This window comes from Poeciliopsis prolifica, unplaced genomic scaffold (assembly GCF_027474105.1).
Source record: "Poeciliopsis prolifica strain line A6 unplaced genomic scaffold, Auburn_PproV2 SCAFFOLD171, whole genome shotgun sequence".
Classification (NCBI taxonomy): domain Eukaryota; kingdom Metazoa; phylum Chordata; class Actinopteri; order Cyprinodontiformes; family Poeciliidae; genus Poeciliopsis; species Poeciliopsis prolifica.
In genome coordinates, this window is record NW_026562546.1 from 187,698 (window position 1) to 331,876 (window position 144,179).

Genomic DNA, 144,179 nt, shown 5'->3' on the forward strand with positions numbered 1-144,179 from the left:
TTCAGAGCCGAGGCCAAAACTTCACATTCAGCCTTTTGGAGCGAACAGTCACCAAGTCTGTGATTAGAGAAGAAATAAATTCAGTTCTAATGAAATCAATCTGGATCATAAACAGACTAAAATATGATAACAGTGATGTCATCATCTGATCATCATCTGATCAATATCTACTGAGTTTGACCCCACAGAGAATCTGTGCAGTTCCTGGTTAAAGTCCAGGTTCTGGTTCTGGTCCAGGTTCTGGTTCTGGTTCTGGTTCTGGTCCAGGTTCTGGTTCTGGTCCAGGTCTGGTTCTGGTTCTGGTCCAGGTCTGGTTCTGGTTCTGGTCCAGGTTCTGGTCCAGGTTCTGGTTCTGGTCCAGGTTCAGGTTTAGGTTTAGGTTCTGGTTCTGGTCCAGGTTCTGGTCCAGGTCAGGTTCAGGATCTGGTTCTGGTCCAGGTTCTAGTTCTGGTCCAGGTTCTGGTGGTTCTGGTCCAGGTTCTGGTTCTGGTCCAGGCTTCATGTCCTCAGACCTTCAGCTGCAGTCAGATGTTGAAGATCTTCTATCATCAGTGAAGGAAAGTTCAGTTTCTCTGCAGCAGCTGATGAAGAGGCTGACTGAGCTGAATGAAGGAAACGACTGGAGATGATGGAGAGGAGGAGGAACTGCTCACAGCTCTGACTTGGACTAGACCGTTTAGATCAAGCAGGAAGTGAGTTCTAAATGAAGTGAGCAGAACAGGAAGTCCAGCTGCTGTGGACCTCTGGCATCTCTGGGTTTGTTGAGCCACTATCTGCTGCATCATCATGAATAATATAATATATGTATAGAAACATGTTTCCCAGCAGCAGGTTATTAAATGCTGCCACAGAGGAAACTGGGAGCAGAACAAACACATGATGCTCCAGTTCTGTCTCCGTTCATCTGCTGGATTGATGCTTTAACAAAGTAGAAAGTGGACAGTCGTCAACCTGCTGCAGCTAAAAGCTTCATGTTGTTCTGGTCGTCCTGCAGAGCAGCAGCAGAACCGGTCCTGCTGCTCCTTCCGGTCTGAACCGTCTGGACTGGGTCAGAACCGGGTCCAGGTGACCCAGGATCTGCAGATGATCCTCATTAATATGTCTGCACACATTGAGATGAGACAGACTGATAAACTCTCAGTCCATCAGTCTGATCTACTATAGTGATGATATGGATCATGGTGGACAGAACCAGAACCAGAGTGTTTGGGTCCATTTTTCATGATGAAGCAGTGAAATTTCTCCAGTAACTAGAAAGATGTTGGGATCCATTTTCTGCTGCATGGATCATAGAGAATCCCTGATTCAATGTGTTGACAGTAAGTAATGATTATTAGGAACATTTTGGACTCAAAGTATCAGATATTGATATGAAACTGGAACTTTCACTAAAATCATTTTCTGGTCTCCAGCAAAATTAAAACGTCTCAGACAGCAGAGGCGGAGACAGAGGGGTGGCAGGGATTGCATTTGCCACCCCCAACAGAGGCCTTGCCACCCCTACTGTCACCCCACTGGAAATGGTCATTTTAAAATATACTTATGAGATTGGCAAAGACCCGGGCCGGACCCGGGACGGACCAGCGCCAGACCAGGACCGGACCCGGGCCAGACCAGGACCGGACCGGGCCAGACCCGACCAGCACCAGGGTCAGACCCGGGCCGGACCCGGGACGGACCAGCGCCAGACCAGGACCGGACCCGGGCCAGACCACCGGACCCGGGCCAGACCCGAGACAGACCAGCGCAAGACCAGGGTCAGACCCGGGCCTGGAAAGGGCCGGATCCAGGCCGGACCAGCGCCGGACCAGCGCCGGACCAGCCCACCAGGGCCGGACCAGGGCCAGCCCAGGGCCAGATCCGGGCCGGACCAGCGCAAGACCAGGGATAGACCCGGGCCAGGAAAGGGCGGACTCGGGCCGAACCTGGGCCGGATCCGGGCCGGACCAGGGCCGGACCACGGCAAAACCAGGGCCAGGAAAGGGCCGGATCCGGGCCGGACCCGGGCCAGACCAGCGCAAGACCAGGGCCAGACCAGGGCCGGACCCGGGCCGGATCAGGGCCGGACCAGGGCCAGGCCACGGCCAGATCAGGACCGGACCCGGCCAGACCAGGGCCGGACCAGGGCCAGATCCGGGCCGGACCAGCGCAGGACCAGGGATAGACCCGGGCCAGGAAAGGGCCGGATCGGGCCGAACCTGGGCGGGATCCGGGCCGGACCAGGGCCGGCCACGGCAAACCAGGGCCAGGAAAGGGCCGATCCGGGCCGGACCAGCGCAAGACCAGGGACAGACCCGGGCCAGGAAAGGGCCGGATCCGGGCCAGACCAGCGCAAGACCAGGGACAGAACCGGCCAGGAAAGGGCCGGATCCGGGCCAGACCAGGGCCTGGAAAGGGCCGGATCTGGGCCGGACCAGGGCCGGACCCGGGCCGGACCAGCGCCGGACCAGCGCCAGACCAGGACCGGACCCGGCCAGACCAGGGCCGGACCAGGGCCAGCCCAGGGCCAGATCCGGGTCGGACCAGCGCAAGACCAGGGATAGACCAGGGCCTGGAAAGGGCCGGACCCTTTGTCATGAACCAAAGAAACCCTGTGGAGAATCAACAATAATTATAGTTTATTAATGACACTAAATTTAACAGATTTCAGGAAAAACGACTCAAAGATGATTTGAACCAGAACAACACAGAGGATTTTTCTCCCTGGATTTTATGGGACGAAGCAAAAACTTTAATTATCTGGTTCTCTAACGAGAAAGAGAGAAATGTTTAAAAGATTAGAAAACTAAAATCTCTACAAATACAACGTATGGAAAATAATAATAATAACAAATCAGAGAAACAAGGAGAAACTGTTTCTATGAAACCAGATGGAGGAAAAGGATAAATTTATTCAACTCAACTATTATGGAAATAGATCAAAGCAAAGAAACTGATAGCAAACTAATAGATTTATCAATAAATTAAAATCCAACAGATAAACACCCGATCTCTAAAACACATGAGAATCTGTTGAATGATCCTCCACTCAGTTCTGCTCTCAGCCTCATGCAGTTTTTGCTGCTGCTCTGGATTCACCATCGATAGGAACAGATCAAAATCATCCACTAACAACTAATCACTGATCAATAAAGTCATTAAAGAGAAAGGAATCAGACGGCAGGTGAGGAGGCGACCCGGCAGAGCGGCTGCTGAAGGATTGATTTGATCAGAACTTTGTGGAGGGGAAACGCCGCCATCTTGGATCAGAGCAGAGATGTCAGTGATTCCTAAACCTGGTAAAGATGAAACTGGATGTGGTTCATAAACCAACATCAGTTTGAAACATTGATTACAGGATCACTGCAGCAACACTGGATAAATATTATAATCCCAGGAATTACAGACACAGATCAGATTTAATCTGGTTTTATCATCAACATTCAAACCCATGACAACGTGGGCTCCTGACCTCACAGGTCAAAGGTTAAACAGAATCAATAAAGTCATTTAGATGCTGAAAAGGCTTTTGATTCAATGTGTTGGAATATCTTTATTGAGCTCTGGACAGATTTGGCTTTAATAATCAGATTATAGGTTGTTTCAGTCTGTATGAATCACATTCTGCCAGGATTAAGATTAATGTGGATTATCAGATTCAGGAAAGGGTCTGTGGCCGAGGCTGAACCCTCATCGCCACGTTGCTGCTTTTATTGATCCATCAGAGAACAACAACATTATGGGAGGAACTATTAAGGAACAAGACCAGACGATGAGCTGCTAACGCTAACTGCTAACGCTAACTGCTAACGCTAACTGACCCGGAGTTAGCCGACCTGATAGCACAGGATGCTACGTCAACGATGGATTATAGTCAGAATGGTTGATTTCTGGTCCATAATCAATGATCAATCAGCAAACAATCATCCAATTCTAGTCAGAACCAAAGTTGAAAATGTGTCAACGAATCATTTGAGGTTGAAATTAATGAATCAAACGCCGATAACTGATCAATATCTGTTATCGGCAGATATTGATCGAGTCAATATCTGATCTATATTAAATCAATAATGCTTTCCCAACTCCCTCTTCAGTACTTTGGTTCTTGGTTTGGTGAAACTGAACTGGATCTTTATCAGCATTTGGACATTTTTAATGAATTTAATCAACTTATTTTTCAGTTTGTGATTAATGGAGGATTGAACCAGTTATTGATGAACTTTAACCCCTGTATATATTGTCAATAATTGTTCCAACTGCAGTTCAAATCACCTTTTGCTCTATTTTTCTGTCTCTGGTGTTAAATCAATCCTGATTTGATCTTTAGGTTTTCTGATAAACACTTTATTTTAAAAAATTGACTCATTTTTACCACGAGCTGCAGCATCATAAGTGCTGCAGCATAGTGCAGCATTTATGATGCTGCACTATGCTGCAGCATCATAAATGCTGCAGCTTGATAGCTAAATGTAACTGTATGTGTCGACTAGCATTAGATAAATATTCATGAATATTCATCATTAACTTAGCAGTGAGTGTACATCAATCAATCATTGACTGATTGATTGATTGATTGATTGATTGATTGATTGATTGATTGATTGATTGATTGATTGATTGATTGAGTGTACATGGGGAACCGAACGCTTTGTGTTTGTTCTCAGACCTGTAACCAGTTCCCTACTTAATATTTCTGCTTGTTACAAAAACGTCTCTCTTGCTCTGCAGAACCTGGTTTCTTTAGCAGAATGCTCTCAGAGTCAAGATAAGCAACCAGCAGCTGCATGCTGAGTTTTTTAAATTAACACCACAAAGGAGCAGCAGACACGAACAGACAGTCAGTTTGACACAAACTTATTTTAATCTCATCAGAGAACATGTGAAATTTCCTCCCCAGAATGTTTTAATGTTTTCCTGGGCGAATAACATGCAACACTGATGATGATGATGATGATGATCAGAACATTCACATTAGACTGGAAGGAAATAATTAAGGAAATTCATCCAGTGGAGAGACTGACTGTCATGAAGACTTTTCTGCTGATCAATAAAAATATTGGAAGAGAAGAAACCTGAACCTGGAACCAACTGGAGGATCAATGTAATCATCTAGTTTTATTGTGAAAGTTCTCACTTTGGCTTTTATTGTTTTATTATTTAATTGTCTTTGTTCAACAAGATACTTTGCAGCTTTTGTTAGTGGAGGTTTGAATGTTCAAAGTATTTAATTTCTGAAACTGTAAAAACAACAAAATATAAAGTTTATGAAAAATAATCCAGAGGATGAAGGAAGTAGATAAAGAGCAAAAACATCCAGAATCAACTTGAAGACAGAAGAAGAAACAGGAGGACAATAGAGCTGAATCAGCATCACACAATGAAAACATCTGGACTCACCGAGCCTTTCTGCAGTTCCACAGCTGGAACCAGTCTCTGTCGTCCTGATTCTGATGTGTTGTACTTCTTCAGGTCCAACTCATCCAGAACCTTCTCTGACATCTGCAGCATGAAGGCCAGAGCTGAACAGTCAGACTCTGAGAGCTTCTTCCTGAATCCATCAGCCGTTGGATCTCCTGATAAAATGAGACGTCGTTCATCTCCACCAGACAGTAGAAGATGTTGATGCTTCTGTCAGGAGAGATTCTATCAGCGTTCATCTCCTTCAGGTTGGTGATGATTCTCTGGATGGTTTCTGGACTGGTCTCTGTCTGACCCAGCAGATCTTCTAAGTCTCTCTGGTTGGACTCCACAGTGAGACCATGAAGGAAGCGGACAACAGGTCCAGGTGGCCATTTTCACTGCTGAGGGATTTCTCCATGACTTTCTTCATGAACTCATCTAGAGATGATTCTCTGCATTCGTCTCCCAGGAACGTCTTGATCTCCTCTGACTTCCTGCTGGTGAAGCAGTGGAGCATGTAGACTGCAGCCAGAAACTCCTGGATGCTCAGATGAACAAAGGAGTAGATGGAGACGTCGCGTGTCCCTCTCTCTCTTTTAAACATCTCAGTGAAAACTCCTGAGAACAACGCAGCATCTTGGATGTTGATGCCGCACTGTGTGAGATCTTTGTCATAGAAGATCAGGTTTCCCTCAGCAGCTGATCAAAAGCCAGTTTTCCTAGAGACTCAATCAGCTTCCTGTTCTCTGGACTCCAGATAGATTTGGTCTTTTTTCCTCCATCATATTTTTCCTCCTTGATTTTGAGTTGAACCTTCAGGAACTCTATGTACATCTCAGTCAGAGTCTTGGGTAGTTTCTCTCTCTCTCTGGTCTTCATCACATCCTCCAGAACTTTAGCAGTGATCCAGCAGAAGACGGGGATGTGACACATGATGTGGAGACTTTTGGATTTCTGGATGTGGGAGATGATCCTGCTGGCCTTCTCTTCATCATCTCTGAATCTCTTCCTGAAGTATTCCTCCTTCTGGGGGTCAGTGAACCCTCTGACCTCTGTCACCATGTCAACACACTGAGCAGGGATCTGATTGGCTGCTGCAGGTCGTGTGGTTATCCAAGGAGAGCAGAGGGAAGCAGTTCCTTCCTGATGAGGTTTGTCAGCAGAACATCCACTGAGCTGGACTCTGTAACATCAGTCAGGATCAGATTGTTCTTGAAATCCAGATTAAATCGACTTTCATCCAGACCATCAAAGATGAACAGAACCTGGAACGATTCAAAGTTTCTGATTCCTTTGGTTTTAGTGAATCGTTCATGAATCAGTTCTAATAAGCTGAACTTTTTCTCTCTCAGTAAATTCAGTTCTCTGAAGGTGAATGGAAATATGAACTCAATGTTCTGGTTGGTTTTGCCAGCCCAGTCCAGAGTGAACTTCTGTGTTAACAGTGTTTTCCCAATGCCAGCCACGCCCATGGTCATCACTGTTCTGATTGGCTGATCTCCTCCAGGTGGGACTTTAAAGATGTCTTCTCTTCTGATTGTTTCTTGTTTCCTGGATGCTGTTTCAATCTGTCTGACCTCATGTTCCTGGTTGACCTCTCTAGTTGACCACTCTGTGATGTAGAGCTCAGTGTGATCTGGTTCAGATCAGTTTTATTTCCATGTTCAGCGACGCCTTCAGAGAGACTTGGAACATCATCTTCAGAGACGCTTTAAGGTCAGGCTGATACAGATCAACAATATCTGAAAAAAGAAAGAAAATAAACAAATAAAAACAATTTGCTGGACTAATAAAGTGGCCAGTTTGGTTCTTCTTCATAAACTTTGATGAAGGAAACATAATTCAATAATTAGAGAAAGTTATTTCCAACGTCAGTCTCAGGGCCGGCCCAAGAAACTAAGCAGCCCCAGGGCCTCCAAGGGGCCCCATCAGTGGACCTGATTTATTTTATATCCATTTCTATGTCATCACAATGACATAATCACACAATTTCCTCATGAAGTGGTTTGTTACAATATATTTGATAATGTATGTAGAAATCATAGTTTTATAGACCAAAAGAATAAAAACTCCTGGTGCTTCCAGAACCGATCCAAACGTCCAAAGCTCTGATCAGAAGATAAGTTGGAAAACAATGTCTAAAAAATGATTTATCATTCAGGGAGAAAGAAAAGAGGGAGAATAGAAAGAATCCAAGATAAAGGTTTGTTTTAATGTGTCTTGGTAATGTAATGTTTATAAAAGAGATTTGTGAAGCTGCTGATAGATTATTAACTTTATTGCCACTTTGAACAATTCAGTTCAACAGCCAACATTTAAGCTGCGTCTTTGTGTGAAACTGAGTTTTATTTTGAAATGCCTTGATTCTCATGGTTGGCTCTGAATATTCTCAGGTATTTTGGCTTCAAAACGCAGTTTTATAAGGTTTGATGCTCTTTGAATTGTTCTGAATACTGCATACTCTATGTATGGACATGTTTTCATTCTCCTCTCTCTGTTTTTACTGTTTCTACATGCTCACTGCCACATTTACAATTCAGACTTAAAAATGAAACACAGAAGACAACTGTAGTAAAAAACATGATTCAGTGATAAAGTTGGAACAAAACCATCAGAGTCATTGAATCCAGGAGTTTTCAGTAACATCAACTCTTCTGCATCATGTCATCATTGTCCTTATAGAAACAGAAAAATGTTTCCTCCCTTCATTTTTCAGCCTTTATGAAAGAATCTGGAGAAAAAGCTTTAATCTGCCAAAGAAATGACTCATTATGTCGATAATGTTCACATTTAAAATGACTTTCCTCAGATTGTTAGTATTATTACATTTTGCATTCATACTGTAAATATATATAATGCAGTCTGTGTTATATTGTCAGAGTGAATAAAGGTTTCTGTTCTAGTTGTTGGTCCCCAGATTGTCCTCCACTCCTCTGTTGCTGCTGCAGCTCTGCTGTCCTCACATTCATCTGCCTGATTCTTCTCCAACAACGTTTGGATCACAAACTATTCACTTCCTGAAGAAGCTTTTCTGTAACATAACTCCTTATTATATTCTACATTTACCATCATCTCCAGGCTGAACCTCAACCTTGAACCAGGAGCTTTTCAGAGACTTCAGTGACCTCTGAGGTTGCTCAAAATCACTTTCTGCCTCGTGAAAACCATTTTAGTTTTTGAAGTAGATCACATTAAAGATGCTCAATGTGGCGAGAAATTCGTGGAATTGTCCTTTAGTCATTTTCTGAATTGTAAGATGCAATTTTCCAGCAGAACCTTAACGGCCTGGTGTAATAACCAATAAAAGTAGGATAAAAATCCTTTTCAGCAGAATCAGATTAACCATATTGGCAGGTGGGCAATTTGCTGACCTAGAACTTTTGTCACCTCTCTTTCTTTTATTGTTTTATTATACACTATATTTCTGTTATTCTAAACACAACATTAATATAAACCAATACCTTGAGCCATCCTTTCTGCTAGTTCATTCCCCTTAACCTCATAATGTGCTGAAACCCAAATATAATGATCTGTAAGAATCATCAAAGTGATTCTATGAAATGTTTTTATTTAGAGCTGCTCATTTTAAAATTAAAAACAATATTAATATTATAATAATAATAATACAGACCTTATGGCACTTAAATAACTTAGAAATAACATAATATGTAGGAGAAAACATAAAATACAGAAAACCCTTCAGCTATGAGTTTTACAATGTCTATGATTTTAACTAAAATGTGCAGATTCATCATATTGTGATTATTTTAACTTGCTGCAACATGACCCTTCAGAGTAAGAGTCTTCATTTATCATTTTAAAATGAACAAAATAAAGTCAAATTTGTACATTTATCTTGGCCATTTTTTGAACAGGCTGAAATTAAATGAATAGTTTATTAAGTCGAGTTACTGAGACATAAAACTTTTAATCCTTAAATGTTCAAATCTCAACTAAAGACGTGGATCTGGAAGGAAGAAGCTCTGATTGGACATGTTCAGTCTCACCTGGAGCACGGCTGCTCTGATTGGCTGTCAGGTCCAGATCCTGTTCTGGGTCGTTTCCCACACTGGGGGCAGCTGGTCCAGCCCGGATCCATCAGAACATTCTGACCCAAAGCACAGCAGGATGGAAGCTCCTCCTCACTAAAGCTGCTCCTGTGAAGACATTTCTTCATCACTGAAATATTCACTAGCAACAGGCTGGAGCTGGACATGTTCATGAAGGTCCACAAAGAACCAGGGACCAGAAACTGGGTCAGAACAGAACCTCAGAACATTGATGATTTCTGGTTTTAAGTACTTCATTGAATTATATTTGGTATGATGACTGATGCCAGTGTTCCCAGTCTGGAAGATGCTGGTTTCACTGCTTCAGTGGGTTTACAGACAATCTGAATTGTTGCTCCTCACATGTTTTTGTTTTCATGCAACATTTTAATCCATATTAATTCATTCAAACTCATTTACTGACCAACATCCTTCATGTCTAACTTTTAAATTAATCAGTAAGAAAATTAAGTTACTGTTTATTAAAACACTGAGATCAACCAGTTAATTTATATTTTATCTCTATAGATTCACATGAATCAGTTAGAAACTGGTTTCTTACTCTGGTTCTGATGATCCAGGTTCATTACTGAAGTCTGGAGGATCTGGTTTGGACCGGTCACTCCTCATAGACGGACTGATGGGTCCTGGAGGTTCTGCTCTCCATCTGTGGTTCTGCCCTCTGAAACACAAACATGTTGTTATTCAGATCATCAATCAGTGAGAAACTGAGATAAAAACCAGAGAAGAAGCTCTGAACACAAACTGCTGCAGAGAAGCAGAAGGTTTAAAGCTCCAGAATGAAACATTCAGACTATTTATTGGGTCAAACTCAACATTTTCTCTGGGTCACAGCAGAACCTGCAGAACAACAGGCTCATGTTCCAGTTTGATGGAGCTGATCATATTATATTTCTAGGAATTATTCCACAAAGTTCTTCTGTCGTATCCATTGATAAAACTCCAATACCCAGAATGCACTGCAAAGAGTCTCACTGCTGCCATCTAGTGGCAGAAGGTGGAGAGCAGAGGATCAGAACTAAAGCTGTTCATCTGGTCTGAAGAGCCGATGTGGGTCATGAAAGACCAGAACCCAAGAACCGACCAGGAAGAAGAACCTCAGAACCACAAGTCCAGCCCAGTCCTCTGGAGCCGCTTTGACCTTTGACCTTTCTGTTTGGAGCTGCTGAGGCTCAGTGGGCGTGGCCAGGTTATCAGCCTACCTGGATCAACTGGACCCAGTGTTCCCAGTATATAAAACTGGACCATTGCTCTTCACATTCTTGGTTGGTTTTGTTTTCATGCAACATTTTCATCATTGATTCATTCAGACCTTCATTCAAATTCTGATTTTCTGACCAACATCCTTCATGTTTATTCAGCTTTAAATTAATTTACAATAAAAAATACTTTTTATTCAAACACTGAGATCAACCAGTTCATATCATTTATATTTTATCTCTATAGATTCACATGAATCAGTTAGAAACTGTTTCTTACTTTCTGTCTGAGGATCCAGGTTCATCACTGAACTTTGGGTTGTTTCCTTTGGACCGGTCACTCCTCATAGATGGACTGATGGATCCTGGAGGTTCTGCTCTCTCCTTCTTTTGATGCCGATATTCCGTCTTCTGGACTTCTGGAGAGAGAAACCAGACCCAGTCATTCCAGTGATCCAGTCCCAGTAACTGTCCTGTGAAGCAGAAAGCTGGTTCCCATCATCAGAGGAACCAGATTCCAGCAGGTAACATCTGGTTTGAATTGTTCTCTCCTTCAGTCCTTCATGACCTTCTGATGTCTGCTGGCTCATCTCCTCACAAACATCTGCAGAACTTAGGAAGGAAATTAGAGATAGAACTGAGTTTAAACATTTTCAGGTCTAAACTGGAATCATGTTTGTGTCTTTACTTTGTTTCCTTTAAAGTGAATAAAACAGAAACTAAACCTGTTAGTGTCTGTTCTCTGGGTTCTGACCCGATCAGCTCTCTGTCTGTAGGACCTACAGCTGAGATGCTCACACACACACACACACACACACACACACACACACACACACACACACACACACACACACACACACACACACACACACACACACACACACACACACACACACACACACACACACACACGTTTGTCAGACTATCTTTGTGAGACTTCCATTGACTTCCATTGATTTCTACTGCCTAACCTTTACCTCATATTACATAGCTGAACATTTTTAACTTGCTCTCACGCCTACAAACATTGCTCTATTGGTGAAAATTTTGATCGTTGCATCGAGTGTCAGCTTCCCTACAATCTTTTGAAATTGCTCTGGGTTTTCTGTCAAGGTCCTCCAGAGCGTACTGGTGTCACTGGGATATCTTGGCTCCTAACTATTAATTTTCATTCTTTTATCAAAAATATCAGCTCAGTGCATAACATTTCTCTCTCATCGCTGCTATTACTGTGAGTGAGGTACAGATACAAATCACGTACTATTGAATATGAGAACTGGCCTTCTCATTTACTTCAAAAGGTTTTAGGATCAGTCTAACGGATCCTAAGTGGAAGCAGCTGTTTCTTTTTCAAAATAAAAGACCAGTTTTGTTTCACCGGATGTTTCATCAGCATGGACCAGTTTATTCTGAGGCTGTGAATGTGTTCAGTTTTTATCTGTGAACTGAACTTTAAGGCAGTTCTAGGTCAGAAAGGGAGTCATGACCTCTGTCTGACCTATTGGTGAAAATATCGACTGATTAACATTTTCATCATTTTTCTGTCTTTTACTTTCAACAAGTTTTTAATCTCCATCTCTAAGCTTTAGCATCTCTGTCACCAAATGTTGGGATAAAAGACAGAGACAGCCTTTGATAATAAATTAGTAATAAATGATGTGATTATTGGATAAATTTTATCTTCAGGTTTCACAGAAACTCAGTTTCCAGCAGAGCTTCACTGAACAGGAAACATGAAAACAATAAATACTCTGAGGCTGAGGTTCATCACATGGCAGCAACACGGGCTGTGATTGGTCAATTTGTTCCTTCATGAAGGTTCATTTCTGCTTCTGATCACTTACCAAAATCCACTTCCTGCTGGACTTCCTGCTGCTGCGCCATCTTTTATCTGGAAAACATGAAGGATTCATTACGTTTTCAGACTTTATGTCATGAATAATTTACTTTATCTTATGCAGTTGGAATGGAAACTAAAAGTACCCAAAAGTATTTATTTAAAACACACAAGCACAAAGGTCAAAGGTCAAAATCTTGCCACCAATTGAACTGGACTGGAAATATCCGTCAGTGGAATAATTCAATAATTCAGACTTACTATTAAGGGTTTGTAAAAATTATTACTGTGGTTGAACCAATAATTCATCAGATATTTGCTGAATTATTAAAAAAACAGAATGAGCCTCAGAAATAGAGCGACGGTCGGAGTGGAGGAAAGTTTTCTTGGTTTTTAAGAAGCTCAAACATCTGAGCTTTCACAAACAAACCTCAGATTTTTAGTTCACTTTTTACTTGGAAGGTCAAAATGTCAAAAATAGTGATGGGTCCAGCAACACCGATGTGTTGGCGCATACATGAAGCCCTTAGACGAAACATCGTGTCGGTGCGTGTTGCTTTCATCCAGTCACATGACCAAGAGGAACTGAAATGACACTGAGGCGCCTAACTGTGTTTATAAGGAAGCAAATCTGTCAACTTGATGCATTTCCAAACTAATTCTTGATCTTTTACGGTACAGCGACAACTATGAAACCTTTCAAAGCAAACAAAAGGTTTTGTAATTTTGACCATTTTGATCTTAATTAGAAAATAAGGAATTGGTTTTCACTTTGTCGTTGTTTCATCCGGTTCTTTCCACTTTCTACTTGATCTATCTGAATCCAAATTCAGCTGTTAGTTTACTTTCATATTATGCTCTGCAGGTTTAGAGTTGCACATTTTTGACAGAAATGTCTTATTTCAATAAATTCACCTTCTCAATGCTGAGGCATCACAGGGCATCAGAATGAATCCCAGACACACCTGGAGAAACTCAGGTATATAATCATTCTACTAATTACTCAGTGGCTTTTTATAATTATTTCATATAAATGTATTGTTTACTTCATTTTTTTCTACAGTAGAAGTCGTGTGTCAAAAGCGTAACAAACTAAACTTCAAAATATTTGAAAAACTTTTTTTTCTTTTTTATGAAAATTTGTGAAGAAACAAAAATAAAAACACTCAGTCTTTAAGCATCCTCATTCCAAACACATTCACTTAAATTTTCACTTTATGGTCCATGTTCACTTCATTTATTGACTGAATCGAAGAATATCAAATTTAGAATCTAAGATTTAGAATTTAACCGATGACATAATACAATTTATAAATACAATAAAATACCATGATTTAAGTCTTATTATATAGACCAGGTCATGAAATATGTCTGTCAACTGCTTTGCCTGTAGGGATGTTTAATGTCCAGGTGTCACTATTGAGTGACACATTATCAATACAGTTTTGTAAAGGGGTGGAAACGTTTCATGACGCGTCATTTACGCATCACTATTGAAACAAACAAACTAACAAACAAGACATTTGATCCAAAATGGCCGACTTCCTGCTGGGTGTGTAAACGGGTCCAATAGTATTTTTATTGGTTCTGATGGTTTGACGTTTTAACTCAGTTCAGGTCTAAATAACAGCAGTGGATGTTTTTAAAAACTCTAGGGGGCGCTGTGTTTATATTTCACCATAATCACTTCTTACTGATCAATAATTGATTGAAATGTGATCAGCTGTCTTCTGGCTCCACAGACTGATTCAATCTGGAGAAATCCTCCCTGATCAATAAATTATTGACTTCATATTGAAATATTTTCATCCACCAACCAGGAACCAGACATCTCAGCTGAACCAGAACCAGAACCAGAACCAGAACCAGCAGCTCAGAGAGAGAAACCAGTCAGGACTGGAAACCAGAAGAATGTGGAGTTAAAACTCACCTGATCAGATCTTTGCTTCTCCTTCTGTTCACACAAACCCAGTGGGAGCGAACTGGAGAACCGGACCGATTCTCCAGAACTTTAATGGGACCCACCTGAGGCTCCGCCCCCTGACAGCAGAGGTGTGTTCACCTGTTGAATAACAAGAAACCAGGAAATAAATGTTAAACAACAAGTTCACGTTTAGGTTTAAAGCTTCTTTAAGTTTGAAACATATTCAGGATTTTAATCAATTTTTATTAAATTAATGGAGATTTTCAGTTTCATCTATAAAGAAATTTAACAAATAAAAGTAATAATAGTTGCTGCTTTTATGATCTGAGCCAACAGAACCAAGAACCTTGAAATGTTGATGTTTCTCCATCTGACATGTTCATATTAAATACAGATTTTATTCATTTATTTAATCTTGTTTAATGTTGATATGAAGGAAACTTTCCATGATGATTCTCACCTGATCCTCCTTCACTGCTGAACATAAACTTCTTTAATCTTTGTCTCTTTTAGCCTGGAGGCTTTAAGTTGTTCAAATAGTTTGTCTCAAACGTTTCCAACGAAAATTAAAACCTGCTGAACAGGTTTTAACTTGCTGCAGCCGTTCACTGGAAGATGTTTATCAGTTTCTGTCTCTGCTGTGCAGGAATGTTTCCTCCTTCCTCAGTTTGCTCATTTAGTTTTTGTAAACTAAATGATTTGCTCTCTATTGGTGCCTGGTTCTGGTTCTGGTTCTGATCAGAAGATCTGGACAGATTGATGGTTTTCCAGCCTGTCAGCTCTGCAGCCTCCAGTTCTTCATCCACCAGTTCAACCAGTTTGAACATTTATAACCTGAGCAGCAAAGAGAGGAACCATTTTCATTACTGCAGATTAAAGGTAAAAATAATCGTGTGGCAACACGAGTATATGATCGACTCCTCTGCCCCTTCAAACCAGGGTGACCAACAGGTGTCAACGCCACGTTGGGAGTTGCACCCAAGAACTTGGTCAGTAAGGCACTTAAGGTTCGTAAACAACGAGAACAAAACTTTATTCCACCATAATATAGTTAATATCATTGATCCATGTTTTAAAAACAAAAATTAAAGAACCACAATGGGAAGATTTGCATCGTACTGAGGTTTACCAGCCCAAATGTGGGGTCCTGGTTCCTAAAACAAAATAAATCACCGAGCTCTTGTGAACAGACACTTGATCGTGAAGAAATCCCAACACTGGTCACTTGCACATCACACGGGTCCAGGCCCCTGGATGCCCCCCCACCACCCTTACTGCCTTCAGCCTGGAGACAAGAGGATGGGGTCAAACAAAGCAAATTTAATCAAAAATGATAAACCCAGAAACCAATAGTTGAAAACAAAGCAGGATATAAAAAAACAAACAAAGCAAAAACAAAGCAGCAGGGCCTCCAGTGAGCTGCAGCAGCTTTATGTCTGAAATGAAGTTAGATTAATAGGAGAGATTTAGAAAAATGGCAGGAGGAAGAGGAAGCCATTGTCACCTAGCAGAGCTGGATGACTCCACCCCGACCAGAGAGCCTTCCAGCCAAATGGCAGGAGGATCCGATTGCCAGTATGTTTAATATAGAAAATAATTGTCATTTCATGTTATTGAACTGCATGAGTACAATATAAAACTACTGAGCCGTTTTCTGTTGCCAAGCTGAACTGGGGAGGGTAAATTACAGCCACACCCCACCATCAAACAGGAGACTTCAGGCAGCTTCTAGATTTAAACTATTTGAATTATCCAGCTCAAGTTACAGGCCTTATACAGAAGGAGAAACATTACTTACTGATTTCAGAGTTTCGACCACTGCAAGTCAACCAGGTGACCTTCCCACTGAAGAGAGTCTCCTTTATGCTCACACTGATTATGAGGCAATAGGTGCCACATGTCCTCAATCCTGAGGGCAGGCTTCATTCTGCTACAATAATAATGAAAGACAACATCTAAAAATGAAACATTACTGTGTAAAAGTTTTAAAGTCGTCAGTTTGATTCAATCTTGGTGTAAAAACGTCTTTTGACTGTGATCAGCTTTACAGGAACATTATTATCTCCTCTGCATCTCCACTGTATTGATCCAGATATTAATCAATGATCTGGGCAGAAGAAAAAGACCCAGAAAGGAGGAAATAGTTTATCATCCAGTAACTTGTGGATGTTTGTTGTTAAAGTTTCAGTCAGTCGGATCCATCCAGTCGTCTTTCACTACATGACCGACTTCAGTTCCTGATCCTGTTTAAAATAGTTTTTTTACTTTTCTAAAAAAAACAAACATTTCAGAATAACTCAAGAACCCTGGCAGGAAGGTCAAAGGTCACCATAGACATTAATTAGCATTAGCATTAGCTAACATCATTCAACTGCTACACATTTAATTATCTTTTTAGCTCTGATGCTAAATTTTGGCCAGAAAGTTCATTTAAAGTCATAATAATAATAATAATAATAATAATAATAATAATAATAAATAAAGAATCTGAAACATAGTCCACAACATTTTTTAAAGTTTAACATTTTCCTAAATGGCAAAGATTTCACAACTTTTTCAGTTTCTAATCTTTTTTATTTTTCATTTTATCTTTGGTCTTTCCATGATGATTCTCACCTGATCCTCCTTCACTACTGAACATAAACTTCTTTAATCTTTGGCCTCTCTTAGATGGAGGCTTTAAGTTGTTCAACTAGTTTGTCTCAAACGTTTCCAACGAAAATTAAAAACCTGCAGAGTTACAAACAGGTTTTAACTTGCTGCAGCCGTTCACTGGAAGATGTTTACCAGTTTCTGTCTCTGCTGTGCAGGAATGTTTCCTCGTTGCCAACATGCCTGAAAAAAAAAAGGTTCAACCTCCAAACATTAAGATCCGTCCAGCAGGAACTTTTTCTGATGTGTCATAAATGGAAGGTGAAGGTTTCAGATCAATGTTAATCAAACTAGTAAATATCATTTAACACAAAATTCCTGATGCAGGAATTACCTGGGAACACTTCAGGGTGGGGTCATAAGGTCGTCCATCAGCGGCCCGCTGCGTTTTTGGGTTAAAATATTACAAAGTTTTGAGTGTCATAATTCAGAGGAGGGTTGTGAAGCCCTCCTCTGATTGTTTTACTGATAAAAAGTGAATAATCTGTTTCTCCTGATCTTATTGTTCCTGACTCACCTCAGGCTCCGCCCCTTCTCACTACAGTACAACAGTATCAGCCCAGCAGGCTGATGAAGCAGAGGAAACCCTGACTTCTAGTTCTAGTTGGTCTCTTGCTGCTCTTGGTCTGGTCCCTCACTGGGAGCCAGTGACTAATAACTTCAGCAAAACACATGAGCTTCTTTTCAGTCAATTATTTCTTAATATTGATGAATCATGCAGATTATTTCACTGATAACACAACATTTACCCAAATTATGAGTGAAACAATCTTCCAATTAAATAAGTAACTAATTCTACTGGCAAAATTGAATAAATTATAGGTAAATCTTTATTATTGCAAACCTTCATTCTGTCCACCAGGAGGCAGAAATGAGTAACAGATGTTTATTTAAGACTCATTTAATCATCAGATAAAAGCTTTACATTTAATAACATTCTAAAAACAGCAGAAATTCTCAGGAAAACATAAAAAACAACAAAAGTTAATAAAAATGAGTCATAGGAGACAAGAAATATGATTAAAAACAGCAGAATAACAATTAAATGATCATAATGTCCATCATATTAATGTTAACCTAAATATCTATTTTCATTTGATTTATCTCTGATTTGACTAAATGTGTTTAAATTGTCCTTCTTGTGTTTCCATCCAGTTCAAACTGACTTCAGGTTCTTCAGACTTCACACAGTCAGACATTAGAAGCAGAAACTATTGAGCAGGTTTCCTCCTGTTTCTCATCCTCATACAAATATTTACACAACAGTGAAACTTCTCGGCATAGAATGCTAATTAATGAGTGGAATTATTGATTTCCATTTAAACTAATCAAAACTATTGATCACATTGATGAGCACTAAATAAAAAACTGTCATATTTCAGAATTTTAAAGCTCCAAATCTGGTGGGAAAAGCCTTAAATTCCCAGATGTTGAGGAGCCGTCGGGTCCAATCAGAGTAAAACTTGGTGCTGATCTGCAGGATTCTTCAGAACCGACCCGGTTAGCGGGCCGGAAGCGGCTGCATCTGCAGGGAGTCGTAGGTGTCTCTGGTGACCGAGCTCAGACCCTGAAAGCATCCCATCAGTTAATCAATCAGCTGATCAGAGCAGATGTTGGACGGGTCGGAGCGGTCCGGTCCGGTCCGGTCGGTACTCACCTGGTAAACCTGCTCGTTCTTCCGCTGACGCTGCAAAAACAAGAGTTTTTAATGCAACCGGTTCCAGAACCTGACAGAACCTCATCGTGTTCAGACGCTCACCTCTCTCCTCACAGGAAGCTCTTTATACGTCGGTTCTGATCGTTTCTGCAGGCCCTGAAACCCAAACAGAACCAGTTAGATAAACATCCAGAGGTCACTGCGGTTCTGTTCTGGACGGTTCGTCTGGTACCGTGTAGGTGGAGTCATCCGGCGCTCGGCGGTTCTGAGAGACACAACGAGAAGAAACAAGATGAAGCATCTGAACAGAACCAGAACCTTCAGAACCGGACATCTGGACTCACCCGTCCTCGCTCCGGGTCGGTCATCAGCGGCTCGTAGGTGTCGCCCGTCGCTCTGCTGAGAGACTGAACACAAAAACACATGAAGACGAATTCAAGAGAAAATCTGAGCTGCGACACGACGAGACGACGGGACTCACAGCGTAGGTTCCATCGTCTGAGCCCTTCGCTTTGGTTCTGAAGAACTGGAACACAGAAGGTCCAGAATAAGTTCTGAAAACTCACAAACCGTCTGAAAGAACGAATTTATAAAAATATGTTTGTGATGACAGTTTGTTATGAAGCTGATCGACTGTGAAAATATCGACCTGCAGCAAAAACCACCAATCAGAGCCAGGAGGAGGGGCTTAGTGCTGTCAATCATCCTCATGTATTCGCTGCTGAATGTGTTAAAGGCAGAAAAATGACTTAATGTTTCAGGAAAACTGTTTATTGTTTTCCTTTTTCTACCAAACAAACAGGTTTTAATCTCAACCAGCTTTTTATTGAAGGATAGTTTTGATATTTTATTTCACTTGTTTTATTGATTTTAGATATTTAAAATGTTTTCCAGTTCTAGAGCTAAATGGTCATTAAAATGTAAAGTTTACTGATCTGTCTTCTTGATTATGATAATCTTGGTCTTAAATAATAATGTGTTCCTGGTTTGACCCGTCATGGAAACATGTTCTGCCTGGTTCTGCCTGGTTCTGTTGGGTTTGGACCCACCTTCTCCTTGATGAACATGCCGGTCATGATGAGGCCGTAGAGACCCAGAAACCCGTCCAGGTCTGGCTGCAGCTGCTAGAATATGTGTGTGTGTGTGTGTATGTGTGTGTGTGTGTGTGTGTGTGTGTGTGTGTGTGTGTGTGTGTGTGTGTGTGTGTGTGTGTGTGTGTGTGTGTGTGTAGAGGGGATGTTGATTTAATGCTTAGGAACATTTTCCATCAGCAACAAACTCAGCAAGATTTAAAGAACAATGGCTACAGAGGAGGAGGAGGAGTCTCTGTGGTTACTAACCAACAGCGGATGAGGAAGAGTGAGGATGGGGACACAATGCAGACTCAGCAGATTGTAACGTTTTCCACGTACCGTTCCTCCAGCGGTTCAGTTCAGCCTCCAGCCTCTGGATGGCGCTCTTCAGGCTCTTGTTCTTCTCCTTCTCGTATTTCTTCTTCCACTCCTCTGCGGTCAGCTCCAGGTTCACACACACCGTGTTCTTGATGGTCTTCGCCCTGAACCAGACAAGATGGCCACCATCAGTCCATCACAACATCTGCACATCAGGAGGGTTCAAATGTATTTGGGACAAAATAACTGAAAGCCAAAAAAATGACATTTTTAACAAATAAAATCACAAAAATTGTTGTGATTCTTTTAATATACTCAACAATAAACAAAGCATAAATATTTAAATTTAAAAAGTAAATTACTCAGAGGGTTTTTTGTAGAATTTTTTGTAAATTGAAAAAAACTGAAAAAGTATTTATCTACTCTTGCTAATAAAAATAAAATGTCCTGGAAGCTTGAATCCAGCAACTAAAAGCAGATTTTAGTTCATAGATGTGAAGTTTTGAGTAAAAGACAATGAGTGCATGTTCTAGATACCATGACAATAGAAGGGAACCAAAAGCTAGAAACAGATGATCACTGTGTGATGCATCTAACATGATTTTCATTTAAAAGTTGTAGTTTTGTCCTGATTTTTTCTTTTTGTGCTTTGAGTCCCGCACTAAATCAGTCCTCGGGCCGTAAATGGCCGCGTCCCTCACTTTGAACACCTGAGTTAGTTTGCAGAACTGACATCAACTTTCACCTGCACACGACCCAAAGATCTGAAACACTGCAGGCGAACATACATGACATCTGACACGCATGGTGGTGGCAGTATCATGATGTGGAGCTGATTACACTCTCAATTCATTGCAGAGAGAGGACACAATAAAAAAAGGGAGCATCACTTTTAAATTCCCAACTTTACTTCAAATCAACATCTACAGATGGGGTGTCCAAACTGCGGCCTGAGGGCCATTTGAGGCCCCTGAAATGATATTTGTCGGCCTCCAGACAACAAGTCAAGAAGAGCCTCCAGCACAAGCAACAAGAATGCAGCGAATGGTTTCTGGATGGTAAGACAACCACAAAACACTTGTCTTTTCCAGCAGCCATTGTATCAAACATACTGAAGCTCAGCTTGGGTTGCTAGGTAACTGTTTGCTAATTTGTGACGTTACATTCTGGAGGTTTTTAGTAAACCAAAGAAAACAACAACAAAATAACATTAACATTTAGTTTTTCGCAGCGTTTGGACTGTTCTTAGAAGCAGCCGAGATCCAAAACCTGAATGTGTTTCCTTTAGCTGTCGCTCCAGAGAAGAAGCCAGGAGTACCTCTGTCCAAACATGAGCGTGGACTTGGTCTCGGCCTCGTTGTAGACGGACGGCGAGCAGCAGATGATGATGGTGGTGCGGCAGTTTCCTCCCAGGGAGTCCTGCAGGATCCGGGTCATCTTGCTGTCTCTGTACGGCACGTGGGTTTTCTGGGGAACCGGGATCAGATCAACCATCTCCAACTCGCTCCATCAGAACCTCAGGGAGAACCAACTCACCGTTCCCTCAGCCAGAGCCGAGATGACGTTCCCCAACGCCGACAGAGATTTGTTGATGCACCGCCCCCTCTGCTCCGGTCTTGCTGACCTGTCAAACAATCGGACTTTATGAATCTCACAGCTCAGCAGAGGAATGCGACCTCATTAATCTCAGACTGACCTTCTCGCTGCCGGCCAGATCCACCAGGTAAAGCTTCCCTGACAGTTTCTTCTCCGTTTCCACGTTTTCCTGCTTGATGTTGATCAGAAAGATGCTGTGGCTGCGAGAGCTGTGCTCATTCATGTCTGCAGCAGAAACAGAAAAATCATTCATTAAAAAAATATATATCAGTCATAAATCATCTTCTGCTCATTTTATGTAAAGAAAGTCCCTTTTAAATAAGCCAACGCCACATAGGCAATGATGACAGAAGATAAAAAAGTCAATTAAAAGATTGTTTTAATCCATTTTCTGCAGCAGTTGCACATATAATCATTTTACCAGATTGTGTTTTTTGGTGAGAAAAACTCAATTTCCCAAAAGATCGTCTGATTTTACTCCATCCAACAACATAATAAAGATATTTAGTAGGAAAAATAAACCCTAACAGGAAATATTTTACCAGCAAAAATATGTTTTTGAACAAGATTTTTGATATCTTTATGGAAATATAATTTTTAACCAAATATTTTTTTGCAAATGCATTTTAAATGCTCTCGGGCTTACTGCACCCTACTGGCCAACAGTAGGTAGTTCAGGGTTATTTTTGTACTTTTGATGTGAAATTTCATTTTGCCACAGAAAATCCACAGTATAGCAGCTGAAACTGAGAGAAAATGTGTTATTTGTCTAAATGATATCAATAAAGGCATGCAGCAACAAAACACAGATCAAAAAGTTCATGATTGCAGAATTAGACTTCAGTATAAAACAAAAAATGGTAAATCTGCAGCAGGCACAAAACATGTCTTAGACTTGTTCTACATATTTTCTGTTTTTGTAAAAAGTTATAATTGAATAAATGTGATAAATAAATATGTTTACGTACTTGTCACTGCCACGTGCCGATTGGCCTTTCCCTCGTCGATGACGTCCATCACTTCCTCAGGACTGGACACGAAGCGCTCAGTGCAGCCCTGAAACGAGAGCAGGCCGTTACAGCTGGAACAACATCATTTACAGATAAAAACATCGAAATATGTTTGTGTCAAACCAGATCTAACCCTCATTGAAGAAGTTGAAACTCGTCTTACTGACCTTCACATAGGGCACTCTGTTCTTGTCTTCATGCAGCGAGGTTCGTCTTCGACACTGAAAGCAAGACAAAGATCTCAAAACTCAGCTGGTGCTAGAATTGAGAAAGATCCTCAGTAAAATGTGGATTCCTGAAGGTCAGAACGTGGAAGTGGGAGAACAGACTCACCGTCCAGCAGGTCTCTGATTTTACCCAGGTAGATTTCAAAATAAGAAACCTGCAGAGAGAACACAATTTAGAGTCTGGTCACTGCTTACTGAGAATTTAAACATTTTGTATTTATTATTACTCTAATCATAAATGTAAGGTCTACTAACCTGGTAGTCACGTACGACAAGGGAATCAGTGACTATAAATCTTTATGATCAATTAGCGTATCAGAAACTAGGTTCATCTCAGGAGGAAAAAGTGAAACAAAGAGTTGAACAAAACACATATTTATTACACATTTTGGCAATAACACGAACAGAACAAAATAGTCAATGTTTTCCTCTAGGAGTCCTAAGTCAAGTCAGTCAAGTTCAGGGGTTTCTTTTCCTTTGATTCGGTTTCAGTTCAGTTTTCAGATCTGAATGTCATGTTGTAGCTAACCCTAACCCAATCCCACCCATCTAGTGGAACAGAAGGTTCTTCTTTGGCATCGTAGTGGACACAATGTGAATCTGATCTTGTGGATCCTGGCTCGCTGTTTTTCATGTGTTTCCTCAACACAAAAAAAAAACAACCTGCATGTAGCAGAAATATCTTTCACTTAGTGTTATTATGCAACTCTAAGTCACCTCAGTGAAATTTTATCTCCTCTCCGTGTAGATAAAATTATTTGTACTTGTGATAAATAACTTTTGTCTTTTAACTCAACAAACATCACAAAATAATATTCACTGAATTGATATCAATATCTTATTTTTTAGCACTCTTAAATTCCATACAGCGAAATAAATTAAATACCTCATCAGTGTCACCATTTCAAAAGAAAAGGTGCAATATTAGCAGAATATTAGCGAGAAACATTTCTAATTCACTTACAAACATCATGTAGAAACATGCATTCTGACCCATAAACAAGTATCGCCGATTGTTTTTTTTTTCCTTTCAACTTTAAACTATAAAATTTCATGACAATCCAACCTTTAATACAAACAGCAAAACATTAGCTTGTGGCTAATCGATAGCTAACGAGCTAATTATAGCACAGAACTCACCGGAGATTCGCAGCAAGAAAAGAAATAAATTAAATCTCAAAATCTAATTCTACATTAGATAGATTTAATCTAAAAAATTCTTTAATTTTTAGATTAAATCTAAAAACATCGACATGACGGCACCAGGTCCAGTTCTGGTTCTGCCCTCTGACCTCTTGGCCTCCTCCGGCCTGTAGGTAGAGATAGGCCAGGTTCTGGAGCCACAGTGATGCTGATCGGTGATACGAACTGGATTCTGATCCGAATCCTGAGACGGATTCAAGCTGCAGCTTCAACATCAGAACCAGATGAAGTTTTCTTCTAAAGAACATTTCAGTTTGAGTCTCTGAATGTAGGAACTGATTTCATAAACACAAGAGAGTCAAAAGAACCGGGTCAGAGAGAACCGGGTCAGAGATAGAACCGGGTCAGAGATAGAACCGGTCAGAGATTGGTTGTTAATGTTATTTAAATACTTTTATGAATTGATAATCATTTCAGTTTGAGGTGAGTAAAATTTAATTTGCTGCTTTTGAATAACAGTTTATTGTTTCAAAGAGAAAAACAACAGAAGTAAAATTATTATTTCAAATGAAAGCTAACAAAGGAACTCGTTTCTATGGCTCTTAATGTGAAAGTACTCACCGGAAAAGAATGTAGTTTGTAAACGCTCTAACTTTATCAAGTAGGTGTATTTATCATCTGTGTCCGCTAGAGGGCAGAAACCGCCCTGCTCTGATATTAATAGTTCAGTTCGCGGCTCTGCAGCTAAAACATCAACATCATTCTGACTGTTTGCAGAATAATTTAACTTTTCATAAATATTTTCCTACCTTCAGACCGGAAGCTCAGCATCTTATCGCCTAAACCAGAGTTTGTTTCAGCTCTGTTGGAGCTGAAGCTCCAGTTTTAAGAACCACAGCTCCTCTGAAGCCGCTGCTAGTCAGTTAGCATCTTAGCTCCGCTCAGAGTTTCTGCGGGATGTTTTCAACTCTGTGGAGATGCTTCTAGTTCACACTGACAGATAAAACTCTGATTTCATGTTAAAATATGAAGAAGATTTAAGAAATAACAAACACCAAGAGAGCAACAAGGGCTTCATTAGCGGGAATCTAGCTAACTGCTAACTTAGCCTTCTGGCCCCCTAGTGGACACTAGGGGCCCATACTGTCCAACGTCTGCAACTACAACAAGAGTAAAGCCAGAGAGCATTTATGTGAATAGCACTTCCTTTGGATTCTTTCAAAAATAAAACAATGACCTAAATTCTCCCGTAAGTACATTTTAGCTTGTTTGTTTATTATTCTATCAGAAAGCATAAGTGGGTAATTTACTTAGGAGATATAGATGAGTTATCAATATGTTAATAACACATCTATATATCAGTCAATTAGACCGACTATAATAAGATTAATATTAATATTTATAATGAAAATGACATAAATGTGATCAACTTAAAAAACGTCTGAAACCAGCTGCAGCTCTACAAACTCACCTCTATATTGAAAGCGGGAATTTCCGCCCTCTCGTGTCCATAGTGGGAACTACAGTACTGATAATGCTGCATTTACTTTTAATATCAATTAATGTGGAATTTAGAGAGAAACTAACAGTTTCCTGAGACATATCCGCAGTTTTCTGACTCATATATTATACTGACACATTTTACTTCACTGGTTGGAGTTATATATGAAATGAAAATAGATGTAAATCATAAAATCAAGCTGCTGTTTTAAACGTTTTTTCTAATAAGATTTTTTTTCTAATAAAATCCTGCAGTGACTTTTATTTCACAACAGTAATGTAAATCTGACTTGATCTGACTTCATAAACTAAAACTTAAAACAAAAATAAACATCAAAATGACTGTAGTTATGACAGTTCACCACCAGAGGGCAGTAAGAACTCAATCAACCATCATAAAACTGATAAACTTTAAACTTTTCACTAAATTGTTTCTAATGACAACAGCTTTATTAACTCAATCCTATGAATAATAATCTATATATTTTACTTGTATGTTATTAGAGACGGAGATAAATTGGTAAAATCATTTAGACACAAAGAGAACAACAACTACTCAGAAAGTAATCATTTCTATTACTCTTGATAAAAATGTAGCTGAAAAAACATTACATTTCATTCTGTAAAAAAATATATATATATTAACTGTGGCTAATTTTGAGAATCAAAGTGTCAAAAAGCTACAAATATTAACAAAAACATTTTATTAGTGATAAGCTTCAACAGCTGAGATCAGAGCATCAAGCTGGATAAAATCATCGAAAGGACAATTAATAAAATGGAAAAGCCAATAAATGTTTTGATAAATAAATAAAAAATATCCGCGCACTGTAGCAAACAGATTAACTTTTAATTTTGTTTTCTGGAAGAGACTCGCTTTCTACCGCCCTCTTGTGGTCACACATTGTAACTACACACTAAAATCATTTACGCTACTTTAATAATAAATCTATGAGCGATTATTAATTTCCTTAATCCTTTATATAAGTTTAATAATACATTAGTGAGTGATGATCAGTGAACTGAAGGACAGTCGCTGCTGTTCAGCATCAGAGTTTAAATCTGCAGCTGCTGATAATCAGTTTTTGTGTAAAACAAGATGCTGCTAGTCAGTTAGCATCGTTAGCTCCGCTCAGAGTCTCTGGGGATGTTTTCATCTCTGTGGAGCTGCTTCTAGTTCACACTGACAGATAAAACACTGATTTCATGTTACAATAGGAAGAAGATTTGAGAAATAACAACAGAAACACCAAGAGAGCAACAAGGGCTTCATTAGCCGATCGGGAGCGGGAAACCAGCTAACTGCTAACTTAGCCTTCTGCCCCCTAGTGGACACAGTATGTAACGACAAACAGTAAAGTTAGAGAACTAATATGTGATTAGCACTTCCTTTGGATTCTTTCAAAGTAAAACACAAGGAACTAAATTCCCCCGTAAGTACATTTTAGCTTATTAGTTTATGAATGTATCAGAAAGCATAAGTATGTCATTTTCTTCCGGTATGGTATAAATTACATTACTGGGCTCTGAAGCCAAATTATCGTAATTATTCTGTTTTCCAGAAAAAATAAATATTTCAAAAATATTCTCCTGACAAAACAGAAAACAAAGCATCTTGGCGACAAACCCGTGAATTATTTAATCAGGAAACATTAATATGTAATTTACTTGATATATAGATGAGTTATCAATATGTAAATAACACATCTATATCAAATCAACTATCAGTTCGTTAGACAGACCATAATATTAATATTTATAATGACAACTCGCCTCTATATTCAGAGCGGGGTATTTCCGCCCTCTGGTGGCCATAGTGGGAACTACAGTCCTGATAATGCTGCAGTAGTTACGTTTAATATCCACTTAATGTGGAGTTTTGAGAAAAACTAACAGTCTTCCTGAGTCCTATCCACAGTTTACTAACTCAAATATTATTCTGACATATTTAAATTCGGTGTTTGGAATTATATATTAAATGAAGACAGATTTAAAACGAAAATAAAGCTGCTGTATTAAACTCTTCAGGACGTTTTTTCTGATCAGATTGTGTAAAATACTGAAGTGACTTTAATTTAAAAACAGTAATGTAAGCTGACTTGATCTGACTTTATAAAATGTAAAATTAAACTAAAGATTAACATCCAGTTGAACAATTTACAAGAAGAATGTCTGTAGTTATGATAGTTCACCACCAGAGGGCAGTAAGAACTCAATCAACCATCATAAAACTGATAAACTTTAAACTTTTCACTAAATTGTTTCTAATGACAACAGCTTTATTAACTCAATCCTATGAATAATAATCTATATATTTTATACTTGTATGTTATTAGAGATGGAGATAAATTGTTAAAATCATTTAGACACAAAGTGAACAACAACTACTCAGAAAGTAATCATTTTTATTACTCTTGATAAAAATGTAGCTGAAAAAACATTACATTTAATTCTGTAAAAAAAATATATATATATTAACTGTGCTAATTTTGAGAATCAAAGTGTCAAAAAGCTACAAATATCAACAAAAACATATTTATTAGTGATAAGCTTCAACCAGCTGAGATCAGAGCATCAAGCTGGATAAAATCATCGAAAGGACAATTAATAAAATGGAAAAGCCAATAAATGTTTTGATAAATAAATAAAAAATATCCGCGCACTGTAGCAGATTAACTTTTAATTTTATTTTCTGGAAGAGACTCGCTTTCTACCGCCCTCTTGTGGTCACACATTGTAACCACACTAAAATCATTTACGCTACTTTAATAATAAATCTATGAGCGATTATTAATTTCCTTAATCCTTTATACAAGTTTAGTAATACATTAGTGAGTAATGATCAGTGAACTGAAGTACAGTCGCTGCTGTTCAGCATCAGTTTAAATCTGCAGCTGCTGATAATCAGTTTTTGTGTAAAACAAGATGCTGCTAGTCAGTTAGCATCGTTAGCTCCGCTCAGAGTCTCTGCGGGATGTTTTCATCTCTGTGGAGCTGCTTCTAGTTCGCACTGACAGATAAAACACTGATTTCATGTTACAATAGGAAGAAGATTTGAGAAATAACAACAGAAACACCAAGAGAGCAACAAGGGCTTCATTAGCCGATCGGCAGCGGGAAACCAGCTAACTGCTAACTTAGGCTTCTGCCCCCTAGTGGACACAGTATGTAACGACAAACAGAGTAAAGTTAGAGAACTGATATGTGATTAGCACTTCCTTTGGATTCTTTCAAAGTAAAACACAAGGAACTAAATTCCCCCGTAAGTACATTTTAGCTTATTAGTTTATGAATGTATCAGAAAGCATAAGTATGTCATTTTCTTCCGATATGGTATAAATTACATTATTGGGCTCTGCAGCCAAATTATCGTAATTATTCTGTTTTCCAGAAAAAATAAATATTTCAAAAATATTCTCCTGACAAAAAGAGCATCTTGGCGAACTAACCCCTGAATTATTTAATCAGAAACATTAATATGTAATTTACTTGATATATAGATGAGTCATCAATATGTAAATAACACATCTATATGTCAAATCAACTATCAGTTCGTTAGACAGACCATAATATTAATATTTACCCAGCCAGCACGCATGAGTGGCCCCACTTGTGTTTGATGTGGGCTACATGGGTAATGAGTGGGCATGGGTTTTATCTGGGCGAACTGCATGGGACACATATGGTTAACCTAAAATGAGACCCATATGGGCTGGCCCATATGGGCTAAATGCATGGGCCCTATTCAGCAACTAGGTGGGCTATCTGGGAATGGGATAGTACTGGGCAACACTATATGGGGCCCATGTGGTTTCAGTATCATGGGCCCAACATGGGAAGCCCATGTGGGCAGACCACATTGAACCCACATGACATCAGCATGGCTGACCATATATGGGTTAGACCTGGGTGTGGATATGTGGGCCCCAGTCCTTTTTTAAGTGGGCTATCTGGGAATGGGATAGTACTGGGCAACAGTATGTGGGGCCCATCTGGTTCTAGTATCATGGGCCCAACATGGGAAGCCCATGTGGGCTGACCACATTGAACCCACATGACATCAGCATGGGCTGACCATATATGGGTTAGACCTGGGTGTGGATATGTAGGCCCCAGTCCTTTTTTAAGTGGGCTATCTGGGAATGGGATAGTACTGGGCAACAGTATATGGGGCCCATGTGGTTTCAGTATCATGGGCCCAACATGGGAAGCCCATGTGGGCTGACCACATTGAACCCACATGACATCAGCATGGGCTGACCATATATGGGTTAGACCTGGGTGTGGATATGTGGGCCCCAGTCCTTTTTTAAGTGGGCTATCTGGGAATGGGATAGTACTGGGCAACAGTATGTGGGGCCCATGTGGTTCTAGTATCATGGGCCTAACATGGGAAGCCCATGTGGGCTGACCACATTGAACCCACATGACATCAGCATGGGCTGACCATATATGGGTTAGACCTGGGTGTGGATATGTGGGCCCCAGTCCTTTTTTAAGTGGGCTATCTGGGAATGGGATAGTACTGGGCAACAGTATATGGGCCCATGTGGTTTCAGTATCATGGGCCCAACATGGGAAGCCCATGTGGGCTGACCACATTGAACCCACATGACATCAGCATGGGCTGACCATATATGGGTTAGACCTGGGTGTGGATATGTGGGCCCCAGTCCTTTTTTAAGTGGGCTATCTGGGAATGGGATAGTACTGGGCAACAGTATGTGGGGCCCATGTGGTTCTAGTATCATGGGCCCAACATGGGAAGCCCATGTGGGCTGACCACATTGAACCCACATGACATCAGCATGGGCTGACCATATATGGGTTAGACCTGGGTGTGGATATGTAGGCCCCAGTCCTTTTTTAAGTGGGCTATCTGGGAATGGGATAGTACTGGGCAACAGTATATGGGGCCCATGTGGTTTCAGTATCATGGGCCCAACATGGGAAGCCCATGTGGGCTGACCACATTGAACCCACATGACATCAGCATGGGCTGACCATATATGGGTTGACCTGGGTGTGGATATGTGGGCCCCAGTCCTTTTTTAAGTGGGCTATCTGGGAATGGGATAGTACTGGGCAACACTATATGGGGCCCATGTGGTTTCAGTATCATGGGCCCAACATGGGAAGCCCATGTGGGCAGACCACATTGAACCCACATGACATCAGCATGGGCTGACCATATATGGGTTAGACCTGGGTGTGGATATGTGGGCCCCAGTCCATTTTAAGTGGGCTATCTGGGAATGGGATAGTACTGGGCAACGGTATGTGGGGCCCATGTGGTTCTAGTATCATGGGCCCAACATGGGAAGCCCATGTGGGCTGACCACATTGAACCCACATGACATCAACATGGGCTGACCATATATGGGTTAGACCTGGGTGTGGATATGTGGGCCCCAGTCCTTTTTTAAGTGGGCTATCTGGGAATGGGATAGTACTGGGCAACAGTATATGGGGCCCATGTGGTTTCAGTATCATGGCCCAACATGGGAAGCCCATGTGGGCAGACGACATTGAACCCACATGACATCAGCATGGGCTGACCATATATGGGTTAGACCTGGGTGTGGATATGTAGGCCCCAGTCCTTTTTTAAGTGGGCTATCTGGGAATGGGATAGTACTGGGCAACAGTATATGGGGCCCATGTGGTTTCAGTATCATGTGCCCAACATGGGAAGCCCATGTGGGCAGACCACATTGAACCCACATGACATCAGCATGCGCTGACCATATATGGGTTAGACCTGGGTGTGGATATGTGGGCCCCAGTCCTTTTTTAAGTGGGCTATCTGGGAATGGGATAGTACTGGGCAACAGTATATGGGGCCCATGTGGTTTCAGTATCATGTGCCCAACATGGGAAGCCCATGTGGGCAGACCACATTGAACCCACATGACATCAGCATGCGCTGACCATATATGGGTTAGACCTGGGTGTGGATATGTAGGCCCCAGTCCTTTTTTAAGTGGGCTATCTGGGAATGGGATAGTACTGGGCAACAGTATATGGGGCCCATGTGGTTTCAGTATCATGTGCCCAACATGGGAAGCCCATGTGGGCAGACCACATTGAACCCACATGACATCAGCATGCGCTGACCATATATGGGTTAGACCTGGGTGTGGATATGTGGGCCCCAGTCCTTTTTAAGTGGGCTATCTGGGAATGGGATAGTACTGGGCAACAGTATATGGGGCCCATGTGGTTTCAGTATCATGTGCCCAACATGGGAAGCCCATGTGGGCAGACCACATTGAACCCACATGACATCAGCATGCGCTGACCATATATGGGTTAGACCTGGGTGTGGATATGTGGGCCCCAGTCCTTTTTAAGTGGGCTATCTGGGAATGGGATAGTACTGGGCAACAGTATGTGGGGCCCATGTGGTTTCAGTATCATGGGCCCAACATGGGAAGCCCATGTGGGCAGACCACATTGAACCCACATGACATCAGCATGGGCTGACCATATATGGGTTAGACCTGGGTGTGGATATGTAGGCCCCAGTCCTTTTTTAAGTGGGCTAACTGGGAATGGGATAGAACTGGGCAAACTATGTGGGGCCCATGTGGTTTCAGTATCATGGGCCCAACATGGGGAGACCATGTGGGCTGACCACACTGAACCCACATGACATCAGCATGGGCTGACCATATATGGGTTAGACCTGGGTGTGGATATGTAGGCCCCAGTCCTTTTTTAAGGGGTGCTGTCTGGGAATGGGATAGTACTGGGCAACAGTATATGGGGCCCATGTGGTTTCAGTATCATGGGCCCAACATGGGAAGCCCATGTGGGCAGACCACATTGAACCCACATGACATCAGCATGCGCTGACCATATATGGGTTAGACCTGGGTGTGGATATGTGGGCCCCAGTCCTTTTTTAAGTGGGCTATCTGGGAATGGGATAGTACTGGGCAATATATGGGGCCCATGTGGTTTCAGTATCATGGGCCCAACATGGGAAGCCCATGTGGGCAGACCACATTGAACCCACATGACATCAGCATGGGCTGACCATCTATGGGTTAGACCTGGGTGTGGATATGTAGGCCCCAGTCCTTTTTTAAGTGGGCTAACTGGGAATGGGATAGAATTGGGCAAACTATGTGGGGCCCATGTGGTTTCAGTATCATGGGCCCAACATGGGGAGACCATGTGGGCTGACCACACTGAACCCACATGACATCAGCATGGGCTCATGTCATGGGCCCAACATGGGGAGACCATGTGGGCTGACCACACTGAACCCACTGTGGGTTCAGTGTGGTCAGTACATATCCACGCCCAGGTTGGACCTGGGTGTGGATATGTAGACCCCAGTCCTTTTTAAGTGGGCTAAATGAGACAAAATTGTAGAACAATGTACAGGGGTTGGACAATGAAACTGAAACACCTCTCATTTTAGTGTGGGAGGTTTCATGCCTGAATTGGACTAGCCTGGTGGCCAATCTTCATGAATTGCACATTGCAACAGTAAGAGCAGAGTGTGAAGGTCCAATTAGCAGGGTAAGAGCACAGTTTTGCTCAAAATATTGCAATGCACATAACATTATTTGGGACATACTGGAGTTCAAAAGAGGGCAAATTGTTCACCAAGACAGCAAGTCTTTGTGATTATCAAGAGCCACAGTATCCAGGGTAATGTCAGCATACCACCAAGAATGACGAACCACATCTAACAGGATTAACTGTGGATGCAAGATGAAGCTGTCTTAAAGAGATGTTTGGGTGCTAACCTGGATTGTATCCCAAAAACATAAAACCACGGTGCCCAAATCACGGTAGAATTAAATGTGCACCTCAACTCTCCTGTTTCCACCAAAACTGTCCGTCGGGAGCTCCACATGGTCAATATACACAGCCGGGCTGCTATAGCCAAACTTTTGGTCACTCGTATCAATGCCAAACGTCGGTTTCAATGGTGCAAGGAGCGAAAATCTTGTGCTGTGGACAATGTGAAACATGTATTGTTCTCTGATGAGTCTACCTTTACTGTTTTCCCCACATCCGGGAGAGTTACGGTGTGGAGAAGCCCCAAAGATGCATTCCAGCCAGAGTGTTGTATGCCAGAGTGAAGCATGGGGGTGGATCATTGATGGTGTGGGCTGCCATATCATGGCATTCCCTTGGCCCCATACTTGTCCAAGACGAATTGACGCTGTATTGGCCTCAAAAGGAGGCCCTACACCACGCTAATAAGTTATTGTGGTCTAAAACCAGGTGTTTCAGTTTCATTGTCCAACCCCTGTAGTTAACCTGTCACTTTCAAAATTTTGACTGTATGTCAAAGCAAAAGCTGCAAGAGCAAGATTCTCAAAACTTGGAAAGAATTACCCGAGATGTCAGCTTTATAGTCTTTGCCAAGGCAATTGTTACTCAGCTGGCCTCTAATGGAGTTGATGTAAGGTAAATTGTAGAATTTAATTTTTTCCTTGTAGGAAACCTCGACGATAGTAAAGGTTGGTGACCTTGACCATTGTCGAGGTCTCCAGGACGAAGGTGACCTCGTCTTGGAGATCACCCAAGGATATATTTTGCTGATAGAACAGAACATCCATGTCTTCCTAATGTTTGAACCTAAAACATGTTCACTGTGTGATATCTATGCCTGGCTCATTTACAAACACTGGGCTTCCAGAGGACCAGGATATTAAAACATTTAAAAATTCTACAATGCTTTATTTTTTTATACCAGTTCAGTATTGCTCTAGCCACACTTTCAACCATTAACATTTTTCATTGTATTATTTTATGCTAGAACAGTCCAGTCCAGTCTCCAAGCCAGCACGCATGAATGGGCCCCACTTGGGCATGGTTTTTATCTGGGCAAACCTTATGGGACACATATGGTTAACCTAAAATGGTACCCCTATGGGCTGGCCCATTTGGGCTAAATGTATGGGCCCTATTCAGCAACAATGTGGGCTAACTGGAAATGGGACAGAAATGGGGAACACTGTGTGGGGCCCATGTGGTTTCAGTATCACGGGCCCCACATGAGAAGCCCAATGTGTGCTGACCACATTGAACCCACATGACATGAGCATGGGCTGACCATACATGGGTTGGACCTGAGCAGGAAAATGTAGCCCTAGTACTTTTTTTCATGGTCTAAATGGGACACAATTGTACAACATTTTAATAGACAATGTGGTTACTCTGTCACTTTCAAACTTTTCACTGTATGTCAAAGCAAAAGCCAGTTCAGAATTGTTACACTTTGAACCCCTAACTTTTTTTTCATTTTATTATTGCAGTCTGAATGTCTTAAAACATTTTTTTGAAATAATCTGTTTGAAATATACGTAAACTCATATTCTGGTGCTTACTCAAAATTAAGCACAGAGTGGTCATGGTTGAGCTTTAGTCCTTGTTTTATTTTTAATAATAATAACTTTTTATTTTATTTTTATTATTATTTTTTATCAATTGGATGTTTAGACATCCATAGAGTTTACTGCAGCCTGTTCGCAGCAAGATTTAAATTTTTATTTGGACAAGACCATTGTGAAAAATATCACAAAATGTTTAGAAAATAAACAAAACTCATTAGCAAGTGAGAGACAAGAGTAAAATTTTGAGCATCTGTTTTTTCATATATTTGCAAACATTTTCCAAGTCATCAGTATAAATAAAAATAAAAAATAAAAAAACGTAACATTTCTGTTAATGATTCATTTGGTTCCAATTACCTTTTTGTTCATTGTTTGCTCTGAGGCACCGTTGCCAATAAAGGTTGGTGAATTGAAGTACCGGTAGGCACTTTACACATCCACTGAAGAAAATAGTTCCAAAACATATTTGAATAAGGAGGACAACGAAATGTATTTATTTACATTGAGAACTTTTGCTACATCGGTTTTACATTTGTTAAACCGATGTAGCACTCTCAAAAATTAATCTTGTGTTTCTTGGAAAACGTAAAATGACCCGCGGATGGATATGCGGTTTCAAAATCAAGCCTGTTCTCTTCATCAGTCCGTTGGCGCGGAGTCTGCCTGTTGGCTGATCTACGAAAGAATCTGTAAGTACATTTCTTCTGTTTTACCTAGTACCAAATTTTAGGGAGAGATTTTAAATCGCTTGTTAAAAAAATTGTTGCTCGTAACAAATCGGACGACAGTATCCCAAAAGAGACTTAATTGTTATTGTTATTTTTGCTTTTCTTTAGGGTGATACTTTTTCTGATATTGCTAACACACACAGCTACACACAATAAGCAGATTTTAGTGCAGACCGATTTCAAACGCAGCGTTGTGGGCCAAACCATTTTCAAATACCGCCGCCATTCTATTTGTTGAGCTGCCATTGGTTCATTTGAGCGCCAACGAGGCAGAATGAAATCGGTTCACTGAAGAATCTATGTTGCTAGCAGAGGTTGTTACAAAGTGTCTGGACACAATAAAACCATTTGTATGATTTAAAAAGAGTAACTATTGTGCTTTCATTCTATGTACTTGGGCTTTTAATAATCTTTCTCACAGTCACATCAGCATGCATGGGTGGGTCTCATGTATGGATTCAGGCTGGTTTGGCTGGGACCCATGCAAGATTATTATTGTCGTTTTTTTCAATAAAACTGCATTGAATCGTTTAGCTTTGGCCTATATAGGTAATGATAAGAGGGCATGGGTTTTATCTGGGCCAACTGCGTGAGGCTCCTAAGGTTAACCGAAATGGGACTCATATTGTTGGCTCAATTGGGTTAAATGTATGGGCCCAATTCAGCATTAACGTGGGCTAACCGGGCATGGGACAGAAATGGGAACACTATATGGGGCCCATGTGGTTTCAGTATATTGGGCCTAAAAGGTTTTTGTAAATAGGATGAAGGCATTGTAGTTCATATTTTTAAATTCTTTTTTTAATTGTTGTGTGACACTTTAAAGCGTTTTGTTATGTCAGAGTTTATTTCAATCTGCCGCTATTGTGTTGGTCTAGAGTAGTCATCAGTGTCAGGGTTCCTGTGTGAGAGTGTGTGTATGTGAGTGTCGCATCTTATTTCAGCGAGGATCTTTGTGAGGAGCCCGTGGAGCTTGGCACAGGTGGAGGAGCAGCAGAATCTTCAGTCTACGCTAGATTGACTGAAGATTCTACTGGTGTATGCTAGATGGTTGCATACACCGGTAGTCACTCTGGCCTCTCCTGTTGTGAACAGTTTTCTGAGAACGTTTCTGTGTCTACTAGAAGTCACCTGGTCTCTGTGTTTGTTCGATCCTAGGGGTTTTGTCGCCTCATTCGAGAACTCACCAGTGAATACCTGCCTGCTCGCTCCGCCGATTCCACTGCCTCCACTCCACCCTTCGAGCTTCCAGCTCTCTTCCATTCCCACCTCGCATTTACCTTCGGAACCGCTGCACACCCTCTCTCAGGAACCTGGCATCTCACACCCACGCCTCGAAAGACCCGCACCGAAGTAAGCCTGTTCCTGTTTCCCCTCCGATCACTCATTCTAAGCCCGTCATAACTAAGTTCTCGTTTCAGGCCAACCTGGTCGAGTGGTCCTCACCCTTCCGCTGATGTCCGGGAAATAGATTTTATTTTGTCCTGTTGTAAATAAATCACTCACTCATCCCTATCCAACGTGTGGTTACTGCATGTGGGTCCGTAAATTGAAACCCATCATGTCAATCAGTGGCCAAGCCTGAAACAAATATTGAAAGATGAAGAAATTCTTTTTGATATTTTTGCAATATTTAGCTAGCAGTTATGTGAAATGTACTTATATTTAATTGTAGCTCTAATTTTTTTATATGTGCAATGTTTTAGGCTTTATTAGTTACATTTATAGTGATTTTCTAAACTTCTCTTAAGAGTAATACTACTGTCTTAGTCCTGTCACGTTAACAAAGAAATTAGGATAATTGCAAAACTGTTCAGTGTTTACAATATAAGGCTTCAGTAGTTAATCTATACAAAGGCTGTTTTGCCTTAATTTTTTTATTTTTTTGAAAAGTCTAAATGTTATATTGCACTAATAAAATATATATTTTTGCAGGCTTCAAGAGGATCAGCGTGTGAAGATCACTTTATAATGATTTGAAAAAGGTAGATTAATATGTTAGTAAAATTAAGCACATAAGAGTGATATAATGACAAACTGATGAACAAAAACAAAATGTTGTCCTGTTATTGTCATTGTACTTAAGGTTGCCATGGCTACAGAAATTGGAGGAGCATCCTTAGATGACACAATACAACCAGCTGTGCGATTCCTCATGTCCCATGAACTGGAAGTCCAGTTCAACCTTTTTGGCCAACATGGGAAACAAGCTCTTGGACCTGCGAGTCTTTGATGTTTTGTATGGTAAATATCAGTTTTTATTGTCAGAGTAACTTTTTTTTTCACTTTTCTTTCTTAAACATATGTTTATTTTGGTTGTTTTATGCTTTTGTTTGTTATTTTTAGTAATGTTTTTAGGTTAAAAATTGAGTCTTCAATTTTTGGTTTTATTTGAACAGTATTCTTTCACTGTTGTTAAGAACTTAAAAATTTGAAGGTAATATTGTTTGCATTTCAAACAATATTAAAATAACCACAAAACCACGATAGAACCTAGTAGTTGATTTATATAGATGGATATATTTTAAATTTACAGTAAGAATATAGTTTCTGTACATAATAATGATGACTCAAGAGTCCTTTTGATTATGGCATATCTCTGCAAGAATTTTTGCCCCATGAAGGGGGAGATGCAAATCTCATGAATGTTACATTGTGCTAAAATGAAACACTAATACAATTTCTACCTTTGCTTGTTATTTCAGGGGACTTAAAAGAAATTATCCATCTACAGAATCACACAAGCATACAGCAAAGACTCTCGAAGTGGTTTACTGGAGCCCGAGACTGAAGTGGAAATAGACTAGAGAGACTGCCAGTTCAAACTCAGGTTGGGGAGGTCTTTCAAGATGGACAGTTTCAGTAAAGTATGAGAGATTTCAAATTTAAGCATGCATATGGCATGTAGGTTATTTTTAAAAATGTTTAACAAAAATGTATTGTGAAAGATCTATATAGGTGTGTATATTCACATTGTGTGTATCAATGTGAATATACGTGTATAAAGTTATATAGATAGTATTTAGATGTATACATTTATAGACCTGTAGGAAAATATGTAGGTGTCTTTATTTGTGTGCATCTATATATATATATTATAGATCTGTTTATAAGTTTGTTATAGTAAACTAGCTTCTGTTATTTTCAAAGATGTCGTGAATAATTGCAGATTTCTTTTTGTGGCACCATTCCCTGAGTATTAATGAAGTTCTAATAATTGCTGTAGTGAGGTAAAAAATAACTCCTGACAATATTTTAAATTACTGAATAAAAGCCTTGAGCAAAATAAATTTTTCATCTCTTTTTTTTTATTTTTTATTTGAACACGTTTTAAGCTAGACTTTGGGTTGTTGATCAAGATTGCATATCTATGAATGTAATTCACATCAGATGAGAATTGTTCCTACAGGATTAAGGCATCTGGGTCCCGCTGAAAGCCCAGTTAGCACCCATTGAAATCAACCTGGGCAAACCCATGTGGGGCCACCATGGAAACCGTGGACAAACCCACTTGTTACCCATATTCTAACCCAGTTCAGACCCAATTGGGACCCAGGTAAATATTCCTGACAGCACCCTAGTGGGCCACAGATGAGCCTCATGTAAGTTAACCATGTGGGACCCACTGAAAACCCAGTCAGCACCCATTAAAATCTACTTGGGCAAACCCATGTGGGGCCACCATGGAAACCGTGGACAAACCCTTTTGGGACCCATATTGCCTGCCCACTTATATCCCATATGGGGCCCACCTAGGTGTGCTGGCTGGGCACAGCTCACCTGGAAAGAGATGAACAAGTCATTATTGATAATTATATATGGCAGATGAAATGCAGCAATACTGTGAAAAGTTTATTACTAAATAACTAAAAACTCTCCAGAGTTTCTCCTCCTGCATCTTATGAATCGTAGCTTCAGAACCTTGAGCTGCTTTTAGCCTCTATTTAGCTCAGAGTTTTGAGCCGAGGCTCCAGAAATCAGGTCATTGTCGTGTTACTTCATGTCTCTGTTAGGAAGGACTCAGTTTTTCTAAAACTTGTTGAATTCCAGCGTGTAAATGAGTCTTTGTCTGTGAAATGTTTGCTACCTTCAGGGTGAGTCCTTTGCAGCAGCCATCTTGGGATTCTGCTAAAGAAGAGGCCCGCCTCAAACACAGCTCTTTAATAGAACTGGCTGCACTTTGATTGGCCGGGCAAATTGAGAGGCGGGGCTTCACTGGTTAATTGATGAACTGCTGGATGTAAGGGCGGCCATTTTGAAAGCTGCTTTGGTGCAAATGACTCAATAAATAAACTTTGTTGGCAGAACAGCAAAAGTTTGACTGGATTCTTCTTTCCACACCTTTTAGTATAAAAGTCACATTCTTTAACAAATTATCATAAACTCTTGTCTCATAATTCAAACTGTTGACCTTTGTTATTCCAACTGTAATTTTCTGTTTTCTCTCCAGAGAATCTCTAAAAGTTGAGACTTTAGAGAGAATCTAAAATCTCTCTAATTTATATTAGAGAGATTTAATCTTTAATTTTTAGATTAAATCTAAAAAACATCGACATGACGGCACCAGGTCCAGTTCTGGTTCTGCCCTCTGACCTCTTGGCCTCAACCGGCCTGCACAGGTAGAGATAGGCCAGGTTCTGGAGCCACAGTGATGCTGATCGGTGATACGAACTGGATTCTGATCCGAATCCTGAGACGGATTCAAGCTGCAGCTTCAACATCAGAACCAGATGAAGTTTCTTCTTCACTAAAGAACATTTCAGTTTGAGTCTCTGAATGAAGGAACTGATTTCATGAACGCAAGAGAGTCAGAGGAAACCGGGTCAGAGAGAACCGGGTCAGAGAGGGAACCGGGTCAGAGAGAGAACCGGGTCAGAGAGAGAACCGGGTCAGAGATGGAACCGGGTCAGAGAGGGAACCGGGTCAGAGAGGGAACCGGGTCAGAGATGGAACCGGGTCAGAGAGAGAACCGGGAGAGATGGAACCGGGTCAGAGAGGGAACCGGGTCAGAGATGGGGCTGCTATTAATGTTATTAAAATACTTTTATGAATTGATAATCATTTCAGTTTGAGATGAGTAAAATTTAATTTGCTGCTTTTGAATAACAGTTTATTGTTTCAGAGAGAAAAACAACAGAAGTAAAATGTCTTATTTCAAATGAAAGCTAACAAAGGAACTCGTTTCTATGGCTCTTAATGTGAAAGTACTCACCGGAAAGTGAATGTAGTTTGTAAACGCTCTAACTTTATCAAGTAGGTGTAATTATCATCTGGGTCCGCTAGAGGGCAGAAACCGCCCTGCTCTGATATTAATAGTTCAGTTCGCGGCTCTGCAGCTAAAATATCAACATTATTCTGACTGTTTGCAGGATAATTAAACTTTTCATAAATATTTTCCTACCTTCAGACCGGAAGCTCAGCATCTTATCGCCTAAACCAGAGTTTGTTTCAGCTCTGTTTGAGCTGAAGCTCCAGTTTTAAGAACCACAGCTCCTCTGAAGCCGCTGCTAGTCTGTTAGCATCGTTAGCTCCGCTCAGAGTCTCTGCGGGATGTTTTCGTCTCTGTGGAGATGCTTCTAGTTCACACTGACAGATAAAACACTGATTTCCAGAAACCAGCTGCAGCTCTTCAAACTCACCTCTATATTCAGAGCGGGGTATTTACGCCCTCTGGTGGCCTTAGTGGGAACTACAGCCCTGATAATGCTGCATTATTTATGTTTAATATCCATTAATGTGGAGTTTAGAGAAAAACTAAAAGACATCCTGAGTCATTATCACAGATTTCTGTCTAGTTTGTTATTCAGACATATTTTGATTCACTGTTTGGAGTTAACTTTGATCTGACGTTATAAAATTTTACATTAAAACAAACATCCGGTTTAACAATTTATACGAAGAATGTCTGTAGTTATGATAGTTCACCACCAGAGGGCAGTAAGAACTCAATCAACCATCATAAAATTAATACTTTAAACTTTTCACTAATTTCTAATAACAGCTATATTAACTTAATCCTGTGAATAATAATTTATATATTTCATACATGTATGTTATTAGAGATGGAGATTAATTATTAGAATAATTTAGACACAAAGTGAACAACAACTACTTCTAAAGTAATATTTTATTTTACAATAGATGGAAATTTAGTTTGAAAAAATCCTACATTTTATTGTGTAACAATCCCGGAAATATTAACTGTTGCTAATTTTGAGAATGAAAGTGTGAAAAAGCTTCAAATATCAAGAAAAAAACAACCAGCTGACATAAGAACAACTGTTCTTTATTATTTTAAAAACTGTTTAAAATTATAAAATAAAGCTGCTGTATTAAACTCTTTACAAGACGTTTTATTTCTAATCAAACTGAATAAAATCCTGCAGTGACTCTTATTTAATGACAGTAATGTAAGCTGACTTGATCTGACTTTATAACAGTGAAAATTAAAACAAAGAGAAACATCTGGTTGAACAATTTCTATTGATGATGTAAATAATGAATAAATCCAGAACGACGGCAGGATGACCGATGGAGAATGTCCTGATATGTGAGGAAAATTAACTGTTTCATCTCATGAACATATAAACTTTTATCCAAGCATCATCAGAGGTGGAGTCGCTCGTCCCATCTGTATCAGCGCTGAATTTTCCTGCGTACCTGAACACATCTTCAGTAAAACCAGCCTCACTGAAGCCAATAGACCAGAGCTACGTTGCAGGAAAACTCTGAAGCTTCTTGCTGGTTTTGGCCTCTAAACTGAGACGCGCTCTCATAAGGAGTGAAATGTTGCACTAGGTGCAGGAGATGACCTTTAACCCCTGGTCCCAGGTTTTAGGCGGTGTTGAGGTGAAGAGCGAGGCTCCTGATCTGCTGTGAGTGACGTGACGCTCGGTGGAAGTTCTGCATCCTGTTGCAGCTTCATGTTGGAGACGTGAGGTTTTGCTTCTCCTGTCAGGGATTTGATGGGAAACGAGTCACAACATTCAGATGATTTCGTCACTTTGACGATGCAAACTCTGGTTCCTCAGTGTTTGGTCTGTCAGAACGCTGGCTCAGGTTTCTCCTCTAGTTTTTCTTTAAACTTGTTCCACTTTAAATCCACACAAATAAACCACAGAAAGTTATTTTCTCATCTTCTGATGCAAATTTGCATCCATCAACAAAAGCAGGAAAATAAAACTTCTCCTTGAACAACAGCTGTGCAAACTGATCCCATCACATCTGTGAGCAACATGGAGTCGATCTCTGGTTCACCTTTGACCTTTTCTTCCTTCTTGTTGCATCAGAAACTTAAAGTGAATAAAGACGTTTGAGTGAAACCAGGTTTCAGGTGGACTGAAGTCGTCTTCACTGTGAACTTCATCAACTTTCTGCTTCACAACAAAACCTTTCAAATCCAAACACACATCCAAGCAGCCGAGTCCAAATGATCCACGTTCAAATATTGTTTCTTTTCTCTGCAGGATCTGGTCAGGACGTCTGGATCTCAAGTGGATTTAATGCCACAGATCCAGAGGAAGTTTTACTGTTTGGCTCTGAATCTATAGAGCTGCTATCATGTCTGATTTTAGATCAACTTTTTTCACCTCAACAGAATAAAATGACATTTTGTCCCATTAACAAACTCTTTAAAGCTTTTTAATGAAATTTATGATTCATGTTTTTGCTCAATTCAACTTTTCTAACAAACTCAGAGTATTTTTCTCTCTTTTGTTCCTGCAGATCATCAAACAGATCAGATGAAAAATAAAACTGAAAATCTTCAACAATCGACGTCTGGAAAATATTTGAAATAGAAATAGAAAATGTTCTGAGGTCAGAGGTCATCATTATGATCCAGAGTCTCTTTAGACTCAAACTGCTGCAGCTTCAACCTGTGAGGATCAGCAGGACACAGAGACGTTCTCTACTTTACAGAGATCAGAACCTGCAGAGAGAAGAAGGAAGGAGAGCAGATCAGTGAGTGTTTCCAGTAGCAGTCAGTGACGCAGCACATCCAGTAGATGGTTTCCAGTCAGACTGATCTCAGAGCTGTGACCAAGATGAACCTGATCAGTTGTTTCCTGTTGAACTGAGAGAACAAGCAGGTCTGAGATCAGATCTGCTGCTGTTTGATGAATGAGGACCACTGTCTCTAGACATGTTGGACGCTGGAGTCCAGCTGGACGTCCTGGAGACATGGACACAGCAACAACACAGCAAGCTGCTGCTCCTCTGATTGGCTGATTGCTGTGTCCAATCAGGAAGCCTGAACCATTCTCCTCCCACTGAGAAGCTGCAGCTTTACTGGGAACACTGGATCTTTGCTCTGATGCTGACTGGGTTTAGTTCAATATGCTGACAGCAGCTGGACTCACTGCAAACATTTACTTACAATAAAGTCTCTACAAGATCCTTCAGCTGCTGAACATCTGATTCCTTCAGCTTGTTTCCTCTCAGGTCCAGTTCTGTCAGACGGGTCGGGTTGGACTTCAGAGCTGAGACCAAATAATCACAGCTGATCTTTGACAAACTGCAGTACCACAACCTGAATAAAGAATAAAAGATGTGAACCAACAGGATGCAGGTTAACCAGTCCAACAGAACCAGTTAAAGATTCTCATGAATATTAATGCCAACAAGCTGCTGCTCCAATAAAGACCTGCTGACTTCAGAACCAGAACCAGAACCTGGTACTGGGTCATGATGTGTTGGAGGATTTTAGTCAGTAAAATCATTCCAGGTTCTGATCAAAGTGTTGAAGCATCAATCATTGATTATTGATTTGTTCCTGTCAGATTCCAGGATTTCACTTTTCTAGACTGGATGACCTTTGACCTGCTTGACCTGAGGGGGATTTCTACACACTGGGGTCCGAATGCTGTCCTGTTCTGACCTCAGATCAGCAGGTCCAACTCAGTTACACAGAGAAACTAAATTAAACTCTGGATCCAGGAACAAACTCAGAAAATATTGATTAGATCAGAAGAAATGAACTTTGATTGATGATCAATTATATAGAATTATTCACAGAAATATCAATAATTATATCATTAAAATACCTCAATGTCTCCAGTCTGCAGCCTTCAGTCTGTAGAAAACCACAGAGATCCTTCAGTCCAGAACCTTCCAGGTTGGTTCTGCTCAGGTCCAGATATGTCAGATGGGTCGGGTTGGACTTCAGAGCTGAGAACAGAGACGTCCAGCTGGTCTCTGAGAAACTGCAGCCATTCAATCTGAATAAAGAATAAAAGATGTGAACCAACAGGATGCAGTTAAAACTGAAATATGAACAAATAAATAATAAAATGTATAAATTAATTTCCCTGAATGTAAAAGAAACATGATGAACTGATTCTAACATCTGATCCAGTCAAACTGGTTTAAAGAGTCCAAACCAGCAGAACCAGAACATTTGATCAACAAGAAACTCAAAGTTTTCTATCAGTCTGGATGAGTTGAGCTATTTCTGCTGGTTCCTGATCATCAGACCCGACTTGGTATCTGGATCAGAACCAGTCAGGTTCTTCATTAATGGCCTTTGGGTTCCTATTAAAGCTGCTGAAAGCCAATGGAGGCCATTATTTCCTCAGGAGACGGTTCCTCTCTGACCCGGCCCAACAGAACCACAGCCTCAGGACAAAGCTGAGGAACCTGCTGCTGCTGCAAACCTCACTTTCATTCATTGCATCTAGATTTGCTTTTCTACATCAGTGGTTTCTTAGACGTTCATTAATGAGGATTTGAACTCGTCAGTGTTTGTGGCTCTGGAGGATCAACATTTCATTCTGATGTAAAGAATCAGAAATAAAAGCATCTGAATCTTTACCAAACTGAAACATCTCCATCATTCATTCATCACAGCATTTCAATTATTTTACTCATTTTGTTCATCAAAAACATTTTAAAGAGAAAAACTGAAAAACAAAGTTCAATAATCTCAAAGTCTGAAATAAGAAAATAATTAATAAGGTCAAAAGTTTTAGAGATTTTATTCTCATGATTAAACAAGTTGTTTTAAAATAATATATATTAACATTAAATTGATTAACTATTGATTAAAGAATCAATAAATGATTTTATTGAATAAATAGAGAAAACAAACCTCAGATTCTTCACTTTACTGACTGAATTCTCCAGGATCTCAACCAGATGATTCATATCAGATTCTCCAGCTTCATCTATGTGGATCTGATTTATTTCCAGTTCAGTCAGATCTGGGTTGGACTTCAGAGCCGAGGCCAAAACTTCACATTCAGCCTTTAGGAGCGAACAGCCACCAAGTCTGTGATTAGAGAAGAAATAAATTCAGTTCTAATGAAATCAATCTGGATCATAAACAGAATAAAATATGATAACAGTGATGTCATCATCTGATCATCATCTGATCAAAATCTGATCAATATCTGATCAATATCTACTGAGTTTGACCCCACAGAGAATCTGTGCAGTTCCTGGTTAAAGTCCAGGTTCTGGTTCTGGTCCAGGTTCTGGTTCTGGTTCTGGTCCAGGTTCTGGTTCTGGTCCAGGTTCTGGTTCTGGTTCTGCTTCTGGTCAGGTTCTGGTCCAGGTTCTGGTTCTGGTCCAGGTCCAGGTTCTGGTTCTGGTTCTGGTCCAGGTTCTGGTTCTGGTCCAGGTTCTGGTTCTGGTTCTGGTTCTGGTTCTGGTTCTGGTCCAGGTTCAGGTTCTGGTTCTGGTTCTGGTCCAGGTTCAGGTTCAGGTTCTGGTTCTGGTTCTGGTTCTGGTCCAGGTTCTGGTTCTGGTTCTGGTTCTTGTTCTGGTTCTGGTCCTGGTTCTGGTTCTGGTTCTGGTTCTGGTCCAGGCTTCATGTCCTCAGACCTTCAGCTGCAGTCAGATGTTGAAGATCTTCTATCATCAGTGAAGGAAAGTTCAGTTTCTCTGCAGCAGCTGATGAAGAGGCTGACTGAGCTGAATGAAGGAAACGACTGGAGATGATGGAGAGGAGGAGGAACTGCTCACAGCTCTGACTTGGACTAGACCGTTTAGATCTTCCACCAGCAGGAAGTGAGTTATAAATGAAGTGAGCAGAACAGGAGCATGAGTGGACCTCTGGCATCTCTGGGTTTGTTGAGCCAATATCTGCTGCATCATCATGAAATAATAGTAATATATTGTATAGAAACATGTTTCCCAGCAGCAGGTTATTAAATGCTGCCACAGAGGAAACTGGGAGCAGAACAAACACATGATGCTCCAGTTCTGTCTCCGTTCATCTGCTGGATTTGATGCTTTAACAAAGTAGAAAGTGGACAGTCGTCAACCTGCTGCAGCTAAAAGCTTCACGTTGTTCTGGTCGTCCTGCAGAGCAGCAGCAGAACCGGTCCTGCTGCTCCTTCCGGTCTGAACCGTCTGGACTGGGTCAGAACCGGGTCCAGGTGACCCAGGATCTGCAGATGATCCTCATTAATATGTCTGCACACATTGAGATGAGACAGACTGATAAACTCTCAGTCCATCAGTCTGATCTACTATAGTGATGATATGGATCATGGTGGACAGAACCAGAACCAGAGTGTTTGGGTCCATTTGTCATGATGAAGCAGTGAAATTTCTCCAGTAACTAGAAGATGTTGGGATCCATTTTCTGCTGCATGGATCATAGAGAATCTCCTGATTCAATGTGTTGACAGTAAGTAATGATTATTAGGAACATTTTGGACTCAAAGTATCAGATATTGATATGAAACTGGCACTTTCACTAAAATCATTTTCTGGTCTCCAGCAAAATTAAAACGTCTCAGACAGCAGAGGCGGAGACAGAGGGGTGGCAGGGATTGCATTTGCCACCCGCAACAGAGGCCTTGCCACCCCTACTGCCACCCCACTGGAAATGGTCATTTTAAAATATACTTATGAGATCGGCAAAGACCCGGCCGGACCCGGGACGGACCAGCGCCAGACCAGGACCGGACCCGGGCCAGACCAGGACCGGACCCGGGCCAGACCCGAGCCAGACCAGCGCAAGACCAGGGACAGACCCGGGCCAGGAAAGGGCCGGATCCGGGCCAGACCAGGGCCTGGAAAGGGCCGGATCCAGGCCGGACCAGCGCCGGACCAGCGCCTGACCAGCGCCAGACCAGGGCCGGACCAGGGCCAGCCCAGGGCCAGATCCGGGCCGGACAAGGGCAAGACCAGGGATAGACCCTGGCCAGGAAAGGGCCGGACTCGGGCCGGACTCGGGCCGGATCCGGGCCGGACCAGGGCCGGGCCACGGCAAAACCAGGGCCAGGAAAGGGCCGGATCCGGGCCGGAGCCGGGCCAGACCAGCGCAAGACCAGGGACAGACCCGGGCCAGGAAAGGGCCGGATCCGGGCCAGACCAGGGCCTGGAAAGGGCTGGATCCGGGCCGGACTACGGCCGGACCCGGGCCGGACCAGGGCCGGACCAGCGCCGGACCAGCGCCAGACCAGGACCGGACCCGGGCCAGACCAGGACCGGACCCGGGCCAGACCAGGGCCGGACCAGGGCCAGCCCAGGGCCAGATCCGGGCCGGACCAGCGCAAGACCAGGGATAGACCCGGGCCAGGAAAGGGCCGGACTCGGGCCGAACCTGGGCCGGATCCGGGCCGGACCAGGGCCGTGCCACGGCAAAACCAGGGCCAGGAAAGGGCCGGATCCGGGCCGGACCCGGGCCAGACCAGCGCAAGACCAGGGCCAGACCAGGCCGGACCCGAGCCGGATCAGGGCCGGACCAGGCCAGGCCACGGCAAAACCAGGGACGGACCGGGCCAGACCAGGACCGGACCAGGGCCAGGCCAGGGCCAGATCCGGGCCGGACCAGCGCAAGACCAGGGATAGACCCGGGCCAGGAAAGGGCCGGACTCGGGCCGAACCTGGGCGGGATCCGGCCGGACCAGGGCCGGGCGACGGCAAAACCAGGGCCAGGAAAGGGCCAGACCCGAGTCAGACCAGCGCAAGACCAGGGACAGACCCGGGCCAGGAAAGGGCCGGATCCGGGCCAGACCAGCGCAAGACCAGGACAGAACCGGGCCAGGAAAGGGCCGGACCCGGGCCGGACCAGCGCCGGACCAGCGCCAGACCAGGACCGGACCCGGGCCAGACCAGGGCCGGACCAGGGCCAGCCCAGGGCCAGATCCGGGCCGGACCAGCGCAAGACCAGGGATAGACCCAGGCCAGGAAAGGGCCGGACTCGGGCCGAACCTGGGCCGGATCCGGGCCGGACAGGGCCGGGCACGGCAAAACCAGGGCCAGGAAAGGGCCGGATCCTGGCCGGACCCGAGCCAGACCAGCGCAAGACCAGGGATAGACCCGGGCCAGGAAAGGGCCGGACTCGGGCCGAACCTGGGCCGGATCCGGCCAGACCAGGGCCGGATCTGGGCCAGACCAGGGCCTGGAAAGGGCCGGACCCGGGCCGGACCAGCGCAAGACCATCATTTGTATATGGACCCCTGTGATAAAGCCTTGCTCACCCTTTGGCCACCCCTTGAAAAAAGTCGAGCTCCGCCACTGCAGACAGAAACAGTTTATATTAAAATCCTGTTTTATGAATCATGTTTGGTGGATGAATCATAAAATGTGACAGATGAGAGACTCTGATCATGCAGAGTGTTTTCTGACTCATTTGGCTCATGAACCAAAGAAACCCTGTGGAGAATCAACAATAATTATAGTTTATAATGACACTAAATTTAACAGATTTCAGGAAAAACGACTCAAAGATGATTTGAACCAGAACAACACAGAGGATTTTTCTCCCTGGATTTTATGGGACGAAGCAAAAACTTTAATTATCTGGTTCTCTAACGAGAAAGAGAGAAATGTTTAAAAGATTAGAAAACTAAAATCTCTACAAATACAACGTATGGAAATAATAATAATAACAAATCAGAGAAACAAGGAGAAACTGTTTCTATGAAACCAGATGGAGGAAAAGGATAAATTTATTCAACTCAACTATTATGGAAATAGATCAAAGCAAAGAAATGATAGCAAACTAATAGATTATCAATAAATTAAAATCCAACAGATAAAGACACCGATCTCTAAAACACATGAGAATCTGTTGAATGATCCTCCACTCAGTTCTGCTCTCAGCCTCATGCAGTTTTTGCTGCTGCTCTGGATTCACCATCGATAGGAACAGATCAAATCATCCACTAACAACTAATCACTGATCAATAAAGTCATTAAAGACTGAAAGGGAATCAGACGGCAGGTGAGGAGGCGACCCGGCAGAGCGGTGCTGAAGGATTGATTTGATCAGAACTTTGTGGAGGAGAAACGTCGCCATCTTGGATCAGAGCAGAGATGTCAGTGATTCCTAAACCTGGTAAAGATGAAACTGGATGTGGTTCATAAACCAACATCAGTTTGAAACATTGATTACAGGATCACTGCAGCAACACTGGATAAATATTATAATCCCAGGAATTACAGACACAGATCAGATTTAATCTGGTTTTATCATCAACATTCAAACCCATGACAACGTGGGCTCCTGACCTCACAGGTCAAAGGTTAAACAGAATCAATAAGTCATTTAGATGCTGAAAAGGCTTTTGATTCAATGTGTTGGAAATATCTTGATTGAGCTCTGGACAGATTTGGCTTTAATAATCAGATTATAGGTTGTTTCAGTCTGTATGAATCACATTCTGCCAGGATTAAGATTAATGTGGATTATCAGATTCAGGAAAGGGTCTGTGGCCGAGCTGAACCCTCATCGCCACGTTGCTGCTTTTATTGATCCATCAGAGAACAACAACATTATGGGAGGAACTATTAAGGAACAAGACCAGACGATGAGCTGCTAACGCTAACTGCTAACGCTAACTGCTAACGCTAACTGACCCGGAGTTAGCCGACCTGATAGCACAGGATCTACGTCAACGATGGATTATAGTCAGAATGGTTGATTTCTGGTCCATAATCAATGATCAATCAGCAAACAATCATCCAATTCTAGTCAGAACCAAAGTTGAAAATGTGTCACGAATCATTTGAGGTTGAAATTGATGAATCAAACGCCGATAACTGATCAATATCTGTTATCGGCAGATATTGATCGAGTCAATATCTGATCTATATTAAATCAATAAATGCTTTCCCAACTCCCTCTTCAGTACTTTGGTTCTTGGTTTGGTGAAACTGAACTGGATCTTTATCAGCATTTGGACATTTTTAATGAATTTAATCAACTTATTTTTCAGTGTTTGTGATTAATGGAGGATTGAACCAGTTATTGATGAACTTTAACCCCTGTATATATTGTCAATAATTGTTCCAACTGCAGTTCAAATCACCTTTTGCTCTATTTTTCTGTCTCTGGTGTTAAATCAATCCTGATTTGATCTTTAGGTTTTCTGATAAACACTTTATTTTAAAAAATTGACTCATTTTTACCACGAGCTGCAGCATCATAAGTGCTGCAGCATAGTGCAGCATTTATGATGCTGCACTATGCTGCAGCATTTATGATGCTGCAGCATAGTGCAGCATCATAAATGCTGCAGCTTGATAGCTAAATGTAACTGTATGTGTCGACTAGCATAAGATAAATATTCATGAATATTCCTCATTAACTTAGCAGTGAGTGTACATCAATCAATCAGATTGACTGATTGATTGATTGATTGATTGATTGATTGATTGATTGATTGATTGATTGATTGATTGATTGATTGATTGATTGATTGATTGATTGATTGATTGATTGATTGATTGATTGATTGATTGATTGAGTGTACATGGGGAACCGAACGCTTTGTGTTTGTTCTCAGACCTGTAACCAGTTCCCTACTTAATATTTCTGCTTGTTACAAAACGTCTCTCTTGCTCTGCAGAACCTGGTTTCTTTAGCAGAATGCTCTCAGAGTCAAGATAAGCAACCAGCAGCTTCTGCATGCTGAGTTTTTAAATTAACACCACAAAGGAGCAGCAGACACGAACAGACAGTCAGTTTGACACAACTTATTTTAATCTCATCAGAGAACATGTGAAATTTCCTCCCCAGAATGTTTTAATGTTTTCCTGGGCGAATAACATGCAACACTGATGATGATGATGATGATGATGATCAGAACATTCACATTAGACTGGAAGGAAATAATTAAGGAAATTCATCCAGTGGAGAGACTGACTGTCATGAAGACTTTCTGCTGATCAATAAAAATATTGGAAGAGAAGAAACCTGAACCTGGAACCAACTGGAGGATCAATGTAATCATCTAGTTTTATTGTGAAAGTTCTCACTTTGGGTTTCATTGTTTTATTATTTGATTGTCTTTGTTCAACAAGATACTTTGCAGCTTTTGTTAGTGGAGGTTTGAATGTTCAAAGTATTTATATTTCTGAAACTGTAAAAACAACAAAATATAAAGTTTATGAAAAATAATCCAGAGGATGAAGGAAGTAGATAAAGAGCAAAAACATCCAGAATCAACTTGAAGACAGAAGAAGAAACAGGAGGACAATAGAGCTGAATCAGCATCACACAATGAAAACATCTGGACTCACCGAGCCTTTCTGCAGTTCCTCACAGCTGGAACCAGTCTCAGTCGTTCTTTATCTGATGTGTTGTACTTCTCCAGGTCCAACTCATCCAGAACCTCTGACATCTGCAGCATGAAGGCCAGAGCTGAACAGTCAGTCACTGAGAGCTTCTTCCCTGAATCCAGCAGCCGTTGGATCTCCTGATAAAATGAGACGTCGTTCATCTCCACCAGACAGTAGAAGATGTTGATTCTTCTGTCAGGAGAGATATAATCAGTGTTCATCTCCTTCAGGTTGGTGATGATTCTCTGGATGGTTTCTGGACTGGTCTCTGTCTGACCCAGCAGATCTTCTAAGACTCTCTGGTTGGACTCCACAGTGAGACCATGAAGGAAGCGGACAAACAGGTCCAGGTGGCCATTTTTACTGCTGAGGATTTATACATGACTTTCTTCATGAACTCATCTAGAGATGTTTCTCTGTATTCGTCTCCCAGGAACGTCTTGATCTCCTCTGACTTCCTGCTGGTGAAGCAGTGGAGCATGTAGACTGCAGCCAGAAACTCCTGGATGCTCAGATGAACAAAGGAGTAGACGGAGACGTCGCGTGTCCCTCTCTCTCTTTTAAACATCTCAGTGAAACTCCTGAGAACAACGCAGCATCTTGGATGTTGATGCCGCACTGTGTGAGCTCTTTGTCATAGAAGATCAGGTTTCCCTTCAGCAGCTGATCAAAAGCCAGTTTTTCCTAGAGACTCAATCAGCTTCCTGTTCTCTGGACTCCAGATAGATTTGCTCTTTTTTCCTCCATCATATTTTTCCTCCTTGATTTTGAGTTGAACCAGCAGGAACTTTATGAACATCTCAGTCAGAGTCTTGGGTAGTTCTCTCTCTCTCTGGTCTTCATCACATTCTCCAGAACTTTAGCAGTGATCCAGCAGAAGACGGGGATGTGACACATGATGTGGAGACTTTTGGATTTCTGGATGTGGGAGATGATCCTGCTGGCCTTCTCTTCATCATCTCTGAATCTCTTCCTGAAGTATTCCTCCTTCTGGGGGTCAGTGAACCCTCTGACCTCTGTCACCATGTCAACACACTGAGCAGGGATCTGATTGGCTGCTGCAGGTCGTGTGGTTATCCAGAGGAGAGCTGAGGGAAGCAGTTTCCTCCTGATGAGGTTTGTCAGCAGAACATCCACTGAGCTGGACTCTGTAACATCAGTCAGGATCAGATTGTTGGTGAAATCCAGACTAAATCGACTTTCATCCAGACCATCAAAGATGAACAGAACCTGGAACGATTCAAAGTTTCTGATTCCTTTGGTTTTAGTGAATCGTTCATGAATCAGTTCTAATAAGCTGAACTTTTCTTCTCTCAGTAAATTCAGTTCTCTGAAGGTGAATGGAAATATGAACTCAATGTTCTGGTTGGTTTTGCCTTCAGCCCAGTCCAGAGTGAACTTCTGTGTTAACAGTGTTTTCCCAATGCCAGCCACGCCCATGGTCATCACTGTTCTGATTGGTTGATCTCCTCCAGGTGGGACTTTAAAGATGTCTTCTCTTCTGACTGTTTCTTGATTCCTGGATGCTGTTTCAATCTGTCTGACCTCATGTTCCTGGTTGACCTCTCTAGTTGACCCCTCTGTGATGTAGAGCTCAGTGTAGATCTGGTTCAGATCGGTTTTATTTCCATGTTCAGCGAAGCCTTCAGAGAGACTCTGGAACATCATCTTCAGAGATGCTTTAAGGTCAGGCTGATACAGACCAACAATATCTGGAAAAACAGACAAAGACAGGAGACACTTCAGTTAATCACAATGAAACAATTACATTTGATTTTCTCTGAGGAGGTTTGAATGGAAACTTTAATGAAGAAATAATTTAATTTTATAGATAACCAATAATATTCTCATGTAAACAAGAAAAACATTCCAACTTTAGTCTTTGAGGGATAAATTTTGAGATTTAATTTGTAATTCTGTGAAAAACTCAGGCTTGATCTCACTGAGGCGACAGATAAATGAAAAAGTAAATAAATAAAAAGCTCAAACCTGATAAAATCTGCTAGGTAACAAAAACTGTAAATATATTTCTTACTGCACAGAGATGATTAAAATTAGTTTTGCTCATTTAAATTTTTTCATGTTTTTCTCTAATTGAGGTTTCAGAAATGTTTAACGCAGAGTGACCTCTGACCTTTGAGTTTTATCAAACAGTTTTATTTGAAATTGTAATCCTGATCAAAATAAATCTAGTGGGAAAAAAGCACTAAGATCAAAGTTTTACAAATGTCTTATTGTACCTAAAGCAGAAGAGATTCTCAGCAGCTCAAACATCGTCTGATGATCCATGTAAATGTTTAGGCCTTGAATTTATTAATCATCTGTCCTGAAACAAAGCTGAGACCACTGACTAACTTTCTATGATTGTATATACACAGTACACATGTCTATTGGGAAGATTTACATCAAAATATATTCCATGTTCCGGATTTTAGTTTGTCGCTCTGAAGAACAGAAAACAATAAAGACGAGAGAAACGATGCAGCTGCTGTTTGCACAAAAGACCAAAATAAATAATATTAGCTTGCTGTTGTGTGAATTTGCACTTAAAATACATAAAGTTCAGGCGTGGCTAATGGTTTACATCTTTTACTGCATAGAATACCAAAATGTATTTATATTTCTAGTGAGCCTTTATTATTATGTTTAGATCCAGCAATGAATTTCTGCAAGAAAATATTAAATATTTGGCTTCATTTGAGTCAATCAGAACCAGAACCTGGAGGTTCTCCATTGCTGCAAACAGAGGAGAATTGGCCTCTGATGATTTATATATCTCTGCAGTATAGAAATATAATTGAGTACATTTATTTTAAAATGTACTGAAAATGTTTGATGATTTAAAAAATGTACAGAAGCATTTATTTTATCTCCACTGGGTTCACAAGTTGTGCTGAAGTTTTTTGTTGATCATCATTCAGTGTCAAAAAAATATAATCCATATTTACCCATCAATTTTTAAAATGTAACAAGTCATAACGACATATTCAGTTGCATTTGAGTTTCATTCAGTTTAATATTCAACAGACTGAACTGAGAATCCATTATGTCTTTAAACATCAAGCACATTAATATATTTAACTTTTCCTCTGTCGCAACAAATTTTGAAATCAGGAAATATTAGAAGAGATCATATTATTTATCATTTATAGTTTAATCAAAGACAATAGAGGCTGTAAAAGCAGCTTTAATGAACTTTGTGTCTCACCTGGACCAAAGGAGGCAGAGGACAAACCCAGCTGGTTGGACAGAGTTGGATCCATGTGATGAAGATGTTTGATCATCAACCTGCAGGCTCTCTGTCCTTTCTTTCTCACAGCATCTATGGTGTCGCGGGCCTTGTCTGCTCTGGTTCGGTTCATCTGCAGTATACCCTCATCCTCCAAATCACCAAACACCTCATCTGATAGAAGCTCATCAAGGAGCCGTTTCAGGATTTCCTCAGAAACTTCCTTCACAAACTCAGAGCGAACCTTGAAAAGTTTTTCCTCTGCAGGCAGAAACAGAAACAGGATTAATTTACATCTGAGAGACAAACCTGATGAAGATCAACTCTTCCTGTTGCTCCATCCAGAGATTCTCCTCAGAGTCTGTTGATCAGCTCCTCAGGTCTGAACCTGCTGTTGTGTTTCTGCCTCATATCTGAGTGATGACCACTGATTCTGTCTACATGAGAACAAATGAAGCTTCTGTTCATCATTTGTTTCCTCACTGCAGGAAGAACAATAAAACAAACACCTTCTAAATATAGAGCTGAACTATTTCAGGAAAACAGGAAACTCTGATGTTATTGATGAAAATATCGACTGATTAACATTTTCATCACTTTTCTGTCTTTACTTTCAACAAGTTTTTAATCTCCATCTTTAAGCTTCAGCATCTCTATCACCAAATGTTGGGATAATAGAAACAGCAAGTCTTTGATAATAAATTAGTAATAAATGATGTGATTATTGGATAAATTAATTAGTGAATATAGTAAATATTCCTGAAGATGTTCTTCACTTTGGTTCCTTTTAGTTCTGTTTCCATCTGAGTCCAGATTTTATCTTCAGGTTTCACAGAAACTCAGTTTCCAGCAGATCTTCACTGAACAGGAAGCATGAAAACAATAAATACTCTGAGGCTGAGGTTCATCACATGGCAGCAACACGGGCTGATTGGTCCGTTTGTTCCTTCATGATGGTTCATTTCTGCTTCTGATCACTTACCAAAATCCACTTCCTGCTGGACTTCCTGCTGCTGCGCCATCTTTTATCTGGAAAACATGAAGGATTTATTATGTTTTCAGACTTTGTCTCATAAATAATTTACTGTGGTATAAATGATAAACTACATGGAAAAATACCAGATTAGAGATGAAAATACTCATTTAAATCACACAATAACACACCACTGAAAAACACAATTTCTTTAATCCTTAAAACTAAAATTTGTCTTTATGAAAACTGACTTGATTCTTCCAGAACATCTGAAATCAACACTATTGAACCAAATGTTTGTATTTAAGGATGGAAAGCGACTGTGAGTCATTCTAGGATCAGATTTCCTTCAGACTGAAATGAAAACATCTTTAAATCCCGTTTGTTGCCATTGAACAGTAATGTGTTGCTGCCATCACCAGCTGATTAAATGTCCTCCAGAAATGCGTCTGGCCTCCTGCTCAGGCGTTTAGTTTTCAGGTGACCAGTTGTCCTCACCGTCTCTGCCGTCTTCCTCTGAGTGATGATGAGAAGCAGCAGAAATAAAGACACAGAGGGATGAGAGGGACGAATCTGGACTGACAGAGTTTCATCCTGTTGAAACAAACCAAGTTCTGACTGGTTCTGCTGAAGCTGCTGACTGGGACCAAACTGGAGAACTTAGTGGAATTAAACCTCTACAACCCTAAAGGCGACCAATCAAAACGACTCACTGTACATATTTGAAACTTGCTACACAAAGCCTTCAACACAGGAAATAACTATTGGAGGGAGGGTCAAAGGTCATTTTTGACATGTCACATGATGAATTTAGTCCAAGGAATTTAGATGTATTGGCTTCTTACAGCAGGTATTGTTGTTGCGCAACCTCTGCCCCCCTCCTTCACTCTGTCCTCTCTCAGTCACTACTTCCTCTTCAGAGAGGAGATGTGCTACCAGCTCTCTGTCTAACGGGTGAATTGAGTTTCCTAAATCTGTCCAGAACTGAAGTAAACTCTGTTTAGCTGCATCCAGAAAGGATTCGCCTGGTTACTGACGGCCTCCATCCAGATGTCTCGTCCTTCTTCCCCCTGTGAATCAGCCAGACTGAGCAGCCAACTGGTTCCACAGAGCACATCTGTTAACGGTCGCTCCTCCTCTTTGTTACAACTTGCACTTGTTACTGAATCAGGTTGGTTTTAGTGACTCTGACGAGTCCCAAGGATGTAGTTTTAGATTTGGGCTAAAGCAACCTATAAACATGACCTAGTTTTTCTTCCCCAGAATCAAACATCACAGCTATTTTACTACCATCAAAGAACTTTGAGGTGACTCATTAATTGAATGTCCACATCTTTTACATTTTCTTTAGGCTAAATATTTTATTAGTAAAGCACTTTTGCAAGAGTCAGTACAGCTTAATGAAGTAGCAGAAATAATCAAATAAGTAAAATCAATCACCTTGTTTGTCTTTCCCTAACGCTGATACTAAGAACTAAAAAGGGAATCTGTTGTGGACAGGCGTAGAGGGGATCACGTGATGTCGTTAGTGATTATAGATCAGCTGTTGCTCACCTGGGTGAAGTAGTGAGTGGGTGATGGAGGAAGGTTTACTTTTTGCTGACCGCTTCAATTTAGCACATTTTGTCTTTATTCACTGTTTTTTCTACGGATCCGTTTTTTTATTTTTTAAACTTTATTTTTATTTATTTTTAACAACACATGTCCACAGTTGCATTCGTCTGTCTCTTACTGACATTTATCTTCTGCATTATAACTTGACAAAAGATGAGACATCAAATGATCTAACATAGGCAATAAGGAATACATACCAGTACAAACATCACACAAGAACAACAAAATAAAAATAAAAAATAATACAAGACACACAATTAAATCCCCTCTGACATAAGATGGTCCTCACATTCTTAAACACCATGGTATTCTAACTGACCCATACATACAGGTGCCAACGGCAATCCTGTAAGGGCGTCATTGAATTAGTAACGGTAAGACCGGGCTCCACCTTATATCAAAAACTGTTTTTTTGAAGCCTTAAGGAATATGTGATTCCTTCCATCAGATAAATGTCCCAGATTTTTTGTATCCATGTGTTATATGTAGGAGGCCCTGGTTTCAGCCACCTGATAGTTATACATTTCAAGGCTGCTGTGAGCAAGATACTTAGAAGATATCTATCACCCTTCCTGTCCATTCCATCGGGTATTACTCCCAGAACTGCCACCAAGGGAGTTTTTGGAACATTTCTCCTGAAAATAACACTGAGAGTTCAAAAGTGTCCTTCCAGAATCACTTAGTTTAGGACAAGACCAGAAGCTACGGATCCGTTTTTATGCTGTGTGGACACTGACGCTTTGGATATTGGCAAAATAAATCAACTTAAATGCAACTTGGATTGCGTTTTTGATCAGCTGGCGCGTCAACAAAGATTCCCCTATTCAGCCGCTCAGCGACCTGGTTTGACAGTCGCTGATAGAACCTCTGAGAGAGATGGACGATCACACAAGTGACCTCTCAGGTTCTGGTTCCCCAGAACCAGAACCAACAGAGGAGAAGCAGCTTTCAGCATCTATGCACCACAAATCTGGAACAAACTTCCAGAAAACTGTAAAATAGCTGAAACCCTGACATCCTTTAAATCTCAACTAAAAACTCACCTGTTTAGAATTGAATTTGAAATGTAATCAATACTCACTGATTATTGGCTGAAAGTGCTGCAAGTGTATCCAATACTGACTGCATTGTCTGCATAAAGTAGGTTCATGTTTATTAACAGAGATTTTGAAGGGCCCAGTAGATCAAAGTCCATTGGCTGAGTTAAATATTATAAATGTTTTATTGCATTGTTATGGCATTGACTTAATGTAGTTTTTGATTATTGATTCTATGTTGCATCACTTTGTGTTTTTGTGTTTATTATGTCAGGAAATCTGAGATCATCCCACTTCCCCATGCTGGAGATTTCAGTTAATAGTAATGTTATGTTCTTTGGGCACTCTCTAATTATTTTTATTTTCTTAAATAATTTTGTATTGATTTAAGTTGAGTGGTTTTGTGTTTAATATATTTTTAGGGTAGTGATTCTTTTTGTAATTAGTTTGGCTTTAATTGGTGGGCGAGGACGGCCTATATATATAGGCTGGGTTGTAATGGTTGCCCAGCCGCTCTCTCTCTCTCTCGCTCCCACCTCCATCTCCACCTCCAACAGGGATGCGCCCGGAGGAGGCTCCTCCAACTTTGTCGGCCTTTGGACCCTTGTGATGCCTCCTGCCTGCCATGGGGATTTTTTTGGTTGTTTTTGGTCTGTTTTGGCCTGGTGAGTCCGGTTGTCCTGTTTTCGGTCATTTTGTGTTAATAGCTTATATTATTTTTCCCTATTTTCTTTAGTCTGGTACTAGCAGGGGCTTCGACGGCCCTGTATAGGGTTGGCCCCCTGCTGTACCTTTTTGTTTCTTTGGACCGGCTCACCAGGTCCACCTTTCTGTTGAACTTTTTTCTCTTACTTTTTTGTTACGTTTGGGACACGGGAAGAGGGGTTCTTTCCTTCCTTTACAGAAAAAAACAAGTAGAAAAGGACAAGGAAGTCTAAAAGAAAAGAAAAAAAATGAATAAAGGAATATTTTTCTTGGAATCCTTTTGTCTACGTGTCCTTTTAAATATGGCGTCCTGGCGGACGTAACAAGTAACAACAAATAAAGTTACCTTTAAAATCAGTCACACAAGCGACATCTGGACCCAACAGTAGAGCCAGACTGCAATAAAATAAATCTGGTTGTGTGTGTTGTTTTTGTCTCCTGCAAACTTTGCTTTAATTATAATTATCTTTTTTATCTAATCTTAAGAAATCATAGAGAGAGATGAGACAGGAAGAGCAGGTTTCCTGGAAACTGAGGAAGGAAGTTTCCAGCCTGCAGATTTATAAAAATATCTGAGATTATTCCTTATTAAAAGCATAAAAGTTTGAAAGGATGAAATCTAAACATTTTGAGTAATTAGATAAGATTTAAAGTAAAGTACTTATATTAATATTGGTTTACTTATAACAATACTTACTGACACTTGTGGAAAAACGTACAAGTAAGACAAGTAACTGTAACTTTGGTATTAAATAATTACAATAATAGATTATTCTTGGTTTCTTTTCAGAACATGTGTAATAACTCACATTATAATTATAATAAGAGTAATAAGCTGTGATTATCATAAAATTATAAATTAATGCTAAATTAAAGGAACTAAAAGGATTATAACATTGAACTTGAAATGGTGTAAAATGTGTAACTGCTATTAAAGATCACTGATGATGTGTTGGAGGTAGATGGAAGGTGAAAGGTCAAGGGTCAAAGAGGACTAACAGGAGAGCAGAGATGACCAACGCCTCATTTGAAGATAGATGATTGAACAACTTAAACGTCTCAGAGACATGGGAGCATCGTTGAGCAACCCTGAGACATTAAGACATCAGGACAAAATGTCTCCAAGAGAGTGATGGATATGAGGTCATCTGTCCATCAGCCAATGAAACAAGCACAGCAACAGTGTTAGCCAATGCTAATGCACCAAAATGGTGGATAAACCCAATAAAGGGTGAGAGCAAAAGAGGAACCTTTGGTTGGATCAGGGTTGCTCAACTTATTACTCTTGTTATTATAATGTGAGTTATTACAGAAGTTACAGTTACTTGTTTTACTTGTACGTTTTTCCACAAGTGTCAGTAAGTATTGTTATAAGTAAACCAATATTAATATAAGTACTTTACTTTAAATCTTATCTAATTACTCAAATGTTTACATTTCATCCTTTCAAACTTTTATGCTTTTAATAAGGAATAATCTCAGATATTTTTATAAATCTGCAGGCTGGAAACTTCCTCAGTTTCCAGGAAACCTGCTCTTCCTGTCTCATCTCTCTCTATGATTTCTTATGATTAGATAAAAAGATAATTATAATTAAAACAACACACACAACCAGATTTATTTTATTGCAGTCTGGGTCTACTGTTGGGTCTAGATGTCACTTGTGTGACTGATTTTAAAGGTAACTTTATTTATTGTTACTGTTAAATTAAACTCTCCAGCATGGGGAAGTGGGATGATCTCAGATTTTCTTGACAGTATTCTTGTAAACCTTGGAGAATTAAAAGTTATCAAAATGTTAAATGTTTGATCCAGGCCTCAAACTTTGATGTTTCACCAATAAAATTATGTCAGAGTCAAACAGTTTGACTTTAACTTGATTGTGCAGGAGGAATTAAGACTTCAGGTTGTTTTTCCCCATAAACAGAGACGTAGACCAGAAACTCATTCCTTCAGAGGAACCAACTTCACACGGATCTGAATGATTGGTAGAAGAAAAGAGCAAGAACTGAAGCTCTGCATATCTGAATCCTGAGACAAGATCAGACATGCAGGTAATCAACGTCTTCAGTTTCTCACGTTGGAGAATCACAGATGGATTAAAGTGAGATGCTGAAACCTGCTGAGGCTTGAAATATTCCTCCACTCCTCAGTGGAACAAGAAGAGCTTCATAAAAACAGAAACAAACCGTCTCTGGAGTCTGACAATAATGAGAGGATTAATATGTGAACATCTGCTGTACAGAGATGATAGATGATTGTAATAAGATCAATATCATTCAACAAACACCATCATGTAATCTGAGATTATTTGGTTGGTTGGGACAGATTGAGATTCCTGATAATTAGTTCATCTCTCAGGATGATTCATCTCAGAACACAAACATTCAAAGTCAATGATTCTCATGTTTAGGTTCTGATTATAATCACTTAAATAAGTTTCAACAAACTCTGCTTCTGTAAACTCTGAGTTAACTTAGCCTGAAACTGAGATCCTGGTTCTAAAACTTTTTACCTAAAGATCAACAAACTGCACTAATCAACAACCACAGGAAGTGGATTTGTGATGTCACCAGGTTCAGATGTCATTAGACTGTTGTTCCTCTGGAGGGCGCTGTTGATTCTTTACAGCTTGATCAGCTTTCAACTGAACCACCTGCAGCCTGGACTGAAATGATTGATCAATAATTTGGTGGAAAATCTGAAAACCGTTCATCAGATTTTATCTAATTAAGCAACAACTTAAATAATATCATTAATATTAAACTTTGTTTTGGTTTCACATGAATATCAGGAAACTGGGAAATGAAAATATGATGATGTTTAAAGGGTGTAAAAACTTTCAGATGGTTTTGGATTTAAAGTCAGACTTTAATCCAGTTTCTGCTTTAAAAGTTTAGATAAATTATCCAATCTTATTAAAGCAACTATAAAACTTTTATTGTGATTGTTTCACTGATAAACAGTGAATGATCTCCTGATCTTATGATTCCTGACTCACCTCAGGCTCCGCCCCTTCTCACTATTGTACAATAAAAAACTGTGGAAAGATGTTGATCGTGTTGGAGTCACTCTAGGTGGCGCTGTTTTGTCTCTTTTCACAATCAAGTTTGCTACATTTTTACAGAGAAGGGAAACAACTGAACCACAAGGGTCAAAGGTCAAAATCCTGCCACCAGACTCAGTTCATTGATATGAAATAGAAAAATCCAAACATTTAACAATGAATCAAAAACAGAGTAAAAATAAAACTCTAAAGATTCACAGATAGCCAAACTTCTGTAAATTTCTCTCATTCACCAAAATTTAAAACTATTTAAAACTTTGTTAAAAACAACAAAATTATTTAATATCACTGTCATTGAATGTATGAAGTGACTGAAATATAAAATACACAAACAGGTTTCCTTTTAAGTGTTAGCAGTGATATAGATTATTAGAAATCGCTGTGATTCAACCAATAGTTAGCAGATTGTGATTTAATATTAATCAATCATTTTAAAAATCAAAATGAGAGAAAATGAACGACGATCAGAGTGGAGGACAGTTTTCTTCTGCTTAAACCTCTGAGCTCTCCAGGACAAATCTGACATTTTTTATTTGTTTTTACATTAAAAAACAACAAACAAGACATTTGATCCAAAATGGCCGACTTCCTGCTGGGAGTGTAAACGGGTCCAATAGTAATTTTTCTCAGTTCTGATGGTTTGATGTTTTAACTCAGTTCAGGTCTAAATAACAGCAGTGGATGTTTTTAAATACTCTAGGGGGCGCTGTGTTGATATTTCACCATAATCACTTCTTACTGATCAATAATTGATTGAAATGTGATCAGCTGTCCTCTGCTCCTCTCTGATCATAAATTATTGACTTCATATCGAAATATTTTCATCCACCAACCAGGAACCAGATATCTCAGCTGAACCCAGAACCAGAACCAGAACCAGAACCAGCAGCTCAGAGAGAGAAACCAGTCAGGACTGGAAACCAGAAGATTGTGGAGTTAAAACTCACCTGATCAGATCTTTGCTTCTCTTCTGTTCACACAACCCAGTGGGAGCGAACTGGAGAACCGCACCCGATTCTCCAGAACTTTAATGGGACCCACCTGAGGCTCCGCCCCCTGACAGCAGAGTGTGTTCACCTGTTGAATAACAAGAAACCAGGAAATAAATGTTAAACAACAAGTTCACGTTTAGGTTTAAAGCTTCTTTAAGTTTGAAACATATTCAGGATTTTAATCAATATTTTATTAAATTAATGGAGATTTTCAGTTTCATCTATAAAGAAATTTAACAAATAAAAGTAATAATAGTTGCTGCTTGTTATGATCTGAGCCAACAGAACCAAGAACCTTGAAATGTTGATGTTTCTCCATCTGACATGTTCATATTAAATACAGATTTTATTCATTTTATTTAATCTTGTTTAATGTTGATATGAAGGAAACTTTCCATGATGATTCTCACCTGATCCTCCTTCACTGCTGAACATAAGTTCTTTAACCTATGTCTCTTTTAGCCTGGAGGCTTTAAGTTGTTCAAATAGTTTGTCTCAAACGTTTCCAACGAAAATTAAACCTCCTGAACAGGTTTTAACTTGCTGCAGCCGTTCACTGGAAGATGTTTATGAGTTTCTGTCTCTGCTGTGCAGGAATGTTTCCTCCTTCATCAGTTTGCTCATTTAGTTTTAAATAATTTTCTTTCTATTGGTGCCTGGTTCTGGTTCTGGTTCTGATCAGGACAGATTGATGGTTTTCCAGCCTGTCGGCTCTGCAGCCTCCAGTTCTTCATGAACAACTCTAAAATGAAACATTACTGTGTAAAAGTTTTAAAGCCGTCAGTTTGATTCAATCTTGGTGTAAAACGTCTTTTGACTGTGATCAGCTTTACAGGAACATTATTATCTCCTCTGCATCTCCACTGTATTGATCCAGATATTAATCAATGATCTGGGCAGAAGAAAAAGACCCAGAAAGGAGGAAATAGTTTTTATCATCCAGTAACTTGTGGATGTTTGTTGTTAAAGTTTCAGTCAGTCGGATCCATCCAGTCGTCTTTCACTACATGACCGACTTCAGTTCCTGATCCTGTTTAAAATAGTTTTTGTTTACTTTTAGAAATAAAAAACAAACATTTCAGAATAACTCAAGAACCCTGGCAGGAAGGTCAAAGGTCACCATAGACATTAATTAGCATTAGCATTAGCTAACATCATTCAACTGCTACACATTTATTATCTTTTTAGCTCTGATGCTAAATTTTGGCCAGAAAGTTCATTTAAAAGTCAAATAATAATAATAATAATAATAATAATAATAAATAAAGAATCTGAAACATAGTTCACAACATTTTTTTAAAGTTTAACATTTTCCTAAATGGCAAAGATTTCACAACTTTTTCAGTTTCTAATCTTTTTTATTTTTCATTTTATCTTTTGTCTTTCCATGATGATTCTCACCTGATCCTCCTTCACTACTGAACATAAACTTCTTTAATCTTGGCCTCTCTTAGATGGAGGCTTTAAGTTGTTCAACTAGTTTGTCTCAAACGTTTCCAACGAAAGTTAAAAACCTGCAGAGTTACAAACAGGTTTTAACTTGCTGCAGCCGTTCACTGGAAGATGTTTACCAGTTTCTGTCTCTGCTGTGCAGGAATGTTTCCTCGTTGCCAACATGCCTGAAAAAAAAAAGTTTCAACCTCCAACATTAAGATCCGTCCAGCAGGAACCTTTTCTGATGTGTCATAAATGGAAGGTGAAGGTTTCAGATCAATGTTAATCAAACTAGTAAATATCATTTAACACAAAATTCCTGATGCAGAAATTTCCTGGGAACAGTTCAGGGTGGGGTCATAAGGTCGTCCATCAGCGGCCCACTGCGTTTTTGGGTTAAAAATATTACAAAGTTTTGAGTGTCATAATTCAGAGGAGGGTTGTGAAGCCCTCCTCTGATTGTTTTACTGATAAAAGTGAATAATCTGTTTCTCCTGATCTTATTGTTCCTGACTCACCTCAGGCTCCGCCCCTTCTCACTACAGTACAACAGTATCAGCCCGGCGGCTGATGAAGCAGAGGAAACCCTGACTTCTAGTTCTAGTTGGTCTCTTGCTGCTCTTGGTCTGGTCCCTCACTGGGAGCCAGTGACTAATAAGTTCAGCAAAACACATGAGCTTCTTTTCAGTCAATTATTTCTTAATATTGATGAATCATGCAGATTATTTCACTGATAACATTTATAACATTTACCCAAATTATGAGTGAAACAATCTTCCAATTAAATAAGTAAACTAATTCTACTGGCAAAATTGAATAAATTATAGGTAAATCTTTATTATTGCAAACCTTCATTCTGTCCACCAGGAGGCAGAAATGAGTAACAGATGTTTATTTAAGACTCATTTAATCATCATTCTAATAACATTTAATAACATTTAATAACATTCTAAAAACAGCAGAAATTCTCAGGAAAACATAAAAAAACAACAAAAGTTAATAAAAATGAGTCATAGGAGACAAGAAATATGATTAAAACAGCAGAATAACAATTAAATGATCATAATGTCCATCATATTAATGTTAACCTAAATATCTATTTTCATTTGATTTTATCTCTGATTTGACTAAATGTGTTTTAAATTGTCCTTCTTGTGTTTCCATCCAGTTCAAACTGACTTCAGGTTCTTCAGACTTCACACAGTCAGACATTAGAAGCAGAAAACTATTGAGCAGGTTTCCTCCTGTTTCTCATCCTCATACAAATATTTACACAACAGTGAAACTTCTCGGCATAGAATGCTAATTAATGAGTGGAATTATTGATTTCCCTTTAAACTAATCAAAACTATTGATCACATTGATGAGCTCTAAATAAAAAACTGTCATATTTCAGAATTTTAAAGCTCCAAATCTGGTGGAAAAAGCCTTAAATTCCCAGATGTTGAGGAGCCGTCGGTCCATCAGAGTAAAACTTGGTGCTGATCTGCAGGATTCTTCAGAACCGACCCGGTTAGCGGGCCGGAAGCGGCTGCATCTGCAGGGAGTCGTAGGTGTCTCTGGTGACCGAGCTCAGACCTGAAAGCAGCCCATCAGTTAATCAATCAGCTGATCAGAGCAGATGTTTGGACGGTCGGAGCGTCCGGTCCGTCCGGTCCGGTCGGTACTCACCTGGTAAACCTGCTCGTTCTTCCGCTGACGCTGCAAAACAAGAGTTTTTAATGCAACCGGTTCCAGAACCTGACAGAACCTCATCGTGTTCAGACGCTCACCTCTCTCCTCACAGGAAGCTCTTTATACGTCGGTTCTGATCGTTTCTGCAGGCCCTGAAACCCAACAGAACCAGTTAGATAAACATCCAGAGGTCACTGCGGTTCTGTTCTGGACGGTTCGTCTGGTACCGTGTAGGTGGAGTCATCCGGCGCTCGGCGGTTCTGAGAGACACAATGAGAAGAAACAAGATGAAGCATCTGAACAGAACCAGAACCTTCAGAACCGGACATCTGGACTCACCCGTCCTCGCTCCGGGTCGGTCATCAGCGCTCGTAGGTGTCGCCCGTCGCTCTGCTGAGAGACTGAACACAAAAACACATGAAGACGAATTCAAGAGAAAATCTGAGCTGCGACACGACGAGACGACGGGACTCACAGCGTAGGTTCCATCGTCTGAGCCCTTCGCTTTGGTTCTGAAGAACTGGAACACAGAAGGTCCAGAATAAGTTCTGAAAACTCACAAACCGTCTGAAGAACGAATTTATAAAAATATGTTTGTGATGACAGTTTGTTATGAAGCTGATCGACTGTGAAAATATCGACCTGCAGCAAAAACCACCAATCAGAGCCAGGAGGAGGGGCTTAGTGCTGTCAATCATCCTCATGTATTCACTGCTGAATGTGTTAAAGGCAGAAAATGACTTAATGTTTCAGGAAAACTGTTTATTGTTTTCCTTTTTTCTACCAAATAACAGGTTTAATCTCAACCAGCTTTTTTTGAAGGATAGTTTTGATATTTTATTTCACTTGTTTTATTGATTTAGATATTTAAAATGTTTTCCAGTTCTAGAGCTAAATGGTCATTAAAATGTAAAGTTTACTGATCTGTCTTCTTGATTATGATAATCTTGGTCTTAAATAATAATGTGTTCCTGGTTTGACCCGTCATGGAAACATGTTCTGCCTGGTTCTGCCTGGTTCTGTTGGGTTTGGACCCACCTTCTCCTTGATGAACATGCCGGTCATGATGAGACCGTAGAGACCCAGAAACCCGTCCAGGATGTAGCAGAGCTGGGGGTCAGTGATGCTCAGCGCCTCTGTGGAGGTCAACACACACACACACACACACACACACACACACACACACACACACACACACATACACACACACACACACACACACACACACACACACACACACACACACACACACACACACACACAGAGAGAGAGAGAGACACACACACCGACAGTCAGGGTCTGGCTGCAGCTGCTAGAATGTGTGCGTGTGTGTGTGTGTGTGTGTGTGTGTGTGTGTGTGTGTGTGTGTGTGTGTATGTGTGTGTGTGTGTGTGTGTGTGTGTATGTGTGTGTATGAGCAAAGCTCAGCGGTTTTTCTTCAGCTGCTTCAGCTCTCGCTGCGGCTCATTAGCTCACAGGTGTGTGTTGGAGTGTGGTTCAGTGTGTGTGTGTGTGTGTGTGTGTGTGGTGTGTGTGTGTGTGTGTGTGTGTGTGTGGTGTGTGTGTGTCAGTCAGATGAGATGCAGCAGTAACCTTCATCTCAAAACCTCAGCAGAGTTTCAGAGGCTCTGAACTGAAACAAGCAGGTTCACCAAACTAAATCTGAGACCAGAGCGAAGAGAGCAGAACAGAACCGGAGCAGAACCAGAGCAGAACCGGAGCGGTTCCGTCTGAGCAAACCAGATCAGAGAGCAGGCTTCCCAATCTTAGACCGACCAGAACCTCTGATGGAAAATTCACATTTCTAACATCTTTGTACGTCAGTTTGTGTTTCTGCTGCTTCTGAAAACAACCCAGATGTTAAAAACCATCCTGTTTATTAGCCGAAGGTTCAGGTTCTGGTTCAGGTTCAGGTTCTGGTTCTGGTTCTGATTCTGGTTCAGGTTCTGGTTCTGGTTCTGGTTCTGGTTCTGGTCCAGGTTCTGGTTCTGGTTCTGGTTCTGGTTCTGGTTCAGGTTCTGGTTCAGGTTCTGGTTCAGGTTCTGGTTCTGGTTCTGGTTTCTGGTTCTGGTTCTGGTCAGGTTCAGGTTCTGGTTCTGGTTCTGGTTCTGGTTCAGGTTCTGGTTTCTGGAAAATGAGACGTTTCAGCAGGCACTGCCCTGTTGCCTAGCAACCGCAACGTTGCATAGCAACACGATGTGCCACTTGCTACTTTCTGGTTGGTTGTGCAGGAGGCTCCACTAATGCTTTTCAAAGATGTATGGTTGTATAATTGTGCATCTTGTTGACCAGCAGCAGCTCAGTGACAAAACTGACTAAAGTCTAACAATCAGGAACCATTTAGTGCAGAAACGTAAACGCCGTAAACCTCAGACGATTAGGCGACTTCCTGTTTGCTTTCTGAACCTTCCTCTTCTTCTCTGTGCCGGAGAAACATTTTAAAACGAGAGAAATGAATCTAAACGTGTTTTTATCTCTAAACGTTAAAAGTTCAAAACATCAGGAATCAGAAATAAAACCAAAAATGAATCAAAGTTGAAACTAGAAACAATATGCAGAAACATGTCAACAGAAAGAAGAATAATAATAAAACAAATTAAAGCTTTTTAAAGTTTTACACTGAAAATAATCATTTTAATGTTTTTGCAGGTTTTAATAAAACGAAAACTAATTTAAAAACCTTTTTGATCTTTTGCTGTGTTTCTGTTTTCTGGTGGTTTATCAATGAGATGCTGAAGCTTCTGATTAATAAAGATTATTTATTGATTAATTGATTACATTTTTAACTAAATTTAACAACAAAGTTTATTCAACTTCTCACTTCAGGACAAGAAAATTATTTTATAGTGTTAATATTAATAACTAAACTACCTAATAATTTAGTTATATTTCAACATTAAATAAAGTTTGTTAAACTAAACGGAGTAAAGTTAGTTTTTATTCCCATCCAGATGTTTGGAGCGTTTTTAGCTGCAGCTCTTTTAAAATTTATCATCTGATTTTTGAGAATTCATTAAAAAATGGAGCTGATTCTATTTTGTAAATATTTTTGTACTTATTTAGAGAAATCAACTAATCAGATGTTAGTTAGTTTTTCCCTCTTTGTTCTGGTTTCTGTTGAAACTCTTTCAATCGGATCATTTCTGCCAAATAACAGAAATTAAATCAATATTTTCTCTGCAGAAATAAAACGTTTAACGTCAGAAATGTTGTAGAAACACAACATTATTTAGAGATTTACACATTATTTGTAGTTTTTCTGAGTTTGGAAAAACGATGTTAAAATGGAACAATGTGAGAAAATCAAACTTTCTTGGATCAAAAGTTAAATAAATTTTTTTTCAGTGTCATCAGTTTGATTTAAAAACAAACAAAATAATATTTTATTTCTGTTGTAAAATTGATCAAGAAATGAAAGTTGTGATATTTAAAATGTTAAACTTTGTTTTTAAAGTGCAAAATTTGTTTGGATTCAATTAGCTTAATGTAAAATAATTAAAGATATTTAACAATAACGCTTCATGAACTGGGTTTACTGGTGATGCTGGGTTTACTGGAAACCTGATGTGATCTGCAGATGTAAACACTCAGTGGAAACAACGGATCATTTCACTCAGATTCTTCATGAATCATCGTTTTTCTGCAGATCAGCGTTTCCAGGCTGAGTTTCCATCACAGCAGGGGTTCCCTCCTCGCCGGATCCTCGGCTGTCGGCCTGATAAAACCAGAGAAACTTTGACTGCAGGGCTTCAGGCTGAAGCTGCTCTTAACACCTGCTGAGCAAAGCTTCAGAGTTCAGAAGCAGCGACGGCTTCCTGAACGAAACAACATGGGGCTGAAAACAGAGAAATGATTTTATCAGCTGCTGAGCCCCTCGACTCAAAGAGACGCTGCAGCGACAGAAAACCTTCAGTCTGAGCATCAAGACGCCGCGTCTGCATGCTGGGCGTAAAAACATGCAGAAAATCAGAAAGCAGGAAACGTCAGCATGAGTTATTGATCTGTTTTAGATGATTAGGATTCATTTGTGATCATTATTACATTTAAATCTAGTTTCATTTTCAGACTTTGCAGAAAACGTGTCAGATTAACGGAGCGGAAAATAAAGAGTTTGATGAGTTTAACTGATGAAGATCCAGCAGGAAGTGAGCCGATAAAGAGTTTTATATCAGTTTGTTGTTGTATCTCGTCTTCATTTCTGCTAATTATGTCATTAAGTTACATTTTTAAAAGGTAAAACCAAATGATGAAGGTAAAAATAAATGACGAAGCCTCTGGTTGGATTTTCAGACTGGATCAAACTACCAGTAAAAACTTTACGGAGCAGAAAGTCAAACTTTTCACTGCAGTTACATCCAGCAGGAAGAAAAGAATAAACCTGAAATCAAATAAAACGGCTCCAAGAATCTTCAGCTTATTGGGGACTTTTATAAAGATAATCTTCATTTTTTTCACATTTTTACATGAAATTAATTTTCCTAACCTAAATCTCATTGTAAGGCGTTAAACGATCCATCTGGACTGAATGGAGGAAGAAGAAAAGAAGTTTTCTGCTGTTTTAGTCGCAAACTGAAGCTGAGCCTGCAGGCGTTTCTCTCACGAGGAAAGTCAAACAGGAGTCCCCAGGGGTCTTCTTGGCCCACTTCCTCTTCAGCTCTGTGGTTGGTACAACAATTTCTCTACTTTGAATAATGTGAACTGAAAGTGACATCAGATAACAAAACGAAGCTTTTCAGGCTGAATTTGTCTCAGATTTGACTGGGATCATTTTTACTCCTCCGTCTGATGAACAGACAGGAAGTGGATTAATATTAACGAAGGGCGCCGTTCTCAGAGCTGCGTTGGTGCCGATGATGCAGAGGATGAGATCTATCACCGCCTGACATTTTCACGCTTCTAAAAATAGATACAAACATTAAAATAAAAACTGGAAGCCTTAAAAGAACAAACTGCTACAACAAGCTAACGACTGGTTTGACATGGAGGCTCCACAGGGACGTGAACTCGGATCACTTGGGTTCAGGTTTACAGGGAAAACTTTTCTAACGCGGCTAAACTCATAATAACTGTAAATTTTTGTTTCCAAAAAACGTTCAGTAAAAAATGCATGATGGGAATTTTTTTTTATTTAAATTTCTCTCTTCACTCTGATGGAGAAAAAACCTTTCACCTGGTTCAGCTTCGGGTCGGAAACAGAACTGATCTGCAGGTCCACCTTTGGTCCAGATGCCTGCAGGCGACGAGACGCAGGAAGGAAACGCTGACTGAGCGAAAGACACTTAACTACCATATGTTGCCTTGAAGACATGGTTTGTCTCAAGGTTTCAGAAGATTCTCGTGAAACCTCGGACTCCACGGAACCGGGTCCAGTCCAGTATCAACCTCCAGGTGTTTCTAACAAGCAGACATTAGATGCTGGGTTAGTTGGGCTCTCTGCTCCAGGGAAATCAGCTGCACTTTAAAGCAGCAGTTTCCTCTGGAGCAGTGATAGGTGGCGCCGCGTTAGTCCTTTTCATCTCCGCAGTCGGACTTTTATACGAAGCGACGTGCAGAGAAGAAGAACGGAGATGCCCTGAGTTAAGATGGCCGCCGTTTATCGTCTAAAGTTGATCAGAGCCGAAAGCGACGGCAGCGACGCTTTGTAGACGGAATATTAAAAACACAGAAAGTTTCTATATAAAAAAAGAACTTTTCTAGATTTAAAAACAGAAAATTGACTAGAAATGGCTCAAATTTCTAGAAACAAACATTACTTTACAAAATGTTTTTTTTCTATAAAATCGTTGTTGAAATTAATCTAAAACTTTCTAAGCGTTTTAGAAAACTTGCATCTTTTCAAATCCATAAATTTTTTTGTTTTTTTCTAGAATATTTAAACTCAGATTTCTGCATTCTTCCTCAAAATATTGAGATTAAGCTCAACATTTCAGAGGCTTTTGGGATTTTATTAGCAAATTTTCAAACTCATTAATTTTCCAGTTTTTTTTTCTGGAAGATTTTGGTCGTCAAACTCAGAGATTTGTTTTGTCTAGAAAAACTTGGCTTAAAACTCAGAGTTTCTGTTTTCCTGAAAAGTTTTTCTAGAACATTTCTGAGACGAATCTCAAACTGTCAAGAGTTTTTCAGTGCAGAACTTTTTTCTGCCTACAGCTCCTGACGGTCAGCAGACGGAGGAAGCTGGAAGTTTCTTGCCTGGTTCTGACCTGGTTCTGGCCCGGTTCTGTTTGGATGTGGACTTGGCCTAGAGGAGTTGGGATGTGATGATGCGTTCACTGACTGCGTTGGTCGCTTCATTCTCTCATTTGCAGCCTGTTTTTTCGTCCAGGTTGCAGATTTTTGCTCTCGTGTTCAGGAATAAAAGTGGGATGATGCTGATCGGGTTTCCGGCTGTGATTGTGGAAAACTTTGTGAACATAAAGTGTCTTCAGAAGATGGCGGCGCTGCGTGTTTCCTCCTCAGACTATCTGCTCGTCTCCGTGAAGCTGCTGCGGTCGCACCGTTGGCAGTTTACCCAACACACCTGAAGCCTGAATCCAGGACGCCTCGGCGCTCCGTCAGCGACATGTTGAGGCGTTTTCCCCTCGCTCTCCTGTCCAACATGGCCGCCCAGCTATCAGCTGGTTCCGCTGGCTGTTATCAGCTGCAGCCATGCGGTTTGGTCACTTTATCGGACCGCAGAGCTGATGTTCAGATGCTTCAGAGAGAAAAAACAGAGCTGCTTCCTGAGCGGGGGATTAACATCGCTTGCTCAACGCTCTGAGGCAGAGGCTGCAGACCGGTTCCATCAGAACCGGGTTCAGCTTTTGATCAGAAGATAAATTAATCTGATGTAAATTAAAGGGTAAAAATCTGCTGACTTAGCAGCAGACCAGTTTCTAACTCGTCTCTTATGATTAATAATATCAGTTATTAAATAATAATATGTTAATATATGTGATTAAATAATGAGATCCAGTTTAAGGTTTTGTTAAACTTTATTTCTGGTTAAAAGTTTATTTTCAAAACGGAGCGCATCAGTATCTCCAGTTTTCATTTTAAATAAAATCATCTTTGCATCTCCTGCTGAATAAATGTAGTTTATTTGATCTGCTTTTAAATGTCGTTAAATTAAAGTTTATCATGTTTAACCCAACAGAACCGTGACTGGACCGGATCTGGTTCTGTTTGTCTCTCATTTAGCTGAACTGTGTGAATTTATCTAGTTTAGAAACATTTAGTGTTTCTATTGTTTCTGTATTGATCCAGATATTGATCAATGATCTGGGCAGAAGAAAAAGACCCAGAAAGGAGGAAATAGTTTTTATCATCCAGTAACTTGTGGATGTTTGTTGTTAAAGTTCAGTCAGTCGGAATTAAGCAGGCCAAGCTCCAGTACAAACAGCGGATTGAGGAACACTTCATCAACAAACAACCCCCGAAGCATGTGGAGAGGCATCAGGACCATGACGGACTACAAACACAGCACTCAGCTGACCAGCCGCGACCCCACCCTGCCTGACACCTAAACAGCTTCTTTGCCCGCTTTGACACAGTGGGCAGCAGAGAAGCTGTACATCTACCCCGACTGGAAGAGCAGTACCAGCCTCTCGTCCTGCAGCAGCACCAGGTGACGTCCACCCTGAGGAGGATCAACACCCACAAAGCTACAGGACCGGACAAGGTGTCAGGCCAGACGCTGAAAACGTGCGCCGACCAGCTGGCCGGAGTGTTTCTGGACATTTTCAATCTGTCCCTGCAGTTCACCATGGTTCCTGAGTGTCTCAAGTCCACCATCATCCCTGTACCGAAGAAGAAGACGACCATCACCAGCCTGAACGATTACCGGCCCGTCGCTCTGACCCCAGTGATCATGAAGTGCTTTGAGAGGATTCTTCTGAGGTACATCAGACACTTCATCCTGCAGACCTGGACAGCCTCCAGTTCGCCTACAGAGCGAACCGGTCAACAGAGGATGCTGTCTCCATCACTCTGCACACAGCCCTGTCCCATCTGCAGCATCCCAACACCTACGTCAGGATGCTATTTGTAGACTTCAGCTCAGCATTAACACCGTCATCCCAGACAAGTGGTGCTGAAGCTACTCAAGGTGGGGCTGCCTGCTTCACTGTGCCACTGGATCAGAGACTTCCTCACCAACAGGCCTCAGGTGGTGAGAATAGGTGGCTCAACATCGTCCCCACTGGTCCTCAACACAGGCACGCCGCAGGGCTGTGTGCTCAGCCCAGCTCTCTTCACCCTGTTACACACGACTGCGTTGCCATCCACCCCACCAACACAGTCGTCAGTTTGCGGACGACACAACAGTAGTGGGTCTCATTTCAGACAACAACGAGACCCCTACAGAGAGGAGATTCAGCAGCTCACTCAGTGGTGTTCAGCCAACAACTTGGTGCTGAACACAGGGAAGACCAAGGAGGTCATTGTGGACTACAGAAGGTCCAGGAGGACGGGTCACACTCTCCTTCTCATAGATGGAGAAGAGGTGGAGCGTGTGGACAACATCAAGTTCCTGGGCCTCCACATCACGTGACCTCTCCTGGAATACCACACCTCCCACCTGGTGAAGAAAGCACAACAAAGGCTCTTCTTCCTCAGGAAACTGAGACGGGCTGGACTTTCCTCACGGCTGCTCCTGAACTTTTACAGGGCGACGATCGAGAGCGTCCTCTGCCTCAACGTGACTGTGTGGTATGGTGGCTGCACAGCACTGGAGAGGAAACAACTGACACGGGTGGTGAGAACAGCACAAGGCATTGTGGGATGCCCCCTCCCGGACCTGGACTTACATAGGCCGGGTCAAGAAGAGAGCTGGATCCATAGCCATGGATTCAAGCCACCCGGGCCACAGACTGTTGTGCCGCTGCCATCAGGCAGCGGTTCAGGAATATACGGACTACAACAAACAGACTGAGAAACAGTTTCTTCCCCACAGCCGTCAGAGCCATTACTCCCTGCCGCCCCCTCCCACACATATCATAACCTCACATACCCCCCACCCCCACATGGTTCTGCACTTGCACTGTCACATCATCTGCACTTTACCATAATTGGACCTGCTGCTTCTTTTGGTGTGGTGAGTGCCTTTAGTTAATTTTAGTTGTATATATTATTATTATTGTGTTTTGTTATTTAATATTGTATTTTTGACTTTTTGCACAGGAGTTGCAATAGAAATTTCGTTGAATCCTGTTCAATGACAATAAATGCTATTCTATTCTATTCTATTCTATTCTATTCTATTCTATTCTATTCTATTCTATCCATCCAGTCGTCTTCACTACATGACCGACTTCAGTTCCTGATCCTGTTTAAAATAGTTTTTGTTTACTTTTCTAAATAAAAAAACAAACATTTCAGAATAACTCAAGAACCCTGGCCTTCTTCTTCTTCTTTTCTATTATGGCGGATCTCAAGCAACTTTAAGGTGCATACCGCCACCTACTGTACACGAGTGTGTAGCAACAGTATTTTACATCAGTTACATATTTGAAGATAAATAAATAGTGCTTTCTTTAATATGCAAATATCCATTATATTTCCATCATTCCCCAGTATTCCTTTCAAACTCCATTCTTGATCTGTCCTTCCAACTATTCTTCTCAATTTCTCCCTTTCACATTTATGTTTTACAGTTCATTAATACATGTTCTATGTTTCTCCACATTCTTCACACATATCATTGTTTTTCTTCCCTATTAAATATAAAGTATCATTTCAATATTATCATTTCTACATACTATATAGTATGTCGTCCGAAATATTGAAAAAAACGACATACTATATTATGTTGTCGAAAAAATGAAGAAAAACGACATACCATTGCAGCAGCTTCCTCAAGTTGCTCATTTGACCTATTGCCACCTCCTCCACTTCATTAGCCAGTTGTGGCTCTTGCTTCATTAAGAAGCATGTTTATTTGAGCTTCAGCTCTGAATGCGTCCAACGGCTCGCCCAGAATGTGCGAGGCCGAGCACATGACCAGAGGTAAGGCTGTTCTGTTATGGTCTCCGGCTGTTTCCCCGTCTGAAAGTCCCGTCTCTCTGGTTCCGTAGAGGACGTGAACATTGGTCTTTTTGTTTTCCCGCGGCTGCGTCTCATCTAGAAGGACACAGAGGGAAGAAAATCTCAAACTGACAACGACTTACCAGTTAGTTTTCATGGAAAACCTGCAGAGATAATTGACTTTCCCTGCAAAAATGTTGGGCCTTCCTGTTCTTATCGGCTCCATTTTGGCCACTGGACTCAACAAAACCCCTCGGACGTTTCAGCTTGACAAATAAACACATTTTGTTCAGCATAAAGAAAGGATCAAATCTTACAAGTCATGCAGAGTGACATAAAAATGGAGCAGGACGTCTTCCTGGAAGCAGACTAAAAGGAACAACATAAAATCATATATCCATAATACTTCAATGTTTCAATGTGACTGCTGCTTTACCATTTTAATACTTTTTGAAAAATAAATCTAAAAGTTCAGAACACATGTTTCAGTTCAGAAATGGGGATAATCTCCCTTCAATTTCTGCTGGATTAAAAACATCTCCACCAAAAAATCTACAGCAATTTGTCTCTCTTTCCTCTCGTGTGTAAATATGTTTACAGAAACAGAATTCAAACCCCCCAAAAAATTCAAAACATGAAAGGATGACTTTTATTAACATGATTCCTCTTGGCTGTCATGTACTTTTAAAATATTGAGAACTGTCCTTCCAAATCAGTGGATCCTGGACACGGAAGATGGAGCCGGTGCTGGAAAGACGTACTCAGAAATGACTCACAAGTCGTGGGCGTCTTGGTGGAGCGTTTGAGGACCCAGGGATGGGAGACGACGCCTTCAATGGGCAACCTGTGCATGGGGTTGGGCTGCAGCAGCTTGGCCAGCAAGTCTTTAGCTCCGGCACTAATGGAAGCATGTGGAGGGGAACTGTACTCCACCTACACCAATAATAAATATTAACAACATGTTAGCTGGTCCGTCTGCCTAAAAGATTTTTATTTTGGATCTCTGTGCTCCAAAAAGCTCAAATATTGGATAAAACTCCTGTGAAAATTAGGAATTGAATTATTGCATTCATCAGCATTCTTACCTTAGAAATCCTACGGTAGGTTCATCGTGACTTTTTGTTTCAAATGGACGTTTTCCAACAAGACACTCATAGCAAAGGACCCCCAGACTCCACAGGTCCACCTTCTCATCCTGAGTTTGGTCGTCCAGCGATCCACACAGGGTGGACCTCCTGCATGGACAGAACAACACAATGTCAGAGCTGAAATGACTACAGAGCATGCTAACATGTCAGCATGCACATACCTTAAAGATGGAATGAACAGAAGAACCAAAGTCAGCGATCTTCAGCTCCCCGTTTCCTCCCCCAGCAACAGGTTCTCTGGTTTGATGTCTCTGTAGTGGAGCGCATCTGCCAGCTCCATGATGCACTAAAAACAAAAGCAAAACAGAAAGTAGCTCATCTGTGAGCTTTAACTAGACCAGAGGCAAGTTATGTTTAAAATGCTTCGTTATTTAATTTACGTTTTACTTAGAATTACTAATCGGACTTTCTGAACCGTTTCAAATGTTTGTCGCCGTTTATCGACATGTTGAACTGAGTTGGTCAACTTGTTGCTTTCATCTGTTTCTTTATTATTTATTAAACTACTGGAGCTTCTGGTGGATTCAGCTGCACTGATGCTGCTTATCAGCTACATTTATAATCCACAACTTTTACACCAGTTTTCAAATCATAAAACCGTTTTAAATGAATTCAGATGGTCAATACGAAACATCGGATCGCTGCATCCAGACGTTAAACTGTCTAAAATGGCCGTCGCTTCTACGTTACATATATAAATATTATATTCCTGTCTGTAAAGAGACTCTGTGTCTGTTACGAATTTCTCCTTTTGAGCTGAATGGTTGCAACATTTCTCCTGCATGTTTGCACGTCTGCATCGCATTTGATTGGATGCAGGAATGTTCTGCTGCGTTTCGGGTCCAGAGAGTCGTTTGGACCGGACCTTAGAACCGACCTGTTTCTGTAGATCTGGGTCGGAGTGGAACCGTCAGGAGCCAGGCTGATCTCCACGTCTCCTCTGCCCGGAGAAAAACAAGAAAAGGCGACTCAGATTCACATTCAAACCTCATGAACTGAAACTACTTTCCACAAATGTTCACACAAAGTGTCGCAGCTTTCAGCTCAGGAATATCTGAGGAATCTTAACTAAACTGAAATATTTCCTGGTTCAGGATTTCTCTTCTGCACGTCACAATTACACCCAGTGAAAACCTTTTCCAGTGAAAACCTTTTCCAGTGAAAACCTTTCCAGTGAACTGACACATCAACACCAGCAGCAGGTTTTCGTTTCTCTCACTCTGCCAGTTACTGATTTAGGACTTTTCTTCAACATCCTGGAAACAGAACTGCAGTGAAGAACAGAAACAAATGATTCATCAGAGCAGTAGATGGCTGTTCAAGAAGTCCAAATGGAAACCTGGACCTGGTCGTCCGCTTCCTGCTGGGTCTGTCGCTGCAGACCAATCAGAGACTCGTACACACAGACAGGAAGCAGCTCAGACCAATGAGGAGACAGTTCAGTACATAAAGAAGAACATCAGCGACAATCTGCCTGTAGAGAAGATCATCAACCTTTTCCACTGTCTGAATGAACTGAACCATCGTTCTCTAGTGGAGGAGATCCAACAGTCTCTGAGTTCAGGACGTCTGTCCTCTGGTAAACTGTCTCCTGCTCGGTGGTCGGCTCTGGTCTTCATCTTACCGTCATCAGAAAAAGATCTGGATGAGTTTGATCTGGAAAAGGATTCTCCTTCAGAGGAGACTCTTCTCAGACTGAGAGGTCAAAGCTGCTAACAAAGTCATACAAGTACAAACAGAGCCAGATACATCTGGTTCATCAGGCTCAGCTTGCTTTATTTGTTCAATCATTTGTTTTTGGGGCGATTTCAGTTCTTAGATTCTTTATACTTTAGTTTTGAAGTCGTTCTTTAAACTTGAACATGTGAGTATTTGAGGCTGGAAGCTCTCAGCCCTGAACTCCATCACCTTACAGAGCTACAACCATCTGGGAGGCGGGAATGAAGACGCTCTCCTTTGGGAGAGACGGTGAAAATGGCAGACTGGAAACTGAAAAATGATTTAAATATAGTTATTCAAAGAGAAACTCTGAGCTTTAAGTCCAACAGACCTAAAGCTGTTGGCCTGAACAGCAAAGTGCCAAAGTTTGAACCGATTCTGTTTTTACTGGATGCTGCAGCAAGAATGAAGTCAATCGACATCCTGAGGAGTTGAGAACACATGAAATCACTTCCTGTCTCCTCCGGTGGGTTTCAGGTGAGGTACCGCTCACCTGAACAGCGCCATCTGCTGCACTGGTGCTGCTTCTCTTCTGGCTGTTGCATCCAGTGGAGACCACAGCTCACCTGGAAAGAGATGAACAAGTCATTATTGATAATTATATATGGCAGATGAAATGCAGCAATACTGTGAAAAGTTCATTACTAAATAACTAAAAACTCTCCAGAGTTTCTCCTCCTGCCTCTTATGAATCGTAGCTTCAGAACCTTGAGCTGCTTTTAGCCTCTATTTAGCTCAGAGTTTTGAGCCGAGGCTCCAGAAATCAGGTCATTGTCGTGTTACTTCATGTCTCTGTTAGGAAGGACTCAGTTTTTCTAAAACTTGTTGAATTCCAGCGTGTAAATGAGTCTTTGTCTGTGAAATGTTTGCTACCTTCAGGGTGAGTCCTTTGCGGCAGCCATCTTGGGATTCTGCTAAAGAAGAGGCCCGCCTCAAACACAGCTCTTTAATAGAACCGGCTGCACTTTGATTGGCCGGGCAAATTGAGAGGCGGGGCTTCACTGGTTAATTGATGGACTGCTGGATGTAAGGGCGGCCATTTTGAAAGCTGCTTTGGTGCAAATGACTCAATAAATAAACTTTGTTGGCAGAACAGCAAAAGTTTGACTGGATTCTTCTTTCCACACCTTTTAGTATAAAAGTCACATTCTTTAATAAATTATCACAAACTCTTGTCTCATAATTCAAACTGTTGACCTTTGTTATTCCAACTGTAATTTTCTGTTTTATCTCCAGAGAATCTCTAAAAGTTGAGACTTTAGAGAGAATCTAAAATCTCTCTAATTTATATTAGAGAGATTTAATCTTTAATTTTTAGATTAAATCTAAAAAACATCGACATGACGGCACCAGGTCCAGTTCTGGTTCTGCCCTCTGACCTCTTGGCCTCAACCGGCCTGCACAGGTAGAGATAGGCCAGGTTCTGGAGCCACAGTGATGCTGATCGGTGATACGAACTGGATTCTGATCCGAATCCTGAGACGGATTCAAGCTGCAGCTTCAACATCAGAACCAGATGAAGTTTCTTCTTCACTAAAGAACATTTCAGTTTGAGTCTCTGAATGAAGGAACTGATTTCATGAACGCAAGAGAGTCAGAGGAAACCGGGTCAGAGAGAACCGGGTCAGAGAGGAACCGGGTCAGAGAGAGAACCGGGTCAGAGATGGAACCGGGTCAGAGATGGAACCGGGTCAGAGAGAGAACCGGGTCAGAGAGAGAACCGGGTCAGAGAGGGAACCGGGTCAGAGATGGAACCGGGTCAGAGATGGAACCGGGTCAGAGAGAACCGGGTCAGAGAGAACCGGGTCAGAGAGGGAACCGGGTCAGAGAGGGAACCGGGTCAGAGATGGGGCTGCTCTTAATGTTATTAAAATACTTTTATGAATTGATAATCATTTCAGTTTGAGATGAGTAAAATTTATTTGCTGCTTTTGAATAACAGTTTATTGTTTCAGAGAGAAAAACAACAGAAGTAAAATGTCTTATTTCAAATGAAAGCTAACAAGGAACTCGTTTCTATGGCTCTTAATGTGAAAGTACTCACCGGAAGTGAATGTAGTTTGTAAACGCTCTAACTTTATCAAGTAGGTGTAATTATCATCTGTGTCCGCTAGAGGGCAGAAACCGCCCTGCTCTGATATTAATAGTTCAGTTCGCGGCTCTGCAGCTAAAATATCAACATTATTCTGACTGTTTGCAGGATAATTAAACTTTTCATAAATATTTTCCTACCTTCAGACCGGAAGCTCAGCATCTTATCGCCTAAACCAGAGTTTGTTTCAGCTCTGTTTGAGCTGAAGCTCCAGTTTTAAGAACCACAGCTCCTCTGAAGCCGCTGCTAGTCTGTTAGCATCGTTAGCTCCGCTCAGAGTCTCTGCGGGATGTTTTCGTCTCTGTGGAGATGCTTCTAGTTCACACTGACAGATGAAACACTGATTTCCAGAAACCAGCTGCAGCTCTTCAAACTCACCTGTATATTCAGAGCGGGGTATTTACGCCCTCTGGTGGCCTTAGTGGGAACTACAGCCCTGATAATGCCGCATTATTTATGTTTAATATCCATTAATGTGGAGTTTAGAGAAAAACTAAAAGACATCCTGAGTCATTATCACAGATTTCTGTCGTATTTATTCAGACATATTTTGATTCACTGTTTGGAGTTAACTTTGATCTGACGTTATAAAATTTTACATTAAAACAAACATCCGGTTTAACAATTTATATGAATAATGTCTGTAGTTATGATAGTTCACCACCAGAGGGCAGTAAGAACTCAATCAACATCATAAAATAATACTTTTAAACTTTTCACTAGTTTCTAATGACAAGTTATATTAACTTAATCCTGTGAATATAATTTATATATTTCATACATGTATGTTATTAGAGATAGAGATTAATTATTAGAATAATTTAGACACAAAGTGAACAACAACTACTTATAAAGTAATATTTTATTTTACAATAGATGGAAATTTAGTTTGAAAAAATCCTACATTTTATTGTGTAACAATCCCAGAAATATTAACTGTGTAATTTTGAGAATGAAAGTGTGAAAAAGCTTCAAATATCAAGAAAAAACAACCAGCTGACATAAGAACAACTGTTCTTTATTATTTTAAAAACTGTTTAAAATTATAAAATAAAGCTGCTGTATTAAACTCTTTACAAGACGTTTTATTTCTAATCAAACTGAATAAAATCCTGCAGTGACTCTTATTTAACAACAGTAATGTAAGCTGACTTGATCTGACTTTATAACAGTGAAAATTAAAACAGAGAGAAACATCTGGTTGAACAATTTCTATTGATGATGTAAATAATGAATAAATCCAGAACGACGGCAGGATGACCGATGGAGAATGTCCTGATATGTGAGGAAAATTAACTGTTTCATCTCATGAACATATTAACTTTTGTCCAAGCATCATCAGAGGTGGAGTCGCTCGTCCCGTCTGTATCAGCGCTGAATTTTCCTGCGTACCTGAACACATCTTCAGTAAAACCAGCCTCACTGAAGCCAATAGACCAGAGCTACGTTGCAGGAAAACTCTGAAGCTTCTTGCTGGTTTTGGCCTCTAAACTGAGACGCGCTCTCATAAGAAGTGAAATGTTGCACTAGGTGCAGGAGATGACCTTTAACCCCTGGTCCCAGGTTTTAGGCGGTGTTGAGGTGAAGAGCGAGGCTCCTGATCTGCTGTGAGTGACGTGACGCTCGGTGGAAGTTCTGCATCCTGTTGCAGCTTCATGTTGGAGACGTGAGGTTTTGCTTCTCCTGTCAGGGATTTGATGGGAAACGAGTCACAACATTCAGATGATTTCGTCACTTTGACGATGCAAACTCTGGTTCCTCAGTGTTTGGTCTGTCAGAACGCTGGCTCAGGTTTCTCCTCTAGTTTTTCTTTAAACTTGTTCCACTTTAAATCCACACAAATAAACCACAGAAAGTTATTTTCTCATCTTCTGATGCAAATTTGCATCCATCAACAAAAGCAGGAAAATAAAACTGTTCTTGAACAACAGCTGTGCAAACTGATCCCATCACATCTGTGAGCAACATGGAGTCGATCTCTGGTTCACCTTTGACCTTTTCTTCCTTCTTGTTGCATCAGAAACTTAAAGTGAATAAAGACGTTTGAGTGAAACCAGGTTTCAGGTGGACTGAAGTCGTCTTCACTGTGAACTTCATCAACTTTCTGCTTCACAACAAAACCTTTCAAATCCAAACACACATCCAAGCAGCCGAGTCCAAATGATCCACGTTCAAATATTGTTTCTTTTCTCTGCAGGATCTGGTCAGGACGTCTGGATCTCAAGTGGATTTAATGCCACAGATCCAGAGGAAGTTTTACTGTTTGGCTCTGAATCTATAGAGCTGCTATCATGTCTGATTTTAGATCAACTTTTTCACCTCAACAGAATAAAATGACATTTTGTCCCATTAACAAACTCTTTAAAGCTTTTTAATGAAATTTATGCTTCATGTTTTTGCTCAATTCAACTTTTCTAACAAACTCAGAGTATTTTTCTCTCTTTTGTTCCTGCAGATCATCAAACAGATCAGATGAAAAATAAAACTGAAAATCTTCAACAATCGACGTCTGGAAAATATTTGAAAAGAAAATGTTCTGAGGTCAAAGGTCATCATCTTGATCCAGAGTCTCTTTAGACTCAAACTGCTGCAGCTTCAACCTGTGAGGATCAGCAGGACACAGAGACGTTCTCTACTTTACAGAGATCAGATCACCTGCAGAGAGAAGAAGGAAGGAGAGCAGATCAGTGAGTGTTTCCAGTAGCAGTCAGTGACGCAGCACATCCAGTAGATGGTTTCCAGTCAGACTGATCTCAGAGCTGTGACCAAGATGAACCTGATCAGTTGTTTCCTGTTGAACTGAGAGAACAAGCAGGTCTGAGATCAGATCTGCTGCTGTTTGATGAATGAGGACCACTGTCTCTAGACATGTTGGACGCTGGAGTCCAGCTGGACGTCCTGGAGACATGGACACAGCAACAACACAGCAAGCTGCTGCTCCTCTGATTGGCTGATTGCTGTGTCCAATCAGGAAGCCTGAACCATTCTCCTCCCACTGAGAAGCTGCAGCTTTACTGGGAACACTGGATCTTTGCTCTGATGCTGACTGGGTTTAGTTCAATATGCTGACAGCAGCTGGACTCACTGCAAACATTTACTTACTCTAAAGTCTCTACAAGATCCTTCAGCTGCTGAACATCTGATTCTTCCAGGTTGTTTCCTCCCAGGTCCAGTTCTGTCAGACGGGTCGGGTTGGACTTCAGAGCTGAGGCCAAATAATCACAACTGATCTTTGACAACCTGCAGCTCATCAACCTGAATAAAGAATAAAAGATGTGAACCAACAGGATGCAGGTTAACCAGTCTAACAAAACCAGTTAAAGATTCTCATGAATATTAATGCCAACAAGCTGCTGCTCCAATAAAGACCTGCTGACTTCAGAACCAGAACCAGAACCAGAACCTGGTACTGGGTCATGATGTGTTGGAGGATTTTAGTCAGTAAAATCATTCCAGGTTCTGATCAAAGTGTTGAAGCATCAATCATTGATTATTGATTTGTTCCTGTCAGATTCCAGGATTTCACTTTTCTAGACTGGATGACCTTTGACCTGCTTGACCTGAGGGGATTTCTACACACTGGGTCCGAATGCTGTCCTGTTCTGACCTCAGATCAGCAGGTCCAACTCAGTTACACAGAGAAACTAAATTAAACTCTGGATCCAGGAACAAACTCAGAAAATATTGATTAGATCAGAAGAAATGAACTTTGATTGATGATCAATTATATTGAATTATTCACAGAAATATCAATAATTATATCATTACATACACCAATGTCTCCAGTCTGCAGCCTTCAGTCTGTAGAAAACCACAGAGATCCTTCAGTCCAGAACCTTCCAGGTTGGTTTTGCTCAGGTCCAGTTCTGTCAGATGGGTCGGGTTGGACTTCAGAGCTGAGAACAGAGACGTCCAGCTGGTCTCTGAGAAAACTGCAGTCCTCAATCTGAATAAAGAATAAAAGATGTGAACCAACAGGATGCAGTTAAAACTGAAATATGAACAAATAATAATAAAATGTATAAATTAATTTCCCTGAATGTAAAAGAAACATGATGAACTGATTCTAACATCTGATCCAGTCAAACTGGTTTAAAGAGTCCAAACCAGCAGAACCAGAACATTTGATCAACAAAGAAACTCAAAGTTTGTCTCAAAGTTTCTGAGGATCTTAAACTCAGTGGATGTTTTTCTCTCCATGTTTCCTTCCAGGCTCTGGATTCTCCGACTGCTCTGTCCATCATTGATCTGCTGATATTTTATGGCTCCAGTTTTTCTTCATTAATCTATTAATGATGTTTTTCTTGCTGCTTGTATTTGAACTGCAGCTCATTGCTCAGTATGACAGATGGAAACGGGTTGATTTCAATCCTTTTATCATATCATCACATTCTGAAAGTTGATCATGTGCTGATTCAGTTTCTGAACCATCAACTAGAAAATATTGATCCTTTTCTCTGTGAGGTCATTGTGGGTCATTTGGTTCTGGTTCTGAATCGTTCATCAGAGACGCTGCAGAAATGGGAATATTGATCAGGATATCAGCTTCTTTAATCTGGTCTAGTTAAAGCACTGCAACACCTGGACTCTGTAAACCTGGACTGGATCATCATCAACTAATAGCAGAAGATTTAAAGCTAATGTGGGATTTATGGATCTTCAATAAAGGGACATTTCATGTTGACCTTTGACCTGCTTGACCTGAGGGGGATTTCACACTGGGGTCCGAATGCTGTCCTGTTCTGACCTCAGATCAGCAGGTCCAACTCAGTTACACAGAGAAACTAAATTAAACTCTGGATCCAGGAACAAACTCAGAAAATATTGATTAGATCAGAAGAAATGAACTTTGATTGATGATCAATTATATAGAATTATTCACAGAAATATCAATAATTATATCATTACATACACCAATGTCTCCAGTCTGCAGCCTTCAGTCTGTAGAAAACCACAGAGATCCTTCAGTCCAGAACCTTCCAGGTTGGTTCTGCTCAGGTCCAGTTCTGTCAGATGGGTCGGGTTGGACTTCAGAGCTGAGAACACAGACGTCCAGCTGGTCTCTGATAAACTGCATTCATCCAATCTGAATAAAGAATAAAAGATGTGAACCAACAGGATGCAGTTAAAACTGAAAATGAACAAATAAATAATAAAATGTATAAATTATTTCCCTGAATGTAAAAGAAACATGATGAACTGATTCTAACATCTGATCCAGTCAAACTGGTTTAAAGAGTCCAAACCAGCAGAACCAGAACATTTGATCAACAAAGAAACTCAAAGTTTTCTATCAGTCTGGATGAGTTGAGCTATTTCTGCTGGTTCCTGATCATCAGACCCAACTTGGTAACTGGATCAGAACCAGTCAGGTTCTTCATTAATGGCCTTTGGGTTCCTATTAAAGCTGCTGAAAGCCAATGGAGGCCATTATTTCCTCAGGAGACGGTTCCTCTCTGACCCGGCCCAACAGAACCACAGCCTCAGGACAAAGCTGAGGAACCTGCTGCTGCTGCAAACCTCACTTTCATTCATTGCATCTAGATTTGCTTTTCTACAATCAGTGGTTTCTTAGACGTTCATTAATGAGGATTTGAACTCGTCAGTGTTTGTGGCTCTGGAGGATCAACATTTCATTCTGATGTAAAGAATCAGAAAAAAAAGCATCTGAATCTTTACCAAACTGAAACATCTCCATCATTCATTCACAGCATTTCAATTATTTTACTCATTTTGTTCATCAAAAACATTTTAAAGAGAAAACTGAAAAACAAAGTTCAATAATCTTAAAGTCTGAAATAAGAAAATAATTAATAAGGTCAAAAGTTTTAGAGATTTTATTCTGATAATTAAAAACAGGTTGTTTTAAAATAATATATATTAACATTAAATTGATTAACTATTGATTAAAGAATCAATAAATGATTTTATTGCATAAATAGAGAAAACAAACCTCAGTTTCTTCACTTTACTGACTGAATTCTCCAGGATCTCAACCAGATGATTCATATCAGATTCTCCAGCTTCCAGTATGTAGATCTGATTTATTTCCAGTTCAGTCAGATCTGGGTTGGACTTCAGAGCCGAGGCCAAAACTTCACATTCAGCATTTTGGATCGAACAGCCACCAAGTCTGTGATTAGAGAAGAAATAAATTCAGTTCTAATGAAATCAATCTGGATCATAAACAGACTAAAATATGATAACAGTGATGTCATCATCTGATCATCATCTGATCAATATCTACTGAGTTTGACCCCACAGAGAATCTGTGCAGTTCCTGGTTCTGGTCCAGGTCCAGGTTCAGGTTCAGGTTCTGGTCCAGGTTCTGGTTCTGGTCCAGGTTCTGGTTCTGGTCCAGGTTCTGGTTCTGGTTCTGGTCCAGGTTCTGGTTCTGGTCCAGGTTCTGGTTCTGGTCCAGGTTCTGGTTCTGGTTCTGGTCCAGGTTCTGGTTCTGGTCCAGGTTCTGGTTCTGGTCCAGGTTCTGGTTCTGGTTCTGGTCCAGGTTCTGGTTCTGGTCCAGGTTCTGGTTCTGGTCCAGGTTCTGGTTCTGGTTCTGGTTCTGGTTCTGGTTCTGGTCCAGGTTCTGGTTCTGGTCCAGGTTCTGGTTCTGGTTCTGGTTCTGGTCCAGGTTCTGGTTCTGGTCCAGGTTCTGGTTCTGGTTCTGGTTCTGGTCCAGGTTCTGGTCCAGGTTCTGGTTCTGGTTCTGGTCCACGTTCTGGTCCAGGTTCTGGTTCTGGTCCAGGTTCTGGTTCTGGTTCTGGTCCAGGTTTTGGTTCTGGACCAGGTTCTGGTTCTGGTTCTGGTTCTGGTTTTGGTTCTGGTTCTGGTTCTGGTCCAGGTTTTGGTTCTGGACCAGGTCCAGGTTCTGGTTCTGGTCCAGGTTCTGGTTCTGGTTCTTGTTCTGGTTCTGGTCCAGGTTCTGGTTCTGGTTCTGGTTCTGGTTCTGGTTCTGGTCCAGGTTCTGGTTCTGGTCCAGGCTTCATGTCCTCAGACCTTCAGCTGCAGTCAGATGTTGAAGATCTTCTATCATCAGTGAAGGAAAGTTCAGTTTCTCTGCAGCAGCTGATGAAGAGGCTGACTGAGCTGAATGAAGGAAACGACTGGAGATGATGGAGAGGAGGAGGAAACTGCTCACAGCTCTGACTTGGACTAGACCGTTTAGACCAAGCAGGAAGTGAGTTATAAATGAAGTGAGCAGAACAGGAAGTCCAGCTGCTGTGGACCTCTGGCATCTCTGGGTTTGTTGAGCCAATATCTGCTGCATCATCATGAATAATAGTAATATATTGTATAGAAACATGTTTCCCAGCAGCAGGTTATTAAATGCTGCCACAGAGGAAACTGGGAGCAGAACAAACACATGATGCTCCAGTTCTGTCTCCGTCCATCTGCTGGATTTGATGCTTTAACAAAGTAGAAAGTGGACAGTCGTCAACCTGCTGCAGCTAAAAGCTTCACGTTGTTCTGGTCGTCCTGCAGAGCAGCAGCAGAACCGGTCCTGCTGCTCCTTCGGGTCAGAACCGTCTGGACTGGGTCAGAACCGGGTCCAGGTGACCCAGGATCTGCAGATGATCCTCATTAATATGTCTGCACACATTGAGATGAGACAGACTGATAAACTCTCAGTCCATCAGTCTGATCTACTATAGTGATGATATGGATCATGGTGGACAGAACCAGAACCAGAGTGTTTGGGTCCATTTTTCATGATGAAGCAGTGAAATTTCTCCAGTAACTAGAAGATGTTGGGATCCATTTTCTGCTGCATGGATCATAGAGAATCTCCTGATTCAATGTGTTGACAGTAAGTAATGATTATTAGGAACATTTTGGACTCAAAGTATCAGATATTGATATGAAACTGGAACTTTCACTAAAATCATTTTTGGTCTCCAGCAAAATTAAAACGTCTCAGCAGCAGAGGCGGAGACAGAGGGGTGGCAGGGATTGCATTTGCCCCCAACAGAGGCCGTGCCACCCCTACTGCCACCCCACTGGAAATGGTCATTTTAAAATATACTTATGAGATCGGCAAAGACCCGGGCCGGACCCGGAACGGACCAGCGCCAGACCAGGACCGGACCCGGGCCAGACCAGGACCGGACCCGGGCCAGACCCGAGCCAGACCAGCGCAAGACCAGGGACAGACCCGGGCCAGGAAAGGGCCGGATCCGGGCCAGACCAGGGCCTGGAAAGGGCCGGATCCAGGCCGGACCAGCGCCGGACCAGCGCCGGACCAGCGCCAGACCAGGGCCAGACCAGGGCCAGCCCAGGGCCAGATCCGGGCCGGACAAGCGCAAGACAGGGATAGACCCTGGCCAGGAAAGGGCCGGACTCGGGCCGGACTCGGGCCGAACCTGGGCCGGATCCGGGCCGAACCAGGGCCGGGCCACGGCAAAACCAGGGCCAGGAAAGGGCCGGATCCGGGCCGGACCCGGGCCAGACCAGCGCAAGACCAGGGACAGACCCGGGCCAGGAAAGGGCCGGATCCGGGCCAGACCAGGGCCTGGAAAGGGCTGGATCCGGGCCGGACTACGGCCGGACCCGGGCCGGACCAGGGCCGGACCAGCGCCGGACCAGCGCCAGACCAGGACCGGACCCGGGCCAGACCAGGTCCGGACCCGGGCCAGACCAGGGCCGGACTAGGGCCGGATCAGGGCCGGACCAGGGCCAGGCCACGGCAAAACCAGGGCCGGACCAGGGCCAGGCCAGGGCCAGATCCGGGCCGGACCAGCGCAAGACCAGGGATAGACCCGGGCCAGGAAAGGGCCGGACTCGGGCCGAACCTGGGCGGGATCCGGGCCGGACCAGGGCCGGGCCACGGCAAAACCAGGGCCAGGAAAGGGCCGGATCCGGGCCGGACCCGAGTCAGACCAGCGCAAGACCAGGGACAGACCCGGGCCAGGAAAGGGCCGGATCCGGGCCAGACCAGCGCAAGACCAGGGACAGAACCGGGCCAGGAAAGGGCCGGATCCGGGCCAGACCAGGGCCTGGAAAGGGCCGGATCTTGGCCGGACCAGGGCTGGACCCGGGCCGGACCAGCGCCGGACCAGCGCCAGACCAGGACCGGACCCGGGCCAGACCAGGGCCGGACCAGGGCCTGCCCAGGGCCAGATCCGGGCCGGACCAGTGCAAGACCAGGGATAGACCAGGCCAGGAAAGGGCCGGACTCGGGCCGAACCTGGGCCGGATCCGGGCCGGACCAGGGCCGGGCCACGGCAAACCAGGGCCAGGAAAGGGCCGGATCCTGGCCGGACCCGAGCCAGACCAGCGCAAGAGGGACAGACCCGGGCCAGGAAAGGGCCGGATCCGGGCCAGACCAGGGCCGGATCCGGGCCAGACCAGGGCCTGGAAAGGGCCGGACCCGGCCCGGACCAGCGCAAGACCACCTTTGTATATGGACCCTGTGATAAAGCCTTGCTCACCCTTTGGCCACCCCTTGAAAAAAGTCGAGCTCCGCCACTGCAGACAGAAACAGTTTATATTAAAATCCTGTTTTATGAATCATGTTTGGTGGATGAATCATAAAATGTGACAGATGAGAGACGTCTGATCATGCAGAGTGTTTCTGACTCCATTTGGGTCATGAACCAAAGAAACCCTGTGGAGAATCAACAATAATTATAGTTTATTAATGACACTAAATTTAACAGATTTCAGGAAAAACGACTCAAAGATGATTTGAACCAGAACAACACAGAGGATTTTTCTCCCTGGATTTTATGGGACGAAGAAAAACTTTAATTATCTGGTTCTCTAACGAGAAAGAGAGAAATGTTTAAAAGATTAGAAAACTAAAATCTCTACAAATACAACGTATGGAAAATAATAATAATAACAAATCAGAGAAACAAGGAGAAACTGTTTCTATGAAACCAGATGGAGGAAAAGGATAAATTTATTCAACTCAACTATTATGGAAATAGATCAAAGCAAAGAAACTGATAGCAAACTAATAGATTTATCAATAATTAAAATCCAACAGATAAAGACACCGATCTCTAAAACACATGAGAATCTGTTGAATGATCCTCCACTCAGTTCTGCTCTCAGCCTCATGCAGTTTTTGCTGCTGCTCTGGATTCACCATCGATAGGAACAGATCAAAATCATCCACTAACAACTAATCACTGATCAATAAAGTCATTAAAGACTGAAAGGGAATCAGACGGCAGGTGAGGAGGCGACCCGGCAGAGCGGCTGCTGAAGGATTGATTTGATCAGAACTTTGTGGAGGAGAAACGCCGCCATCTTGGATCAGAGCAGAGATGTCAGTGATTCCTAAACCTGGTAAAGATGAAACTGGATGTGGTTCATAAACCAACATCAGTTTGAAACATTGATTACAGGATCACTGCAGCAACACTGGATGAATATTATAATCCCAGGAATTACAGACACACAGATCAGATTTAATCTGGTTTTATCATCAACATTCAAACCCATGACAACATGGGCTCCTGACCTCACAGGTCAAAGGTTAAACAGAATCAATAAAGTCATTCAGATGCTGAAAAGGCTTTTGATTCAATGTGTTGGAAATATCTTTATTGAGCTCTGGACAGATTTGGCTTTAATAATCAGATTATAGGTTGTTTCAGTCTGTATGAATCACATTCTGCCAGGATTAAGATTAATGTGGATTATCAGATTCAGGAAAGGGTCTGTGGCCGAGGCTGAACCCTCATCGCCACGTTGCTGCTTTTATTGATCCATCAGAGAACAACAACATTATGGGAGGAAACTATTAAGGAACAAGACCAGACGATGAGCTGCTAACGCTAACTGCTAACGCTAACTGCTAACGCTAACTGACCCAGAGTTAGCCGACCTGATAGCAGGATGCTACGTCAACGATGGATTATAGTCAGAATGGTTGATTTCTGGTCCATAATCAATGATCAATCAGCAAACAATCATCCAATTCTAGTCAGAACCAAAGTTGAAAATGTGTCAACGAATCATTGAGGTTGAAATTGATGAATCAAACGCCGATAACTGATCAATATCTGTTATCGGCAGATATTGATCGAGTCAATATCTGATCTATATTAAATCAATAAATGCTTTCCCAACTCCCTCTTCAGTACTTTGGTTCTTGGTTTGGTGAAACTGAACTGGATCTTTATCAGCATTTGGACATTTTTTATGAATTTAATCAACTTATTTTTCAGTGTTTGTGATTAATGGAGGATTGAACCAGTTATTGATGAACTTTAACCCCTGTATATATTGTCAATAATTGTTCCAACTGCAGTTCAAATCACCTTTTGCTCTATTTTTCTGTCTCTGGTGTTAAATCAATCCTGATTTGATCTTTAGGTTTTCTGATAAACACTTTATTTTAAAAAATTGACTCATTTTTACCACAAGCTGCAGCATCATAAGTGCTGCAGCATAGTGCAGCATTTATGATGCTGCACTATGCTGCAGCATTTATGATGCTACAGCATAGTGCAGCATCATAAATGCTGCAGCTTGATAGCTAAATGTAACTGTATGTGTCGACTAGCATAAGATAAATATTCATGAATATTCCTCATTAACTTAGCAGTGAGTGTACATCAATCAATCAGATTGACTGATTGATTGATTGATTGATTGAGTGTACATGGGGAACCGAACTTTGTGTTTTCTCAGACCTGTAACCAGTTCCCTACTTAATATTTCTGCTTGTTACAAAACGTCTCTCTTGCTCTGCAGAACCTGGTTTCTTTAGCAGAATGCTCTCAGAGTCAAGATAAGCAACCAGCAGCTTCTGCATGCTGAGTTTTAAATTAACACCACAAAGGAGCAGCAGACACGAACAGACAGTCAGTTTGACACAAACTTATTTTAATCTCATCAGAGAACATGTGAAATTTCCTCCCCAGAATGTTTTAATGTTTTCCTGGGCGAATAACATGCAACACTGATGATGATGATGATGATGATCATCAGAACATTCACATTAGACTGGAAGGAAATAATTAAGGAAATTCATCCAGTGGAGAGACTGACTGTCATGAAGACTTTCTGCTGATCAATAAAAATATTGGAAGAGAAGAAACCTGAACCTGGAACCAACTGGAGGATCAATGTAATCATCTAGTTTTATTGTGAAAGTTCTCACTTTGGGTTTTATTGTTTTATTATTTAATTGTCTTTGTTCAACAAGATACTTTGCAGCTTTTGTTAGTGGAGGTTTGAATGTTCAAAGTATTTATATTTCTGAAACTGTAAAAACAACAAAAATAAAGTTTATGAAAAATAATCCAGAGGATGAAGGAAGTAGATAAAGAGCAAAAACATCCAGAATCAACTTGAAGACAGAAGAAGAAACAGGAGGACAATAGAGCTGAATCAGCATCACACAATGAAAACATCTGGACTCACCGAGCCTTTCTGCAGTTCCTCACAGCTGGAACCAGTCTCTGTCGTCCTGATTCTGATGTGTTGTACTTCTTCAGGTCCAACTCATCCAGAACCTTCTCTGACATCTGCAGCATGAAGGCCAGAGCTGAACAGTCAGTCACTGAGAGCTCCTTCCCTGAATCCAGCAGCCGTTGGATCTCCTGATAAAATGAGACGTCGTTCATCTCCACCAGACAGTAGAAGATGTTGATGCTTCTGTCAGGAGAGATTCTATCAGAGTTCATCTCCTTCAGGTTGGTGATGATTCTCTGGATGGTTTCTGGACTGGTCTCTGTCTGACCCAGCAGATCTTCTAAGACTCTGGTTGGACTCCACAGTGAGACCATGAAGGAAGCGGACAAACAGGTCCAGGTGGCCATTTTTTCTGCGGAGGGATTTCTCCATGACTTTCTTCATGAACTCATCTAGAGATGTTTCTCTGCATTCGTCTCCCAGGAACGTCTTGATCTCCTCTGACTTCCTGCTGGTGAAGCAGTGGAGCATGTAGACTGCAGCCAGAAACTCCTGGATGCTCAGATGAACAAAGGAGTAGACGGAGACGTCGCGTGTCCCTCTCTCTCTTTTAAACATCTCAGTGAAAACTCCTGAGAACAACGCAGCATCTTGGATGTTGATGCCGCACTGTGTGAGCTCTTTGTCATAGAAGATCAGGTTTCCCTCCAGCAGCTGATCAAAGCCAGTTTTCCTAGAGACTCAATCAGCTTCCTGTTCTCTGGACTCCAGATAGATTTTCTCTTTTTTCCTCCATCATACTTTTCCTCCTTGATTTTGAGTAGAACCAGCAGGAACTCTATGTACATCTCAGTCTGAGTCTTGGGTAGTTTCTCTCTCTCTCTGGTCTTCATCACATCCTCCAGAACTTTAGCAGTGATCCAGCAGAAGACGGGGATGTGACACATGATGTGGAGACTTTTGGATTTCTGGATGTGGGAGATGATCCTGCTGGCCTTCTCTTCATCATCTCTGAATCTCTTCCTGAAGTATTCCTCCTTCTGGGGGTCAGTGAACCCTCTGACCTCTGTCACCATGTCAACACAGTGAGCAGGGATCCGATTGGCTGCTGCAGGTCGTGTGGTTATCCAGAGGAGAGCAGAGGGAAGCAGTTCCTTCCTGATGAGGTTTGTCAGCAGAACATCCACTGAGCTGGACTCTAGCATCAGTCAGGTTCGGATTGTTGTTGAAATCCAGACTAAATCGACTTTCATCCAGACCATCAAAGATGAACAGAACCTGGAACGATTCAAAGCTGCTGATTCCTTTGGTTTTAGTGAAACGTTCATGAATCAGTTCTAATAAGCTGAACTTTTCTTCTCTCAGTAAATTCAGTTCTTTGAAGGTGAATGGAAATATGAAATCAATGTTCTGGTTGGTTTTGCCTTCAGCCCAGTCCAGAGTGAACTTCTGTGTTAACAGTGTTTTCCCAATGCCAGCCACGCCCATGGTCATCACTGTTCTGATTGGTTGATCTCCTCCAGGTGGGACTTTAAAGATGTCTTCTCTTCTGACTGTTTCTTGATTCCTGGATGCTGTTTCAATGTGTCTGACCTCATGCTCCTGGTTGACCTCTCTAGTTGACCCCTCTGTGATGTAGAGCTCAGTGTAGATCTGGTTCAGATCGGTTTTATTTCCAAGTTCAGCGACGCCTTCAGAGAGACTTTGGGTCTTCATCTTCAGAAACTCTTTAAGTTCAGGCTGATACAGACCAACAATATCTGAAAAAAAAACAAACAAAATAAAAACAATTTGCTGGACTAAAAAAGTTACTGTTGTTTTTCCATTCGTGTTTCCATTTTCCCTCATTTTCCTTCTGCTCTGAAACTCATCCTGCAGCCAAACCCCTGAAAGTTATTGCAACTTCTATCTGTTATTCGGGTTCAGCACCAACACTCAGTTCCCCAGTGCATCACAGGCCTCCATGCTTTACATGCCCTGCTGCCAGGAGAAGCTGTGTGCGTTTCTGCTTTTATTAAAAGAAAACATATTTTTGTTTCAAAGATATATTCTTTAATAAGCTTGACTGCAAGCCTCTCTTCAGGGAGAATCATTCCTGACAGAAAGACGAGTTTCTAGTTTTAAAAGGTGGATGCATTGAACAAGGACCAATCAGGTTGCTGCAGATCGTTTACAGGCTCAGCTCATCTCGGCTCAGCTTTATGGACATTAATATCATGAGGATGAGAATCCATGTGTCTTTGGAGAATTGATCAAGAAGTCAAGTTTAAATCCACTGCTTTAGCTGTGGCTCAATGTGTAGCTCAATGTTCACAGTGAGCTGCACTCAGAGTTCACATTTAGAGGTTTGTGTTGAGGTGAGAAAGTGCAGCTGTGTGTTTGAGTCTCAACCTGCTGACTCTGTGTTTTGCTCTAAAGTCTCAGTTCCCGGTTAGCCACTGCGTTATGGCCAGAACATTTATTGATACTGATTTCCTTCATTTTGGGAGATCAATAATCGGTCGATTTATCCACTGATGTCATCAACCTGAGCAAAGAGCTAAAAATCAACCAGTTTTCTTTTCTCTGTGATTTTTGACTGATAAATCAAACCTCCTGATCTGGTTCCTCCTCTTCCTCACTCATCACATTGACCTTTCACCTTATAATAATCGCTATTGATCACCACCAATCATCTGATTGGAAAAATCCAACATTTACACCACTGACCTTTGACCTGCAGATGAACCCGTTTCATCAGCAGGGTGACTCGTTTCCTGACTCTGCAGGTGTAGATCCCGCTGTCTGCCACTGAGGGGCGGTCCAGAGTCAGACTGAGGTCTTTAGTCTTCAGTGGGTCGTCACCCATCCTGGTTTGCTGGTCAGGTTCTGTTCTTCAGGATCATCAGAACCGCTCGGATACACATGGACCGTCTTCTTCTCTCCGTCTCTCCACTCCACTCTGGCGCCACCTGGCAGGTAAATGTTGGTTCTGCAGGGCAGCACGACAGATTTAACCCCTGAATCCACCTGCACCTGTGGAGCTGAGAGACACAGAGGACAAGATGAGAGAGAGACAGAGAGAGAGTGAGAGAGAGAGACCCTTCCTTCCTTCCTCCCTTGTAGTTTCTATCTTGGCCACTAGGTGCCGCAGCCATTTAGTGAGTGATGTTTAGTTCAGGAATCAGTGCAGATCAGTTGAAGTTGAGTTTGTTGGTAGTTTAAGTGTAATTATGACCATCAGTCTATTTGTGTTTCAGAGAATAATGTTTGTATTTATAACTTTAGACCAGTCGGGCCCCAAGTGGGTCCTGGAGGGCCGGTTGCATCCTGCAGGTTTTATTCTCTCCTGGTACCAACAACCTGTTCAGCAGGTCAATGTTCTCCTAATGAGCCTCATTGGATCCAGTTGGATTAAACCTGAGACTGAAACATGCAGGTTTGGGCCCTCAGGCCACTTTGGGCCCCACTGCTTTAGACATTTTCTGTTTGCTCATTTTGCCCAGAAGAAGCTGAGTTTTACTTTAAAGTGGTGAATTCTGTTGTGTTTAGTTTCTCTCTTTACTTTATTTAACTTTATCAGTAACTAATGAAACATCCAAACTCCGCCCACTTCCACAGTCCTTCACTGACAGGAAGAGACTTTAAACCTGCTGCTAGTTTATAAATCACTGAACGATTAAAGATCTGCAGCTGCTGCATCAACCTGCTGGTTCTGGTTCTGCTCTGCATCCAGAACCAGAACCATGGAGAAGCAGCTTTCAGCTTCTATGCACCAAAAATCTGGAACAAACTTCCAGAAAAGTGAAAAACAGCAGAAACACTGACAGACTGTAGAGAAGCAGCAGCTGCTGGTTCTGTTCATGTTTCTGATGCTGCATTTGATCTGAACATGAATGAACTCAAAGATCTGAACTGATGACAGGAACAAACTGTTGACCTCTGACCCCGAGGACAGGTCACATGATGTCTCTCACATTCTGGGTCAGAAACATTCAGACTCACCTGGCAGGAAATAACCTTTAAAATGATATAAAAATCCTGCAGAGACGATGAGAACCAGAACCAGCAGAGCTGTGGCCCAGGATGGAAAGGGTTCTGTGGAAAACAGAGAAAGATTGACCTCACTCTGACCTTTGACCTTTACCAGCAGCTCTGACCTGATGCTCTGACCTTTCTGTACATATTTCAGAACCAGCGTGTGTCTCAGGACGTCCTGGTCTCTGTAGACGGTGCAGACGTAGCGTCCAGCGTCTCTGTGTGTGGGATTCCTCAGGGTCAGGCCGACGTCTCCGGTCCTCAGGAAATCTTGGTCCATCTCTGTTCGGTCGCGGTAAAATCCGTCCTGGTTTCTGGTTGCTGCTTGAGTGAACCATCATAAATTCTGGTTCTGAGCGGGTCCACTCCACTACTGTGTCCTCAGGAAGGCGGGACGATGTTGTGCAGGGCAGGACGACAGAATCTGACCCCTCAGTGACCTCGACCTCCTGCTGATCAGCTGAGAGGAAATAAAGAAGAAAATGATCAGAAACAGTTTGGATCATTTTCTGCTTTCATGTCAGATTTAGTCTCATCACTGTCTCCATGGTTACAGACACTATGATCTATTATTCATTTTCTCATTTGAACAAATTCATTCATTCATAGAACTTTAACAAAGGTGTGCTGCTTGTTTATCTGACCTTTGACCTTCAGGTGAATCTGTTTCAGGTTCAGTTCTTCTCTTCCATCAGAGATGCTGCAGGTGTAGTTTCCTCCATCAATCTGCTCAGGTTTCCTCAGAGTCAGGCTGAAGTTTCCAGTGTCCAGAGCGTCAGGATTCATGGAGGTCCGGTTCCTGAAACGCTGGTTCTGGTTCTGAAGATCGTCGCCGTTTTCTCTCCGCAGGTGGACGGAGTTCGGACTGAGGTCACTGCGAGTCCAGATGAGTGACGGGTCTATAGGTGGAAAACCAGAGTAGATGCAGGGCAGCAGGACAGACTCCGCCCCCTCATTGACCTCCACCACTCCTCCCAGTGTGCTGGGAAACTGAGGACACAAGATGAGGGTTTAGTGTAGAAATAATGATCAGTTCTTCACTAGAGATGAAAGATTTCAGTCTGTCTGCTAAACGGCTCAGTGATCCTGAACTCTGATCTGTTATGTAACATTAACTCACATTGAGCAAAAAGTCAGAAAACTGATAAAAGTGCATTAAAATAAATACATTTAAAACTGAAAGATGGAAACAGATGAAACTGAAAAAGCATGAATGTTTTCAGAGTTGCTGTTTATTAGCAGAAATCCTGCTGTCAGTTTTCAGCTTGTTTTATCTATTTGATAAGAAAGATTTTTGTTTTAGTATCTTGTGATTGTTGGGCAGATTTTATTTCTGTGACTTTATAAAAAACTAAAATTCTTCTGACTTATTTTTCTGGGTTTCTGGTTCTGATTCTTTCTAGTTACAGAGTTTAAACCTTCCAGTAACTTTCTGCTGTGAAACTGAAGCATTTAGTTGATCAAACAACAATCTGGACATTTCTAAAGAATCGCTGTTTGATCCAAAAACTCATCATTTCATTCTGAATATCATCCAGATCAACCAGTAAACCAGAGAAGAACCGGACCCACCAGAACCTGGTTCTCCTTTAATGGTCAGACCAGCATCATGCATCAGCGGCAGAACATTATGACCACCAACCTGAGACTGAGGTGAATTCAGGAGAAATAAGTACAACCAGCAGGCGGCCATCTTGGATTCAAATGAACATGAATGTGAAAAACTGAAGGCAGGAAGGAAACGCAGAACCTTCAACATCTTCAAACATTCATCACTGGTTTCTGGGAGCTAAAGTCCAGATTACTGGTCTGAATGGGTCTCAGTGGTTCTGAAGCTCACAGAACTACAACCTGATAGAAAACATCAGAACCAGATCAGCTGCTGAACCCAAAACAGAGAAATTGAATCCAGACAGGAAACGGCAAAGTGGAGCCACTGGTTGGATGGAAGAGACCAGAATCCAACCAGCAACAATAAACCAGTGAGATCTACTGGGAGGACTGGTGAGAGACGAGTCGCTGGAACCAGAACCTGAGGTTCTGATCCAGAACCATCAACCAGATGAGGTCACCAGGGGTCATTTAGAGAGAAGAACGGACCAGAACCCAGAAGCTCTGAGTCTGATCAGCAGCTTGCAGAGACTGGAGAGGATGAGGAGCAGAGAGGAAGGTGATCTTACCGAGCAGGAGGATCATCATCATCATCATCATCATCATCTTCCTCTCAGAACAGAGAGTCGTCCATCGGATCCCAGCAGCGGATCACCTCTGACTCCAGATCACCGTTTCTACTGGAACCAGCAGAGACACGCAGGAAGAAACTCCACTGCTGATTGGCTGATTCAGACGCTGCTGAACCGGTTCTGATCCAGTTCCGAGGAAAGGCGGGACCTTCAGTTTCCTCATTCAGCCATGGAGCTGTGAGGAGGTTAAAGGTCAGGACCTTCAGTTTCCTCATAGTTTTGTTGGAGTTTCATCATTTCTGTCTCTGTGATCCTCCAGGTCCGTTTACCAGTTTCAGGACCGACCAGAACCCTGAGAAATAATGAGATTTGGTTTTATAAAAACAGGTTTTAATGCTGAAAATGATCAGGTGTTACAAGCCATAATGTGATCCAAACGGATCAGAACCAACTTTATCCTGGTGTTTTTATGGTGTTACTAACTCACCTGATCCTCCTTCACTACTGAACATAAACTTCTTTAACCTTTGTCTCTTTTAGCCTGGAGGCTTTGAGTTGTTCAAATAGTTTGTCTCAAACGTTTCCAACGACAGTTAAAAACCTGCAGAGTTACAAACAGGTTTTAACTTGCTGCAGCCGTTCACTGGAAGATGTTTACCAGTTTCTGTCTCTGCTGTGCAGGAATGTTTCCTCCTTCCTCAGTTTGCTCATTTAGTTTTTTGTAAATTAAATGATTTGCTCTCTATTGGTGCCTGGTTCTGGTTCTGGTTCTGATCAGAAGATCTGGACAGATTGATGGTTTTCCAGCCTGTCGGCTCTGCAGCCTCCAGTTCTTCATCAACCAGTTGAACATTTATTTATAACCTGAGAAGAAAACAGAGGAAACGTTTTCATGACTGTAGATTAGTAAAAAGATTAAAGGTAAATAATAATGAACAACATCTAAAAATGAAACATTACTGTGTAAAAGTTTTAAAGCCGTCAGTTTGATTCAATCTTGGTGTAAAAACGTCTTTTGACTGTGATCAGCTTTACAGGAACATTATTATCTCCTCTGCATCTCCACTGTATTGATCCAGATATTAATCAATAATCTGGGCAGAAGAAAAAGACCCAGAAAGGAGGAAATAGTTTTTATCATCCAGTAACTTGTGGATGTTTGTTGTTAAAGTTTCAGTCAGTCGGATCCATCCAGTCGTCTTTCACTACATGACCGACTTCAGTTCCTGATCCTGTTTAAAATAGTTTTGTTTACTTTTAGAAATAAAAACAAATGATTAATAAATTACAAACATTTCAGAATAATTCAAGAACCCTGGCAGGAAGGTCAAAGGTCACCATAGACATTAATTAGCATTAGCATTAGCTAACATCATTCAACTGCTACACATTTAATTATCTTTTTAGCTCTTATGCTAAATTTTGGCCAGAAAGTTCATTTAAAAGTCAAATAATAATAATAATAATAATAATAATGATAATAATAATAATAATAATAAATAAAGAATCTGAAACATAGTTCACAACATTTTTTAAAGTTTAACATTTTCCTAAATGGCAAAGATTTCACAACTTTTTCAGTTTCTAATCTTTTTTATTTTTCATTTTATCTTTTGTCTTTCCATGATGATTCTCACCTGATCCTCCTTCACTACTGAACATAAACTTCTTTAATCTTTGGCCTCTCTTAGATGGAGGCTTTAAGTTGTTCAACTAGTTTGTCTCAAACGTTTTCAACAAAAGTTAAAAACCTGCTGAGTTACAAACAGGTTTTAAGTTGCTGCAGCCGTTCACTGGAAGATGTTTATCAGTTTCTGTCTCTGCTGTGCAGGAATGTTTCCTCGTTGCCAACATGCCTGAAAAAAAAAAGGTTCAACCTCCAAACATTAAGATCCGTCCAGCAGGAACCTTTTCTGATGTGTCATAAATGGAAGGTGAAGGTTTCAGATCAATGTTAATCAAACTAGTAAATATCATTTAACACAAAATTCCTGATGCAGGAATTACCTGGGAACACTTCAGGGTGGGGTCATAAGGTCGTCCATCAGCGGCCCGCTGCGTTTTTGGGTTAAAATATTACAAAGTTTTGAGTGTCATAATTCAGAGGAGGGTTGTGAAGCCCTCCTCTGATTGTTTTACTGATAAAAAGTGAATAATCTGTTTCTCCTGATCTTATTGTTCCTGACTCACCTCAGGCTCCGCCCCTTCTCACTACGGTACAACAGTATCAGCCCGGCAGGCTGATGAAGCAGAGGAAACCCTGACTTCTAGTTCTAGTTGGTCTCTTGCTGCTCTTGGTCTGGTCCCTCACTGGGAGCCAGTGACTAATAACTTCAGCAAAACACATGAGCTTCTTTTCAGTCAATTATTTCTTAATATTGATGAATCATGCAGATTATTTCACTGATAACATTTATAACATTTACCCAAATTATGAGAAACAATCTTCCAATTAAATAAGTAACTAATTCTACTGGCAAAATTGAATAAATTATAGGTAAATCTTTATTATTGCAAACCTTCATTCTGTCCACCAGGAGGCAGAAATGAGTAACAGATGTTTATTTAAGACTCATTTAATCATCAGATAAAAGCTTTACATTTAATAACATTCTAAAAACAGCAGAAATTCTCGGAAAACATAAAAAAACAACAAAAGTTAATAAAATGAGTCATAGGAGACAAGAAATATGATTAAAAACAGCAGAATAACAATTAAATGATCATAATGTCCATCATATTAATGTTAACCTAAATATATTTTCATTTGATTTTATCTCTGATTTGACTAAATGTGTTTAAATTGTCCTTCTTGTGTTCCATCCAGTTCAAACTGACTTCAGGTTCTTCAGACTTCACACAGTCAGACATTAGAAGCAGAAACTATTGAGCAGGTTTCCTCCTGTTTCTCATCCTCATACAAATATTTACACAACAGTGAAACTTCTCGGCATCGAATGCTAATTAATGAGTGGAATTATTGATTTCCCTTTAAACTAATCAAAACTATTGATCACATTGATGAGCTCTAAATAAAAAAACTGTCATATTTCAGAATTTTAAAGCTCCAAATCTGGTGGGAAAAGCCTTAAATTCCCAGATGTTGAGGAGCCGTCGGGTCCAATCAGAGTAAAACTTGGTGCTGATCTGCAGGATTCTTCAGAACCGACCCGGTTAGCGGGCCGGAAGCGGCTGCATCTGCAGGGAGTCGTAGGTGTCTCTGGTGACCGAGCTCAGACCCTGAAAGCAGCCCATCAGTTAATCAATCAGCTGATCAGAGCAGATGTTGGACGGGTCGGTCCGGTCCGGTCCAGTCGGTACTCACCTGGTAAACCTGCTCGTTCTTCCGCTGACGCTGCAAAAACAAGAGTTTTAATGCAACCGGTTCCAGAACCTGACAGAACCTCATCGTTTCAGACGCTCACCTCTCTCCTCACAGGAAGCTCTTTATACGTCGGTTCTGATCGTTTCTGCAGGCCCTGAAACCCAAACAGAACCAGTTAGATAAACATCCAGAGGTCACTGCGGTTCTGTCTGGACGGTTCGTCTGGTACCGTGTAGGTGGAGTCATCCGGCGCTCGGCGGTTCTGAGAGACACAATGAGAAGAAACAAGATGAAGCATCTGAACAGAACCAGAACCTTCAGAACCGACATCTGGACTCACCCTCCTCGCTCCGGGTCGGTCATCAGCGGCTCGTAGGTGTCGCCCGTCGCTCTGCTGAGAGACTGAACACAAAAACACATGAAGACGAATTCAAGAGAAAATCTGAGCTGCGACACGACGAGACGACGGGACTCACAGCGTAGGTTCCATCGTCTGAGCCCTTCGCTTTGGTTCTGAAGAACTGGAACCAGAAGGTCCAGAATAAGTTCTGAAAACTCACAAACCGTCTGAAAGAACGAATTTATAAAATATGTTTGTGATGACAGTTTGTTATGAAGCTGATCGACTGTGAAAATATCGACCTGCAGCAAAAACCACCAATCAGAGCCAGGAGGAGGGGCTTAGTGCTGTCAATCATCCTCATGTATTCACTGCTGAATGTGTTAAAGGCAGAAAAATGACTTAATGTTTCAGGAAAACTGTTTATTGTTTTCCTTTTTCTACCAAACAAACAGGTTTTAATCTCAACCAGCTTTTTATTGAAGGATAGTTTTGATATTTTATTTCACTTGTTTTATTGATTTTAGATATTTAAAATGTTTTCCAGTTCTAGAGCTAAATGGTCATTAAAATGTAAAGTTTACTGATCTGTCTTCTTGATTATGATAATCTTGGTCTTAAATAATAATGTGTTCCTGGTTTGACCCGTCATGGAAACATGTTCTGCCTGGTTCTGCCTGGTTCTGTTGGGTTTGGACCCACCTTCTCCTTGATGAACATGCCGGTCATGATGAGGCCGTAGAGACCCAGAAACCCGTCCAGGTCTGGCTGCAGCTGCTAGAATATGTGTGTGTGTGTGTGTGTGTGTGTGTGTGTGTGTGTGTGTGTGTGTGTGTGTGTGTGTGTGTGTGTGTGTGTGTGTGTGTGTAGAGGGAATGTTGATTTAATGCTTAGGAACATTTTCCATCAGCAACAAACTCAGCAAGATTTAAAGAACAATGGCTACAGAGGAGGAGGAGGAGTCTCTGTGGTTACTAACCAACAGCGGATGAGGAAGAGTGAGGATGGGGACACAATGCAGACTCAGCAGATTGTAACGTTTTCCACGTACCGTTCCTCCAGCGGTTCAGTTCAGCCTCCAGCCTCTGGATGGCGCTCTTCAGGCTCTTGTTCTTCTCCTTCTCGTATTTCTTCTTCCACTCCTCTGCGGTCAGCTCCAGGTTCACACACACCGTGTTTCTTGATGGTCTTCGCCCTGAACCAGACAAGATGGCCACCATCAGTCCATCACAACATCTGCACATCAGGAGGTTCAAATGTATTTGGGAAAAATAACTGAAAGCCAAAAAAATGACATTTTTAACAAATAAAATCACAAAATTGTTGTGATTCTTTTAATATACTCAACAATAAACAAAGCATAAATATTTAAATTTAAAAAGTAAAATTACTCAGAGGGTTTTTGTAAATTGAAAAAAACTGAAAAAGTATTTATCTACTCTTGCTAATAAAAATAAAATGTCCTGGAAGCTTGAATCCAGCAACTAAAAGCAGATTTTAGTTCATAGATGTGAAGTTTTGAGTAAAAGACAATGAGTGCATGTTCTAGATACCATGACAATAGAAGGGAACCAAAAGCTAGAAACAGATGATCACTGTGTGATGCATCTAACATGATTTTCATTTAAAAGTTGTAGTTTTGTCCTGATTTCTTTTCTTTTTGTGCTTTGAGTCCCGCACTAAATCAGTCCTCGGGCCGTAAATGGCCGCGTCCCTCACTTTGAACACCTGAGTTAGTTTGCAGAACTGACATCAACTTTCACCTGCACACGACCCAAAGATCTGAAACACTGCAGGCGAACATACATGACATCTGACACGCATGGTGGTGGCAGTATCATGATGTGGAGCTGATTACACTCTCAATTCATTGCAGAGAGAGGACACAATAAAAAAAAGGAGCATCACTTTTAAATTCCCCAACTTTACTTCAAAGCAACATCTACAGATGGGGTGTCCAAACTGCGGCCTGAGGGCCATTTGAGGCCCCTGAAATGATATTTGTCGGCCTCCAGACAACAAGTCAAGAAGAGCCTCCAGCACAAGCAACAAGAATGCAGCGAATGGTTTCTGGATGGTAAGACAACCACAAAACTCTTGTCTTTTCCAGCAGCCATTGTATCAAACATACTGAAGCTCGGCTTGGGTTGCTAGGTAACTGTTTGCTAATTTGTGACGTTACATTCTGGAGGTTTTTAGTAAACCAAAGAAAACAACAACAAAATAACATTAACATTTAGTTTTTCGCAGCGTTTGACTGTTCCTAGAAGCAGCCGAGATCCAAAACCTGAATGTGTTTCCTTTAGCTGTCGCTCCAGAGAAGAAGCCAGGAGTACCTCTGTCCAAACATGAGCGTGGACTTGGTCTCGGCCTCGTTGTAGACGGACGGCGAGCAGCAGATGATGATGGTGGTGCGGCAGTTTCCTCCCAGGGAGTCCTGCAGGATCCGGGTCATCTTGCTGTCTCTGTACGGCACGTGGGTTTTCTGGGGAACCGGGATCAGATCAACCATCTCCAACTCGCTCCATCAGAACCTCAGGGAGAACCAACTCACCGTTCCCTCAGCCAGAGCCGAGATGACGTTCCCCAACGCCGACAGAGATTTGTTGATGCACCGCCCCCTCTGCTCCGGTCTTGCTGACCTGTCAAACAATCGGACTTTATGAATCTCACAGCTCAGCAGAGGAATGCGACCTCATTAATCTCAGACTGACCTTCTCGCTGCCGGCCAGATCCACCAGGTAAAGCTTCCCTGACAGTTTCTTCTCCGTTTCCACGTTTTCCTGCTTGATGTTGATCAGAAAGATGCTGTGGCTGCGAGAGCTGTGCTCATTCATGTCTGCAGCAGAAAACAGAAAAATCATTCATTAAAAAAATATATCATTCATAAATCATCTTCTGCTCATTTTATGTAAAGAAAGTCCCTTTTAAATAAGCCAACGCCACATAGGCAATGATGACAGAAGATAAAAAAGTCAATCAAATGTTTTAATCCATTTTCTGCAGCAGTTGCACATATAATCATTTTACCAGATTGTGTTTTTTGGTGAGAAAAACTCAATTTCCCAAAAGATCGTCTGATTTTACTCCATCCAACAACATAATAAAGATATTTAGTAGGAAAAATAAACCCTAACAGGAAATATTTTACCAGCAAAAATATGTTTTTGAACAAGATTTTTGATATCTTTATGGTAATATAATTTTTAACCGAATATTTTTTTGCAAATGCATTTTAAATGCTCTCGGGCTTACTGCACCCTACTGGCCAACAGTAGGTAGTTCAGGGTTATTTTTGTACTTTTTGATGTGAAATTTCATTTTGCCACAGAAAATCCACAGTATAGCAGCTGAAACTGAGAGAAAATGTGTTATTTGTCTAAATGATATCAATAAAGGCATGCAGCAACAAAACACAGATCAAAAAGTTCATGATTGCAGAATTAGACTTCAGTATAAAACAAAAAATGGTAAATCTGCAGCAGGCACAAAACATGTCTTAGACTTGTTCTACATATTTTCTGTTTTTGTAAAAAGTTATAATTGAATAAATGTGATAAATAAATATGTTTACGTACTTGTCACTGCCACGTGCCGATTGGCCTTTCCCTCGTCGATGACGTCCATCACTTCCTCAGGACTGGACACGAAGCGCTCAGTGCAGCCCTGAAACAGAGAGCAGGCCGTTACAGCTGGAACAACATCATTTACAGATAAAAACATCGAAAATATGTTTGTGTCAAACCAGATCTAACCCTCATTGAAGAAGTTGAAACTCGTCTTACTGACCTTCACATAGGGCACTCTGTTCTTGTCTTCATGCAGCGAGGTTCGTCTTCGACACTGAAAGCAAGACAAAGATCTCAAAACTCAGCTGGTGCTAGAATTGAGAAAGATCCTCAGTAAAATGTGGATTCCTGAAGGTCAGAACGTGGAAGTGGGAGAACAGACTCACCGTCCAGCAGGTCTCTGATTTTACCCAGGTAGATTTCAAAATAAGAAACCTGCAGAGAGAACACACAAATTTAGAGTCTGGTCACTGCTTACTGAGAATTTAAACATTTTGTATTTATTATTACTCTAATCATAAATGTAAGGTCTACTAACCTGGTAGTCACGTACGACAAGGGAATCAGTGACTATAAATCTTTATGATCAATTAGCGTATCAGAAACTAGGTTCATCTCAGGAGGAAAAAGTGAAACAAAGAGTTGAACAAAACACATATTTATTACACATTTTGGCAATAACACGAACAGAACAAAATAGTCAATGTTTTCCTCTAGGAGTCCTAAGTCAAGTCAGTCAAGTTCAGGGGTTTCTTTTCCTTTGATTCGGTTTCAGTTCAGTTTTCAGATCTGAATGTCATGTTGTAGCTAACCCTAACCCAATCCCACCCATCTAGTGGAACAGAAGGTTCTTTGGCATCGTAGTGGACACAATGTGAATCTGATCTTGTGGATCCTGGCTCGCTGTTCTTCATGTGTTGTTCCTCAACACAAAAAAAAAACAACCTGCATGTAGCAGAAATATCTTTCACTATAGTGTTTTATGCAACTCTAAGTCACCTCAGTGAAATTTTATCCTCTCCGTGTAGATAAAATTATTTGTACTTGTGATAAATAACTTTTGTCTTTTAACTCAACAAACATCACAAAAATACTATTCACTGAATTGATATCAATATCTTATTTTTTAGCACTCTTAAATTCCTTACAGCGAAATAAATTAAATACCTCATCAGTATCACCATTTCAAAGAAAAGGTGCAATATTAGCAGAATATTAGCGAGAAACATTTCTAATTCACTTACAAACATCATGTAGAAACATGCATTCTGACCCATAAACAAGTATCGCCGATTGTTTTTTTTTCCTTTCAACTTTAAACTATAAAATTTCATGACAATCCAACCTTTAATACAAAACAGCAAAACATTAGCTTGTGGCTAATCGATAGCTAACGAGCTAATTATAGCACAGAACTCACGAGATTCGCAGCAAGAAAAAGAAATAAATTAAATCTCAAAATCTAATTCTACATTAGAGAGATTTAATCTAAAAAATTCTTTAATTTTTAGATTAAATCTAACAAACATCGACATGACGGCACCAGGTCCAGTTGTGGTTCTGCCCTCTGACCTCTTGGCCTCAACCGGCCTGCACAGGTAGAGATAGGCCAGGTTCTGGAGCCACAGTGATGCTGATCGGTGATACGAACTGGATTCTGATCCGAATCCTGAGACGGATTCAAGCTGCAGCTTCAACATCAGAACCAGATGAAGTTTCTTCTTCACTAAAGAACATTTCAGTTTGAGTCTCTGAATGAAGGAACTGATTTCATGAACGCAAGAGAGTCAGAGGAAACCGGGTCAGAGAGAACCGGGTCAGAGAGGGAACCGGGTCAGAGAGGGAACCGGGTCAGAGATGGAACCGGGTCAGAGAGGGAACCGGGTCAGAGATGAAACCGGGTCAGAGATGAAACCGGGTCAGAGATGGAACCAGGTCAGAGAGGGAACCGGTCAGAGATAGAACCGGGTCAGAGATAGAACCGGGTCAGAGATTGGTTGTTAATGTTATTTAAATACTTTTATGAATTGATAATCATTTCAGTTTGAGATGAGTAAAATTTAATTTGCTGCTTTTGAATAACAGTTTATTGTTTCAGAGAGAAAAACAACAGAAGTAAAATGTCTTATTTCAAATAAAAGCTAACAGAGGAACTCGTTTCTATGGCTCTTAATGTGAAAGTACTCACCGGAAGTGAATGTAGTTTGTAAACGCTCTAACTTTATCAAGTAGGTGTAATTATCATCTGTGTCCACTAGAGGGCAGAAACCGCCCTGCTCTGATATTAATAGTTCAGTTCGCGGCTCGGCAGCTAAAATATCAACATTATTCTGACTGTTTGCAGGATATTTTAACTTTTCATAAATATTTTCCTACCTTCAGACCGGAAGCTCAGCATCTTATCGCCTAAACCAGAGTTTGTTTCAGCTCTGTTTGAGCTGAAGCTCCAGTTTTAAGAACCACAGCTCCTCTGAAGCCGCTGCTAGTCAGTTAGCATCGTTAGCTCCGCTCAGAGTCTCTGCGGGATGTTTTCAACTCTGTGGAGATGCTTCTAGTTCACACTGACAGATAAAACACTGATTTCCAAAACCAGCTGCAGCTCTTCAAACTCACCTCTATATTCAGAGCGGGGTATTTACGCCCTCTGGTGCCCATAGTGGGAACTACAGCCCTGATAATGCTGCATTATTTATGTTTAATATCCATTAATGTGGAGTTTAGAGAAAACTAAAAGACATCCTGAGTCATTATCACAGATTTCTGTCTAGTTTGTTATTCAGACATATTTTGATTCACTGTTTGGAGTTAACTTTGATCTGACGTTATAAAATTTTACATTAAAACAAACATCCGGTTTAACAATTTATATGAATAATGTCTGTAGTTATGACAGTTCACCACCAGAGGGCAGTAAGAACTCAATCAACCATCATAAAACTAATAAACTTTTAAACTTTTCACTAGTTTCTAATGACAAGTTATATTAACTTAATCCTGTGAATAATAATTTATATATTTCATACATGTATGTTATTAGAGATAGAGATTAATTATTAGAATAATTTAGACACAAAGTGAACAACTACTTATAAAGTAATATTTTATTTTACTATAGATGGAAATTTAGTTTGAAAAAATCCTACATTTTATTGTGTAACAATCCCAGAAATATGAACTGTTGCTAATTTTGAGAATGAAAGTATGAAAAAGCTTCAAATATCAAGAAAAAACAACCAGCTGACATAAGAACAACTGTTCTTTATTATTTTAAAAACTGTTTAAAATTATAAAATAAAGCTGCTGTATTAAACTCTTTACAAGACGTTTTATTTCTAATCAAACTGAATAAAATCCTGCAGTGACTCTTATTTAATGACAGTAATGTAAGCTGACTTGATCTGACTTTATAACAGTGAAAATTAAAACAAAGAGAAACATCTGGTTGAACAATTTCTATTGATGATGTAAATAATGAATAAATCCAGAACGACGGCAGGATGACCGATGGAGAATGTCCTGATATGTGAGGAAAATTAACTGTTTCATCTCATGAACATATAAACTTTTATCCAAGCATCATCAGAGGTGGAGTCGCTCTACCCGTCTGTATCAGCGCTGAATTTTCCTGCGTACCTGAACACATCTTCAGTAAAACCAGCCTCACTGAAGCCAACAGACCAGAGCTACGTTGCAGGAAAACTCTGAAGCTTCTTGCTGGTTTTGGCCTCTAAACTGAGACGCGCTCTCATAAGGAGTGAAATGTTGCACTAGGTGCAGGAGATGACCTTTAACCCCTGGTCCCAGGTTTTAGGCGGTGTTGAGGTGAAGAGCGAGGCTCCTGATCTGCTGTGAGTGACGTGACGCTCGGTGGAAGTTCTGCATCCTGTTGCAGCTTCATGTTGGAGACGTGAGGTTTTGCTTCTCCTGTCAGGGATTTGATGGGAAACGAGTCACAACATTCAGATGATTTCATCACTTTGACGATGCAAACTCTGGTTCCTCAGTGTTTGGTCTGTCAGAACGCTGGCTCAGGTTTCTCCTCTAGTTTTTCTTTAAACTTGTTCCACTTTAAATCCACACAAATAAACCACAGAAAGTTATTTTCTCATCTTCTGATGCAAATTTGCATCCATCAACAAAAGCAGGAAAATAAAACTGTTCTTGAACAACAGCTGTGCAAACTGATCCCATCACATCTGTGAGCAACATGGAGTCGATCTCTGGTTCACCTTTGACCTTTTCTTCCTTCTTGTTGCATCAGAAACTTAAAGTGAATAAAGACGTTTGAGTGAAACCAGGTTTCAGGTGGACTGAAGTCGTCTTCACTGTGAACTTCATCAACTTTCTGCTTCACAACAAAACCTTTCAAATCCAAACACACATCCAAGCAGCCGAGTCCAAATGATCCACGTTCAAATATTGTTTCTTTTCTCTGCAGGATGGTCAGGACGTCTGGATCTCAAGTGGATTTAATGCCACAGATCCAGAGGAAGTTTTACTGTTTGGCTCTGAATCTATAGAGCTGCTATCATGTCTGATTTTAGATCAACTTTTTTCACCTCAACAGAATAAAATGACATTTTGTCCCATTAACAAACTCTTTAAAGCTTTTTAATGAAATTTATGCTTCATGTTTTTGCTCAATTCAACTTTTCTAACAAACTCAGAGTATTTTCTCTCTTTGTTCCTGCAGATCATCAAACAGACCAGATGAAAAATAAAACTGAAAATCTTCAACAATCGACGTCTGGAAAATATTTGAAATAGAAAATGTTCTGAGGTCAAAGGTCATCATCTTGATCCAGAGTCTCTTTAGACTCAAACTTCTGCAGCTTCAACCTGTGAGGATCAGCAGGACACAGAGACGTTCTCTACTTTACAGAGATCATCAATATGTCTTCCACCTGCAGAGAGAAGAAGGAAGGAGAGCAGATCAGTGAGAGTTTCCAGTAGCAGTCAGTGACGCAGCACATCCAGTAGATGGTTTCCAGTCAGACTGATCTCAGAGCTGTGACCAAGATGAACCTGATCAGTTGTTTCCTGTTGAACTGAGAGAACAAGCAGGTCTGAGATCAGATCTGCTGCTGTTTGATGAATGAGGACCACTGTCTCTAGACATGTTGGACGCTGGAGTCCAGCTGGACGTCCTGGAGACATGGACACAGCAACAACACAGCAAGCTGCTGCTCCTCTGATTGGCTGATTGCTGTGTCCAATCAGGAAGCCTGAACCATTCTCCTCCCACTGAGAAGCTGCAGCTTTACTGGGAACACTGGATCTTTGCTTTGATGCTGACTGGGTTTAGTTCAATATGCTGACAGCAGCTGGACTCACTGCAAACATTTACTTACCATAAAGTCTCTACAAGATCCTTCAGCTGCTGAACATCTGATTCCTTCAGGTTGTTTCCTCTCAGGTTCAGTTCTGTCAGACGGGTCGGGTTGGACTTCAGAGCTGAGACCAAATAAATCACAGCTGATCTTTGACAAACTGCAATCAAACAACCTGAATAAAGAATAAAAGATGTGAACCAACAGGATGCAGGTTAACCAGTCCAACAGAACCAGTTAAAGATTCTCATGAATATTAATGCCAACAAGATGCTGCTCCAATAAAGACCTGCTGACTTCAGAACCAGAACCAGAACCAGAACCTGGTACTGGGTCATGATGTGTTGGAGGATTTTAGTCAGTAAAATCATTCCAGGTTCTGATCAAAGTGTTGAAGCATCAATCATTGATTATTGATTTGTTCCTGTCAGATTCCAGGAATTCACTTTTCTAGACTGGATGACCTTTGACCTGCTTGACCTGAGGGGATTTCTACACACTGGGGTCCGAATGCTGTCCTGTTCTGACCTCAGATCAGCAGGTCCAACTCAGTTACACAGAGAAACTAAATTAAACTCTGGATCCAGGAACAAACTCAGAAAATATTGATTAGATCAGAAGAAATGAACTTTGATTTATGATCAATTATATAGAATTATTCACAGAAATATCAATAATTACATTATTACATACATCAATATCTCCAGTCTGCAGCCTTCAGTCTGTAGGAAACCACAGATCCTTCAGTCCAGAACCTCCCAGGTTGGTTTCGCTCAGGTCCAGTTCTGTCAGATGGGTCGGGTTGGACTTCAGAGCTGAGAACAGAGACGTCCAGCTGGTCTCTGATAAACTGCATTGATACAATCTGAATAAAGAATAAAAGATGTGAACCAACAGGATGCAGTTAAAACTGAAATATGAACAAATAAATAATAAAATGTATAAATTAATTTCCTGAATGTAAAAGAAACATGATGAAGTGATTCTAACATCTGATCCAGTCAAACTGGTTTAAAGAGTCCAAACCAGCAGAACCAGAACATTTGATCAACAAGAAACTCAAAGTTTGTCTCAAAGTTTCTGAGGATCTTAAACTCAGTGGATGTTTTTCTCTCCATGTTTCCTTCCAGGCTCTGGATTCTCCGACTGCTCTGTCCATCATTGATCTGCTGATATTTTATGGCTCCAGTTTTTCTTCATTAATCTATTAATGATGTTTTTCTTGCTGCTTGTATTTGAACTGCAGCTCATTGCTCAGTATGACAGATGGAAACGGGTTGATTTCAATCCTTTTATCATATCATCACATTCTGAAAGTTGATCATTTGTGCTGATTCAGTTTCTGAACCATCAACTAGAAAATATTGATCCTTTTCTCTGTGAGGTCATTGTGGGTCATTTGGTTCTGGTTCTGAATCGTTCATCAGAGACGCTGCAGAAATGGGAATATTGATCAGGATATCAGCTTCTTTAATCTGGTCTAGTTAAAGCACTGCAACACCTGGACTCTGTAAACCTGGACTGGATCATCATCAACTAATAGCAGAAGATTTAAAGCTAATGTGGATTTATGGATCTTCAATAAAGGGACATTTCATGATGACCTTTGACCTGCTTGACCTGAGGGGGATTTCTACACACTGGGGTCCGAATGCTGTCCTGTTCTGACCTCAGATCAGCAGGTCCAACTCAGTTACACAGAGAAAACTAAATTAAACTCTGGATCCAGGAACAAACTCAGAAAATATTGATTAGATCAGAAGAAATGAACTTTGATTGATGATCAATTATATAGAATTATTCACAGAAATATCAATAATTTATCATTAAAATACCTCAATGTCTCCAGTCTGCAGCCTTCAGTCTGTAGAAAACCACAGAGATCCTTCAGTCCAGAACCTTCCAGGTTGGGTCTGATCAGCTCCAGTTCTGTCAGACGGGTCGGGTTGGACTTCAGAGCTGAGAACAGAGACGTCCAGCTGGTCTCTGATAACCTGCAGTCAATCAATCTGAATAAAGAATAAAAGATGTGAACCAACAGGATGCAGTTAAAACTGAAATATGAACAAATCAATAATAAAATGTATAAATTAATTTCCCTGAATGTAAAAGAAACATGATGAACTGATTCTAACATCTGATCCAGTCAAACTGGTTTAAAGAGTCCAAACCAGCAGAACCAGAACATTTGATCAACAAAGAAAGTCAAAGTTTTCTATCAGTCTGGATGAGTTGAGCTATTTCTGCTGGTTCCTGATCATCAGACCCGACTTGGTAACTGGATCAGAACCAGTCAGGTTCTTCATTAATGGCCTTTGGGTTCCTAATAAAGCTGCTGAAAGCCAATGGAGGCCATTATTTCCTCAGGAGACGGTTCCTCTCTGACCCGGCCCAACAGAACCACAGCCTCAGGACAAAGCTGAGGAACCTGCTGCTGCTGCAAACCTCACTTTCATTCATTGCATCTAGATTGCTTTTCTACAATCAGTGGTTTCTTAGACGTTCATTAATGAGGATTTGAACTCGTCAGTGTTTGTGGCTCTGGAGGATCAACATTTCATTCTGATGTAAAGAATCAGAAATAAAAGCATCTGAATCTTTACCAAACTGAAACATCTCCATCATTCATTCACAGCATTTCAATTATTTTACTCATTTTGTTCATCAAAAACATTTTAAAGAGAAAAACTGAAAAACAAAGTTCAATAATCTCAAAGTCTGAAATAAGAAAATAATTAATAAGGTCAAAAGTTTTAGAGATTTTATTCTGATGATTAAACAAGTTGTTTTAAAATAATATATTAACATTAAATTGATTAACTATTGATTAAAGAATCAATAAATGATTTTATTGAATAAATAGAGAAAACAAACCTCAGTTTCTTCACTTTACTGACTGAATTCTCCAGGATCTCAACCAGATGATTCATATCAGAATCTCCAGCTTTTCTATGTTGATCTGATTTATTTCCAGTTCAGTCAGATCTGGGTTGGACTTCAGAGCCGAGGCCAAAACTTCACATTCAGCCTTTTGGAGCGAACAGTCACCAAGTCTGTGATTAGAGAAGAAATAAATTCAGTTCTAATAAAATCAATCTGGATCATAAACAGACTAAAATATGATAACAGTGATGTCATCATCTGATCATCATCTGATCAATATCTACTGAGTTTGACCCCACAGAGAATCTGTGCAGTTCCTGGTTAAAGTCCAGGTTCTGGTTCTGGTTCTGGTTCTGGTCCAGGTTCAGGTTCAGGTTCAGGTTCTGGTCCAGGTTCAGGTTTAGGTTCAGGTTCTGGTCCAGGTTCAGGTTCTGGTCCAGGTTCTGGTTCTGGTTAAAGTCCAGGTTCTGGTTCTGGTTTGGTCCAGGTTCTGGTTCTGGTTCTGCTGCAGCTAAAAGCTTCACGTTGTTCTGGTCGTCCTGCAGAGCAGCAGCAGAACCGGTCCTGCTGCTCCTTCGGGTCAGAACCGTCCTCTCAGACTGTGGATCTGAGAGGAACTGGGACAAACTGGTTGGAAGAGGGACACATGTCTCTGCAGTGGTCTGTCCATTGTCTCAGAGGAACAAAGGTTTGGATGTCAGGAGAAATTGTTGCTAAACTCCTAAAGAGCTGAAGAGCAAAACCCCTGGAGGAGACGGAGCGTTTGGGTCCAGCAGCATTTCATGGTGAAGCAGTGAAAGTTCTCCAGTAACTAGAAGAGGCTGGATGTCTCCAGAGTTGAAGCTCATGTCTCTGCAGGTCTTCATGGAGGACAGCTAACAGCTTCAACAAAGGCTGCAGATGAAGAGTTGATGAGGAAAATGGTTCCAGCTCTGGAAGCAGATTCTCAGAGCTTTGGGAGGATCTGACAGAAACTAGAACTTTTTCTGGAACCAGACGACAAAAACCACATTTTGGTCTCATTTACAAACTCAGAGGAAACTAGAGGGAGGAGGAAGAGGATGATGAAGATCAACACTGTTCAATAGTTTATAATTAATGCAATGATTTATTTGAATGGTCGACATTTTTATTAAACCCAACAATAATTTAATAAAAACAGTCAAAGATCCTAAACTCTGAATGATGGAGCAGCGGCTCAATGAGTGAAGAGTTTAAAGTTTAAAAGTTTCTCTGGCTGATTGGATCTTAGAGAAAATAGATTTTCTAGAGTTCAGGGTTTTCTATTCATTTCATCCTGAAAACTGATAAAAAGTGAAATATTTTTAAAATGATCAAAATGTGTAAAACCAGAAGCTGCATCTGTCCTGGATGAGCTGAATGTTTAGATGTTTGATTGGCTGAAATAATCCAGAGGATGAAGGAAGTAGATAAAGAGCAAAAACATCCAGAATCAACTTGAAGACAGAAGAAGAAACAGGAGGACAATAGAGCTGAATCAGCATCACACAATGAAAACATCTGGACTCACTGAGCCTTTCTGCAGTTTCTCACAGCTGGAACCAGTCTCAGTCGTCCTGATTCTGATGTGTTGTACTTCTCCAGGTCCAACTCATCCAGAATCTCTGACATCTGCAGCATGAAGGCCAGAGCTGAACAGTCAGTCACTGAGAGCTCCTTCCCTGAATCCAGCAGCCGTTGGATCTCCTGAAAATGAGACGTCGTTCATCTCCACCAGACAGTAGAAGATGTTGATGCTTCTGGCAGGAGAGATTCTATCAGTGTTCATCTCCTTCAGGTTGGTGATGATTCTCTGGATGGTTTCTGGACTGTCTCTGTCTGACCCAGCAGATCTTCTAAGACTCTCTGGTTGGACTCCACAGTGAGACCATGAAGGAAGCGGACAAACAGGTCCAGGTGGCCATTTTGACTGCTGAGGGATTTCTCCATGACTTTTCTTCATGAACTCATCTAGAGATGTTTCTCTGTATTCGTCTCCCAGGAACGTCTTGATCTCCTCTGACTTCCTGCTGGTGAAGCAGTGGAGCATGTAGACTGCAGCCAGAAACTCCTGGATGCTCAGATGAACAAAGGAGTAGACGGAGACGTCGCGTGTCCCTTTCTCTCTTTTAAACATCTCAGTGAAAACTCCTGAGAACAAACGCAGCATCTTGGATGTTGATGCCGCACTGTGTGAGATCTTTGTCATAGAAGATCAGTTTCCCTTCAGCAGCTGATCAAAAGCCAGTTTTCCTAGAGACTCAATCAGCTTCCTGTTCTCTGGACTCCAGATAGATTTGCTCTTTTTTCCTCCATCATATTTTTCCTTCTTGATGTTGAGTTGAACCTTCAGGAACTCTATGTACATCTCAGTCAGAGTGTTGGTAGTTTCTCTCTCTCTCTGGTCTTCATCACATTTCCAGAACTTTAGCAGTGATCCAGCAGAAGACGGGGATGTGACACATGATGTGGAGACTTTTGGATTTCTGGATGTGGGAGATGATCCTGCTGGCCTTCTCTTCATCATCTCTGAATCTCTTCCTGAAGTATTCCTCCTTCTGGGTTTAGTGAACCCTCTGACCTCTGTTACCATGTCAACACACTGAGCAGGGATCTGATTGGCTGCTGCAGGTCGTGTGGTTATCCAGAGGAGAGCAGAGGGAAGCAGTTTCCTCCTGATGAGGTTTGTCAGCAGAACATCCACTGAGCTGGACTCTGTAGCATCAGTCAGGATCGGATTGTTGTAGAAATCCAGATTAAATCGACTTTCATCCAGACCATCAAAGATGAACAGAACCTGGAACGATTCAAAGCTGCTGATTCCTCTGTTGCTGCTGCAGCTCTGCTGTCCTCACATTCATCTGCCTGATTCTTCTCCAACAACGTTTGGATCACAAACTATTCACTTCCTGAAGAAGCTTTTCTGTAACATAACTCCTTATTATATTCTACATTTACCATCATCTCCAGGCTGAACCTCAACCTTGAACCAGGAGCTTTTCAAAGACTTCAGTGACCTCTGAAGTTGCTCAAAATCACTTTCTGCCTCGTGAAAACCATTTTAGTTTTTGAAGTAGATCACATTAAAGATGCTCAATGTGGCGAGAAATTCCGTGGAATTGTCCTTTAGTCATTTCCTGAATTGTAAGATGCAATTTTCCAGCAGAACCTTAACGGCCTGGTGTAATAACCAATAAAAGGAGAATAAAAATCCTTTTCAGCAGAATCAGATTAACCATATTGGCAGGTGGGCAATTTGCTGACCTAGAACTTTTGTCACCTCTCTTTCTTTTATTGTTTTATTATTCACTTTATTTCTGTTATTCTAAACATAACATTAATATCAATCAATACCCTGAGCCATCCTTTCTGCTATTTCATTCCCCTAAAACTCATAATGTGCTGAAACCCAAATAAAATTATCTGTAAGAATCATCAAATTGATTCTATGAAATGTTTTATTTAGAGCTGCTCATTTTAAATTAAAAACAATATTAATAATTATTATAATAATAATAATACAGACCTTATGGCACTTAAATAACTTAGAAACAACATAATATGTAGGAGAAAACATAAAATACAGAAACCCTTCAGCTATGAGCTTGACAATGTCTATGATTTAACTAAAATGTGCAGATTCATCATATTATGATTATTTTAACTTGCTGCAACATGACCCTTCAGCGTAAGAGTCTTCATTTATCATTTTAAAATGAACAAAATAAAGTCAAATTTGTACATTTATCTTGTGGCCATTTTTTGAACAGGCTGAAATTACATGTTTATTAAGTCGAGTTACTGAGACATAAACTTTTAATCCTTAAATGTCCAAATCTCAACTAAAGACGTGGATCTGGAAGGAAGAAGCTCTGATTGGACATGTTCAGTCTCACCTGGAGCACGGCTGCTCTGATTGGCCGTCAGGAGTCTGGATCCTGTTCTGGGTCGTTTCCCACACTGGGGGCAGCTGGTCCAGCCCGGATCCATCAGAACATTCTGACCCAAAGCACAGCAGGATGGAAGCTCCTCCTCACTAAAGCTGCTCCTGTGAAGACATTTCCTCATCACTGAAATATTCACTAGCAACAGGCTGGAGCTGAACATGTTCATGAAGGTCCACAAGGAACCAGGGACCAGAAACTGGGTCAGAACAGAACCTCAGAACATTGATGATTTCTGGTTTTAAGTACTTCATTGAATTATATTTGGTATGATGACTGATGCCAGTGTTCCCAGTCTGGAAGATGCTGGTTTCACTGCTTCAGTGGGTTTACAGACAATCTGAATTGTTGCTCCTCACATGTTTTTTTCATGCAACATTTAATCCATATTAATTCATTCAAACTGATTTACTGACCAACATCCTTCATGTCTAACTTTAAATTAATAAGTAAGAAAATTAAGTTACTGTTTATTCAAACACTGAGATCAACCAGTTAATTTATATTTTATCTCTATAGATTCACATGAATCAGTTAGAAACTGGTTTCTTACTTTCTGTGTGAGGGTCCAGGTTCAGTACTGAAGTATGGATTGTTTTCTTTGGACCGGTCACTCCTCATAGATGGACTGATGGATCCTGGAGGTTCTTTTAGATCCAGATCTTCCATCTTCTGGACCTTTTGAAAGAGAAACCAGAACCAGTCAGTCCCAGTGATCCAGTTCCAGTAACTGGAAGCAGAAAGCTGGTTCCCATCATGTGTTCAGAGTATCAGAGTGAATCAGGTGAATGAAGGAGTGAACATTTGACTCTACTGTAAATCTGTATGGAGGGAGTCAGTGTGCAGGAGGTTCTGAGGGAGCAGCAGCTCAGGTCGGGTCCACAGCTCTCCTCCAGACAGAACCGGGTCCAGCTGGGATCTCAGCAACATGTCAGCCTCTGTGTGCAGCTCAGCAGGATTTCCTCTCAGCTAAAGAGTCACAAAGCAGCTTTCAGGGACCACAGCATCCAGCGGAGGAACCAGCTGGACCCGCTGCAAGGAATCATGGGTAAATGCCAGCTGGATCCACTGCAAGGAATCATGGGTAAATGCCAGCTGGATCCACTGCAAGGAATCATGGGTAAACAGCTGCAGAATCACAGTATCACAGGAAGTCGGCCCTTTTGGATTGAAGTTCCGATTTTCACCCCATTTTTGCCGTTTACAGCCTTTCGTATTTGATCAAACTCCTCTTAGGGATTTTGATTCATCGGCTTCAAACTCGGTCAGTCTGCTCATAAGGCATGTCCCATCTAAAGTTATCAAAACTGTGAGTTTTGAGCATGCTGAAGGGGCGTCACCAGGGGTCAAAGTTCACCTACTCGCCATGAAAATATAAACTGTTGTATCTCCTACACAGAAACTCACTGAGTCACCAAAGTTACTGTGATTGATCATCATTGGGTCTCCTTCAAACCATATGGTCGAAACTAACTTTGACTATTCCCCTGACACATCAAGATTCAATAACTTCCAAATGCAAGATCACAGCTGCATCACACTTCATATGACGTCTTTCTGCAGACCAGTCCTGATCACATTTACATGGTCACTTGATGACATCACCTTTGCCCTGCCACTTTTAACAGGCAGTCACCAGCTTTTTGTTGCTGTATGTTTTACTTTATTCTATGATTTATATGGGTTTCATCCTGTGAAAACTGACTGTATATCTCCTGTCTACATCCACGATCTGTACCAGATCTTTAGTGAAGATCCATAAGTACCGCCTGAGTTGACTAACAAGCGGGCCTCAACCCGCGGCGGCCAAAAGGCCGAGCAGCGCTTGGCTGCGAGGGACGCATGACGCCGCTGTGCGGCTTTAATCTTCATTTTTACCTCACAAAATGTGTCAATCATCAATAACAGTGTTATTACCACAAAATCAACCTATTAGTGAAGTAAAATTGTAAAATGTTCACAATAAAGCATTTATTTAACCCGTGACTAATTCCTGTCTAGATGAGGAAGTTAATCAAGTAAACTGAAGCCGAGCGACCCGGTGGTGGAGAACCCGGGAAGCTGCAGTGGTTCATCGGTTAGAAAGGTCCAGAGAGCCGAGAGAGACACGGAGCGGCAACACTTACTGTTATTTACAAGTCAACAAGTTGTTTTCCTCCTGCGACTCAAAGTGGATGCTGTTCTGAAGGAACCCAAAGTTGCTTTCAGTTTCCACATGACTTCACGTGACTCACAGAGTGAAACAACAAAACTAGAATAAAGATTGAAAACCTTCAGTATTTAGATTTGCTTTTAGTGAAGTAGATCCGAAACTGAGCAGCTTTTTTCATGGATTCAGCAGAAAACCAGCAGAACAAACAGGTTTTGGTGGAGGATTGATTAATTACTCAACCAGATGATTTGCTGAAGTCATTAAACTTTATCAGGTCGAATAAAATCAACTGAAATTAATGTTGTTAAAAAGTCACTGCAGGGCTCATAAATGGAAAAGAAAATTAACTTACTTCACAAAAATCCTCCCAAAAAGATTAACAGTGGATAAATTTGAGAATCAAAGCCTGAAAAATAGAAACAATAAAAATGTGCTTGTTATCAAATCCAACCCGCTGAGATCAGAGAATAGAGCAGGATGAAAATATCTAATGGAGAAAAATTAAATATAAAAGGTTTTTCAAAGTAAAACACGATTAACTGAATTCACCTGTAAGTACATTTTAGCTTGTTAATTATTTTACCAGAAATCATGACTGTGTAAATTTCTTAGGATATGATATCAATAGTAAAATGTGTTTCCGGAGCCAAATCATCACAATTATTCTGTTTTCCAGAAAAATACAATTTTCATAAATATTCTCCTGAATCTAAACTGGAAATTTACCATGTTGGCAAACAAACCAGTTATTTATTTAATCAGGAAACTTAAGTGTGAGATTTACTTACGAAATATAGACATATCTATACTCAATAAGACATCTATATGTTAAATCAGCTGTCAGTTCTTTCGACAGACCATAATAATATTTATAATGAAAAGATATAAACGTAATCAACTTATTAGTCAGAAACCAGCTGCAGCTCCACAAACACCTCTAAATTCAGAGCGGGGTATTTCCGCCCTCTGGGTTTTAACTAATCACCGTTTTATCATCTCTGTTGTGCAGGACCGGGAACCAGTTACCCCAGTGCGCGGGCTCCTGTACGGGGACGCCACCTCCGTTTGGCGCAACGTAAGCCATCCCGTCCTCCCAAACAGACTCCAGGACCGGTTGTGGCGCGCCGGAGTCGGTGAGGCACCTGCTGTGGGAGTGCAGCGCTGCTGAGGACCTGTGGGCAACGGCCGGCTCCTCGCAATTCCCACACTTGCCGGCAGGGGGGGTCCTCAATGCACAGCTTATGCTGTGCAAGGTGAGCCAACAGAAATTTACAAAAACAGACTTTGCAGAGGTGTGGCTCACCCTAGCCACCATCAAAGACGCCATTTGGACCTCCAGAAACCTGCTGGTGAGCAGGCGCAGGCAGATCCCCCCCGTGGCTGTGATCCGGATGGCGGCAGCAAGAAGAGCTGCAGGTGGCGCGCCGAGGACACAGCCACCAAGAATCGCCTGCGCCTCCGTGGACAGAGGTCCCGGCAGCGGCAGCCTGGCTCTCAGTGTCAGGCAGGTGGGAAGGAGCACCAGGGTGGACCCCCGCTGGGCGCCATCACTGTTTGGAAGGACGGGATGACTCCGGACTTGACAGGGAGTCACCCCGGTCCTGCATAACTTTGAACTGTGATGTTTTTTATTCTTGTTTCTTATCTGCTTTTAGTTTAATTTAAATAACGAAACTGTATTTTAAAGAAAGATAAAAAAATTATCTGGATAACTGCATAAATGCCATGTTAACAGTCCCAAGTATCAATAAACTTTTTCGAAAGAAAAACAAACCGCCTTCTGGTGGCCACAATAGGAACTACGGTCTCCATAATGCATTGTTTACGTTTAAAATCCACTTAATGTGGAGTTTAGAGAAAAACTGACTCTATCAACCGTTTTCTGACTCAATTTTTTAATTCACTGTTGTAATGAAGAGAGTTTTAAATAATAAAATAAAGCTGCTATGTTAAACTCTTTGCAGGACGTTTTTTCTGATCAGAATCAGACTGAATAAAAACCTGCAGTGACTCTTCTTAACCACATTAACATATGCTGACTTGAACTGACTTGATAAAAGTGAACATTAAAACAAAAATGTACTTGACGAATGTCTGTTGTTGCGATATTTCACCACCAGAGGGCAGTATGAACTCACCCAACCACCTCAAAACTGATAAACTTTCAACTTTTCACGAAACAGTTTCTGACTCAATCCTGTAGATAGAAATCACTATATTTCGGACTTGTATGTGATTAGAGATGGAAATGTATAATTAAAATAATTTAGACCACAAGGTAAACAACAGATACTTAGAAATATAATATTTTCTTGTTGCTCAAAATCATTCAGACAGGCTTAATGATAAAATTGAATAATGATAAAATTTGGATCGATTATTAGTGAACTGAAGGTCAGACGCTGCTGTTCAGCATCAGAGTTTAGACCCACAGCTGCTGATAATCAGCTTGTGTGAGCTGTGAACTTTGAGATGTCTCCAACCAGCACTCACTGAGAGTGTCTGTGTTAGATTTTTATATAAATACAAATATAAATATTCAAGGTTAGGAGACTATACAAGTTGATAAATCTTTGTTTGCCCCTGGGATCTGTGTTTCTTTTATCTTTGAAGCAATGAGTTTGTCACTTTGGAGACGGATGGCCAGGGTGACAGTTAGCCTGGTAGGAAGAATGGGTCGTTTGCAAACAACCCAGAGGCTCGGGAACTGAACTTTATGACCCCAGAGGGAACTGAACCAGAGAATCCAGAGAACGGAGCAGATGCCTGCAGTCACAATTGCCTGACAGGAGGACAAGGGCACCACAGGTGCCAACCAGGGAGAAAGAGTTGACACCGAGCAGGAGAGTGGATCAAAGGCTAGATTTCCCAAGAAACTCTAGTTTTATGGTCCAGAGAGACAACAAACAACTGTGACATCAGGAGACGCAAAGACAGTACCTTGAGAATGTGTATTGTGTTTGCCACTCCTTCTATGCAAATGTTTGTAATTAAGCTACGCCTCAATGTAATAAAATATGCAGTTGCAGAGAAGCACGTTAGAACTGGTCCGGAGACAGAGATAACGGGAGGACTCTGGGCAGAGTTCTCCGTTCAATTGGAAGATTGCATAAGAAAATTTAACCGTTTCCCTGTGTCCTCATTAATGTCCAGCAAGAGTGTTAGGTAATAGATCCAACAGTCTGTAATCAGAACTGTAGCGATAATAATAATAATAATAATAATAATAATAATAATAATAATAATAATAATAATAATAATAATAATAATAGAAAAGAACTGGGCTCCTGTCTAAGAAAGGAATTCAAATAATTGACTTTGAATTTCTTTCAACTGAGGGATGTTTTCAACTCTGGAGCTGCTTCTGGTTCACACTGACAGAGAAAACATTTCAATGAACCCAGGAGAAGAATCTGCCTTCATTTATCTTACTGGAATCAGTTATCTTGGTTTTCTTCTAGTTTATTCTCTGTTTCTGTTTCAAAATGTTTCACCTGCAGCTGTTATCTTTGGATAAAAAGCTAAATGAGAGCTATCTCCTTTAAACTGTTGACCACAATTTAATCAATAGACCCCAATTGTAAGTTTTGAAAACAGTCATTCATTCTGAACTTGTCATGTCACAAAGAAATTATTTGGCCTCAACTTCAAAGTTGAGGCCAAATAATGAGCCACTTCTTCCAGCTGTTCTTCCACATCCCAAGATACTGTTGAAATAGAATTTTAATTCTCAACAATACTTTCTTATTCTTAGCACTAATACATGAAAAGGTCTTGCAGTAACTGTGGCTACATCAGCGCTTCCTCTTTCTCATCCCCCAGCTTCAACACAAAGTTAAACGCTTGCATTCAAATAATGATATATGACAGATTTTAGATAATTTTTTCCTGCATAATGTGCATTGCATGTATTCTACGTTTGGGCAAACGTATCTTGAACGACAATATTAAATAAAAGTAGAAGAAGCAATAAAAACTTTAATGTCAAACCTGAACTTCCGTTTCCAGCTTCTCTTCTGACCGTACACGTGAGTGCTTCTCTGATTGGCCTGTAGGTGGCGGTAATGCACCTGAAGTTGGTTTGCAGCCGCCACTGTACCTAGAAAAAGAAGAAGAAGATAATTAACACCGGTTCTGTATTTCATTTAAAACCGACCTGCTTTGCTCGGTAAGTTGTTGGTTTTCTATTTATTTGTGTCATATTCTGACCGAGCATCTGGACCCATGCAGGTTGTTAGCTGCGCTTTAATAAAAGTGTCATTTTGTGTTGCTTCGTAAACATTCCGCCACTCGGACTCTCAGCTTTGATTCTAAGTTCTGGTTGGGAAATGTCGAGCTCTTTATTATTAATGTTGCATTTTCCTCTGGTTGGCGTCATAAGGCAGGAAAAGTCGGAGAAAGTCACTTTATTCACTATTCAGTTGAACCAGGAGGAAAACCACCGCTTACTTTATTGCAAACAGTCAGAACTGCGCATGTCTCACATCTTAAATGGTCCCACAATGATGACGTCAGTGAAGAGGCCGGGTCCAGTCCTCACTCTGCAGCCTGCGCCTCTCGATGAAGTGTTTACTCAGTGTTTTATTGAAGTTTGTAAAAATTGTGGAGGTAGCCCTGTGACGTCACTTCCACATCCAAAAAAATAAACTACAAATAATTAATAGAACCAAATAACTTTCTATTCCACAGCAGATTTGACATTAATTTCATAATTATCTATTAAGTTTTCTCTGTAATGAGTTTCTGTAAAAGAAAATCTAAAATAAATATCAATTCCTATTTTGTGTTTTTGAGAGAATCATTTTTTCAATTGCAACTTCATGAATGTTTTTAGAAATATTTTGAAAACTGAATTTTGTACAATAAATCTGTTCCACAAGTTTTAATCTTATAAAATTTGATGAAAAGTTAAATTATGATATTGACAATTTCATCCTCTGTCAAAGTTTTTATTTATTCTAAAAATCATTTGCATTTTTAAAGTGAAATGATTTTATTTAATAAAGTGCTTAAACATTGCAACATCACAAAATCCTAATATTTATATACCAATATATTAACTTAATTTAAGATTTAAATTCATCTCTCATTTTTTACATTTTCTGTTTTTCTTTCTTTCCTCACAGTTAGTTTGCGACGATTGTTTTTTATTTCTTTTTTCTGCTCAGTTTATGAGAACTACATAGTAAGAAAAGAACTTTGAACATGAACAGTTCTGAACTGAACTGGTTCTGTTTCAAATGAATTAATTAGTTCTTGTTTTCTCCTCAGTCCAGAATCTCAGGATGAGAACTGAAGACGATCTGCCACCGTTTCCCCGCCCCTCCTGGTCTTGATCCTGATTCTGGTTCTGGTCTTGGTTCTGTTTCTTCGTCGCTCCTGGTGGTTCTGTTCGGCCCGTTTGCGCTCCGCGTCCTCGTCATGGTGGGCTTTGTTTAGTCCAGCCGTCTGCAGCTTTTCCAATCCAGAGACATTTTTTGCTTTTCCAGGTAAATAAAACGGGTCCAGAGCCACAAAATGACATTTTAAAATATTACTTCATTTATTTAGCTGTTAGAGGAAATATTTTAAAAAGAAAAACAAACTTCCTGAAAAAAATGTTTTTATATAGGATGTTTATATTTACACATGGCTTTTATTTTAATATCAAGAAAAATACATCTAAATAAAATAATGATGAATCAATTATTAAAATAAGAGTCAGCTAATTTGGTAATTGATAAATCAGTAACTTAAGTATTGACTCTTAAATGTTAATTTGCATTCAGATGTAATTAAACCAAAACTGAACAAAAAATCTATAATTTTACATTTAAAATAGAATAAAATCTTGTTTGTAAATATTTCTACTCAGAAGTCATTAAACTGCAAAAAATAAAAACATCTTATTCACTATTAATTAATTTTTCATCAAATTAAAAAATTGAATAAAATTATTATCTCAGTCCTGCACTCTGTGAAGTTTAACGAGTTTTTAGAAATACAAATTCTTTGCTACAATTTATCAAGCGTTTATTAAAGAAATGCTATTGCATTTTAGGCAACAAAGTGTTTATTGTTTAAAAAATAAATTAATTAGTTTGTAATTTACTCCTAATATTACAGAAAAAAGGCTCAAATAGTTTGGTGATTGATAACTAAAATATAAGTTCAATAAATACCACTTGCCTAATATTTACATTTTAAATTTAATACTTAAAAAATCCTGTGTGTAAATATTTTCTATCCAAAACTCCTCAAGTGTCACTTTTAGCTTCACCAAGTAAAAAAAATATCTTAACCAATTATTAATTGATTATTTAATAAAATAATCAACAGATCAGTTCTCCTCTCTATTGACAAGCAGCTAGAAATTATCGAGTGTTCAAGAAAGAAATTCTGTTATTAAATTTTAGGCAATAAAATGTTTATTTTCATATTTAAAATAGTGGCTGAACTATTTCATTATTTTCATCTTGTATTTCTAATATTGTAGAAAAAGTTTAAAGTGAAAAATACTCAAAATGTGATTTTGATTTTTATCACATTTTGTTACTTAAACACTTTTAAAGTCATTTTGTTGTGAAAATGAAAAAGTAATTTTCACTAAATGTAAAATGGTTAAATTTGTATGTTTTCTTTGTTAAACTTGAGTTTGTGATCTTTAGTCCTAATGAGCTGCAGGCTGCAGAGCTCTGCTTTAATTAGTCTAACTTACCTTCATCACTGCTGAAGACTCTGAAAACTCTCCTGTTTGTATCAATGTGACTCTGCTCGGCTTGTCGGGCTTTAATTGTTCCCTCTGAGGTGGAGGCCCAGAGAAAGTATTTCTGTGTAAAGATGAAGAAATAAAGCTGAAGTCTGTGAGAAGCCGAGTCCTGCTGGTGGATTTACTGCTGAACAGACGAAGGTCTGCAGGAGCCCAACGAGTCGCTGCAGAGAATCTGGAAAGTCTTTGGTCTGAAGATGAAGAGAATCTGAAGACCTGAAGCTCCAAGCTGTCATCAACTCTCTGATCAACACGTTTCCTCGCCTCTTTTCTTCCCTCGCCAGGTTTTTCCACAAAATTTGACAAAGTGTGAAAATGTGGTGATTTTTTCGTGACAAATTTACGCGGAAATCATTTATTTTTGTAATGAGCAGTAGCTCAGAGGAATAAGAAGTGGACTGGGAGTCTGCAGGTTCGAGTCCTGAACTCTACCGATTTTACTTGAATTTTTCCTTTATTTGAGTCAAAACGCAACAAGATCCTTGCTGGACTCAAACCAACAACCTTTAGATAAGCAGCCTGTATTCCTCCTCTCTCCGCCACTCGCTCATCTACACTAAATAGCTTTTTTTTTTAAAACTTGTCTTCTGTTTTGGAGGATTTTGGTGAAAAAGGGGCGTTGACCGTGACGACTGGAGGCGTGGCTTCAGAATCGTCTCTGATCCAGGAGAAAAAGTCAAAGTTCAGAATCCAGAAGGTCCAAACTGAGCTGATGCATCTGGGCAGGAAAAGCAGAACCAACATTTACTGCTCAACATGTTCAGAACAACAACGGAGGAGATCTGGAACAATTTCACTTCATCTGCAGGTCCACTTTTACTTCTTCACTTGGAGGCTTTTTATTTCTCCTCACATGTTGGGAACTTTTAAGATCATTGAAACCAGAAGGAAAATATTGATTTTCCATCCAATGATCAGTTGCAACTTTGTAAAAACACAAAATATTTCCCAGTGTTTCAGTTTCTGTTGCAAAGGGAGAAAAAAAAACTTTTCTCTGCAAATTCATGAAATACAAAAATCTAACTTTAACTTTTGAAATTTAGCCTCACCTGGTTGGAAATAGAAGAGAAAAAAAAAATGAGGTTTAGTGAAAACACAACCGACTCTAATGACATATAAAATTTGTATATATAAAAAGAAACGTTTGAAAATATAAAACATAAAATAAAAAGTCTGGAAAGTCAGAAACATTTAGAAGCAGTTGTTTTAATTCCTGAATGTCAGATGAAATTATTACTAATTAAATGACAGGAATTCAGTTTGTTTTTATATATTTAGTTTTTATTTGGATAAATATCTGCTGGTGGCTCAGCGGCATAAATACACAAGAAGAACCAGAACAAAACGTCACATGATCCAAAGAGCTGCAGCTCGGACCGCGCCGCGCCGCAGCTTTGTGCTTCCTCAGTGACCTTTGACCCCACTACCCGCCGGTTCTGACCTGACTTCTGGAATGATCCTCCTTTTTTTTTAAAGTTTGGATTTGGGAGAAAAAAACAAATAAAACATGATTGTTTCAAACTTTCAGCACAAAAACAGAACCGGACTCTTCAAGTATGAGTCAGAAACATCTGCATCGGAAAGCGTGTCAGCGTCCTGAGTGGAACACACACCCACACACACACACACACACCTCAAACTTGCCATCAGCAGGGAGAATATTCAGGATTCAGCCGAATCTTGGACCAGAACTTCACCCAGCAGGTCTTACTGGTTCTGGTGAAGGTCGTTACCGTGGTAACACTTCCTGCCACCTGAACATTCATCCCTTCTGACTGCGGCTCGGTCAGAACCGGTCCATTCAATCTGGCAGAACAGATAAACATGATGAGGAGCTTTTATACTGAAGGAGCCTCCAGGAAGTCACAGCATGCCGTCCAGGTTCTTCTCGGCGCTCTGCGAGTCGGCGGCGGTGGCGGCGGCGGCATCCTGAGGGCTGTACTGGGTGTGGTAGTCTCTGAGGATGGTGACCACGTCGTGATGGCCGAAGTGCACCGCCTCGTCCATCGGCGTGTTGCCCCACCTGCACGCAAAACACGACAACACCATGAAAACGCTGCTGGAACGCTTTGAGGACAAAGTTTGATGCTAAAAAATAACAAAATGAAGGAAGAAAAGAAACAAGAGAGAAGAAATGAAGGAAGGAAGTAAGAAGAACAAAGTAAGGAGAGTAAAAAGGAAGTGAAAAAGAAGGAAATGAAGAAGGAAATATGGAGAGAGAAGGAAGGAAGGTCAAAGGAAAGGAGGACAGATGTCAGCAGACAGGAAATAAACATGGAGACACTGAGGACCAGGTCTGAACTGGTCCTCAGTGTCCCTGGAGACGCTCCTACCTGTCCTTGGGGACCGGGTTGACCTTACAGGCCTCCAGCAGGAAGCGGACCACCTCAGCGTGACCTGGAACACACCAGCAGAACCTCAGCCTTCACAACACACACACAGCAGGAAGCAGCCGCCTCCACTTCCTGTCTGGGCCTGACCTTCAGCAGCAGCTGACCCTCCTCTGGTCTCCTCCCTCCCTGCGGGGGTCCCGCATCTTGAAGTGCCTCAGCTCCTCATCCTCTCACTTCCAGCTCTGGATGAAGATTCTCAATCAGCTGTTTAGATTCTGTCAGAGAGATCAGACCAGGACCGTGTTAATGCGGTTCCACTAAAACCCACTTGGTTCTGTAAATGAACTGATCAAATTTGTCACCATCACTGGACAAAAAGCAGCAGCTAATCAATCAGAACATCAACATTCACCAGAATCACTGAGTATAAAACAAGCTGCTGCTGCTATTCAGTTAGCATCGTTAGCTCCGCTCAGAGTCTCTGCGGGATGTTCTCATCTCTGTGGAGCTGCTTCTAGTTCACACTGACAGATAAAACACTGATTTCATGTTAAAATAGGAAGAAGATTTAAGAAATAACAGCAGAAACACCAAGAGAGCAACAAGGGAGCCGATCAGGAACTGGAATCCAGCTAACTGCTAACTTAGCCTTCTGCCCCCTTCTTCTTCTTTTCTATTATGGCGGATCGCAAGCAACTTTAAGGTGCATACCGCCACCTACTGTACACGAGTGTGAAGCAACAGTATTTCACATCAGTCAGATTCTATTTTTTATTTTGAAGATAAATAAATAGTGCTTTCCTTAATATGCAAATATCCATTATATTTCCATCATTCCCCAGTATTCCTTTCAAACTCCATTCTTGATCTGTCCTTCCAACTATTCTTCTCAATTTCTCCCTTTCACATTCATGTTTTACAGTTCATTAATACATGTTCTATGTTTACATTCTCTCCACATTCTTCACACATATCATTGTTTTTCTTCCTTATTAAATATAAAGTATCATTTCAATATGTATGCCCTACTGTTAATCTAATCATTATTTCTCTCCTTAATATTTCTACTTACTACTGACTTCTGTATTTTATATAATTCCCTTCCTTTCTTATCTTCATTCCACCTTTTTTGCCAAATTTCCATTTCTTTACTCTTAATAATGGATTTTCCTTCCCCTTTCCCAATAGGTATTTTCATCGTTATTGCCTCATCAAAAGCCCTTTTTGCTAATTTATCTGACTTTATATATAAATATATATATATATATATATATATATATATATATATATATATATATATATATATATATATATATATATATATTATATATATATATATATATATATATATATATAACGACATACTATAATAGTATGTCGTTTTTTTCAAATTTTCGGACGACATGTCGTTTCTTCTCAATATTTCGGACAACATAGTATAATATGTCGTTTTTTTCAATACGACATATGTCGTATTGAAAAAAACGACATACTATAGTACAGTACGACATACTATAGTATCGTATTGAAAAAAACGACATACTATAGTATGTCGTCCGAAGAATTGAAAAAAACGACTCGTATGTCGTCCGAAAAATTGAAAAAAACGACATACTATAGTATGTGGTCAAAAAATTGAAAAAAACGACATACTATAGTATGTGGTCAAAAAATTGAAAAAAATGACATACTATAGTATGTGGTCGAAAAATTGAAAAAAATGACAAACTATAGTCGTCAATTACTATTGACGACTATAGTCGTCAATGTCATTTTTTTCAAAAATTGAAAAAAATGACATACTATAGTCGTCAATTTTTCGGACGACTGTGTTGTCCGAAATATTGAAAAAAACGACATACTAAGTATGTGGTCGAAAAATTGAAAAAAATGACATACTATAGTATGTCGTCCGAAATATTGAAAAAAACGACATACTAAGTATGTGGTCGAAAAATTGAAAAAAATGACATACTATTGTATGTCGTCGAAAAATGTTTTTTTCAATTTTTCGGACATATGTCGTTTTTTTCTATTTTTCGACCACATACTATATATAGTATGTCGTTTTTTTCAATTTTTCGTACGACATAGTATATAGTATGTCGTTTTTTTCAATATTTCGGACGACATAGTATAGTATGTCGTTTTTTTCAATTTTTCGGACGACATGTCGTTTTTTCTCCATATTTCGGACGACATAGTATAGTATGTGGTTTTTTTTCAATTTTTCGACCACAGTATGTCGTTTTTTTCAATTTTTCGACGACATACTATAGTATGTCGTTTTTCTCAATATTTCGACGACATAGTATAATATGTCATTTTTTTCAAATTTTCGAACGACATAGTATAATGTCGTTTTTTTCAATATTTCAGACGACATACTGTAGTATGTCATTTTTTTCAATTTTTCGTACGACAGTATATAGTATGTCGTTTTTCTCAATATTTCGACGACATAGTATAATGTCGTTTTTTTCAATATTTCAGACGACATACTGTAGTATGTCATTTTTTTCAATTTTTCGACCACATACTATAGTATGTCGTTTTTTTCAATTTTTCGTACGACATAGTATATAGTATGTCGTTTTTTCAATTTTTCGACGACATAGTATAGTATGTCGTTTTTTTCAATACGACATACTATAGTCTGTTGTTTTTTCAATTGTTCGGACGACATATGTCGTTTTTTTTCAATTTTTCGACGACATACTATAGTATGTCATTTTTTTCAATTTTTCGGACGACACGTCGTTTTTTTCTATTTTTTGACCACATACTATATATAGTATGTCGTTTTTTTCAATTTTTCGTACGACATAGTATATAGTATGTCGTTTTTTTCAATTTTTCGTGCGACATAGTATATAGTATGTCGTTTTTTTCAAAAAACGACATACTTAGTATGTCGTTTTTTTCAATTTTTCGGACAACTTCGTCGTTTTTTCTCAATATTTCGGACAACATACTATAGTATGTCGTTTTTTCAATTTTTCGACGACAAACTATAGTATGTCATTTTTTTCAATTTTTCGACCACAGACTATAGTATGTAGTTTTTTCTCAATATTTTGCACGACATAGTCCGAAATACATACTATAGTATGTCGTTTTTTCTCAATATTTCGACGACATACTATAGTATGTTGTTTTTTTCAATATTTCGGACATAGTATACTATATACGACATAGTATATAGTATGTCGTTTTTTTCAATTTTTCGGACGACATGTCGTTTTTTCTCAATATTTCGGACGACATAGTATAGTATGTCGTTTTTTTTAATTTTTCGACGACATAGTATAACATGTCGTTTTTTTTCCATTTTTCGAACGACATAGTATAGTATGTCGTTTTTTTCAATATTTCGGACGACATAGTATAGTATGTCGTTTTTTTTCAATTTTTCGGACGACATGTCGTTTTTTTCTCAATATTTCGGACGACATAGTATTGTATGTCGTTTTTTTTCAATTTTTCGACGACATAGTATAATATGTCGTTTTTTTCCATTTTTCGAACGACATACTATAGTATGTCATTTTTTTAAATTTTTCGGACGACATGTCGTTTTTTTCTATTTTTTGACCACATACTATATATAGTATGTCGTTTTTTTTCAATTTTTCATACGACATAGTACATAGTATGTCGTTTATTTCAATTTTTTGACGACATACTATAGTATGTCGTTTTTTTCAATATTTCGGATGACATAGTATAGTATGTCGTTTTTTTCAATTTTTTGGACGTCGTTTTTTTCTCAATATTTCGGACGACATAGTATAGTATGTCATTTTTTTCAATTTTTCGACCACAGGCTATAGTATGTCATTTTTTCTCAATATTTTGCACGACATAGTCGTCCGAAATACATACTATAGTATGTCGTTTTTTCTCAATATTTCGACGACATACTATAGTATGTTGTTTTTTTCAATATTTCGGACATAGTATACTATATACGACATAGTATATAGTATGTCGTTTTTTTCAATTTTTCAACGACATAGTATAATATGTCGTTTTTTTCAATTTTTCGAACGACATAGTATAATATGTCGTTTTTTTCAATTTTTCGACGACATAGTATAGTATGTCGTTTTTTTCAATTTTTCAATGACATAGTATAATATCTCGTTTTTTTCAATTTTTTTGAACAACATAGTATAGTATGTCGTTTTTTTCAATATTTCGGATGACATAGCATAATATGTCGTTTTTTTCAATTTTTCGAACGACATAGTATAGTATGTCGTTTTTTTCAATTTTTCGGACGACATATTATAGTATGTCGTTTTTTTTCAATTTTTCGGACGACATACTATAGTATGTCATTTTTTTCAATTTTTCGACCACATACTTAGTATGTCGTTTTTTTCAATATTTCGGACGACATACTATAGTATGTTGTTTTTTTCAATACGACATACTATAGTATGTCGTTTTTTTTCAATTTTTCGGACGACATATGTCGTTTTTTTTCCATTTTTTCGACCACATACTATATATAGTATGTCGTTTTTTTCAATATTTCGGACGACATACTATAGTATGTCGTTTTTCTCAATATTTCGACGACATACTATAGTATGTCGTTTTTTTTCCATTTTTCGACCACATACTATATAGTATGTCGTTTTTTTCAATTTTTCGGACGACATACTATAGTATGTCATTTTTTTCAATTTTTCGACCACATACTTAGTATGTCGTTTTTTTTCAATATTTCGGACGACATACTATAGTATGTCGTTTTTTTCAATATTTCAGACGACATAGTATAGTCTGTCGTTTTTTTTCAATTTTTTGACAACATACTATAGTATGTCATTTTTTTTCAATTTTTCGACCACATACTTAGTATGTCGTTTTTTTCAATATTTCGGACGACATACTATAGTATGTTGTTTTTTTCAATTTTTCGTACGACATACTATAGTATGTCATTTTTTTCAATACGACACACTATAGTATGTCATTTTTTTCAATTTTTCGACCACATACTATAGTATGTCGTTTTTTTCAATATTTCGGATGACCATAGTATATAGTATGTCGTTTTTTTAAATTTTTCAACGACATACTATAGTATGTCATTTTTTTCAATACGACATACTATATAGTATGTCGTTTTTTTAAATTTTTCGGACGACATATGTCGTTTTTTTCAATTTTTCGACCACATACTATATGTATGTCGTTTTTTTAAATTTTTCAGACGACATACTAGTGTGTCATTTTTTCAATTTTTCGACCACATACTTAGTATGTCGTTTTTTTCAATATTTCGGACGACATAGTATATAGTATGTCGTTTTTTTCAATTTTTCAACGACATACTATAGTATGTCATTTTTTTTTCAATTTTTCGACCACATACTATAGTATGTCGTTTTTTTCAATACGACATACTATAGTATGTCATTTTTTTCAATTTTTCGACCACATACTATAGTATGTCGTTTTTTTCAATTTTTCGTACGACATAGTATATAGTATGTCGTTTTTTTCAATTTTTCGAACGACATAGTATAGTATGTCGTTTTTTCTCAATATTTCGACGACATACAATAGTATGTCGTTTTTTTAAATTTTTCGGACGACATACTATAGTATTGCATTTTTTTCAATTTTTCGACCACATACTATATAGTATGTCGTTTTTTTCAATTTTTCGACGACAAACTATAGTGTCATTTTTTTCCATTTTTCGACCACAGACTATAGTATGTCGTTTTTTTCTCAATATTTTGCACGACATAGTCGTCCGAAATACATACTATAGTATGTCGTTTTTTCTCAATATTTCGACGACATACTATAGTATGTTGTTTTTTTCAATTTTTCGAACGACATACTATAGTATGTCGTTTTTTTCAATTTTTCGACGACAAACTATAGTGTCATTTTTTTCAATTTTTCGACCACAGAGTATAGTATGTCGTTTTTTCTCAATATTTTGCACGACATAGTCGTCCGAAATACATACTATAGTATGTCGTTTTTTCTCAATATTTCGACGACATACTATAGTATGTTGTTTTTTTCAATATTTCGGACATAGTATACTATATACGACATAGTATATAGTATGTCGTTTTTTCAATTTTTCGGACGACGTCGTTTTTTCTCAAAATTTCGGACGACATAGTATAGTATGTCGTTTTTTTCAATTTTTCGACGACATAGTATAACATGTCGTTTTTTTCCATTTTTCGAACGACATAGTATAGTATGTCATTTTTTCAATATTTCGGACGACATACTATATAGTATGTCGTTTTTTTCAATTTTTCGACGACAAACTATAGTATGTCATTTTTTTCAATTTTTCGACCACAGACTAGTATCGTTTTTTCTCAATATTTTGCACGACATAGTCGTCCGAAATACATACTATAGTATGTCGTTTTTTTTCAATTTTTCGACGACATACTATAGTATGTCGTTTTTTTCAATATTTCGGACATAGTATACTATATACGACATAGTATATAGTATGTTGTTTTTTTCAATTTTTCGGACGACATGTCGTTTTTTCTCAATATTTCGGACGACATTGTATAGTATGTCGTTTTTTTCAATTTTTTTGACGACATAGTATAACGTCGTTATTTTCCATTTTTCGAATGATATAGTATAGTATGTCATTTTTTTCATATTTCGGACGACATACTATAGTGTGTCGTTTTTTCTCAATATTTCGGACGACATACTATAGTATGTCGTTTTTTTTCAATTTTTCGACGACAAACTATAGTATGTCGTTTTATTCAATTTTTCGACGACAAACTATAGTATGTCATTTTTTTCAATTTTTCGACCACAGACTATAGTATGTCGTTTTTCTCAATATTTTGCACGACATAGTCGTCCGAAATACATACTATAGTATGTCGTTTTTTTCAATGACACCATAGTTTGTCGTCGAAAAATTGAAAAGAACGACATACTATAGTCTGTGGTCGAAAAATTGAAAAAATGACATACTATAGTTTGTCATCGAAAAATTGAAAAAAACGACATACTATATACTATGTCGTACGAAAAATTGAAAAAACGACATACTATATATAGTATGTGGTCGAAAAATGGAAAAAAACGACATATGTCGTCCGAAAAATTGAAAAAAACGACATACTATAGTATGTCGTATTGAAAAAAACGACATACTATAGTATGTGGTCAAAAAATTTAAAAAAACGACATACTATAGTATGTCGTCCGAAAAATTTTAAAAAACGACATACTATTGTATGTCGTCGAAATATTGAGAAAAAACGACATACTATACTATGTCGTTCGAAAAATTGAAAAAAACGACATACTGTGGTCGAAAAATTGATAAAAACGACATACTATACTATGTCGTCCGAAATATTGAAAAAAACGACATACTATAATAGTATGTCGTCGAAAAATTTTAAAAACCGACATACTATATACTATGACGTGCAAAATATTGAGAAAAAACGACATACTAGTATGTGGTCGAAAAATTGAAAAAAATGACATACTATAGTTTGTCGTCGAAATATTGAAAAAAACAACATACTATACTATGTCGTTCGAAAAATTGAAAAAACGACATATTATACTATGTCGTCGAAAAATTGAAAAAAACGACATATTATAGTATCTCTTCGAAATATTGAGAAAAAACGACATATATGTCGTCCTAAATATTGAGAAAAAACGACATACTATAGTATGACGTCCGAAAAATTGAAAAAAACGACATATTGTACTATGTCATCCGAAAAATTGAAAAAAACGACATACTATATGTATGTTGTATTGAAAAATTTAAAAAAACGACATACTATTGTATGTCGTCGAAATATTGAGAAAAAACGACATACTATAGTAAGTCGTCCGAAAAATTGAAAAAAACGACATACATAGTATGTGGTCAAAAAATAGAAAAAAACGACATGTCGTCCGAAAAATAAAAAAAAACGACATACTATAGTATGTCGTCCGAAATATTGAAAAAAATGACATACTATACTATGTCGTTCGAAAAATGGAAAAAAACGACATATTATACTATGTCGTCGAAAAATTGAAAAAAACGACATACTATACTATGTCGTCGAAAAATTGAATAAAACGACATACTATATACTATGTCGTACGAAAAATTTAAAAAAACGACATACTATATATAGTATGTGGTCAAAAAATAGAAAAAAAACGACATGTCGTCCGAAAAATTTAAAAAAACGACATACTATAGTATGTCGTCCGAAATATTGAAAAAAACGACATACTATACTATGTCGTTGAAAAATTGAAAAAAACGACATACTATAAACTATGTCGTACGAAAAATTGAAAAAAACGACATACTATAAACTATGTCGTCGAAAAATTGAAAAAAACGACATACTATACTATGTCGTCCGAAAAATTGAAAAAAAACGACTACGTATCGAAAATTGAAAAAAACGACATACTATAGTATGTCGTCGAAAAATTGAAAAAAGACATACTATAGTTTGTCGTCGAAAAATTGAAAAAAAACGACATACTATAGTGTAGTAAAAATGAAAAAAACGATGTCGTCGAAAAATTGAAAAAAAATGACATACTATACTATGTCGTCGAAAAATGGAAAAAAACGACATAATACTATGTCGTCGAAAAATTGAAAAAACGACATACTATACTATGTCGTCCGAAAATTGAGATAAAACGACATACTATAGTATGTCGTCCGAAATATTGAAAAAATGACATACTATACTATGTCGTTCGAAAAATGAAAAAACGACATGTTATACTATGTCGTCGAAAAAAAACGACATACTATACTATGTTGTCCAAAATTTTGAAAAAACGACGTCGTCCGAAAAATTGAAAAAAACGACATACTATATACTATGTCGTATAGTATACTATGTCCGAAAAAAACACATACTATAGTATGTCGTCGAAATATTGAAAAAAACGACATACTATAGTATGTCGTCCGAAAAATTGAAAAAAACGACATAGTATGTGGTCGAAAAATTGAAAAAAATGACATACTATACTGTCGTTCGAAAATTGAAAAAAACGACAAACTACATACTATGTCGTACGAAAAATTGAAAAAAACGACATACCATAGTATGTCGTCGAAAAATTGAAAAAAACGACATACTATATATGTCGTCGAAAAATCGAAAAAAACGACATACTATATACTATGTCGTACGAAAAATTTAAAAAAACGACATACTATATATAGTATGTGGTCAAAAAATAGAAAAAACGATATGTCGTCCGAAAAATTTAAAAAAACGACATACTATAGTTTGTCGTCGAAAAATTGAAAAAAACGACATACTATAGTTTGTCGTCGAAAAATTGAAAAAAACGACATACTATAGTATGTCGTCCGAAATACTGAGAAAAACGACATACTATTGTATGTCGTCCGAAATATTGAAAAAATGACATACTATACTATGTCGTTCGAAAAATGGAAAAAACGACATGTTTACTATGTCGTCGAAAAATTGAAAAAACGAAAAACTATACTATGTCGTCCAAATTTTGAAAAAACGACATGTCGTCCGAAAAATTGAAAAAAACGACATATATATACTATGTCGTATATAATACTATGTCCGAAATATTGAAAAAACAACATACTATAGTATGTCGTCGAAATATTGAGAAAAAACGACATACTATAGTATGTATTTCGGACGACTATGTCGTGCAAAATATTGAAAAAAACGACATACTATAGTCTGTGGTCGAAAAATTGAAAAAAATGACACTATAGTTTGTCGTCGAAAAATTGAAAAAAACAACATACTATAGTTTGTCGTCGAAAAATTGAAAAAAACGACATACTAAGTATGTGGTTGAAAAATTGAAAAAAATGACATACTATAGTATGTCGTCCGAAAAATTTAAAAAACGACATACTATTGTATGTCGTCGAAATATTGAGAAAAAACGACATACTATAATATGTTGTCCGAAAAATTGAAAAAAATGACATACTATAGTGTCGTCGAAAAATTGAAAAAAACGACATACTACATACTATGTCGTACGAAAAATTGAAAAAAACGACATACCATATATGTCGTCGTCGAAAAATTGAAAAAAACGACATACTATAGTATGTGGTCGAAAAATTAAAAAAAATGACATACTATAGTATGTCGTCGAAAAATTGAAAAAAACGACATACTATAGTATGTCGTATGAAAAATTTAAAAAAACGACATACTATTGTATGTCGTCGAAATATTGAGAAAAAACGACATACTATAGTATGTCGTCCGAAATATTGAGAAAAAGCGACATACTATGTGGTCGAAAAAAACGACATACTAAGTATGTGTCGAAAAATTGAAAAAAACGACATACACTATGTCGTCCGAAAAATTTAAAAAACGACATACTATTGTATGTCGTCGAAATATTGAAAAAAACGACATACTATAGTATGTCGTCCGAAAAATTGAAAAAAACGACATAGTATGTGGTCGAAAAATTGAAAAAAATGACATACTATACTGTCGTTCGAAAAAATTGAAAAAAACGACATACTATATACTATGTCGTACGAAAATTGAAAAAAACGACATACTATAGTATGTCGTCCGAAATATTGAGAAAAAGCGACATACTATGTGGTCGAAAAAAACGACATACTAAGTATGTGGTCGAAAAATTGAAAAAAATGACATACTATATACTATGTCGTCCGAAAAATTTAAAAAAACGACATACTATTGTATGTCGTCGAAATATTGAAAAAAAAACGACATACTATAGTATGTCGTCCGAAAAATTGAAAAAAACGACATACTATACTATGTCGTCGAAAAATTGAAAAAAACGACATACCATAGTATGTCGTCGAAAAATTGAAAAAAACGACATACTATAGTATGTGGTCGAAAAATTGAAAAAAACGACATACTATAAACTATGTCGTACGAAAAATTGAAAAAAACGACATACTATAACTATGTCGTCGAAAAATTGAAAAAAACGACATACTATAGTATGTGGTCGAAAAATAAAAAAAAATGACATACTATAGTATGTCGTCGAAAAATTGAAAAAAACGACATACTATAGTATGTCGTCCGAAATATTGAGAAAACGACATACTATAGTATGACGTCCGAAAAATTGAAAAAAACGACATACTATATACTATGTCGTCGAAAAATTGAAAAAAACGACATACTATAGTATGTCGTCCGAAATATTGAGAAAAACATACTATGTGGTCGAAAAAAAACGACATACTAAGTATGTGTCGAAAAATTGAAAAAAATGACATACTATATATGTCGTCCGAAAATTTAAAAAAAAAACGACATACTATTGTATGTCGTCGAAATATTGAAAAAAACGACATACTATAGTATGTCGTCCGAAAAATTGAAAAAAACGATAGTATGTCGTCGAAAAATTGAAAAAAATGACATATTATACTGTCGTCGAAAAATTGAAAAAAACGACATACTACATACTATGTCGTACGAAAAATTGAAAAAACGACATACTATAGTATGTCGTCCGAAATATTGAGAAAAACGACATACTATGTGGTAGAAAAAAACGACATACTAAGTATGTGGTCGAAAAATTGAAAAAAACGACATACTATACTATGTCGTCCGAAAAATTGAAAAAAACGACATACTATGTATGTCGTCGAAATATTGAAAAAAACGACATACTATAGTATGTCGTCCGAAAAATTGAAAAAAACGACATAGTATGTGGTCGAAAAATTGAAAAAAATGACATACTATACTATGTCGTCCGAAAAATTGAAAAAAACGACATACTATACTATGTCGTCGAAAAATTGAAAAAAACGACATACCATATGTCGTTCGAAAAATTGAAAAAAATGACATACTATAGTATGTGGTCGAAAAATTGAAAAAAATGACATACTATAGTATGTCGTCGAAAAATTGAAAAAAACGACATACTATATACTATGTCGTACGAAAAATTTAAAAAAACTACATACTATATATAGTATGTGTCAAAAAATAGAAAAAAACGATATGTCGTCCGAAAAATTTAAAAAAACGACATACTATACTATGTCGTTCGAAAAATGGAAAAAAACGACATATTATACTATGTCGTCGAAAAATTGAAAAAAAGACATACTATACTATGTCGTCCGAAATATTGAGAAAAAACGACATGTCATCCAAAAAATTGAAAAAAACGACATACTATATACTATGTCGTACGAAAAATTTAAAAAAACGACATACTATATATAGTATGTGGTCAAAAAATAGAAAAAAAACATGTCGTCGAAAAATTGAAAAAAACGACATACTATAGTATGTCGTCCGAAATATTGAAAAAAACGACATACTATACTATGTCGTCGAAAAATTGAAAAAAATGACATACTATAAACTATGTCTTACGAAAAATTGAAAAAAACGACATAGTATAGTATGTCGTCAAAAAATTGAAAAAAACATACCATAATGTATTTCGGACGACTATGTCGTGCAAAATATTGAGAAAAACGACATACTATAGTCTGTGTCGAAAAATTGAAAAAAACGACATACTACAGTTTGTCGTCGAAAATTGAAAAAAACGACATACTATAGTATGTCGTCCGAAATATTGAGAAAAAACGACATACTATAGTATGTCGTCCGAAATATTGAAAAAATGACATACTATACTATGTCGTTCGAAAAATGGAAAAAAACGACATGTTATACTATGTCGTCGAAAAATGAAAAAAACGACATACTAACTATCGTCCGAAATTTAGAAAAAACGACATGTCGTCCGAAAAATTGAAAAAAACGACATACTATATACTATGTCGTATATAGTATACTATGTCAGAAATATTGAAAAAAACACATACTATAGTATGTCGTCGAAATATTGAGAAAAAACGACATACTATAGTATGTATTTCGGACGACTATGTCGTGCAAAATATTGAGAGAACGAAATACTATAGTCTGTGGTCGAAAAATTGAAAAAAATGACACTATAGTTTGTCGTCGAAAAATTGAAAAAAACGACATACTATAGTATGTCGTCGAAATATTGAGAAAAACGACATACGTATGT

At 40.0% G+C, this 144,179-nt stretch overlaps 2 protein-coding genes, 3 long non-coding RNA genes and 3 pseudogenes across 10 annotated transcripts; 1 reads left to right on the top strand and 7 right to left on the bottom strand.

The window, feature by feature from the left end:
- Nucleotides 1-6,800: 6,800 nt before the first annotated feature.
- LOC129356431 (uncharacterized) lies at nt 6,801-16,442 on the bottom strand. Of its 6 annotated transcripts, none has more exons than XM_055026014.1 (9): nt 16,208-16,442; nt 15,583-15,694; nt 14,416-14,547; nt 12,493-12,539; nt 11,374-11,433; nt 10,929-11,067; nt 9,991-10,110; nt 9,387-9,536; nt 6,801-7,121 (listed from the first exon to the last, which is right to left on the bottom strand). In XM_055026014.1, exons 4-9 carry the CDS (start codon nt 12,530-12,532, stop codon nt 7,112-7,114), a joined length of 519 nt encoding a protein of 172 aa, XP_054881989.1. In that variant the 5' UTR covers nt 12,533-12,539; nt 14,416-14,547; nt 15,583-15,694; nt 16,208-16,442; the 3' UTR covers nt 6,801-7,111. The 6 variants fall into 6 exon arrangements, 5 of the variants coding, with proteins under 5 accessions (XP_054881989.1, XP_054881988.1, XP_054881991.1 ...); XM_055026013.1 differs by lacking the exons at nt 15,583-15,694; nt 16,208-16,442 and adding exons at nt 11,217-11,252; nt 14,870-15,113; XR_008605402.1 differs by lacking the exons at nt 15,583-15,694; nt 16,208-16,442 and adding an exon at nt 14,870-15,115 and having other exon boundaries at nt 10,929-11,260.
- Nucleotides 16,443-18,717: 2,275 nt separating this feature from the next.
- Nucleotides 18,718-24,360, bottom strand: LOC129356452 (kinesin heavy chain-like; annotated as a pseudogene).
- A 10,568-nt stretch (nt 24,361-34,928) lies between these two features.
- Nucleotides 34,929-37,888, top strand: LOC129356439 (uncharacterized). The gene is made up of 3 exons (XR_008605405.1): nt 34,929-35,636; nt 36,620-37,660; nt 37,762-37,888. It is a non-coding gene; the product is annotated as an uncharacterized LOC129356439 (long non-coding RNA).
- Nucleotides 37,889-41,940: 4,052 nt separating this feature from the next.
- Nucleotides 41,941-99,958, bottom strand: LOC129356453 (NLR family CARD domain-containing protein 3-like; annotated as a pseudogene).
- Nucleotides 51,917-63,791, bottom strand: LOC129356430 (uncharacterized). The gene is made up of 6 exons (XM_055026012.1): nt 63,766-63,791; nt 56,815-56,911; nt 56,405-56,451; nt 55,402-55,683; nt 53,548-53,905; nt 51,917-51,971 (listed from the first exon to the last, which is right to left on the bottom strand). The coding sequence occupies exons 3-6, from the start codon at nt 56,442-56,444 to the stop codon at nt 51,953-51,955; spliced, it is 699 nt and encodes a 232-aa protein (XP_054881987.1). The 5' UTR covers nt 56,445-56,451; nt 56,815-56,911; nt 63,766-63,791; the 3' UTR covers nt 51,917-51,952.
- Nucleotides 99,959-103,275: 3,317 nt separating the features above from the next.
- LOC129356438 (uncharacterized) lies at nt 103,276-104,041 on the bottom strand. Its single transcript, XR_008605404.1, has 4 exons — nt 104,003-104,041; nt 103,874-103,927; nt 103,774-103,803; nt 103,276-103,688 (listed from the first exon to the last, which is right to left on the bottom strand). It is a non-coding gene; the product is annotated as an uncharacterized LOC129356438 (long non-coding RNA).
- Nucleotides 104,042-104,110: 69 nt separating this feature from the next.
- Nucleotides 104,111-110,337, bottom strand: LOC129356454 (kinesin heavy chain-like; annotated as a pseudogene).
- Nucleotides 110,338-130,383: 20,046 nt separating this feature from the next.
- Nucleotides 130,384-131,732, bottom strand: LOC129356443 (uncharacterized). Its single transcript, XR_008605409.1, has 3 exons — nt 131,220-131,732; nt 131,073-131,136; nt 130,384-130,762 (listed from the first exon to the last, which is right to left on the bottom strand). It is a non-coding gene; the product is annotated as an uncharacterized LOC129356443 (long non-coding RNA).
- Between the last annotated feature and the right edge of the window lie 12,447 nt (nt 131,733-144,179).

Coding starts and splice junctions, on each gene's coding strand:
- LOC129356430 (XM_055026012.1), bottom strand. CDS start 56,444: ATGGCGCAGCAGCAGGAAGTCCAGCAGGAAGTGGATTTTG. Junction 55,684..56,404: donor CCAGCAGGAAGTGGATTTTG/GTAAGTGATCAG, acceptor TTCTGCCTGCAG/AGGAAAAACTTTTCAAGGTT. Junction 53,906..55,401: donor CTCTGCCTCCTTTGGTCCAG/GTGAGACACAAA, acceptor CTGTTTTTCCAG/ATATTGTTGGTCTGTATCAG.
- LOC129356431 (XM_055026013.1), bottom strand. CDS start 12,532: ATGGCGCAGCAGCAGGAAGTCCAGCAGGAAGTGGATTTTG. Junction 10,111..10,928: donor CCTGGATCCTCAGACAGAAA/GTAAGAAACAGT, acceptor TTTGTGTTTCAG/AGGGCAGAACCACAGATGGA. Junction 9,537..9,990: donor CCTGGATCATCAGAACCAGA/GTAAGAAACCAG, acceptor ATGTCTTCACAG/GAGCAGCTTTAGTGAGGAGG.